The sequence below is a fragment of the Dipteris shenzhenensis genome, chromosome 31 (genome assembly GCF_047967505.1).
Source record: "Dipteris shenzhenensis isolate YYH24624 ecotype China chromosome 31, Dip_SZ_1.0, whole genome shotgun sequence".
In the NCBI taxonomy this organism is placed as follows: Eukaryota; Viridiplantae; Streptophyta; class Polypodiopsida; order Gleicheniales; family Dipteridaceae; genus Dipteris; species Dipteris shenzhenensis.
Window position 1 is genome coordinate 15901861 of NC_141626.1, and position 144179 is coordinate 16046039.

Sequence of the window (144179 nt, forward strand, 5' to 3'; positions counted from 1 at the left end):
CTATACCTTCCTGTTTTCTATAGTTCCTCTATTGGATTGGAAGGTTAGACCTCATTCTCCTTTGTGGATCCTTTAACCAAGAAAGCTTATGGTTTATTACTTCTAGTACTGTAGATTCAAGAGTATGATAATCATTTTTGGCATCTGGAAAAGTCTCTTGCTTGATGGAAGACTTGTCTTTCAATGCATATGGAACAATTCCTCTCAAGCAATCGGTGTTCCTGTGGTGTTGTTTCACAAGTGCATTACCAGTGGGCTCTGTTGTAGCTGCTAGGCATTTTCCTTCCTTGGCTTGTCATACATGTTCACATCCAAGGGAGAGTGTGTTGCATCTTCTATGGATGTATCCTACTGCTAGTGATATTCTTTTCTAGGTTGGTTGCATTTCTTCATGCTCATTTTCCAAGATTTCCTTTGGTAGGCATTTCTAGTTGTTTGGGAGAAATGCATCCAGACCTTTTTATGATCAGTTATTTTATAAGGGCTTTGTGGTCCTTATATCATGCCTGTAGCATTCAAGTGTATGGGCATTCCTTAATGCCCATTTATGCTTTCTTTCATTATTTGCATCAATCTCTCCAAGATGCGCACTTTCTTGGTGATCTTGCTCTAGCCCAGCTGTAAGTATTGTATCACTGTTTCTGGTTCTCAACAAGTAGTAGTTGCTCCCTTGTGAGGCAGCTATAAATGTACATTTCTTTTACATCACTATTTCTAGTTCTCAAATATTAGTTTCTACCTTGTGAGGCCGCTACGAATGTACATTCCTTTTTAATGGAATAGTACTTTTCATACCATTAAAAAAATGTGTGTATACATGTGCATGTGCATGCATGTGTGTGCGCTTGCATGTGTGCATGCATTTTTTTTGGGTGTGTGTGTGTGTGTGTGTGTGTGAATGCACGTGCACATGTGCGCATGTCCGTGCACAAACATGATCATGTGCATGTGCCCGTGCACAAACACGATCATGTGCATACATGCTTGCATGTGTGTGCATGTGCCCGTGCACAAACATGATCATGTGCATGCATGCATGCATGCACGTGTGTGTGTGTGTGTGTGTGTGTGTGTGTGTGTGCGCGCATGCAAGTGTGGAGAGGGAAATAAAAAGATTTTAAGGAGAAGAAAAGAAAGTTTACAAGGAAAGATGTAAAAAAGGTTTAAGATAAAATGGAAAAGGGGTTAAAGTGGGATAAGGACATAAAGGAGAGATGAAAAAAATGAAAGAAAAGAAGATACATAAAAATTAAGGGGAGGTAATAAGTATAGACAGAGTAGAGGGGTTAAATACAAAGGGAGGGGGATAGAATGAGTAGTAAGGGCCGTAATAAAGTTTTTAGAGAGGGGGGAAAATCTCATATGCTTTAGAGAGGGGAGAAAAAAAAAGGGAAAACATATCCCAAGTGAGGGAGGATTAGGGTGGGAATGTGTGTCTAATTAAAAAAGAAAAGGAGAAAAAACGTGAGAGTCCATACAAAAAATGAGTAAATAAGTGTCGAATCCGTCAGGTAGTCCAAGCTCCAAGGTTAGGGTCCACTTACCTACCACCATCCAAATAAACCATCTCTTAGAATAGTATAACTTAATTGGGGTGGTAGACAAGTAATGCATGTTTCCCTTGACTTGTTATCGCTTTACCGAGGAACAAGAACATCCCTCCAGATTCTAGCATATAAAAGTATAATGCATTAACTTAGTTTTAAAGGAAATGTACCAATAACTAAAGTTGCATTTAAAGAAGGAGTAAAAGAAACTAACTAAAGAATAAATTAATTACATTTTTTTGGGTGTAAGTGTGTGTGTGTGTGTGTGTGTGTGTGTGTGTGTGTGTGTGTGTGTGATCATGATACAAGACATGCACAAAAAAGACAGTTGCCTTGCATAAAACATGAGGGGTACATTCAAAAAGAAAGATTGCATCATAGCATGCATCTCAAAATAAGGATCGATAGCTCATATTTGTAGAGATTTTGGACACAGTTCCAATTCATGGTGCTCCTTAGGCCATTGTGTTGTAAGTGTAGGAACCAAGCACCATGCCTCAGACCAAGCCCTCAAGCTTTGTGTATGAAACAATTGAGATTTGCAATTTATACAAAAGTAGGTTAAATTTTACTAATAGGCACCGTGAACATTACATAGAGGAAATTGTATTCATTAGTTGCTAGTTCTAAAATGATCTGTTTTTTCCGCTAATCCCTATTTGCTGCCTATGTACACATCTGTCACCAATAGGTAACACTAGCAAATAGATAGATGAATGTAGTAGCTAACACCAACTCAAGGCTATGATTGGGTCGCCAAAGGGCTACATAGGAAGCAGGGTTAAATTTTACTAATAGGCACCGTGAACATTACATAGAGGAAATTGTATTCATTAGTTGCTAGTTCTAAATTGATCTATTTTTTCCACTAATCCCTATTTGCTGCCTATGTATATATCTGTCACCTATAGGTAACACTAGCAAATAGATAGATGAATGTAGTAGCTAACACCAACTCAAGGCTATGGGTCACTAAAGGGCTACATAGGAAGGTGCGGTTTCCATTTTTTGAGCAAAAATCCCAGAGCGAGGAGTGGGCAAAAGGTGGGAGGGGTCCAAATATATAGTCTAAACTCATTTTTGGGGAGCACCAACTCTGATTGTTTTCAAGGAATATGTAAGTACACATGCAATATTGATTTATTTTATGACTTTCAAATATCTTTTTTTTCCCCTTTCAGCATTCGATAGATACTCATGAAATTATGAGCAAATATCATCTTCATAGCTCCTCAGGCTGAGCTAAAAAAAAGTGACAACCCATTTTTATAGACCCTCAAAGGGTATTCCACTAGAGGAATATGGTTTGAAGAGCTTGCCCAACCATACTTTGCTGGCGAAATACCCATGGAGGGCCTACAAAGAAGGGCTCATAACTTTTGCACCTTAGCTCGGATTGAGGAACTATAAAAAGAAAAAATGTTCAAAATTTCATCATCTATCCAATGATGGACTTGAAAATATAATTTCAAGACGAATAGAAGAGATAAAATGGTAATTTCACGATGTATATGAGAGTTACAACCTCTCCCTAATTCATAATATGGACAGGAGGGGTTCAACAAGGCTCACATTTCCTTAAAAGTACCTAGGTTTGAAGAATTGGGAATGTTTTCACAATCCCTCCTAGTAGAGAGGAAGTTATGATAGATTATAATGGCTTCAGGTATGAGGTTTTCAATATCTCTTTCCTACTCATCTAAGGAATATGGTATACATTGTTACAAGAAAGCAATACTTCAAATATGGGATTGCTAAAGCTAAGGGAAGCTCTTATAAATCCTTTGAATTACCATACTCCTCAAAAGGAGAATGGTAGTAGCGAGGGATTTATAAGATTTCTAAAGTGTTCACTATTTGTTCATATATAGATGGTGTTCTCTAAAATGAGGGTATAATTATAAATAAATAAGTATATAATTTCACAAATGAGAAATCAAGAAAGAATGATATATTCCTTTGAGAAATGTACTAGCATGGTTGGTGTCAAAAATTATCGCTCAAACTTTTTTGCTTGTGGGTTTTTGCTCAAAAACTGCACAATCAGTTGTATTTGGGTCTAGATCTTCGTCAATGGCCCATGGTATTTCGGGTTTGGGAGACTACCACATGTTTACTAACATGCCACAAGAATTGTAGCTTCAACTAGGACGGGACATGATTGCCAGAATGTCATGTGGGGCAATCCCATGCTAATGCATTTCTCACCCCATTTTTATGTAAAATCTTGTCAAAATCTCACTAGTTTCATGTAAGATAGATCCAAGAGCAAGGTCATGGTGGAAAGGCTTGGTAATGTTAAAGAAACATTGTTCAAGTAAGGCCCCCTCTAGTGTCACTGAAATTTTTACAAAATCTGTCCAAAGCATAAGTATATGATGAGATCATGTATTCATCCAGAGAAACTTTCTCACCTATTTGAGCAGTAGGTACATCTCTCTCTAGAACATTCCTCTACCATAAGGTGGCCTCAATAGCAACAATAGGCCCAATGACATTGAATTTAAGGGTGTGGAGACTCCTATCAAGGATATGATTGTAAAACCTAGCAAGAAGCAAACGATCAAGCTACCTATAGAAGAGGTATGCAAACAATATAAGATGGGCAAGAAGCTAAAGGGTGGTCGGATTATAATTGATAGGACTCATCTATTTCTTGGATTGGCTTTAGCATGTGCATAATCTTTGATGCTATTGCATTGCCCAATTTGTGGGATTTTTCTGGATCTATATAGTGCTACTATTGTGTTGTGAAATGTTAATATTGATGACGACCTTTATAGTTTGTGCCTTATTATAGGCTAGTAACATAGTGGTATGGGATGTGGTTGTGGTGGGGTTGGAGGTGGTTGTGGGGGTTAAAGGTCCCTGTGCCTTTACCCCGGTTATGTACAATACTCAAATGCATATATAAATGAATGAAAAAGAAGATTAGGGTTATGCACCCACCAAAACTTGTGTGGCTCTCTGTCTCAGGTCATATTCTTGGTATGCGCATCACGCATGATCGGAGTAGGAAACTCCTTTGGCTTTCACAAAAGGAGTATGTTACAAAAGTATTGCAGTGTTTCAATATGGAGGGGGGGAACGTAGTGAGTACTCCATTGCCTCCATATGTGAAACTGAGCCATACAGATAGTCCCAAATCAAATGAGCAAAGGGCCATGATGGCCAAGGTTCCTTATGCATCAGCGGTTGGGAGTCTTATGTATGCTATGATAGCTACCAGACCAGACATTGCATTTGCAGTGGGAGTTCTTAGCCGGTATATGGTTAATCCAGGAAAGAGGCATTGGGAGGTAGTTAAGTGCATCATGAGGTACATGAAGGGTACCAAGGAGATGTGCATCTGCTTTGGTAAAGGAGACATGCGTGTACTTGGGTAGGGTACACAGATTCAGACTATGCAGGGCATGTGGATAGTAGGAGATCCACTTCTGGTTATGTGTTCACCTTTGCAGGTGGTGCAGTGTCGTGGATGTCTCGTGCACAGAAGTGTGTTGCTTTGTCTACCACAGAGGCTGAGTATGTTGCAGCCACAGAGGGTTGCAAGGAGGCTATATGGCTTGATCGGCTAGTGGGAGATTTGGGGATTTATACAGGTGTACCGACGTTGCATAGTGATTCCATGAGTGCTATTCAGCTAGCACAGAATCCGGTCTTTCATGCAAAGACTAAACACATTGAGGTCAGGTACCATTTCATCAGGGAGGTACTTGAGGACAAGCACATAGAGCTTGTCAAGGTTCATACAGATGATAACCCTACAGATATGCTGACGAAGAGTCTACCTAGTCAACGGTTTGAGTATTGTCATGTATTGATGGGCATTGGATAGTATGCTCACTGGTTGTTCTCCCTTAAAGGCACATTGTCCTTTAAGTGGGAGGTTGTAGGGGTTAAAGGTCCCTGTGCCTTTACCCGGGTTATGTACAATACTCAAATGCATATATAAATGAATGAAAAAGAAGATTAGGGTTCTGCACCCACCAAAACTTGTGTGGCTCTCTGTCTCTCTCTCTCCCTCTTCCGTTCTTGCTTCCGTTGAGAGCACTCTCAGTGGTGTGTGGGGAAGTTTGTAATAAGTCGACAAAGTATCTACACAGTGATAAGTTTAGAAGTCGAAGAAGGTGGCATCCTAAGAGGACCCATTGTGGAATTCTTTCAAGACAATTAAGCCATGTAAGCTACTACTTGATGCAAGAGGCTTGTGGTGTTCAAGCTTAGTGTGAAGAGCTCTAGCTGATTCTTAGGCATCCTCCCATCTTTGCAATTTTCCCTTATTTCCTCACCAACCATGAGCATTTTGCTACCTTTGACTCACCATGCATACCTTTGCAGATGAGATTTTCTTGACCAATCATCTCTCGGATTCCTGGTTGCCAAGTTTAGCACAATGAAGTGATCAACTAGATTGCAAAATTTTGGATGGTGGAGTTAAGAGGAAGCTTCTCTTGATCCTTCTTATTGAAACCATTGTTTTGCAAAGGGTTTGCTTGAGGAATAGACACCGTGCATAAGTATTGGTTGCAAGGTTTATATCATTCCTAATAGTCCAAAGAGAACAATCACACTAGGTCTGAGACACTGTATTTCTTCTTATAGATACTTGGGATACAATGGTGTTTCCAATTTATGAAGAAAGAAAGCTTTGGAATGACTTTAGATGCTCTAAAGGCCCATTTAAATGGCTTTTTTCTACCGTATTTAGTCCCTTCGGATTGGTGAAGCTAGGAACTAGTCCCAACTATTGAGCGATATGACTTTGCAGGTGAGTTGCGATTTTCTTATGGCAACTTGTGCATGGTAATAGTGAGAAGTGAACTGCACATAAGTTTTATGGAAATGTTCATTGACAGGTTTCTTTGTTGAGTTTGAAGGTTGGAGGCAAGAATGTATGGCAACAAATGTGGATTGATCCAAAAGATGAATCTCTAGGCATTTGGAGGTGGCAAGTGTGCTAACCTATCATAGACTTGTAGGAAGCATATGATCATCAACTTTGGGTAATCTTAGAGCATCTTTTCTAGTCGACAGCAAGTAGCATGTAGAGGTCACTTTGAAGCAACTTAAGGAGCATATTTGCATGGGTTTTAGCAATAGACAAGCACAAGTATATGAGCTTGGAAATTTGTTTGATTACTTTAGTAAAGGTATGGATGGCTTGTTGAGGAGTTTTCTAGCCATCCAACCTTGTCTCTTGGCTTCTCATGGAGTACACATTTAGTACATGTTAGAGCTCATTTTAGAGCAAGGTTTGGGCAAGATTTATATATTTAAACTATCTTGAATATATTTCAACTCATGTGAACTCATGTTCATGATCCTTTTTCTTTTGTCTCTTCATTTGGTACCCAAGGGTTGCATGAGTTGAGTTTTGGTAAAGTACTAAATATGATAAATTTCAATATCCCCTTGTAATAGTATAAAAATGGCAATGATAAATGTCTCACTAAGTCAAGGGCAATGAATGCAAGGGAAATGATATGCATAGCAGTACTAAACCTCCTATTATAACACAAATTTTTGTCATTCAACCAGTATAAACACTACTAATGCTTTCCTTTCACATTATAACTACCACATTTACTTGCTTGCCTTTCACATTATAACAATCACATTTACTGTGTTATAGATTTTCTAAGCAATCATGACTCACTTAAAAGAGTTGTCAGAGGACAATTAAATATTTTGCAAGCAATTACAAGGTGAAAATTTTGAATCATGGAAAGGACTAGGTCTCTTTTTCACTTCTCTTACCAGCTTTGTAGAGACAATAATAATTCTATTGTGATTTTGATCTCTCACCACTATCTTTTGTACCAATCTTTATAGATCTAGGGGAAACACAATTCACATTTGTGACTTTCCCAAATTTTACTTTTGGTAACAATTGTTTGTTTTCCCTCATCATGGGATAGTTGGTTAGCCTAACACTATACTATGCAACCTTAACATGGGTTTAAAGTGGCGAATTAATCAATGTTTGTTGACTGTAGAACTACTTGTTTGTAAGCTTTTTTCTCTCTTTTTGCTTCTCGTTGTCCATGCAATTTATTCCTTGTGAATAATGGTTTAAATGGAATTTGGTTATGTTTTCTAGGTTGTAAAGAGTGGCAAGTACTTTATGTACTCGTGAGACTTATTAAATGATGTGCTTTTTTGAAACACCAACTCCAACTCTCTAGGAGTGAATTTCTAGGACCATGCATGTGTGCACATGCATAGCACCCATGCAGGTGCGAGTGCGTGCGTGCACACACACAATGTGTGTGTGTGTGGGGGGGGGGGGGGGGGTAAGACTCGGGGAGTCATCTTATTTTCTTGACAAGAAGCTCTCCTAAATCGATGAGTGAGTGAAAGATGCAAGTCTCAAGAACTCTTTGCTGTAGATTGTGCTAGCAAAATCCTCTTTAGATGAGAGACACTTGCACCTCCCTTTTGAATGGGACTTTGCTTTGGTAATCTGCCCAGCATGTTGGGGTTGTTGACTCTGCTTCCAGGCAGCGCTGTAATCTTTTTCTTTTCTTCCAATTTAATATAATGGCAGCTTTTCGGGAAAAAAAAAAAGCACTCTTTTCAAAGTCTCATATAATGGTCACCTGAACTCGCCTGTCACCCAACCTCTGCTTGAACTCTCTCCCGCACAAGATCCCTCACCTTTATACAAGCACGTAACAGCACGCACCATTGATCGATCAGCTCTCCCCTTATTATACAACCAAGCAAGACTTCATCTATCGATCGATCTTCGAGCCAGCTGCGAGCTAGCGTTATCCCACGAAGGCGACTAACTGACTTACTACTCGATCAATCGATCTAGCGAGTGTAAGCGAGCTTGAGTCCCACGAAGGCTCTCAAGACTCTAGTCTGAGGGGGAGCAAGCAAGCAAGACGTAATCGATCGATCGATCCATCCATCCATCCATCGAGCGAGCGAGCTAGAGTACCTCGAAGGCTCTCAGGACTCTAGTACTGAAGGGGAGCAAGCAAGCAAGACTGAATCGATCGATCGAGCGAGCGAGCGAGCGAGGTACAGAGAGAAGAGAGCCCGAGAGCCCATGGCTCACGTCGTTAGAGCCTCTCCTTTGTTCAATTCCCCACGTCTACGATCTTGGAGCCCAGACACGGACGCCCACCTCTCCTTCCCGAGATCCTGTAGATGCCCTCCACGCGCCTCGCCCATCAGAGCTCATGCCTCTCATGCTTCCGTTTTCGTCGATCATCACGCTACTTTGGGCGTCCCTCATGGGGCTTCCAAGCCCGAAATCAAGCGCGCTTACCGTCGTCTTGCGAGACAATTTCATCCGGACGTCTGTAAAGACGGGTGCAGCGAGCAATGGTTTAAACATATCAATCTCGCATATGAGGTGCTTCCCTTGAACCCAAAATCTTTTCTCGCTGAATTATACCCGTTGCTGTTATAATTCATCTCAAACCCCAATCTTTCTCTTGCTGAATTGTATCCGTTGTTGTTATAATTCATCTTATTTTGTAATGTGGTTCCTATTGCAGAGTTTGATGAACGGCCGGAGTACTTCTGCCCTCAGGCCTGCATCCTGCGATGTCTCAACGTTCAGTTCGGAAGCGGGCTACCAAAGCTTGGAGGAGCTACTCATGAACTGCGGCGACGAAAGCGCTACGGAGCAAGCCTGGCGAAGCACATTCGTAGATTGCACATGGCTGAATCTGGGCGAGCCCCAAGAAACCATGGATGTGAGCGCATTCACAGGCACGCCGTCCGAAGAACTTACTACAGATGGGGAGATAGCGTGGCTGAGATGGTGAGAGCCCTCTACGAGCAACATCAAACCCCTCATTAACAAGAAATCCATCGCTGCGAGCTCGATCGAGACCTTTGTAATTGTAATGCGGGAATCCTTGGCTGCAATTCGATCAGGCAGGGATGAAGCCATCAACTAGGGATCCTATGAGCGAGATCGGCAGGCAAACGATCTAGCAATACATGATATCTCCTGATGTATGCACTTAGAGCTGATGTGTAACGCAAATGCACTCTGTCCTATTGTTGTCACTGTAACTGATGTTGATTTATCATACATCCACATATTGAAAGGTCACTTAGATGAGATGGGGATCACCCAAAGAATCAGCTTGCAGCAGAAAAGTTGTTAGAAGGAGAAGCAGTCAAGACTGTCATCAAGCGGATCACGAATCTTTGCAATTAGATGGCGACAGTAACCAGGAGGAGTATTCGAGCTCTAAATGTATACATTTTTTGCCTTTCCCCGAGTGCTGTTAGATGTTACTGGATTTATCAAGTCAAATACAATACAAAAATGATCTCCATACGAACAAGGTACCTATTACTTTGAAACTTTGCTCCAATTACAAACAAGTCAATAAGGTGCAGTGGTTACAGCATGTAAAACACAGGTGAGAACCCGAGTCCTCACTTTTGGAGAGTTTAATGCCATGCTTCTAGAGGGGGAGAAGCGGTTGAGGACCCATGATGGTGGAAGGGATGCAGCATTCACCACCACCAAAGGAAAGGGTGGTAAGAAGAAGAAGGATATTAAGAAGACGAAGTTGAAGGGTATTTGCCACTACTATAGCAAGACAGGTCACATGGTCAAAGACTGCAGAAAGTAGCATGTTATGCTAGTCCCAAGAAATTTCAGAATGGGGGTTCCACATGTCAACTGACTTCTTCTGATGTTCTCTTCATTCTCTTGAATAGAAGCCACTATGACTTCCATCTTCATCTTCTTCCGTTGGCTAATGAACTCATCTTCAATCATGATAGCCACATTACTAAGACAATAAAAACAGATTCATCCTACGTGGTGACAATTTTGAAGATATCCCTAAAGCCATAAAATAATGTGTGTTAATGTTTAAACAAATCTTATAGATTGCTAGACGTTGGAATTACGGCCATTCGTTTAGCAAAGAGTTAGTTGATCTGACTAGTCATCCATAGGAAAGGCCTTATGAATTCTTCCTGCACATGGAGTTAATACAATCTCTCGTTGAGAAATTGAGTAGGTATGATTGATGGATTATAAAGTATTTAGATACACATGAGACCATTATAGAGACTTCCATTCATGTTTGTGGTTCAAAGTTGTTCCTTGAAATTTCATTGCTCATAAAGTAATTTTCATCATTTGCAAATACTTGTTAATAGTACATGGGGAATTTCCTAGGAAGACATGTGTTAGTCTCTCTATATCTAAATGTGTCGTATGAGACCAAAGACATCTATGATTTACTTGTTGATCATTACTTCTGAACATTTTCTTTAGGGTACCATTCTATGTCTTGCCTTTTATCTGACCAATTTTTTTATCCCACCTACCTATGCTCATTATGGCATGCCTCCCTTTAGACCTAGTCAACCAATAACCTATGGATATGTGTAATATCCAAGGAAATATCCAATAACCTATGTGTAATATCCAAGGAAATTTTCTATTAATCCATATAATTCCCTCACTCTATTTTATTGGCTGTCAAGTGCCATCTTCAAATTTTCAACCCGTAGTAACACAAGTTTGATGTTCCACTTGCATTTCCTACCTAGTATTAATGATGATATCAATTGTAAACTTAAAAGTCCTTTTATTCATTTTAAGGATACAAACTTACATAGCTCTCTATGCATAATTATAGGCTCAGGTCTCTACTTCCGAGAGGCTAGATCATGAATAAGGTTTCATAGGAGTGACTAAAGGTGCCATGGAGCATCAAATACCATAAAGATATAGTTTAAAAACCACAAACTTATTGGATTTTTTCATGCAACATTTATGTGGGGACAAAGAGTGAAGTCAACAACTAGTTATATGTTCTTCTCAATCAACATTTTATATCATGGAGAAGTAAGAACTAGGACACGATTGCTTTGTTGACAATATTAGTATAACACGTGGATGCAAAATGATAAAACTAATAGGGCTCCGAGGGGGATCTAATATGATAGCTTGTGATAGTACAAGCATAATGGCTTTAGGAAAGAGCCCAAAAGATCGTGGAAAGTAATACAAATTCATATTTCATATCAATCTAATTGGCGTCAATTCAAGAAGGGAGAAAATCGGCATATCCCCCATTTCTCTAGAGATTAGTTGGTAGATGTATTCTTTAAGGCATTGCCAGGGATAAAGTTTCCAAAGAGAATCTATATGTCATACCTTCAACTAAATGTGAAGTGTTAGTGAGGAATGTATTGATGTAGTATATCACTTACGTCAGTGTGTGGATAAGATGATACATGAATAACCTATGTGTAATATCCATTTTAATTTTCTATTAATCCATATAATTCCCTCATTCTATTTTATTGGCTGTCAAGTGCTATCTTCAAATTTTCAACCCCTAGTAACACATGTTTGATGTTCCACTTGCATTTCCTACCTAGTATTAATGATGATATCAATTGTAAACTTAAAAGTCCTTTGATTCATTTTAAGGATACAAAGTTACATAGCTCTCTATGCATAATTATAGGCTTAGGTCTCTACTTCCGAGAGGCTAGATCATGAATAAGGTTTCATAGGAGTGACTAAGGTGCCATGGAGCATCAAATACCATAAAGATATAGTTTAAAAACCACAAACTTATTGGATTTTTTCATGCAACATTTATATGGGGACAAAGAGTGAAGTCAACAAGTAGTTATATGTTCTTCTCAATCAACATTTTATATCATGGAGAAGTAAGAACTAGGACACGATTGCTTTGTTGACAATATTAGTATAACACGTGGATGCAAAATGATAAAACTAATAAGGCTCCGAGGGGGATCTAATATGATAGCTTGTGATAGTACAAGCATAATGGCTTTAGGAAAGAGCCCAAAAGATCATGGAAAGTAATACAAATTCATATTTCATATCAATCTAATTGGCATCAATTCAAGAAGGGAGAAAATCGGCATATCCCCCATTTCTCTAGAGATTAGTTGGTAGATGTATTCTTTAAGGCATTGCCAGGGATAAAGTTTCCAAAGAGAATCTATATGTCATACCTTCAACTAAATGGGAAGTGTTAGTGAGGAATGTATTGATGTAGTATATCACTTAGGTCAGTGTGTGGATAAGATGATACATGAAAAGGATGAGGATCTAGTCCTAACTCTCACTTTATAAAAGGTTCCCATACATCATAGACATGAGACCTTGAACTAAATGGGAAGTTTCAGGGTAGTGAGTATGCGAATCTCATGTATTGAAGTAGTATATTACATAGGTTAGTGTCTGGGTAGCATAATACATGGAGAAGATGAGGATATACTTCTAGCTCTCACCTTGTATAAGGTTTATTTTCTTTTGGATAGATGCTCATTGTAGGTCGTGTGTGCATATGCTCATGCATCTGTGTGTGCGTGCATGCATGTATGTGTGCGTGTGCACGCGCGTGCGTGTGCGCTTGCACGCGCTCACGTCTTACAAATTTAATCCTAAAATCATGTGCATGCGGTTTATAAGTGCAACGAGAATCCAATTGAAATCATACTCAACCAAAATTGGCAGACAAAAAAACGGAATGGTATTGCTCTTCAACAAAGCAATTATCATAAAATTATAAACTTATATAAAAATAAACATGAGTCACATCATTGAAATGGGGCAAGCCTTCATAGGAACAAGCTCTAGATAATGGCAAGCCAAGATATGTGAGTTGCAGAAAATTCATTTTTACAGTAACTTTTATCATCGTAAAGATAAAAAATTTAAGAATATATACGCCAAGTTTGAGATCAAAATACTCATATATTCATGATGAACTTAATATACGAATTTTAGTGTATTACAAGTATAGGAGTGAAAGGACCAAGGATAAGGAAACCTCTCCATGGCAAAAGAATCAATTAGTAGCATTTAACAAATTTTGGTGTATTACAAGTATAGGAGTGAAAGGACCAAGGATAAGGAAACCTCTCCATGGCAAAAGAATCAATTAGTAGCATTTACATAAAAGATTGTCTCTTCAGCCAAGTCCATCATGCCAAATAAGTCTATCTATGGATCTATTCCCAACTCACCTTTTTTTAATTGATGTCAGAGAACAAGATAATTTTGGTTTGCAAAAAAAATAATTACAGGCAGTGTTCCTTCTTGTCTCTACATAGGATATCAATGGTTTACCTCTCCATCACGAAGAGCATCTGTTTTGGATCCTTCTTTGCTCTTCTTTTAATTACATTGTAGATTGCTGGAGGTTGAATAGCTTTAGTTTTACCAATTATGGATTGGATATGTATTCACTATTTCACTCGGCTCGTGTTGTGGTTTGGTAAAACTAAATATCATTGTTAAGATTAAGCCTTTATTCAACGGGTCTCCACCTCTCCAGAATGAAGAGCATCTGTTTTGCATCCTTTTTTACTCGTTTTAATACTACATAATAGACTATTGGAGGGTGAATGGCATCAGTTTTGCCAAATATAGATTGGGTATGTATTCACTATTTCAAGAGGGTGGTGTCGTGGTTTGATAAAACCAAATATCTTTGTTAACATTAAGACCTCGTTCAATGGGTCTAACTCTTTGTAGTCCACTCACTTTTTGGTAATCATCTTCATACTGCACGACCACTCCCATCCATTTCTAGAAAATACGGCTTTAAAGGTCAATAATCTTTAATACAAGGCCATCCAAAACCGCTTTCTTTATTGCACTCGAGCTTTTTTGTTGATTCTTTCTCCAAATAAAATGTATTTAACTCAATCGGATGGTGATATAATATCAGAATATCCTTCTATACATTTTCGATAAAACTAAACAATCCTAATAACGATTGTAAAGCTATCACAGTCTTAGGAACCAAAAAATAGACTACAAACTTCCCAATATATGGGTCTAGTATATCATTAATCAACATAACAAACATACTCAACAGCATTACCAAAACCTCTAAAAGCTGCCTCTCAACTTGAATTTTAATCTAATAGTGACCACCCTTCAAGATCAATCTTACTAAATATTATGGCCCCATGTAATACATCTAACACATCGTCCATGCTAGCCATGAATAAATATGCTTACATTATTTACTCTTGGTAATCAATGCAAAGACGAAAAGAACCCTCTCTTTCCCCTTTATTATATCATTGGAGAAGCAAAAGGTGAGAAACTAGGTTGAATTTTCCCCAAGTTGAGGTGTTCTTCCACTTGTCTCCATTTTTCAACTTTTCCTATAAAACTCAACCTATGAGGAGGCCTATTTATAGGTTTTGCCCAAGGAATAAGTTCGATTTTACATTGAGCATTCCCATCTAGGAGGTTACCCATAAGGTAGCTCACCCTTAAAACAATGAGAAAATTCATATTGAATGTCTGATTAGCTAATAAGTCCATCTCCCCATCTTGGGTAGCCAAAGAGTTAGTCGATGCATACTCAAACGACTATATTGACACGCTACAAAGGAATAAGAACCCACCTACAGTTTTTCAAACCTCTTGGGTTTTACTTTGCATGTAGCATATATTTGTAATTAGAAGTCCTGTAACTAGTTAGGCCATTGTATGTGGTTGCATTATGTGCTGGTCTCTGTCGCGGCAATGCAATCTTCCCAAAGTAGTCACCATTGAGAAGCCAACAAAACAACAGCATCAACGCCATGCTAGTACACACAACTATTCTCGCAAGGACATCTTTGGATGTACCTCAAGTACACCCCAGAAATCCGGATTCCAGCAGCAAGGACATTACAAGAAGACAATGTTTCCAGTCCATGAGCATGTCTGACTTGCACAAGAAGATATTCCTACACCCTCCAAAAGCACATGCTAAGATTTTCAGAATAAATTCAGCCTAGTAAAAGCTCAAGAACACGAACCGAATCTCTCTTAAAGAAACCTCAAACCACTAAGGGAGATCTACTCGTATGAGTATATGTGCATGACCATAAATAATATACATTGCTGGTATGCATCAGGCTTCATTACTTAAGCATGACTACACAGAGCTCTATCCAGCTCCGTCACAATATGCGACAGCATGGAGAAGAATTGCCTGGGCATGTCCTAATAAATAAATTTAGATTAACAAATTCTAACCTGCTTGTGGCTTCTGAAATTGGCAGAACTCTCAGACTGAGTAGTCAGCTGTCTGTTGGGTGACATCTAGACCCATAATATGCATGGGTCTCATGTGCATTAATGCAACTGACAATAGCAAAAATATCCCACTGGGGATTGTAGCTTGAGCATTCCAGTCTTGAAGTTATCTGTGCTATTAGTATCTGTCTTTGTAGGTGCCTTGTGGGAGGCTGCACAAACACTCAGTCTTTCTTATTCAGTTGTACTAATAAGCCAACAAGCTCTTGTCAGGTTCTCACAGTGAGACTATATTATCTTTAGCTGAATGTAAAACCAAATCCAATCGTGGAGTATATCCTTGATCCTCCATTTGGGCACGTAACCGGCACAGCTTTGTGTAGAGATCATCAATTTCTGGACGACCGCTGTCTCCAATGGTAAAATCATACACATTGCTGTCAATCTCAACAAAGGCCCTCCCTGGCTTCTTCCAAGCACTTTCAGATATTCTCAGCTCTTCTAATCTGTTAGCATCCCCCCACATGTCAGCATGAGCATACATGTTAGACATAAGAACACATGCAGCAGAATAAGCATGGTCTATGGCAACCACATGATTAAAGCATCGTTGTCCTTGTTCCAAACTGCCATGTGTTTTGCAATGACCAAGCAATGTTGTCCATCCCACAGCATTGACTTGAAATGGCATCATTAACAATACATCCTCTGCTTCTATCAAATGTCCAGACCGCCCAAGAAGGTCAACTATGCAATTGTAATGATCAAGGGTTGGTTTAATACCATGGTCTTCTATTAACGTTTTCAAGTAAAAACAGCCTTCATCAACTAGGCCTAAATGACTGCAAGCAGATAGAAGTGAAACAAAAGTGGCATCGTTTGGTGTCAAGCCTTCTCTTTGCATGTGCTCAAAATATTGCAAGGCTAGCTTAAAATTACTATGGTCAGCATATCCTGCAATTATTGAATTCCATAATACTACATCCCGCCTGGGCAATTTGTCAAATAAGCCACTTGCCTCCTCAAGCTTGCCACATTTGACAAACATGTCAATGAGAGCGGTTGCCACAAATATGTCCAACTCAAAGCCACTTTGAACAATGTCATCATGAATCAACTTGGCCTGATCTAGGGCTACTATGCTGGAACAACCTTTGAGGATGCAAGCAAAAGTGACTGTATTTGGCTTTACTTGCTCTTGCTGCATATTCTGAAAAAGTTGAAGAGCCTCCTGAGCATGCCCAGCATAAGTGAGTCCAGCAATCATTGTACTCCACGTTACTACATCACGATTGGACAATTTATCAAACACCATGCGTGCGTCCTCTATGCTCTCACATTTAATGTACATGTCCATGAGACAGCTCCCAATATTTGGACTTGATTCAACCCCTTGATCAATGATTTTTTTATGTATCAGTTTGCCCTGGTCTAAGGCTGTTGCACTGGAACATGCTTTCAAAGTTCCTACAAATGTTACCTGATCTGGATCCACACCCTCCTCTTGCATGCGCTGGAAAAGCTTTAAAGCCTCCTGATCATCACCGTTTTGGGCATATCCTGCAATTATAGTGTTCCATGTCACCAGATCACACTTCGATATTTTATCAAACAACCTTCTTGCATCATTGAGGGTCTTACATTTCGAGTACATGTCAATGAGCGTGCTCTCAATAAGGATGTCCGACTCACAGCCACTTTCAATGATTTTGGCATGAATCAGTTTGCCCTCATTTGGGCATATAAAGCTGGAGCATGCCTTCAGAATGGAGACAAACACACCATTGTCTGTTTTCAGGCCTTTTTGTTGCATTTTCTGGAAGAGTTGCAGTGCCTTTTTAGGATAGCCATGTTGGACATATCCTGCTATCATTGCACTCAATGTCACTACAGTTTGCTCTTTTGAATTGTCAAACACCATCTGTGCATCCTGAAGGCTTCCACACTTGGCATACATGTCAATGAGAATGTTCCCGACAAAAATATTTGACTCGTCGCCACTTTTAATGACATCAGCATGAATCAGCTTACCATCTGTAAGCGATTCTACACTAGCACATGCTTTTAGAACTGCTACAAGAACATGCCCATCTGATTTCACATCCGAGGATCGCATTTTATAATACAATGCAAGAGCTTCGTCACTTTGTCCAAGCTTGACATGCGCAGAGATAATTGCACCCCATGCAAACACATCTGGGTTGGAGAGTCTGCTGAAGACTTGGTGAGCTTCCAACACACTCCCACATGCAGCAAACATGCGGATCAGATGGCTCCCAAGAAAGGCATTTGACTCCAAACCACTTCTTGTGATCAGAGTAGTCACTTGTCTGCCTAACGAAAGATCTTTCTTATCTATACAGCCACGCAAGAGACCATAAAGAATATTCTTAGAAATAGAAATTCCTCCTTCATTCCTGAGGTGTGCAGCCTGCAGTGCGTCTCCAAGCCGTCCCTCTTCACTTAATGTTATCAGCCCATTAGAGATTGAGCTACACAACACGTTATTGACGAACGTTTTTAGGTCCCCTTGTTGCAACTTTTGAGAAAATTGAAGTGCCTTCCGGGTATGAACGTGCTGGAGAGATTCTATTGTCATTGTGCTCCATGTCTGCTACACTACCATCATCGAATTTGCATATTCGAGGGTACGTGTTTGTAACCCAATTTAGGGACTGGTTATGCTAGTTGCGAGGAGACTTGAATGAAACAGCCTTCAGCGCAGATAAGAAAAATCATATTTCCAAACCTGTCGATCCTCCACTACGCCATTTCTCTGCTGTAACCACTCGCTAAGAATCTACACAACGATCAGAAAGCTATACTTCATGTGCAAGCTTGATGTGTCAAGAAAAATAGGCCTTACTTTATGCTGTTGGCAATCCATGTCCTAGTGTCATGTTGCACCATTCAATGCGAACTCAACCTGTTTACAGACTAGCGCACCATGGACACTGCCCACCTCCAATCCATAGCTTTCACCATGGGAGCGCATCTAGTCTGTAAACACCTTCAGATGCCCGCACCTTTGTTTCTTGTTGCAAGCTCCGCTTGCTCCATCTATTGCATTTGTGGTGACTTTTTTCTAATTTTTGCTTGCACTGACTTCAATACTTAGATGTTCTACACTTGGTGCTGCATCTCTTTGGCCGTTCGTCTTCCCATGGCAAGGCTAGAGCGGCAGGAGACATGTCCCCTGTATAATTTGCATTTTGGTTGCTTAAAACAAGAGTTCTCAATTGCGTGTGGGCACTACCTCCTAATAGAGTGGAAAAGCAAGCACTTTTCGATAAAAAGAGAAAGTAAACAGTTTTTAAAAGGGAGTGGAGCTATTAAAAGGCAATTTTTGGAGGATAATCTCCATAAATGGTAATTTTTTGCGGTGCTTTTTTTGGGCCTAGTTGGTGGTAGGACTCACACACACCCACCTGTTTCAACCACCAAGCTAGACTCCCATTGGCATAAATGGCAATTTGAAATGCATAACTTAACTATTTTTTTAAAAGTTCCACACGAAAATTCACAAAAGACTTTCACTTGTTTACTATAGCACTACCTCTAAGGAGGTAATGCTAACAAAGATGGGACTTGTCATCCCAGTTATAACCATCTGTCTTGAAATACCTCCGAACCTCAAGTAAATAATGGCATTAAATGGCCATGGTATTGGCACCATATGAACACAACAAATCAAACCATCAAGATGAAGGGAGAAAACACCGTTACAATTCATATTGACACTAGAAGGCTTTTACTAATATTTGATGCAATCCTAATGAATAAAATAATATGCTTTCCTTTTGCATTTCTTCGAATCTAATATTTTGACTTCAAAACATATTTTTGGTCTTTGAAATATAAAACCAACGCGGTGGTTATTTGGGATATACTAAAAACAAGTTATGGGATTTAATAAAACCAGCGCGGTGGTTGTTTGGGATATACTAAAAGCAAGCATGGAATTTATCGTTTGGGATTTACAAAAACAATTTAATAAAACCAGCGCAGTGGTTATTTGGAATATACTAAAAACAAGCATGGGATTTATCGCTTGGGATTTGCAAAAACAAGTGCGATGGTTAGTTTGGGATTTACTAAAAGAAGCGTAGTCTCAAATACATTTTCCATTTTCTAGGATAAGTGGAATATTGTTTCCTTGCAATGAGACTACTATCTTAGTTATCCTCGTCCATTGCTTCAAGACACCCTAAGATGTGATCATGTGTGTCTAAATCCAATTTGAAGGCACTCTTGCCCTTCTTTTGTTGTGGCGCAAGTTGCATCTAGAACGTAATAGCTCTTACTCGATGAGAGTATACAATGTCTGTGGACTCTAATGTAGCAGTTCGTAATTGCGGCCTCTCTTGGATGTTTTTTAGTACCAAAAAGCTCCGACTACTACATCCCACTTCTCATAGGTTGTTCCCCAATTATCCTTAAATGCTAGCTCAACCTTGTGCTTAGGTTTTGTGCACTGCAACAGAAAGTATGGGTCATCTTCCTCGTTCTCCCCAGAGGTAGCGATAACTACAAAGTTATCCTCCTCTTCCAGACAGTCAGCGAGGTCATCGAAACTCTCCCCAAACTATGGCGAGTCATTGTTTGTCTCTCCATTGTTTGTCACTCCATCTGAACGTAGAGGGAAAAGTCGAACTCACTCCCACGTCTTCACAGTTGCAATTGTATATCTTTGTCTTATTTGGGTATCTAAGGAATTAGCATTTTTTAACCTTGGCTTCAAACATGCTTCTTTTATGCTTGTAATAATGGGCATATATTGTCAAACCAAATACTTGAAGATGTCTCATCATTGGATTGACTTATGTCCATGCCTCTTGTAGTAAATTTCTTTGAGTGCATGTGTTGGGAGCAGCTAATTAAACATATAGTTGTTGAACGTGCTTATATCCAAAATGAGTTTGTTGAAATCCTTGCTTGTAACATAATTTTCTCAAATTACCATGTTCTTCCTCTCGATCACACCATTCCATCAGACCTTAGTCATTTTCCTCTATCCCAATTCCCCTCCCTAGAGGAAAGTCCTGGATATTGCATTCCAATCATTAAGTTCATGGAGAAGAACAATCTAGTTCATGGCTTACCAAAGATAGATAAATGGGAAATTTGTGAAGGATATGTGGATGGCAAGCAACAGAGGGAACCATTTATGGTCCTTTTGATTTTGATCATATTAAGATTATTTTTAAAGGTAAATAAATGTTTTATTGTATTTGTATTAGAATAAATGTATTTATATTAGAAGATTTTTACAAGTAATGTCTTGTAGCATACATACCCTTCTCCAAAAGGAGAGAAGAAAGATAAAAGTGATTGATGTCTAAGAAGCTAAAACATATGAGATTACTAATTGGACATCTAGGTAAGCATATGAGATCAATAATTGGACATTTAACTAAACAACAAGTAAGCGAACAAAATGCATCTTCCATTAGGCATGGTTATTCGGGGCAGTGAAGCAATAGCATGGTAGGAGGTAAGGGACTTGCTAGAACTTATTGACATCTCAGAGGGAACCTCTTTTACCTAGACCAATAATCAGTGCGGAGCCAACCACAGAAAGGCTAGGATAGAGAGAGTTTACCTTCCAAACAAATCTATGAAAAAGCACTCATTTGCAGAGTCACAGCCATGGCCATAAACTGGATAAGGGAGAGGGTAAGATGGTGAAGTATTCGCTCAAGGCAGATCCATTCTTCTTCCAGCTCCTACATGTTAGGGACTAAATTGCAAGGATTTGGCAAGCATCCTTTGAGGAATGGCGAATAGACATAACAAAAAACTTTCTCAAAGCCATAAAAAGAAGGGCAGCTCGAGCAAGAGTCAAGAGGAGGAAACAACTAGAGGGAAAAATATGGGAAAGTGCAGCAAATACATCTAAGCAAGGCCAAATCTCCTTAAGGAGCCTAAGGGAGGAACTCATAAGAGAAGCCATTGTGGAAGAGCAACAAGCAAGTGTCTATATGAGAGAGTGCATGCAAGGGTGACAGAGCCAATGAAGGATGCTAAGGAAAAAACATGCATAGGAGAGTATTGAATTTCTACGAGTGGACAGTCTGGTGGTATCGAACGAGGACACCATTCTTCAAGTTGTGGCGGACCACTTTCAGAAGATTCTAGGAGAACCTGAGTGCATTACATCCAATAAATTGAGTCCCGTAGAACATTGCAATTAGTCACAGTCAAGAGTAGTGTCAAATTTTGATTCGGTTTATTTTGATAGAGATATCACAAAACTGAAGAACTAAAGGGGGTGATAGAACAGATGGCCAAGGGGAAAAATGGGAGGTTCTACTATACCTATAAATATAAGCTAGTGTTTTGGGAGAAAATCTATACACGGTATTGGATTCCTATTAGTTGCACACTCAAAGACTACATGATTTTCTCTCATGCTAGCAAGAGTAGTTGCATCTATGGAAACTAGATGCTTAGTAGCTTCATGAGGTTTTACAGATATGATGTAAAGGCTAGTTGTATCTATGGGAGAACCATCTAAATTCTCTTAAATATAGAAACACTCTTTCCCACCTCCCCCCACCCCCAAAAAAAAGTCTCTCTATGATCCGTCATCAATAAGTTTCACTACAATATCTCCTATGCCTTCAATCAGTATTTATCATCAACAAGATACATATTCTAGGGTATATTTGATGGCTTCCTTGATTTGAACCTATCCTTTTCGATTCTCATTTGCTCCTGAATCTCAATACACCCAGATTGTTTGTTAGCCAAGTATACTGATAATAATTCTTTAGTTGTATAGTATGATCTCTTATTTGTTCATCCATTTACTTTGCATGAGATTGATTGACAACCGTTGTCAACACTAAGAAGCTTTGTTGCGATGCATACACTTGCAAAGCCTTGCTCTTGCCAGAGCTAGACCATTGTCCTTTATAGTTGTGATGCAACAATGCATATTGAATATCTACATAAAGCCTTGATGATTCCCTTTTAGCTTCGACTTGCAATGCCTTGCCATGTGACCTTCTTTTCCACATTTGTAACATATCACCTTTCCTTTCTATTGATTTTTATTTTTACTCGTGATATTTTGAATTAGATTTGCCTTTGGTACCTTCAAAATTTTATCATTAATATCAAGGCTATGGGTACCTTGCTAAAATCAAGTCCTTTTTTTTTTGGCTTCTTCTTGAGCTAAAATTGTAGTAAGTTCATTTTGGTGTTATATGCTTGTCTATGGAAATGATTCTACCTTGATATTCTTATATGAATGGGTCACACTTCTCAAAACATGCAAAATACATATCTTTTTATGTTGGTCCAATCTCTATTATCTTTGAGAGTGCACGTTTGAATCAAATGCTCTTTAATAGTTTCACCTGCTTCCATTCTCATATTTTTCAATAGTCACTATAGACTGAACATAGTTACCAATGTCTTCCCTTCATAGATTGCTACCAACTTTGTCTAGATGTCGTTTGCAAGTAAAGCTTGTCATCCTCCGATCTTCTAGCCCATTGGTTGGTTATAATTTTCATGATTCTTCAAAACAAGTTGGTGAACTCCAAATTGCCAACTTTTGTACACGAGTGACTTCATCTACAAAGAAGAAATAGGAATTCATATAACTCTCTCTCATGTGATTATCTTCTAATTACTCCCAAATTCTTCACATAGTCTTCAGATGATAAGGTGCACATAGAATCCAATTACTCCTACAACACTTGCCATCAAAGCTCTATGCTCTAATTTATAGGGCTTGTTTGCTATTGCAAAGCTTGATTAGGTCCCTGAGCTTCACGAGTAGTTCTCAACAATATGGTTGGGGTTTAGAAGTAATGTCCCATAGTGATACTCCCACACATTCCAACGTTCCCATCTTCTGAGAATTAAACCCCTTGTTCAATACCAAGGTCTAGACAACCAAGGAAGCTAGTACACTTGATAATCATGTGTCACATACCATATATTCCTTCCAGCAACTCGAATGTTTGGATGAAACATCAATCCCAAGGTTCCCCTTATACTAAGCCCTTGGCTTATGCTTATAAGCCTAGCTCCAAGTATCTTTGGTATCTAATCCTAATAATAGAGTTATGCCCTCCTAAATGGCCTACCTTTCCATAAAAGCATACTTTTTAAATATTTTCCTTTCCTTCTTTTTAAACCTCATCCATTGGCTCGTCTCAATCTGGGGTTAATCCAAATCCCTACCATAGCTTCACTGTGCATTGATCCTTTAAACCTTTAAACCAAGATTTTCCTTGCCTTCTTCAGAGTCTATCCACAAGATTTGAACCCCATCCATTGGCTCGTCTCAACCTAGGGTTAATCCAAATCCCTAGCTTCATTGTGCATTGGTCCTTTAAACCTATTGACTAGCCTAGATGACTATCAACCCTTACCCTCAACCAATACCAATATTGGGCTAGCCTAGACTTAGCTTTGGTTCCTAATTTTTCTAGATCTTCAACTTAAGCAACCTTAAACCTAGTCACAAGTAAGTCCTAGCAAGGATGTAACATCTTGCCGAAGCATTTAGTAATCATGCCCTATGCATGTTAACTTCCAAGTTTCATTGTCCTCATCATGTGCTCTATGAAACCACCATAATAACATGCATTTCCTTGGCAAGGAAAACAAAGATGCCCTCCTTACACCCTCACATCACTTCTACACATGATGTATTATACAAAAAAAGTTCATTCGAGCTACAACTATTTAGGCCTCTACTTTAAGCTCATTCTTGAAAGCCTTCTAGATGTGCTCATCATTCTCAAATGTAATTCTGCATTGCATGCCTTTGATTATTTTTGTGCTGATACATACCACTTCAAAGAAGGTCAAGCATTTACACTGAGAGACCACCTTTCAAAGAAGTTCACGACCTAGAAAAAAGAAAGCAATCTTCACTTTTTGCAAATGTTCTATGTTTTTTCTCATTTTCTCATTGCACATTGGGAGAGGCATGGTGCATTCCAATCGACTGTCCTATGGCTTCCGTTTCTACGCAGTGTCACTGCATGGCTTCCGTTATTTCTATGTGGTGTCACTGCTTAAAAAACAGTACCCTTCCTTCTCCCTGTCGACTACCTTTCAATTTCAACCACAAACTTCAAATCACACGGTATGTTTCATTGAAAACCTCGATGGCCTTCGGTAGAAGCCCCTTCCCTCAAGATTCTTTCGTGATCCAAAGACACCGTGTCCATACTCTCCACACTCCAAAGGAAGGATGACCTCCATGCAAAGGATGACCACACAATGAAGAATACACTTGTACAAATGGATAACCCACCACTATTGATGCGGACGACTCATGCTAGTGTAGGACGGGAATCAACCCTGCCTAGGGGTCAAGAAAGCAAGGCAAGGGCAAGAGATAGTATGGAGTGGGAGCAAAGGAGCCCAAGCACGCACACACACGTGCGTGCGCACAGACCACAGAGGGTCCGGGGGGGGTAAATTTCAATGGGCTATTCAAAAGCACAATTTTTATGAAGCTTTTTAAGAAAGGCCTTATTTTACAAAAAGGCTCCAGAGTTTGCAAAAATAATCATTTTATGATATCACAACACTCTGTTCACCATCGCACAATGCAAGGTTAGATATTAAAGGAACTCAAATCTCTGAGGCCAAACCAGCCATAAATCTTTTTAGAAAAGCGGCTCATTCTTAGCCAAAAACCCCCTTAAAAGTTTGACGCCCAAAGACCTCTTTCACCTTGTGTCTCAAAGGACTATCACTTGAAGGGCCCTTAACTTGTACCACTTGAATCCAACCAGAAGAATATGTATCCAATATGATAAAGCTATTCAAGGAATCAACTCTTTCCAACTGAATTACAAGAGTTGCTAGAAATCAGCTCAAGCTGCACTGTAAGACTGAGGCCAGTGTTCAAAAATCCCCCTTTGAACAATCCTATTTTTGATTATTATGCAGAAACTTTCGTATCCACTGGTTAGAGATATTGAAAGGCTTTAGTTGGATTTCCCCGCTAAATCCATAAAGAAGGCTCTATGGCATGACTACTCCTTGCCAAAATCTGTGCTGTAATGTGCACTTGACTCCAGTTTCTTAGCATCATTAAGCTTTCGAACAGCCTGCACAAGCAGTTCATATATCAGAGCTGTAATTCATCCAAATGCACCTTTCAAATTCTAATGTAAAATCAGTCTCTCCAAATACGGGAGAAAAAAACATATTTAAAGCGCGAGAGATGCATGCAAAATATTGTCTTGTGAAATTGTCTTGCGACCTTCATAAAATCCTCTTGTATGACATAATCTCTATCTGCCCGAATGGCAAACATGCCAGCTTCCGTGCAAACATTCCTAAGATCCGCACCATTAAATCCCTGCACAATTCACTTTTATCAGGCATAGGAAAAGATGGGAAAAGGAAGCAACATACAAACCACATTCCTGACAACATTTGTGTAAAAAGGCAAAGGACCACCCTCCAAAAATGACTTATAATTTCAATGCTGAAACTCCAACATAAAGGAGTAACAGAATTAAATTTCTTGCCTCAGCAAGTTTAACAACTGCCTCATAGTCAATCTCCCCATGCTTTGTTATTCCAGATGCATGAATCTTTAAGATCTCCATCCTGGACTGCTCATTTGGCAATGGTATTTCTATCTTACGGTCTAAACGACCAGGACGAAGCAATGCAGGGTCCAACACATCTGGCCTATTTGTGGCCATAATCATTTTAACCTGCACGAGGTAAGTTCTGTTACTCATTACTCCTTAAAAGCAACATCACTGGATGTTGAAATCCATACATATATTTTTACAGATAGGTATACCTTCCAGATTGACAATTTTTCTTAAAAACAAAGGGGAGAAACAAAAGAGCTCTGTCTGTGTGAGAGTGTGTGAGTGAAAGGAGAAGGGGAAGGGGGGGGGGGGGGGGGGTTGTGAGGGGCATTAGACAGAAGAAGAAGAAACCAAAAAAATAACTTGAAAGGCAGCTAAAAGCAGAAAAGAAATGAAATCTGCTTCATTAGTCAAACCTTTCCAAGTTGGTCAAAACCATCTAGCTGATTTAGAAGTTCCATGAGTGTTCGTTGGATCTCTCGATCAGCACTAGTGCCTTCACTAAATCTCCGACCACCAATGGCATCAATCTCGTCCATGAATATAATGCAAGGCTGTCAAAAAGCACACAAAAAACAGTGTGTGTCACCCAAAAACGTCTCAAATGCCAAACCATGAAATAGAAAATTAAACAATTACCTGATGGTCACGTGCGTAACCAAACATCTCCCTAATGAGTCTGGCACTTTCTCCAATATATTTATCAACTATAGCACTTGACACCACCTGTTACAGAAAACTGACAGATTGTAGCCACTTCAGACAGCTCAACATTTTGCTTTAATCCTATAATCTGGTCATTTTCCATTTGATATCCAGCCGCAGCAGTTGAGCTCTTTTGCCAAATCTGTTCTCTGTTACCTTGAGGAAATTCGCATCGATGTTACTGGCAATGGCTCGAGCCAATAGTGTTTTGCCAGTGCCGGGAGGTCCATAAAGAAGCACGCCCTGAAACACAGTTAAGTGAGTTTTCCTTCAAAGCGAAAACATGGATATCAACAGAATGTTCAGATTTCTTCAAAGGATTGAAAAATTAACAAGCATTTCATCTTGTATTACACAAGAGTCCTATGTACCAAGCTACTTGTAGCCTTTTCATAAGTAAAGACATCTTGCTTTCATATTCGGCTTAAAATATTTGCATGCAGAAAAATAACAAAAGCACCAGCTCCAATCTTACCTTGGGTGGTTTGATGCCAACTCGAAGAAAAAGCTCTGGATTCATGAGTGGAAGCTCAATTGACTCTCGAAGCTCCCGTATTTGGTCACTCAACCCACCAACTGCAGAATAGCTCACGTTTCCGGGATCTTCGTGCAACATGTTGTAAACAACTGGATCCACTTCCCTTGGAAGAGCACGCATTATAGTCAATGTTGTCATGTCAAGTGCCACTCGTGTACCCGAAGTAAGCTTCTCCTTGTCAACTTTGTTACGACAGCCAACAACATATCTCGGCCCACTGCTCGCCTTGACAATCACTGTAAGAAAGCACAATAGATTACCCATGCCTTTAAACAATTCTCATGACAATTGAACAATGTACAAATGTGCAACACTGCTCCAATCCAATTGGCAAGTGTGTGATACATCCACATCAGCTCAAAATAAATTCCAAATATAAATAGGCTGGATTAATTTGTAAATTTTCAGATTAGTCCCACATTTGTCATAGCATAGTTTTGAGAACTCATAGGAGCTCTCTTATGAGAGGGATGATTACAAGGTCTACAACAAGACAAGTATTAAAGAAAAGATCACCCACAGCGTTCATTGTCAAGTTGCCGCAACACTTCACCAATGATCTGTCCTACACTTTGCAAAGCTTTAAGGTCATCTTCTGTTTTGTCAAATTCCTTCTTGACCGTCTTCACATTCTCACGTACTGCAGGAAAACATCAAACCCCCAATTAGACAATAATTAAAAATTGCATTGAACAACAATCAAGTTATGAAACAATCAATTCACTAAGCGAAGTAATGAAACAATCCATTCACTAAGCCAACTAATGAAACAATCTAGTCATTAAGGCAAAAATAATTGCAACAAAGTACAGAAGACAGATAAACTCATGACACCTTGTCCCTCCTATGCACTCACATGTGCTCTCCTACAAGGCGTAGGCCTGCACCATGTGGTGCTCTACTAGATTGGGGAACGCCTGCAGATGGACTGCAGAATAAACTGATTGAATATCCCCTCAGGGGCCCTTTTATAAAGCTGGTCTGCCTGGCCAACCACCCGGGACAGTCTGTAAAACCCATAGACCAGGGCCAACTGACTTCTCCAAGATCAATCTCCATTCAGGTTATCACCAAATCTGAGTACTAGAAGGTGATGAGTACAAGACAGCTCTTGGCACAATTACGGCCAATATGAATGTTTGGTCATGCCATTCAGGTTAAACAATAGCCCCAGCAACATTCATGACTCTATGAACGACATATTTTACCTTGATAAATTTGTCATTGGCTACTTGGATGACATCCTGGTTTTCAACAACAGATCCTCAGAGAACACAAACAACATCTTTAACAAGTTTTGGAAGCTCTCCTAGCAAATTCTCTCTACATCAATGTCGAGAAAAGTGAGCTCTTTTGGCTCGAATATTTGGGGCATGTTATTGCATCCCAGTTGATCCCAAAACGATCAAGGTAATTCGTAATTGGCCTACTCCAAAGAATCTTCATGATGTACGCACTTTTCTGGCTTGGCAAATTTCTATCAAATCAACGTCAGTTCTTCGAGATTGCAACACCATTGTCTGAACTTTTGAAAAGTACTATTACTTTTTCATGGCTTTCTGAGACAGAGTATAGCTTCCAACAACTTGAGCAATCACTCGATATAACAATGGTTATGGCTGTTGCTAACTCAAATCTCCCATCTAAGGTTATGACTGACACTTTCAACATAGCTATTGGAGTAGTCGTGATGCAAGAGAGTTATTGCTTTTGGTAGCCATTAACATTCTGACATCCCGACCACATATCAATTTGGCCAACTTTCAGATCACTAATGAGTACATTCGCAATGTGGTTGTAAATACTCTTCGCAGATTGCCCCAAGCCTCTGCTATGATAATCACTACTCTTTCTGTTGATATCTCAGATTCTTTCAAAGACATGTGCATGTTAAAGACTTCGGCACAGCAATACCAGGTTCTTCTAAAAGATCGACTGCCTCCTTCTAAACATGAGATTTACACAAATGACCTTCTGTATTACCAAGATCATATTTGTGTTCCTCATGAAAGGATGTACAACGCCTTCTATTGAAATAGCATTATGTAGTTTTATATGCAGCTCATCCAAGCATCAACCAAACATACATTAACTTATTACTGGCCTTAGATGAAAAGTGATGTCATCAAGATGGTAATGTCTTGCCAACAAATGAAAGCAAGCACACGCCTACCACCAAGACTTCTTCGACCGCAATTGAAAGATGGGAAAGCATGTCCATGGATTTTATTACAACCTTACCTCGCTCCTCTAAAGGTAATGAAATATTTCATCCTTTGCAAGAAGAGTCCTCAAGCTCTAGATGTCGCACAGTTATTTATACAACATGTTTTCCAACTCCACGGTTTGTTAAAGAACATCATCTCGTACCAAGATCCCAAGTTGACTCACTTTTGGATTGCTCTCTTTCACCTTTGGGCATAACAATACTCTTCAATTCAGCTTATCATGTCTTCAATGAAATGTTATGTCACTTCATTCAGTCAAGATTATCTTCTTCGAAACGCATACAGCAGTTGGCAATGGTGTTGGAAAGGTCACCTCCCCATCTGTAAGCCCCCAAATGAGGAGAGCGTGGGGGAGGGAGACCTAGGGCAGAAGATGCCCAGAGAAGAGAGAGAGAGGGGGCTGCCACATGGGCAGCACCTCACAAGAGAAGAAGGCTACAACAGATGGCACGAATTACAGTGCAGATGGCGGGGACAGCAAGCCCTAGATCTGACCTGGCAGGGCGCGATGACATCAGCAGTGTACGGCGCTGCACACGTGGCTGGAGAGAACCTGGCAGAGGGCAGAACCAGCAGGCCTGGTGGCGCAGCAAACAGGGCTGACAGTGGGCAGTGGCATGCCTTATATAGGCTGGGCCCTTGCCTAGATTGGAGGGCCAAAAGCCCTAGAAGTGTGGGCCAAAGGGCCCTAGTTTTGGAGCCCTTAAAGGGCTGGTTTTGGGGCAGACTGGTCGGCCCAAACAGACCAGCCAGTTGGCCCATTTAGGGCTGGCTGGTTGGTTAATTCAAGGGACCCTTGGGGACCTATAAAAGCAGAGGCCACAGGCCTCATTTAACATCCAGCAGTGCAGCTTCCAGCAGAGCAGAGAGGAGCGGCAGAGCACAACCCTTGGGGCCTACATCCAGAAGCTGAAGGAGTACCAGTGTTGCTGCAGACTTAGCTCAAGTGTGAGGCTGAGACTTTGGCTGTCTTCTAGGGCAGCAAGGAGCTGAGGTCAAAGGACGGAGAGTCCACATAAGCTCGAGGTGGAGCATGCAGGCTCGAGTCTAGAGATAGCCAACAGATAGGAGAAGGACCTTGTGGTAAGATCAGAGGACCACACCATTGGTGGGACTCTGCATCTCTCTCTCTTGCATTGTGTCCATAGTTTTGGACAGAAATATATATTTTGGTGGTTTCTCTATCAGGCCGGTTCATTGTCTATCGATGAGTCTGCACACCTATTTTATGCACATTAAGTAAAGAAGTTTGTGATTCCACACCCACACCACACTGTGTGAGCTCCTGGGCATTACTATAAGTCTTCTAATGTATGTACCCTCTGTTGGGTCATTTCTAACATGGTATCAGAGCCCAAGTAGGAGGCTCACAGGTGTGGGAGCCTGAAGGCAAGTACATTGCTGAAGGACGACCCTGATTCAGAAGCTCTTGGGAATCGACTTCCACGACTGGAGGATTGTGCCCTTGCGAGAAGGAGGGTGACTCAGGTTCAGTCAGGTGCGTTCAGAGTTCTGGTTTATTGAAATTGAGTTTGGTTGACTTTGTTGTGTGGTATAAACAACAGAGATGTCGACCTCTACAGCCTCTTTAGCCCCTGCTTTCCGTTCCTCCTCCCCTAGTTTTCTCTCTTTCACTATCCCTAACTTTGGAAAGTCTGGGAAACTGGACGGGACTAATTACCCGATCTGGAAAGTGAAGATCCGGAGTCATTTAGTGGCTTGGAAGTTGTAGAAGCTGACCACGGGAGTGGAGACGAACCCGGAGGACATGGTGGATAGGCAAGGGAAGATATTCATGGCAGTAGACAGAGAGGAGCTCGAAGCTTGGGAAGACAGAGATGCCCATGCCCTAGCAATAATCATAGGGACTACGACGGACTCCGTTCTTCCACATATCTAGCTGGCCGAGACGTCAGTAGAGGCGTGGGCCACCCTGAAGGATCTGTACGAGACGGACAACACCTCCCAGATTTTGCTTCTTTAGCATCAACTCTACAATCTTGATATGGAAGAAGGAGATATGGTACATAGCCATTTGACGAAGGTCAAGGTGGTGAGAGATCAACTGGCAGCAGTTGGTCAAGAGACGGACTCATGCCATTTGGCCTTGATGGTACTGAGGAGACTACCTCGAAGTTTCAAGAGCTTTGTTACGACTGTGACAGCAGGACAAAGGACCAAACCTCTGACGTTTGAGGAGTTGGGTCCATTACTGCTACAGGAGGAAGCTCAGGAGAAGGTCTACAATGAGGACAAAGACGACAAGGTGATGCTGGCGAAGGATTCCGTTGGCAAAGAAAAGGGCAAGCCTAACAGTGGCAAGTCCAAGAAAGACAACTCTGACGATGAGGGGACTTCTAAAAGGAAGCAAAAGAAGAAGTGCTTCTACTGTGATACGCTAGGACATTTTGCAAAGGACTGTAGAAAGAAAAAGGCGGATCAGAAAAACAAAAAGAAGTCTGACTCAGATTCAGAGGGAGAGGCCAAAGCAAATGTGGTAATCAAAGAGTTGTTCCTGATGACATCACCAAGTGTTACCGAGGTCAGATATGTTGATCCAGAAATCACAGTGAGGATGTCTGACATAGAGATGTGGGTCGACGAGGAGTCAGATGCCTTTGTGAAGGTGAAGGACAGCATGGAGCGCTTGGTACCTTCCAGGTGTGTGGCTGTCGACACTGACACGAGGGTGGATTCCATGGAAGGCCCTGGGGTCTCATGGTCAGATGGATGCTGCAATTCAGAAGGGGACAGTACAAGATTACACAGGCTCTTAGTGGGTGCCTCATTGAGGTACAGGGTTTGCTTTCCGAGCAAACACATAGGTAGTACAACAGTCTGGTATGTATTTGATATTTTGCATTTGAGCCTTTATAGCATGCTGTGGAGAGAATCTGCTCTTCATTTGTCTCAGGTGATACGAGATTGGAAGGAATTGGCCTTCTTCGAAGGCAGAAGGGGAAGTATTGGTGCTTCTTCAAATCTCGGATGCAGATTGCTAGAAGGTGATGGACAAAGAGTACTGAAGCCAGAAGAGTACCTGCTTGAGAACTCAACGAGAGTTCATGGTCCAAGTTATCTAGAAATAGTCATTGGTTGCAGACCTTGCCAAAGGAAGGACGGGTTGAAACAGACCCTCAGAGCATGGTGCCTGGAAGGCTCCAGGTTGTTCACTCATTATGAGGGGGACAACTGGAAGATCGTAACAGCTGGGTTGCTCGAGTTCAAAGGCGGGAACGTGACTGAAGGAGGTGGTGCCAAGAGGTACTACCAAAGATGGACCTGTGTACCAGGATGGTATGCGGAAGAGGAACCAGACCTAGTGGAGTAGGAGCCACTGGATGAAAAGCTAAGAACAGATTTCGACACCAAAAGGTTCCAGAGGACTACGACCAGGGAGTTACTGGAGCATCGTCATCGACATGTTGGCATTGCGCCTAGATGTGTCGGTGAGAGGGGGTGTTGGAAAGGTCACCTCCCCATCTGTAAGCCCCCAAATGAGGAGAGCGTGGGGGAGGGAGACCTAGGGCAGAAGATGCCCAAAGAAGAGAGAGAGAGGGGGGGCTGCCACATTGGCAGCACCTCACAAGAGAAGAAGGCTGCAACAGATGGCACGAATTACACTGCAGATGGCAGGGACAGCAAGCCCTAGAACTGACCTGGCAGGGCACGATGACATCAGCAGTGTACGGCGCTGCACACGTGGCTGGAGAGAACCTGGCAGAGGGCAGAACCAGCAGGCCTGGTGGCGCAGCAAACAGGGCTGACAGTGGGCAGTGGCATGCCTTATATAGGCTGGGCCCTTGCCTAGATTGGAGGGCCAAAAGCCCTAGAAGTGTGGGCCAAAGGGCCCTAGTTTTGGAGCCCTTAAAGGGCTGGTTTTGGGGCAGATTGGTCGGCCCAAACAGACCAGCCAGTTGGCCCATTTAGGGCTGGCTGGTCGGTTACTTCAAGGGCCCTTGGGGGCCTATAAAAGCAGAGGCCACAGGCCTCATTTAACATCCAGCAGTGCAGCTTCCAGCAGAGCAGAAAGGAGCAGCAGAGCAGAACCCTTGGGGCCTACATCCAGAAGCTGAAGGAGTACCAGTGTTGCTGCAGACTTGGCTCAAGTGTGAGGCTGAGACTTTGGCTGTCTTCTAGGGCAGCAAGGAGCTAAGGTCAAAGGACGGAGAGTCCACATAAGCTTGAGGTGGAGCATGCGGGCTCGAGTCTAGAGATAGCCAGCAGATAGGAGAAGGACCTTGTGGTAAGATCAGAGGACCACACCATTGGTGGGACTCTGGATCTATCTCTCTTGTATTGTGTCCATAGTTTTGGACGGAAATATATATTTTGGTGGTTTCTCTATCTGGCCGGTTCATTGTCTATTGATGAGTCTGCACACCTATTTTATGCACATTAAGTAAAGAAGTTTGTGATTCCACACCCACACCACACTGTGTGAGCTCCTGGGCATTACTATAAGTCTTCCGCTGTGTGTACCCTCTGTTGGGTCATTTCTAACAAATGGGCATACAATTTACATACAACCATTCTTTCCAATGCTATCAACAGACTCCTTTTCAAGCAACCTATGGACACAGACTGATAGTACTAACAAATTTGTACTTCCACATAGAGTGGCCTTAGCTCTTAGACCGTTCACGAAATGCAAAATATCCTACTACACGTCAGGGGTCAAATAAGCAAGAGGGTATCGAAGTAATGCCAATAAATGCAGATGTCATCTTGTGTTCAATAACAGAGACATGGTTCTACCATTCATAGCTCCACTTCGCTACAAGACAATACATGATGCATTTTCCACTAGGATCTAGCCCTAAACACAGTCCAGACACAATCAGCAAACCAAATTAATGATCAACAGGCGACACCTCTCCCAGTCCACCCCGAGCACGTGGGCTAGAGATATGACTTCCACAAGGCTATGCCCATAGCTCCCAGCTACACTACAATGCAGCAAATGGAGAGGTTTTGTACATATGCAAATCCTACACCTCCTCATTGCTCCTGTCCACAGCCGATGTCTGAGATACGAGGAGTCCTGATCCCTAACCTCGCTACTCCAATGTGCAGCCAGTTGTGAGGCATACAGTGAATAGATGATTGTCCCGTCCACGTGCCTATTTATACTTGCCCTCTGAACTGGCTGATCTGCTGCAGAATGACCAACAGTCTGTCAGACAACTAATGACTTGACCGACCAGTCTGCTCTTCCTCTGGTCAGCCGACCTGCATATGGACCTTTTTATGGCGTCCAAGTGCGTATTGTTGGGACTGGCCTAGCCCTTTTGCAATCTTCTACACTTGTGCCCGACCTGCAGTCTTCCCAGGCCCTGAACCAGCTTCCAACTTACCTGCAGTCTCCATGTTGAACTAGTTGACCAAGAGTCTGCAGTCAACCTGTCCCTGCAGCTGCCGACCATGCTACACACATGCGTCTGACAATCTATTCTGTCCATCTGCTCTGGCTGGTCTCTTCAATCTACCTACCCTTTCTCCCTCTGAACTGCTCACACCAAGCTCTGTCTGCAGCCTTACACGTGGGCCTTTCTAGCCACCGCTTTAGGCCTTCCACGAGCCTTCAGATGCTGCCCAAGTGGCAACCCTTTCCCTCCTTAGACCTGCCCCATGGTAGGTTTTGTAGGCCATCTCCTAGTGGTTCTAGTGATGCCCTATAAACCATGGTATGTGCCTTGTAGGCATAAATATAGGCACTTGTAGTGTTAGTGCCTTTTAGGCCACATAGGACACTTAGTCCTATGTGACACCTAGGACACTTAGTCCTAGGTCTAGGTACTTGTACCTTGTACTCCTTTTTCATTATCCAAGTTTGACGTGATGGCTAAGACTTGAGCGAGACTTTGCTACCTCACACTCTCTCTCTCTCAATCGATCCTACAGTGGTATCAGAGCAAGGGTCTACACTTGTCTTCCAGCTCTCCTCAGCTTCCGGAGTCCTCCATTGCTCATTGGGAGTCTGCTCCTTTGTTGGTCGTCACTGCTTCAGCCTGTTCGCCGTACAAACTCGTTGGACCTGTATCTTGCCTCCGGATTTGCATCTACTTCTTCCACCGTACAGTCCCCGTACGACTGTACAGACACCCGTACACACACCCTGCACACAGGACGTTACAGCTCCGTACCTACGCCGTCGCACAGCTCTGTACCTGCGTTCCGTACACTACACATATGCCGTACGTCATACATGATCCATACATCGTACTTCCATCGTACCTGATCCGTACATCGTACTTATCCCGTACCTGCTCCATACTATGCTCAGCACATGTTCCGTACATCGTACTGCTTCCGTACACGCATTGTACAACCTTCGTATAGGCATCGTACAGCCTCTGTACAGGTGTCACCACAATATAAATATCCTAAGTCAAAGTACAATTGACCATTTATTTGATCATAATTAAAGTGTTTTATATGTGTTGTTTATGGTCAAAGAGTTCTTTTAATGGTCAAGGGATTGACTATGGTCAAAGATACTTGACTCTAGTCAAGTAAACCTGACTTCGGTCAAGGAGACTTGGTTTATTACCAAGAGGGTTAACTGCGGTTAACCAGAGAACTACAGAGCTGACTACGGTCAGAGAGTGTTGACTTCGATCAACAAGACTTGGCATACGCCAAGAGGGTTAACTCTGGTTAACCAAGATGTGCCAACTTCGGTTGGAGAGACTTGGCTATAATTAAGGCGCCTCGACCCTTGGTCAAAGCTCCTTAATTATAATCAAGAGTGTTGACTCCGGTCAACCAGAGAATAAATATATTTTTTTTTATATTTGTTTAGGTGTGCACATGTATTCAATGGGGACGCCCACCGTGACTAGAATTAGTCCACAGTGTGTTATTTGTATGCAAAGCGCTAACAATTAATGGGTGCCATGGTGGTGCGCTTTAATTAATTGTTGCAGGTACTAGGAAGAGTTATTTTTCCTAAGCGCTACGGGAGCCTAACAAGCATCTAGGAGGCGATTCGTGTGACCAAGTGCTTTGAAGACTCCAGAGTGGCCCCTAGTGGCATGTAATAGGACTTAGTCTAGATTTTAGACAAGTGGCATGTTGCCAATTTGAAATGAGCTTGAAGCTCTTGTAATAAAAGGGGGATTTTTCACGTTTTGAATGTGTGTACCAGACAGCTCTACGCTGAATTTCTGTAACAGATTCTCTTCAAGTAATAAAATACCTTCGGGGGGTGAAGCCCGACATGTTGTCCTGGGCCCTAGTGTCTCTGTAGAGAGAGAGAGAGAGAGAGAGAGGGAGAGCTGAAAAGAAAGTGTACTTGCTGGTTATTACGAAGGAAGTTTCGTTCACAAAAATTACTGTCTCTCAGAGGAGCGAGATGGATTTCAAAGAGCATGATGGGGATTTCATTGGTATCAGAGCACCGTTATACTATCTTCTTAGACAGTGACGATCCAAGGAGTTGATGTGTGACTCTGCTGAAAAAAAAAAAAAATTAACGGAAAAGAAAGAGGCGCTGCTGTAATTTTACGACGGTACAGTTGGTCTTTTCGCTGTTTGAAGAGGACGAGTCTAAGGGGGTCTCGTTGCTGATCTCTTCCACACAGAAACAGAGCACTGCTGTTAATTGTGAGGAAGGAGAATACGCCGGCGATAACTGATACGATAGGCATCGTATGCACACGAGGAGCAGACGATTGCGTGCGCTCAAGGCAGAGGGCTAGGAGGGAATACTGATGCTGTCACGCGGGCACACATGGTCCTCACGCAGGACGTATTGTAACACGGCGTTCGCATGACGAGTAGCGACGAGGTGGCTCCGTCGACCATTTCCTTGCGCAGGGTGCCGGCATGATGCTGCCAAGGTATGAAACCTTTGGCTGTTGCTGACGTGGCCAGGGTGCCAGCTAGGAGGACACATGGCGCTGATTTGGCAGGCCTAACAGACAGATGACGTGGCAGCCAGCAGGTCCAGCTGACGTGGCAACCACACGTGCGAGCTGACGTGGCAGCCTAGTGGCATGCATGTGCAGGTGCTGATGTGGCAGTACATGTGGCAGCCAGCTCAGATGATGATGTGGTACTGACACATGGCAGACAGGTAGCTGATGTGGCAGACCCTGGGTTTATCCAACCTAACCTTGGTTAGTGGACTGGTTAGAGGTCCAGTTAGTTGACCCAACCAGACCAGTCTGGTCACTGTAACTAGATTGTGACCAGTCCAATTAGTCTAGTTGCAGACTAACCAGACCAGAACCAGTCAGTCTGGTTAGAGTAACTAGCCAGTTACTCCATCTGGTTACTGTTCTTTCAAAAAAAGGACAGTTGCAGACACTGTTTCTGCTAGCAGATTTCAACTGCCTGTCAGACTTTTACTGTCAGAAAAGCAGCAGAAAAGCAGAGAAAATAGAGAAAACAGAGAAAGCAGACTTTTACTGTCAGAAAAGCAGCAGAAAAGCAAAGAAAAGCAGAGAAATCAGAGATTTGCAGAAAAAGAAAATGCATGCCTTTGTACACTGGGAAGATGAATCAGATGCTTCTGAGTGCTTTTTGCAGTAGCCAGAAAAAGGGCAATACAATTGTTGATGCTTTAGCAATTTTGTGGGTTTATGCTTTGAATTGATAGCCCAATTACTGGCACAAGTTGTGAATGCAAGACACCTCTTGTTGAGGTATTTTTTTTTCTGTTGGAAAAGCAAAGGTAGTTGTGCATCAGTTACCTACACGGTGTGTGAAAAATTTGCAGATCTCAGAATATGGATCAATCACCTATCCAGTGGGATTCACACGATAGGGATGTACATCCAAGACAGAGAAGTGTGCAGCAAACTCAACAAGAATTTGAACAGATGGTACGTGCTCGTATGCAAGAGATGGAAAATCTCAGAAAAGATCCAAGGGCTCAGCATTTGTTTCAAGCAGAAGCTATGCCTAATATAGCATATGACGTGCCAATACCAGAGGCACACTCTCGCGTACAACCAAAGAGAGAGAGATCTCATAGGGGAGGAAGAGAAGTGTGCAGCAAACTCAACAAGAATTTGAACAGATGGTACGTGCTCGTATGCAAGAGATGGAAAATCTCAGAAAAGATCCAAGGGCTCAGCATTTGTTTCAAGCAGAAGCTATGCCTAATATAGCATATGACGTGCCAATGCCAGAGGCACACTCTCGCGTACAACCAAAGAGAGAGAGATCTCATAGGGGAGGAAGAGATCGAGGCATCATCACCGATCTCCTAGTCCATCACCGTCTACCTCGACTTCTGTATCTTCTTCTTCCTTATCAGATAAACCATCCAGGAAAAGAAGGAAACACAAGAAGTCTAGGAAGAGAAAGTCTTCCAGAGAGACCAAGGAATTTAAAGAGGGAGGTAAATCTATCAAGTTTATGACCTACAATGGACAGTATGGTCATACAGACAAAGCATTGCAGTTCATCAGGCAGTTTGATGCTGCATTCGCACAGAAAAGTTTTCAGAATCCTCCAAGTTAAGAATGGTCAGTTTGCACTTGACAACAACAGCTAGTGCATGGTGGAGTGCACAGACCACAGATGGGTCAGCCCCAAGGAAGTGGAAGGACTTCAAGAAAGCCTTCTACCAGCAGTTTATGCCTAAACAATTTAGAGACCATGTTCTTCAAGATTGGGACAGTTTGCATATGGATGCAGGAGATACAGTGGATGTGTACAACCAAAAGTTTTGGGATGCTTATTTGCAGGTTGCACCTTTCAAAAAGATCTCCAAAGGGACCCAAATGAGAAAGTACAGAGCAGGTCTCACTCCAAGAATTCAGGCAGTAGTGAATGCTTTGGGGGCAAAGAACATTCAAGACCTTATGCATTCAGCTTCAGTAGCTAGTCTTGTGCCGTTACAAGATCCATCTACAGTGCTATCCTTGCATGCAGGACATGCTGATAGAAAGAAAACTGATTTTTCAAAACCAGAAAAGAAAGAGTACCCCAAGGCTGAAAAGAAAGGGTTTCAGCCTCAGAAGCTGAGGGGTACTCAGTTTTCAAAGGCTTATAAAGGCAAATCTCTATTCACCCCTGAACAGATAGCTGAATTCCGTAGAGATGGGAAATGCTTCAAGTGCGGCAAAGAGGGGCATGTGGCTGCCCAGTGCCCAAAAAAGCCTTCAACTTCGAAGGGAAAAGAGGCAGAGAAGCCACGAGGACCGCAAAAGCCAATGGCGGGGGGGATTCCTTACATACTGGGTCATGTTTCAAACCCAGAAGAATGAGAATTGCTGCTATCATGGGGCAAAGCAAGCGCTAATTTTATTTGATCCAAGGGCTACTGATAATTTCATATCAGAGGATCTAGCCCTGAGGCTGGGAATAAAGACGGAGGAGTTGGGCAGGGCTTTGGATGCCGATCAGATGTTCTGTGGGAATCATGTGCCAGTCACTCCCTTGATAGGGAAGCTCCATCTTCATGTTCAGAGTTATGTGGATCAGGAAGACTTCTTCATTTCTCCACTGAAACATCATGATGTAGTCTTGGGAATGCCTTGGTTTCATCGCAAGGCAGTGAAGTTGACTCTTCCTGAAAGAGTGCTGGAGTTTGTGCATAGGGGAAAAAATCAGCGTTTAGTTGCCAGGAATAAAGGGGACACTATCCCCATTGTATCTGATGTTACATATGGTAAAGCAATAAAGTCTGCAATTTCTGCATACATGGTTTTTGTAAAAGAAAAAGAGAATGATATGCATGCTGAAATGAATGATGCAGTCAAAGATAAATTTCAGTTTCTTGTAAACTTTAAAGATTGCTTTTCTGATGCTTTGCCAGGGGAGTTACCCCCAGAGAGACCAGAAGATCATCAGATAGAGTTCATGCCTGGTAGTGAGCCACCAAACAGACCACCTTATAGAGTCAGTGCGACTCAGAGAGAGGAGATTATGGCTCAGGTACAGGACTTGCTGTCCAAAGGGTTGATTCAGCCCAGCTCGTCTCCTTTTTGTTCCCCTGTACTGCTAGTATAGAAGAAAGATGGTTCATTCCGTATATGCGTCGATTATCGCGCACTGAACAAAATGACCATCAAGAATAGATTCCCTATTCCGCACATTGATGGTGTGCTGGATCAGTTAAATGGAGCTTCAGTTTTCAGCAGGATAGACTTAAAGAGTGGCTATCACCAAGTGAGGATACAGCCTCAGGATGTGCACAAGACAGCATTCCGCACTACATTCGGGTTGTATGAATACTTAGTGATGCCTTTTGGGTTGACAAATGCTCCAGCCACATTCAATAGAATGATGGATCGCATCTTCCGAAAGTACAGGCATTTCACGGGTACTTTCTTTGATGATATCTTAGTCTTTTCTAAGACAGAAGAAGAGCACAGGGAACATCTTGCTATAGTGTTTCAAGAGCTGAGAAATCATCAGCTCTACGCAAACAGCAAGAAAAGTGAATTCTTCTTGGAAGAAATCCATTATCTAGGGCATATAATATCCAAGAATGGGATACAAATGGATCCAGCAAAGATCCATGCCATTCAGGAATGGCCAGAGCTGAAAACTGTGCATGAAGTTCGAAGTTTCCTAGGCCTGTGTTCTTACTACAGAAGGTTTATCAGACATTTTGCTGATATCGCAGCTCCATTACATGACCTTACTAAGAAAAATGCAGCCTTCACATGGGGAATATCACAGAAGAAAGCATTCAATACACTCAAGGAGAAGTTGACTACAGAGCCTATTCTGGTAGTCCCGAATCTTTATCAATCTTTTGATGTTGATTGCAATGCTTGTGGAGAATGTGTTGGGGCTGCATTGCATCAGAATGGTCATGCAGTGGGCTATGAAAGCAGGAGACTTCGGGATGCAGAAAGATATCTAGGAATCTATGAGAAAGAGTTATTGGCTGTAATTCATGCCATCCATACATGGAAGCACTATCTTTTGGGTGCAGATTTTACTGTTAAGACAGATCACCAAAGTCTAAGATACTTTTTGACTCAGACCAAGCTTTCCGAGAAGCATATGAAATGGGCAAACATGCTGTCAATGTATCATTTTCAGATTGTCCATACCCCAAGAATTTGGAACAGAGTGGCAGATGCCTTGTGTCCCGAAGACCCCAGGTCAATAATGTGACTATTGCTTATCATCAGGACCTGGAAGGCATGAGGGAGCAATATGCTCGTGATTCAGATTTTGGTGAAATTTTACAGCAAATGCAAGAGGGACAATCCACCAATCACTATTAACTGAAAGATGGGTATCTAATGAAAGATGATTGCCTATGCATCACCCAGGAGATGAGGAAAAAGATTTTGGAGGAATGCCATGCACCTCCCTATGCTGTGTTGGGGTAAAGGCACATTGCCACCCCTTTATTAAAGATATGACACCTATGACTGTCTTAAGACAGTCATAGGGGGAAAACCTAATCCTAATAAAACTTAAGAGTTTGTGGTGTGGCTCATCACTTCACACCCGCATGTTTTCAGTCTCACTCTCTCCCTCTTGTACTTCTCCCACTCACCTTCCCCCTTCAACTGGTATCAGAGCCTATTCTCCCTCTCCACTCCCTACCCTAGCCTACCCACCCCCTCAACCTCTACCTAGCCTCTGCAAGGGCAGGCAGCGCAGCAAGGGCCAGCAGGACAGCAAGGGCAGCGCACCGTACTGCCCACGCGGGTGAGCAGCTGGTCTACGAGCAGAGTAAGGCGGCGCGGGACGGCACGGGACAGTGGCAGCGCGCAGGTGCACTGCGCAAGCAGTGTGGGCAACGAGGCGGCGCGCAGGTGCGCCCGCAGGCAGTGCGGGGCAGCCGGCCTTCGTTGCAGCAGCAGCTAGGTGCTGCTAGCTGCGTGTGCGCAACATTTTGCGCACTGTACGGACGTACGACCGTCCGTACCGCCGTACGGTAGCCGTACAGGCGTCCGTACAGTACGAACGACGCCGTACTGTTTCCTTGGAAACTGCGACAGGGAGGCGTCCTTTTTTTTTTTAGGGAGCAGCGTCAGGCATCTAGATTCGAGGAGGAAGAAGAAGAAAATCTCAATTTTCTTCAAAAGTACAGTAGGTACAATGAGGGGATTTGGTTTTTTACCCGAGGTGCATTGCATTGCATGAAGTACAGCAAGTACTTTCTCAGTTATCTCCCTTCTGCGTGGAGAATTTTTGCACAGATATCGGGATTTATGCATCTGACAGAGGATATATGCCTTTACTGAGTTTGAATCTCAGTTTACGGGTGAGTAGATCATAGGGCTTTTGCCCGGCAGTTGATGCTTTGTATGCCTTGAGGTAGTGTGGTGCCAGAGTGCACACATTTGTCTCGATTTCCGCAGTGTGGAGGTGACATTTTCTTGCAGGTCACATTTCTTGTGCAACACTCAGAGAACCTCAGTTGAGCCACGCTTGGCCAGGGCGCATCGAGTTTACTCGGTCCCTAACTGTCCATCGTTGACAGTGCTCAAAAGGTTCCTCATTGAGTGTTTGTACGTTGGGATCTGTGTATGTCATTTCTACACAGGGCAGTATTTGCATTACACTGTTAGTTGATTTTGTCAGAGAGAGTTGCACATTGTATGCCTTATCCCTCATTGTTGAGGTTGTTTTCACTTGGTACAAGTGTCAGATCAAGGGGCTTTTGCCCAGATTTTGCTTGAGAGCACTTGGGTTACTGTCAGAGATCTTCAGATGCATTTTATTCCCTTGGCAGGAGGGTAATTGCTTGGGATTTATCCCATTTTCTGTTGCAGGTTTTGTGACAGGCTGAAGTGTCTGGAGCTCTTTTTTTTTCGGTAAACAAAACAGTATATGCCAAGTGGTTTATGCATATTAAATCAATGCAATACCTCATCTGAGGTGGGAGAAGTGATCAGGACAGCAGTGCAGCAGTGTTTACAGCAGTGTTTTGTGCCTTGTCAGCTGATGATGCACTGTTAAAGCACTTGTGGAGCAGCTGCAGCATTCTGAAATTACTGTTTTTTATGCCTATTTGAGCACGGTACAGTGTGTCAGAAGGTACAGTAACTGGAGAGAAATTTTCTGTTGTGCTGCAGATTTTCTGACAGTAAAAAAAACAGCACTATTGTGAGTGCTCTTGGCTCTTGATAGAGCAGGTTTTTTCTGAGAAATCAGAATTTTATTCAGTCTTTCTTGACTTACAGGGAGTCAGGTACTTTCCTTATCTGATATGGCATCAGGGGGAAGTGAATCATCAATTCTGAACATAAAGAAGTTGGAAGGGGCACACAATTATGCATTATGGGCAGAACAGTGTTTGAATGTACTTCTGCTTAAGAAGATTTCTAAGCCCATAAGGGTGAAGGGTGTCAAGCCATCTGGGATGTCAGATGATGAATGGGAGGAGCTAGATCTGTCCGCGAGGGCTGCTATCACGCTTACTCTCAGTGATTCTCTTGTGTACAATGTTCAGGCTGAAAAGACCTCTTATGGTGTATGGCAGAGGCTAGCAGAGTTGTATGCCCAAAAGAGTTCAGCCAGTAAGGTGTATTGGTTGAAGAAGCTGGTTGATCTTCGCATGAAGGAAGGTACAGCTATGACCTCACACTTGAGTGAGTTCAATGCCATCTTTACACAGCTGATTGCACAGGGGTTGAACCTTGATGAGGAGTTCAAGGCTACTTTCTTGTTGTGTACCCTTCCTGAGAGTTGGGACACTTTCAAGACCACCTTGTCTAATTCGAATGTCACTCTTATATATGCTGATGTAGAGAGCTCTCTCCTCATGGAGGAGATGAGCAGGAAAAATAATGCGGGCAGCAAGTCTTCAAATGCTTTGTAGGTACAGGAAAGAGGCAGGACTCAGCAGAAGGGGAGATCTGCTAGTAAGTCCAAATCCCGAAGTCAGTCCCGTGGTAAAAAGGATATTGAATGCTTTTATTGTGGCAAGAAGGGACATGTGAAGTCTAAGTGCTTCAAGTTTATACGGGATCAGAAAGCCAAGAAGGCTGAAGTAAAGGATGCAGGCAGTGGAAGTAAAGGCAAAGGCAAGGCCAAGGTAGATGACTTGGATGCAGTGAATGTTGCAGCAGAGGACAGTGACAGTGACAGACATGAGGTATTATGTTCTTCTGCTGTAATTGCACATACCTTGGTTATTGATGGCCATGACATGCACACCTGGCTCTTGGATTCAAGTGCTTCTTTTCATGTTACTCCTCATAGGGAGTGGTTTACTTCCTACACAGGTACTCATGGAGTTGTTCACCTTGGGAACAACTATGCATGTCAGATTGCAGGGATTGGCAGTATACAGATAGTGTTCCCTGATGGATGCACTTTTATGCTTGATGGTGTTCGCCATGTGCCGCAAATCAAGAAAAATCTGATTAGCACTGGCTTATTGGATGACAGTGGTTACCACACCACATTTGGGGATTCCAAATGGGTGATTACTGATGGCCAGGTTGTAGTGGCTGAGGGTTTTAAGAGTGATACCTTGTACCCTCTTTATGTTTCCAGTGTAGGTAATCATGTTGTTGCCATAACCGAGCTGCCAAAGGTTTCATTGTGGCATAGCCAGTTGGGACACATGTCTGTTAAAGGAATGCAAGAACTGTCACGTTTGGGTTATCTGCTGTCTCTTTCTTTTTCAGATTTGCCTACTTGTGATCATTGCATATTTGGCAAGCATTCTATGACTCCTCATAAGAGGAGAACTCCCCAGAATAGAGCACCGCTTGATCTAGTGCACACTGATTTGTGTGAGATGCCACAGTTATCACTAGGGGGTGCAAAGTATTTCATTACTTTTATTGATGATGCCACACGCAGAGTGTGGGTCTATTTCTTGAAGCATAAAAGCGATGCCTTAGCTGCTTTCAAGAAGTTTGTCGCTCAGGTTGAGAATCGGACAGGTCGCAGGCTGAAATGCCTCAGATCCGATAATGGGGGTGAGTATGTGTCACATGCTTTTGTGCAGTTTTGCGAAGCTAAGGGCATCAAACAGGAACTCACAGCCCCTCATAATGCATCTCAAAATGGTGTAAGTGAGCGAATGAATCGAACTATTCAGGAGAAGGTTCGATGTATGTTGTCTTATGCTGCATTGCCCCATGGCTTTTGGGCAGAAGCCGTGCAAACAGCAGTTCACATTATTAACAGGTCGCCAAACAAGGCTTTGGAGTTGAAAGTGCCAGAGGAGGTGTGGTCTGGCAAGCCACCCTCATATAAGCACTTACGTGTATTTGGCTGCGAGTGCTTTGCTCATGTACGCAAAGAACTGCGCACCAAACTGGAGCCAAAGTCTTTCAGATGCATCTTCATGGGTTATGGTGACGAAGGTGAAATGGGGTACAGGTTATGGGATCCCGTTAAACGGAAGATTATACGCAGCAATGATGTCATCTTTAAAGAGGATAGTGTACACAAGGAACCCGTGCAACCTGTGGAATACAGGAGGGTTATTTATGATGATGTTGGACAGCAAAGAATGCCCTTTTATATGCAGCAGCAGGCTGCTGCAGATAACCCTGTTCAAGAGGGTATACAGGCTGGAAATCAGCCATATAATTTTGCCAATGATGCACCACTGGATATGCCAGCAGATGGGGCTGTAGAACAGCCAGATATGGTGGTACAGCCACCCGTCATGCATGACGAACAGGCTGGACAGCAGCCTAATCCAGAACATTTTGTTAGGAGGAGCACCCGTGTACAACGGCCCCCTGACAGGTTTGTTCCAGGAGCCAACAATGTGGCTGATTTTATCATGCTGACAGATTGTGGTGAGCCTTCCAGCTTCAAGGAAGCTATGGGAAGAACAGAGAAAAGGAAGTGGGAGAAAGCCATGCAGTCTGAAATGGACTCTCTACTTCAAAATGATACATGGGACTTGGTGCAGCTACCTGCAGGCAGAAAGGTTTTGCCATGCAAGTGGGTTTACAAAGTCAAAGTGGATTCAAATGCTTTACCGAGGTATAAAGCCAGATTGGTTGCCAAGGGATTTAAGCAGGAGAAAGGTATTGACTTTGATGAGATCTTTTCCCCTGTAGTCAAGATGACTACTTTGAGAGCAGTGTTAGCTCTTGTTGCTCATGAGGACATGGATTTATGTCAGATGGATGTGAAGACTGCTTTTCTTCACGGAGATCTCCATGATGAGATCTATATGAGTCAGCCAGAGGGATATGCTGTTAAAGGGAAAGAGCAGCTTGTGTGTAAGCTCAAAAGGAGCTTGTATGGACTCAAGCAGGCACCAAGAGAATGGTACAAGAAGTTTGATGCCTTCATGCAGTCCCAAGGGTATCATAGGTGTGAAACCGATCATTGCTTGTACACCAAACGGGCAAAGGATGGCAGTTTGATGCTACTCATTCTATATGTGGATGACATGCTGATTGCCAGTAAATCTCAGCATGAGATTAGTGCTTTAAAGAAACAACTGCATAAGTCTTTTGACATGAAAGACTTGGGTGATGCCAACCATATTCTTGGCATGCGGATTACTCGTGACAGGTCCAAGGGACTTTTGTTTCTGTCACAGAAGGAGTATATTGACAAAGTACTGCAGAGGTTTAAAATGGAGGGGGGGAAGTCTATTAGTACCCCATTGCCTCCACATTTAAAACTCAGCAGTAAGGACAGCCCCAGATCAGATGATGATAAGGCTGAAATGGCCAAGGTTCCGTATGCATCTGCAGTTGGTTCTTTGATGTATGCCATGGTTGCCACTCGTCCGGATATTGCTTTTGCGGTGGGAGTCATCAGCAGGTATATGGCAAATCCAGGCAAGCGGCACTGGGAAGCAGTGAAAGGTGTCTTGAGGTATCTCAAGGGTACCAAAGACTTGTGCATATGCTATGGTAGGCAGGATGCATTGGTGCATGATTTTACAGATTCAGACTATGCAGGGAATGCAGATAACCGGAAGTCTACTACCGGTTATATTTTCACATTTGCAGGAGGTGCTATATCATGGGTGTCTCGGTTGCAGAAATGTGTTGCACTGTCAACTACTGAAGCTGAATATGTTGCAGCCACTGAGGCTTGCAAGGAAGCAATATGGCTTACTCGGCTGGTGGGAGACTTGGGCATTACAGGAGATATGCCAGTTTTGCATTGTGATAGTCAGAGTGCTATCATGTTGGTAAAGAATCCGGTCTTTCATCACAAGACCAAGCACATAGATGTGAAATATCATTTCATCAGGGAGGTACTGGAAGACAAGCGACTTGAGCTTGTGAAGGTGCATACTGATGATAATCTTGCAGATTTGCTCACTAAGAGCTTGCCTACAGAGCGGTTTGCACATTGCCGCCACATCATGGGATTAGGATGAGACCACTCTTATTTTATGGTCTTGTATACAGTAACTGTATATTGCTGTAATTTTTATTCTTTTCTCCCCTTTAGGCATATTGGCCTTTAGGTGGGAGGTTGTTGGGGTAAAGGCACATTGCCACCCCTTTATTAAAGATATGACACCTATGACTGTCTTAAGACAGTCATAGGGGGAAAACCTAATCCTAATAAAACTTACGAGTTTGTGGTGTGGCTCATCACTTCACACCCGCATGTTTTGAGTCTCACTCTCTCCCTCTTGTACTTCTCCCACTCACCTTCCCCCTTCATGCTGGACACAGAGGAATTACAGCAACAACTCTAGCACTAGAGAGGTATTTCTTTTGGCCAGGGATGCGAAAAGATATACATCAGTTTGTTACTGAATGCCTTACGTGTCAGAAAGTGAAGTATGATAGACGGAAGGCACCTGGCCTACTTATGCCTCTTCCCGTGCCTCAGGCACCATGGGAAAGTATTACAATGGACTTTATTTTTGATTTGCCAAGATCAAAGTCAGGGAATGATGGGATTTGGACTATCATTGATAGATTCAGCAAGCAAGCTCATTTCATTCCGGTTCGCAAAACCATAAAGGCAGATCATATGGCTAAGCTTTTCATGGTACAGATTTTTAAACATCATGGTATGCCTAAGTCCATTGTTAGTGATCGAGATCCTAGAATGACCAGTCTATTCTGGAGAGCTTTATTTGATAACATGGGGACGAATTTGAATTTTTCTTCTTCTTTCCATCCCCAGACAGATGGTCAAAGTGAAGTAGCAAATTCTACAGTTTTGGATATGCTGAAATGCTACGTGGGTGACCAAAGTTCAAACTGGGAAAAGTACCTACCGTTGGTAGAGTTTGCTTACAATAATACAATACATAGCTCTACAGGGAAAGCCCCTTTTGAGGTCATATATGGGAAAGTGATTTTGCCACCTATATTGAGGACCAAAGATGAAATATTTGCAGCTGATCAGTTTGTGAGAGACCTCCAAACAGCTTACAGCCAAGTCCGGACAGCAATTGAAAGATCTCAAGAGAAACATAAAAGAGCTGCAGATAAGCATAGAAGACAGTTAGACTTTTGAAGTTTGAAAAAGCTAGGCTCCGCAAGTTTAAAGGCAAACAGAAAGTGTATGCAAAGTTATCTCCCAGATACTATGGCCCTTTCAGGGTTACAGAAAGAATAAATGAGGTTGCATGCAGATTAGCATTGCCAGAGCATTGGAGGATTCACAATGCATTCCATGTGAGTCTTCTAAAGAAATTCCAAGGACCAGACCCTACAGAACCAGTATCAGAGGATCCACCAGAAGTGGATGAGCTGGAGGAGGTCCTTCAACCAGAGCAAATTGTGATAATGTGCGCAAAGGCCCTCAGGGTAAGGAGTTTTACAGGTATCTTGTAAAATTCAAAAATTATACGACATTAGATGCCAAGTGGATGGACGAAGACATGTTATCTGACTCTCCACAGCTTTTGGATGTTTACAAGGAAGCTTTTCAGTTGAGGTCAATTGAATAGAAGCCGAGGGGATGTCACCACAATGTAAATATCCGAAGTCAAAGTACAGTTGACCATTTATTTGATCATAATTAAAGTGTTTTATGTGTGTTAATTATGGTCAAATAGTTCTTTTAATGGTCAAGGGATTGACTATGGTCAAAGATACTTCACTCTAGTCAAGTAAACCTGACTTTGGTCAAGGAGACTTGGTTTATTACCAAGAGGGTTAACTGTGGTTAACCAGAGAACTACAAAGCTGACTACGGTCAGAGAGTGTTGACTTCGGTCAACAAGACTTGGCATACGCCAAGAGGGTTAACTCTGGTTAACCAAGATGTGCTAACTTCAGTTGGAGAGTTGTGCCAACTTCGGTTGGAGAGACTTGGCTATAATTAAGGCGCCTCGACCCTTGGTCAAAGCTCCTTAATTATAATCAAGAGTGTTGACTCCGGTCAACCAGAGAATAAATCTTTTTTTTTTAATATTTGTTTAGGTGTGCACATGTATTCAGTGGGGACGCCCACCGTGACTAGAATTAGTCCACAGTGTGTTATTTGCATGCAAAGCGCTAACAATTAATGGGTGCCATGGTGGTGCGCTTTAATTAATTGTTGCAGGTACTAGGAAGAGTTATTTTTCCTAAGCGCTACGGGAGCTTGACAAGCATCTAGGAGGCGGTTCGTGTGACCAAGTGCTTTGAAGACTCCAGAGTGGCCCCTAGTGGCATGTAATAGGACTTACTCTAGATTTTAGACAAGTGGCATGTTGCCAATTTAAAATGAGCTTGAAGCTCTTGTAATAAAAGGGGGATTTTTCACGTTTTGAATGTGTGTGTACCAGACAGCTCTACGCTGAATTTCTGTAACAGATTCTCTTCAAGTAATAAAATACCTTCGGGGGGGTCCAGCCCGACATGTTGTCTTGGGCCCTAGTGTCTCTGTAGAGAGAGAGAGAGAGAGAGAGAGAGAGAGAGCTGAAAAGAAAGTGTACTTGCTGGTTATTACAAAGGAAGTTTCGTTCACAAAAATTACTGTCTCTCAGAGGAGCGAGATGGATTTCAAAGAGCGTGATGGGGATTTCAACAGGCATAGTACCTATTACCGTACTGGCATCCGTACAATTGTGTTTACTCCACGATTTGGTACAGCATTTGGCACACGTTAAATTTCTTGCAGTATTTTACTATTTTTTGACAGTTTTTACTGTCAAACCCTAATTTCCAACAGAAAAATTTAGGGCTTTTGACATCTGGACCTTCAACCTGTCAATACAATACTTTTGACAAGGTGGACAACTGAAATCCTTCCAAAAATTGAAGTTTTCAGTTAATTTCAGGTTCAGGACTGTCACATTGTGCCACGTCATCACTCCGGTCAACAAAATTTGGGGCTTTTGTGTTGGGAGCTCAATTTCAACTGGTGTTTGGAACAGTAACTCATATTTTTACAGTTTCAAGCCTTGAGGCTATACATTGGGTCAGATTCGCATACATTGGGTCACATTTGCAAAAATTTCAGCAAAATTTGGGACTTTTCTGCATTTGCCCTCTTTTTGGCCTATTTGCCCTCAATAAATTTGAGGCTTTTGCCAAATTTGCTGCTTTTGCAGTGAACATTGCTTGCCACAGTCACATTTGGGTTAGATCTGCATTTGCCCTTTGATTCGGGTCAGAAATTTGCAGATATTTGCTGTCATTTTTGGACAGCCAGCTTTTTGCAGTGATAGCCTTGAGGCTTTTGGGTTTTCAGGTCTCTTTCGGTATCATATTTGCTATGGCTGGGAATAATCAAGATCTATTTGGCGTTCTTCGTGAAGATGGTAAATTGGATGGCACCAACTATCCGATGTGGTCTTATCCGTTGCAAAGCATTTGTGGGATATTGTTTCTGGGCTTGATCTGAGGCCAGCCAATGCTACAGTGGTTGCCTCTACTGCTGGTCCCTCTGTATGGGATACTCCTCCTGATGCCTCATCTTCTAGCACTCCTACTACTACTCTTCCAACTCAGGAACATACAAGATGGGATGGGATGCAAGAGATGCGAATGCACATTCATGTATTGCTTTATCATGCAAGAAAATCATTATTCCACACATCCGGTCTTGCAGGACAGCAAAGGATGCTTGGGATAAATTGGCTTCTCTCTATCAGATTCACAATGAGACACGTGTTGCATATTTGAGAAGGCAATTACAAGAAGTCAGCATGAATGAAGGTGACTCTATGGATGCATACCTGACAAAGGTCAAGGACCTCATGGAACAACTTGCCAACATTAATGAGGTGGTGCCAAATTCACAGCTTGTCAATACCACATTGAATGGACTGCCAAATACATATCAAGGGTTTGCTACAACCCTTCGATTAGTGGCCATGGGTAATCCAGACCACTATTCTTTTGATCAGCTAGTTACTTTGCTTTTGCAGGAAGAGCAAAGTAGAGCTAATAGACAAGCCATTATTCCTGATCATGCATTTGCTTCACAGCAGACAAGAAGAGGCAAGGCTTCCAAGCCTATGGGCAAGCCAAAATCTGCGCATAGTAGCTGCAATTCCTCCCATGCATCTAAAAATACAGCAGATAAGTCAAAGAAGAAAAGATGCAACTATTGTTGCAAGCCTGGACATGACATTTCAGAATGCAGGAAGCGCATTGCTTCGGAGAAAAAGAAAGTAGGATGGACAGTTAACGCCTCTCATGCTATTGAATCCCATGAGCCGGAAGATGCTTCACATGCACATGCTCTTCAAGATGATTGGGCATGGGCTGTCCATTGCTCATTTGATCCCTCCAAAGCTGATGCATTCTTTACTGCTAATGATGCTCAGTCCTGGTACTTTGATAGTGGTGCTTCCAAGCATGTCACATCTTGTAGACAGTTGTTTCATTCTTTAGCTGATGCACCTCGAGGGGGGACTGTCGCATCTGCTAATCATGCTTTATATGCTGTAAAAGGAATTGGAGATGTGCAGCTCACATCCATTTCAAGCCATCCTGTTTCTCTGACAAATGTTCTTTTTGTGCCTGGAATTGAAGTCAACTTGATTTCAATTTCAGCAATTAATACTGGAATCCTCACCTTGTTCTCAGCCATCTCAACTAGGGTAGCCATGTCGGAAGGAAAAGAAATAGAATTGAGGAGGAGGGTGAATGGAAAATAAAGTAGAGAAGGGGATTGAAGGAAGGAGAGAGGAAAGGGCTGGAGAAGATAATGAAGAGGCTTGTAGCCTAAAACACCTTCACCCCTTTGCTATCTCGGCCCTGGAAACACCACCTCTCCGATTTGAAAACACCCTTCAAACACGTCACCCCTTGCTCGACACCCAAACAGTCCACACCTCCTTACACTTCTCTTTAACACTCCGAACCGCAGCTCGAAACTCAACGCAAGTTGCTGGCTCCAAGTGCCCTCCACATCTACTACTGGGCAAAACCTCCAAGACTGAGATGATACAACAAAGGGAAAGAGGCCCTATTTATAGGGGCTTCCCTACCAGCCGACCTAGCGGACCCAAGGTCGGGTGTAACCCGACCTGGTTGGGGGCTTGGCTGGCCCTCCAACCAAGGCGCATGGTGCCTAGGTGGCACCCACTTGGCAGCACCAAGGAGAGCCTTGGGTGGGCAGATGTAAACTGCCAAGCACCCCTTGCCCTGCCCGCAACCTATGCGCCCCCATCGCGGCCTGCAAGTAGCCTCGAATCCTCCCCACATGGGCGGGCACACCCACAACAAAGGCCCTCACTCATATGATACATCAAGAGATGCTAACTCAAACCGAAGGAGGGCAGCAAAATACACCAAAACACCTCAGGTAGTGCAGCCATAGGCAGGTAGGCCTAGACAACATACAACAAGAGTCTTCAAAAGAGAGGAACCAACATTGGCAACCTAGAAGGGAGGGAGATTAGTAGCCCTAGAGCATTCTTCCGTGATGTTATGTGCACCCTGTATAAAGCCCAAAATACCCTTGTAAATTTTGATTCCAAGCAATAAAACAAAAATTTGGGCATTGAAACCCAATCATTGGTGCCATGTGGCAACCATTCCCTTGATGCATGATGGATGTTGGCTTGCCACATCCTGTGACCCCTTAAAAATCTCTAACCCTTGCCCATGACATAACATCATGGATGTCCTAACCTAGGACCTAACATCTACCTACCACTCCTTTTTAGCTTTGCTTGAATTACCCCAAGAATAATTGAGTGAGGGAGGTCTTGGTATTCATTCTGTGCCTCACACGTTGGCTGCACAGCAGAGTAGCAGGGAGGTCTACGGATCCATTCAGGAGGGCACTCTCTTGGCAGCAGGACTACAACTGGGAGCAGACCTGAAAGGAGAGGCTTTGAAGCAGCATCTTGGCAGTCGGCTGACGCTCCATTGAAGCAGGCAGGCTGACGTATGTTAGAGGTATTCTACTAAGGTAGAAGGCAACATGCCTATGGTCCACATCTAGACAGCACACTGATTGCCATGTGGCAATACGGTAAGCACACCATTTTATATTAGGGTTTGCCCATTTTGTGCAATATATTCTACATGATTTGGTTGTTCTACTCCATGTAGGTGATCTAAGTATGTGCTGCAAGTTACTTCAGTAATACTTGGGTGCACAAGGGACAGAGTGAGAGTTGTTTTACGCATTGTAGGAACCCTAGCTTAAAGTCTTCCACTGCAGGGAGTTGGCTACAGCAAGCGGCTCTCTACTGTCCGACAGCCTTGAATTACATGGGAGAGGATTGTGACCTTTGGAGAATACATCATCCTAACTGAATTACATAAAAGAAACTGTACTTTAGGGCCAAATACTTTTTCCCCGCCTTCAACCATAAATTGGTCATGCAGCCCAAAGTGTAACTTTTTCTCCCCTTCTATACAAGCAAACAACGATCCTGAAGTAGAACGCCAGGTATGAAGTGATGTAAAGGTGCGGACAACCCTAGAGAACACTAAGTCAAAGTTATTAATCGTGAAATACGTGACCGCTAACAATGTCCTAATAATAATTTATCATGACATTGTTCTGCTCAATTGCTTTGGCCTACAACAATTTGACCACTAAAGAGCTGGCCAACACAGCAGAGCTGCGCGTCATATAGAGGCAATAGAGCAAGTCCAGTGCACCCAAACGGAATACTACGAATGTTGATTACCTTCCAAAATCATTAGACGCCAGTTTCCACGTTCATGGGAGGTTACAGTGCTCAAATAGTTTCAGAAACGCACGAATCACTTTTCGGAGACGCAGGAATCTAAGTGTTAAACTTTTCTGCTCGCTAATCAACAGCCCAACGTCATGCCTAAATTACTCAGAGCAGGACGCGTTACCATAAAAAGTCCTTCATTGACCCCTGCCGCTTCAAAAATGTTTTCTGCCTTACTGTGTCAAGATCATTGAAAAGCCAAAATGTAGGGAACTTTCACCCACGGTGAACAAGAGCTACGAAATCGCAGATGCACGTAAGCAATGCCCCGAGAGACTTACAGGTGCGGACTTGCGAATCCAATTCTTTGTGCTGCAAAAGCTTCTTGCGGTACTCGGTGAGGGCAGCAACGCGACGAACAGTTTCGTCGGTGACAGCCATCCGATGCAAAGCAAGGAGGGAGGGGAACGTGTGAGGCGTCTACAAATTCACAGAGATGGATTGTAGTTCAAGAGATTGCAAAGCCAATCAGGGAAAGAAGTGGGGAGATGAAGGATCGCAAAAAAACAGACCTGATTGAAGTGCGAGCCAGTAGGGATTCAACCTTGTCTCTGCTGGATTTCTACTCAAGCTTCCTTCTTCCTTCTTAGAAACAGATAAAAAGGCTAGCTCTCTTAAACCTCCTCAGCAAGCAAGCAGTCATTTGATTGTTAAACGTGATTAATCACCTTTAACCACTACTTAGAGAATGTACGTTAGGGCACCCGGAGTGTTTACATAGAGAGTATGGTGGAAGCCCAAGCTTGTCTTTACTTCAACCAATGAGGGTGACACATAAGGCCACCCATATCGGAATAGGTTAGAGACTCGGTGGAAGCCCAATTTGAAAAATGTCAATGTGGATATGCTCATTCGAGCCCAAAAGCTCATTTTCCAGCTTTGGGCATCCGTGCTCGCCCAAGCACGCCCAAGCAATAGACACCATCTGCCTACCCAATCACAACATTTCCCTCCTTGACCACTTTCTAGCTCTGCATTCAATGCGCGCTCCAAGACAATTCTAAAACTAGCACTGGTGTGTAAACACACGCTGACATGGCCCTCGTCTGCTACACTGGTTGCCCACCTACACTGCCAACATGATTTTGTGGGCAGGTAGCTATCTGTAAACACCCAAAAGTGGACAACACATTAAAGAAAGGAAGTAATACTGACAAGCAAGCATGATGACCCACTTGGTTACATTTTCGTAGGGTTCAAATCCTTTGTCACGAGCGAGGGTGGGCGGGTTGACCTCATGTGTGCTCCCGTTTTTGTGCAATGAATCAAGTGGGTACACTTGGCAACCACATCAAGGCATGTCATTGGTGTGTAAACAACCTTAATGTTCTGGTGGAGTCGAAGAATGGTAAACAAGCCATAAATTTTCCTATGGTTTGCAATCTCTTGCATGGGCTAGTCACCTATCAAAGAAACTTATCCGTCAGGCATATTTTCCCCTCGCTTATTGGTTCCATAGATAATCAGACAAGTGGTTATGCATATGGTTACAAAGCAAACTATATGCTTTCATTCTCAAATTTGATCATTTGTTATGCATTTAGGAATGAGTTTCTCATTCTTCACAAGTGTTTGTGCATTTATACATTGCTTTGAGCACATGGTTGCATGGTTTCTTTCATGTATTTTGTTATGGTGCTATCCATTTGTTGAGGTAAGATGTGCAATACAAGGTAGCTACATAAGATAAGGGCATGGGATAAACTATCCTATTGGATTGCAGTACAAAACTCAAGGTTGAATTAAAGGTGTTTATGTGCCTTCTATACCTTTCTTTAAGAAAGTGTAGGCTTGTCAAAACTTGAACACAATTCAAACATGAAATCCTATTTGATGATTCCAATGGAGCTAGACCATGCACAAAAATTGAGGTCATTGTCATTTTTTAGCCTCATTTATGTAATAAATTTTGTTTTTGTACCTATCTCTAAGTTGTGACAAAAGAACATTTTCATTGAATGGTTTAAGTAATAAAGTCTCATCTAATGGATGCTCAAGGTAAGAACATCAAACATAATTATGTATCTTTAGTTGTGTGTAGATGAAATGAATTTGTCAATGAAGTATGACATCTTCACCATTGTCATTGTTATAGATAGAAGAGTTTTGACTCATAGCAACCCATGGTCATGTTGATTACATGATTTTCAAATTTGGTCACAATGAAAAAGTTAATGATTTTCCCTTCCTCAAAAGTTAGTTTAACTTTGCTAGTTTATGGGAATAGCAACAAATACATGTCAAATAATACATCTTACTTAGCTTATTATCATGCCCAATGTAACATATAAGATTTGGATAAATAGTCATAATGGTTAGCCTAGACAACCCCATAGATCCTTGGTATGAATTCGCTCACAATATTATGTGCTATGGATACCTCTTATTGGAACTAGCATGATGCCTCTTCAAGAGGCTTTTTGATGCTCTTCATTTGCAACCTTTTCCTTGTTGCAATATATAAGGGGGGAAATGCAATATAAGAGTCACCAACTTTCACCATGTACAGCGAAAAAACATAAATCTCCATTGTGTACCAAAGTGAACAATTTTTTGATAGAGTTGCTAATTATAACTCAATGATTCCATTACAACATTTTCAAGGTCTAGATTGAATTGACGCATTACTTTAGCTGTCACACCAAACTTAATACTGTTGGAATCATAAGCCTCCAAAAAGAAGTACCAAAATTTTACAAAGAGTCAATCCAAATGCTCTAAATATGGTCTGTAGTTGGTTTCTTCTACTAGTTTCCATAGCATAACAATAATGCTCTATAGCACATTCATGCAAGTTTCTGACAAGCCATAAAAGATCTTGTTAATTTATACCAATAAGAAATCATACACACAACTTTAAGGCTCAAATAGCCACAACTCAAAAAAAAACTTTATATCATGGTATAGTATTGTTACCTTGTTTGTAGGACTCTACAAACTTATAGTTTTGACAATCTCCATGTCATAATTTTTGTTCACACCAGACTTTGACTATAATTATTTCTCGCTAAAGGAAGTTTTGAGTAATTAATAACACCATCTACCAAAGTGAGTAAGGAACTGACTAGACATGTATCAAAGTTGGAGTCTTTGATTTGTTGTTAAAGTCCATCTGACTGGTGAGAATAACTAAGACATGTTGACCTTAGGTCTCTTAGTTATTGTTGTGATTAACAAAGCATTAACAATCTATTGAAAGGGATTGAATGTACATTTTTAATACAAGTACAAGATTTTTTTGGGTTTAAACCTTCAACCCCAAAATAGAGAATAATGCATAGCCAGGATACTCAAAAATTAGTCTCAAAGGAAACTTACAAGATTCAAGTATTTTATGCTAGGTAGTTCTATAACTATGCCAACAACAAACACCAAAAATAATCCCATTCTTTGGAAATTACAACCAAACTATTATTATTCTACAAACACACAAAATGTCTTGCAAACATTACCATCGTTTGATAATCTCTCTCTCTCTCTCTCTCTCTCTCTCTCTCTCTCTCTTGCTCCCTCCGTCCCTCCCTCCTTGGACACCTAGCTTCAATTGAACTTTCTCATTTACACAATGGGGGAATATACATAAAGGTGGAGGTTGAAAATAGTTTTCCTCTTCTTAGTCTCAAGACTAGCCTCAATCTGATTGACCATAACTAGATATGTCTTCTCACGTTTGTGCAAAGTTCCTTGTGTTTGAAAATTTCAAGAAAGTGATCCATAGTTTTGGTGCTTAAGTAATCATGTTGGGACAAATAGTTTCACGTTCATGTGGATGCCTTTTACACTACTATTGGTAGTGTGTTGGCTTAAATAAATAGAGAAACAATAACATTTGTTATTCTACTATAATAGTTACATTTCTCCACTAGAAAATGAAAGTAATCCATAAGCATGAAGCCTTTGTGAGCAAGTTTTTCCATTACTTAATCTATAACTTTCTTTTAGTTTCAAATTGACCATCAAGCCCTTCTCTTGTTGACTAATACGCTTGATTTGAATGGTATTTTGCTCACTTGATAATGCTCATTTAGTTTATCCCTAATCGAGATGGGGGAGCACAAATTGGTATGGAAGATATTTTCTAGATGCTAACTTATTTGTGGTTATGGCCAATTTGGGAATGGTGTGATGATTCCAAGGGGAATTTTCAAAGGAATGAACAAGGATCAACATAGACAATTGGCAATTTAGAGTTAGGCTCTCTAAGTCATTGTTGGCCAATTGGAATCAATCATTCCATTTGAAATAACCTCTTTTTGCAAAATGTATGGTGATTTTGTTGAAGCTCACAGAAAAAATGATTGAAGGGCTAGGGCCTAGCCATTTTGAATGCACCATTTTTAAGGGCACGCTCTAAAACCAAGGGAATAAGATACAATTTAATTAATAGTCCATGCACGAAATCTTTTAGCTAGTGCATGGAATATAGAACTCAAGCAACTTATTTTATTGAAGTCCATTAGAGAGCATGCCTTTTTTGCATTTAATTCCATGATTGAATTATACTTTCACCCTAAAAAGGATAGCCCTTTTGGGCCGATGCACGATTGGGTGTAGCCAATTGTAAAACTATTTTTAGGGATTTTTTTGGGTTGCACTATGACGCATTGGTGGGTGAGATTTCAAATTTTGGATAGGCTTGTGCTCTCATTGGATTTTTCCCCAATGTATTGATTTCCACACTAGCATAATTATGAGATGTGATGTGTTAGAGCTTGTTGGCATAATAATTGTGAACATCATGTAGAGCTTGACATGTGGCACACTAGGCCTTTACTCCATGGTCATATAGTCATTCTAAACATTGTACAGAGCTCAACACATGACACTCAATGCCTTTATCAGATACGCATACAATGCATGATAAGTGGCAGCTCATGGAAAAGTGGTACCATCACACTATTTCTTGTGCGTGACCATTACAATGGCTTACAATGTGGACAACCTTCACTTCACAATAGGAGCACCACCCTTGTTCACCTCACACTATCACCAACACATTTGTTTACTAGGAGAGTTGTTTTAGCATTTTTAAGGCTATATAAAGCCATCACAATGGTCACAATTGCCCACCAGATTGGTTCTTGGAGATCTCGAGAGCTCTTTTTGCTTTTTTTCAAATAGCTATTTTAGTGCAAAGAGAAGTAAATTAACCACTACTTTCTCTTAGCTATCTTAGTACTCAATAGACACTTTAGAATTTAATAGCTCTTTTACTACATGCTCATGATAGCGTAGAGGCACTCATATTTTAGGATGTAAGAGCTTTGCGGACCACTTTTAAGCAAATTTTTATCATTATGTGAGCAGTTTTTGGGCACTTTTTACCTCTTTTATTGTATACTCATGATACAAGATTTTGAAATATCTCTTGAGTAGTCCTAGAGGGTTTTTTAAAGATCTCTTGGGGATATCTAAACTAGAAATCCCTTAGAGCAACCCAACCGCCATGGTGGTTGGAATGCACTTTTTGGGCATTTTTAGTGCATGATCATGATTGCACAAAGACACTCACATTTTAGGATTTAAGAGCATTATTTGGATGTGTTGAGTCACATGTTCAAGGATATATTAGAAATCCCAACCACCGTGGTGGTTGGAATGTAATTTTTAGACATAGGTTGAACAGTTTTGGACACTTTTTAGCACTTTTTGGGCACTTAGACTATCATGTGTGTTCAAGGGGTACATTAGCAATCCCTTAGCATCCCAAAAGTGGCCCAAGTCAACTATCTATTCTTGACTACAAAACTTATCATCGCATACTCTACTACAAAATCATAATCTACTACAAAAATTTTATTGTAACACATTCACCATTTGGCAAGAGAATATGATAAAAGAAAAATATGTTTGTATTATTTAAAAACTTTTATGACAAAATTTAGCAATAGATTATTGAGCTCTTTATGTCAGCCTTGGGCCCTACAATGGCAGTTTGCATTTTGAGGTGCATTTTGAAGAAGGTGCCCTACCATGCAAGCCTTTGAAGGAGGTCAAACATAAATAGGGCCACCAACAAAGCTCCACTTTGAAAGGAATTCTACCCCACTGTGCAAGCCTTTGAAGGAGCCATCAATGGTGCTCCACTTCAAAAGGAATAGTGCCTCACCATACAAGCCTTTGAAGGAGGTTGTACATAAACAGAATAGGGCCATCATGCATAAGTGGAGAGGAGGGTGGAGATGTGGACGTTCAAGGGGGAAAAGGGACAAAATGAGCAAATTCTCCCATAAATATTTCTATATCAATCCATTGACATCTACATGGGCTCCATAGAAAACAACTAGATACAAGCCGACTTTGTGCATCTGGAATAAGTCGATGGTGTTGAGACCTCTCAGCAAAAATCCTCAAGAACACAAAGCCTAAACACAACACATGACATTACAATATTAGTGCAATGCAACATGACCTCTTTGTAGGAAGAAGATGATAAAAGAGGGATGGCATTGGTAGATAGTAGGCATGGTGAACAGTGGAGTAGTGGGGAAACTAGAGTTGTGTATGGAGATGAGGTTGCTCTTTTATGCATGTGTCTAAGTATTATCAGCTTGGTAAGAACATGTTCCATTTGATCAATTATCTTGTCCAAATAATCATGAGTGGCCTTCAATCGATCAAAATCAATATGGCTCTTGTGGTGTTTCCTTTAGGGGCCAGGCCCATATTGACAAGTTGTATACATCTTGGTGGCATCCTTCACTTACAAAACCAATTCATTTAAACCATCATGATGTGTGGAATTAGACTTCAATTGCTCTTTTATGAATGCATCCAAATAATCACGAGTTTCCTTTTATCAATTGAGATTTGATTTGAATTAATCACAAACGTTTCACACATGGAGGCATCATTCCCATGGCTTGGCCACCAGATTCAAGTTGAATTTATCACGCATGTCAGCTTGGTGATGTCTAAATAATTATGAGTTACCTTCACTTAATGATAATTTGAGTCGTATACTTTTATCCAATGCATGCCATCTAGATAGCTTCATTGCCAATGGCTAGTGGGTTGCCAAATTAAGTCTCAGTTGTTGCTGACTAACTGCTCACTCTACTTACTCTACATGTAATCTTGGCATGTGTCATCGTGGCTATAGTTTGAATCATCATTACATTCCTAAACTGACACCGCCCTTGCACATTCCCCCTTGAACACTCCCTTGCACTCGACCAATCAATCATAAATTTGAGCTGTATACTTGCATCCAATGCATGCTAGACAAGTGGTTTCATGCCCAACGGCTAGCTACCGAAATAAGTCTTAGTAACTGGTTGCTTTTACTGCATGCAAGCTCGATGGTTGTCATCATCATTGCATTCTTAAATTGACTCCACCCTTGCATAGCCCCTTGCACTTAACTACCTTACTCCTTGGCACACTCCCTTATAGTCCTTGACCTTACGTTCTTGCACACTCCCTTACACTCATCCACCTTGAAATAATGCAACTTCTATCCCCTCTCAGTATGGATTCCTATGGACACACTGAGTTCCAAAACTCTTCATCCAACCCCTCTCCAATGGATATCTCTCACTCACCATCCAGACCCTCCCTAGTGGGTCCCACTGACTCCTATCCAACCCCTCCCTAATGGATCCTTTGGCTTGCCATCCAGTCCCCTCCATCTTGAAATAGTCATGTCCAGCTTCAAGCTGGCTCTTAAAATCTTAAAATTGTGAGATGTGGGTTCTCTTGTCAACTTCACCAAGATGATGAAAGAAATGAACGTAAAGGAGGGGGATATACTTTGTCACAATCTAAAAGTTTCTATCGATAAAATCCTAATTAAATTCTTTGGAGGCATTTGTAAGCTCGTTACTTGGAGAAAGCATGGAGGAAAAATGATCATGCTAAACAACTTGAACAATGCAAATAATTACAAATCCTTAAAACTAACAACTGAGGTTATCAGAGTTGGATTCACATAATGGGCACTTGCCTCAATATAATGTTGTGCCTATATGAGAAGGAGATATAGAAGGAATCCATCCATCTGACATTGACAATTCTATAGGAGAAGATCCTCAAGGAGGTTGTAGAGGCCAAGGTAGAGTAGGCACAAGCCATGGTAGAGGAGACAAAAGCGAAGGGCATGTAGACACGAGAGCAAGCTGAGGCCTTTGAGGCCCAAGCAACAAAAGCTAAAAAATGAGCAAGAATGAAAAGTAGAGAAAAGAAGATGCAGAGAGGTAGGTCAAGTGCCTATATCAGTACCATGAAGACAAGAGAATGGATGAGAACCAATCAGAGGCCAATCTAACAAAAATGAAAGAACAACTTGATGATCAGAGAGAACAAAAGGAAGTACTTTTTACCATTGGCTCTACAACTTGCATAACACATTGAACATTGAGAAAGGTGATCTTATAGCTCAATTGAAAAGGAACAATGCACACATTGTGGTAATGGCATAGGAGCTGCAAGAGAGCGACCATAGCTGGAAGAATCAAATAGAACTATTGGCATTAGCAAGAATCAAGCAAATGACTATGATATTGATAGCTATAATATTTAAATTAGAAGGATAGCCTCTTTTGATGCAGCAGGGTTGTACATGCATGATTTGATGTGGGCACATTATAGATTAGTGTCAGATCTGATGGCCCTAGTGTGGCCACTTTGTGCATGTGTTTTGCTTTGGGGTGTTTATGCATGCAACCTCTATATGTAGAGCTTGTCATATGCCAATTCGTAAGATATCATGGAGGGGACAATTGTGCATATTTGTTGTAGCTATCTATATTACATATAGAGAGCAGCAACTGCACATGCATTGGCCACACAAAGATGGCCCTAGTTGATGAAGGGAAGAAGTAACCCACTAATGAAGAAAAGAAGCAAGCCCCTCATGAGGGGAACAAGAGGCCCAAGCATGAGCCCCTTCAGAAGCCCAAGCCCACCATCCGATCAGCTCGCAAACTTGATGAAGAGAAGGATCATCAAAACAAAAAGGAGAGTTGTAGATCATAGGGTTTTATAACACTTCTTGAGATGGACATGTTTAATTATTAATGGAATCATTATACCAGAGTTCTTGTAATAAAAACATAATTCTTCTTTATACAAGCTATTTTAGGATCAACTGCAACCATCATGGTGGTTGTAAAAAGTAAGCGGTTAGGACTAATTTGCAACCATCATGGTGGTTGTACAAGTTAAGTGATTTAGGATTCACTACAGCTAGCATGGTTGTTTTATAGAACATAAGAGGATTTAAGAGCTTCATTAGCACTTTTTAGCACTTTTCAAGCATGTTTTGGGCACTTTAACCCTTTTTAAGCATTGTTTGACCACTTTTTAGCACAGTTTTACTGCTGTTTGAGCATTTTTAAAGCATTGTTTGACCACATTTTGGTTTGGGATTTACAAGGTCAATCGAAAAATTGAGTCAGATGATAAACTGTTTGCCATCATTTTATTATGGACTGTAAACAAACTAATTACACAATGAGAACATACAACAAGAATAGATTTTCATGTAATGTCTTAGTCTTCTACTCCAGAGAATATACAAGGAGAATACATTTTCTTCTACCATCATAGTTCTCTATGCTAAGACTCTCCATGAATTACTCATGTGTCTAAATCTATTTGAAGACCTTTTTTTCTCTTCTTTTGTCTAGACATAGCTTGCAATTGAAACTCAGAGGGTCTTACTAGATGAGAGTACACACTTGTGAGTTGTGAGAGAGTCACCAGCTCCTCTCAGCTGCACTTCTTGTCGATTTTGCTACTTGCCTGAATTCTTCATCTTGCGTATTGTCGCCATTCAGATCCAGTATGATTTCCTTGTTTGCCAAGGTTCGGACATGGTGGGAGGTGCAAATTTGGATTTGGTGGGAGCTGTAGATTCTCTGTTGGCCCGAGAGTTAGGCGAGGATGTGACAAGGGTCTCTCGGGGCATATGAAGGTAGGCCTTGCAGGCCTTGAGGATGTGTGGGGGCTAGAGGCAGCCCCTCTTGAGCGGTAAGTGCACCTTTATGCACCAGAGAGAGAGAGAGAGAGAGAGAGAGAGAGAGAGAGGGGGAGAGGGAGAGGGAGAGAGAGAGAGAGAGAGAGAGAGAGAGAGAGAGAGAGAGAGAGAGAGAGAGAGAGAGAAGAGAGAGAGAGAGAGACTGTTTGCTTCGCCCGCTGCCCCCTCCTGCTTGTCGCCCCTCCTCCCTACCTCGCCCTTGCTCCGCCTCGCCCCTCCTCCCTAGACACGATGGATTGCTCGAGAGATTAGACTGCTTCTATGTTGGCAACTGGGCATTACATAGAGGTGGCACTACTGGGATTCTAGCAGGTACCATGATGTCCGACCACTCTCCAGTGATACTTCACTTGGATCAGCCCTGCCGAGGTCTCCCCCAGAAGGGGGTCCACATTCTAGAGGACCTCTTGCAAGACGAGGAGATTCAGCAGGTTATGGCAGAGATCTGGGAGCACTTAGAGATGGCACCGAGTGAGGGTTGGGCTATGGTGGTTGCCGATGCGATTTAGAGGAGCAGTGTGGAGTTGCAGGCTCATGCCCTCAGGCGGAGGAGGACCCTTCAGGAGCGTGAGCGGGCTTTGAGAGACCTCACCTCCATTGAGAGGCTTAGGGAGCAGGACCTAGTGTCTTAGTGGCTTAATGATGGATTGGAGAGTGCTCGTCTCGAGCTTTAGGACACGGAGCTGTGGCGGGCTGAGTTCTCCTACCATTCCTTCCCGGCCCGATGGGTACAACAAGGGGACAAGATGACGAAGAAGTTCTTTCAAACAACTGGGCCCCGATCGACCGGCACACAACTACAGTGTCTCTGGTGGGACTCGCAGGGCATCATACACACTGAACCATAGGAGATTCTTGACATGACCACCGGTTTTTATAGCCAGCTCTTTCAGACAAAGAGGATGACCCCAGTCGGTCTTGTGGCCCGAGAGCTAGTTTGGGATCACGTTCCAAGAGTAGTCTCGTGGGACTTATGCAGCAAACTTAATGAGCCTTTCACAGATGAGGAGCTCTAGGAAGCCCTCAAGGCTCTCCCCACCTAGAAATGCCCGAGGGAGGATGGCTTGACCCCGGCTTTCTTCTGGAACTTCTGGGAGATTATCTCCACACCTTTCCGTTTAGCTTGCCATGAGATTTTTGACACAGGCCTTCTCCCTCAGCCCTTGCGTAGGGGGTGGATTTGTTTGATCCCAAAAGGGGGAGATAGGTTAGATATCCGACAGTGGAGGCCCATCACTTTGCTTGATACTACATAGAAGATCCTCGCCAAGGTCTTGAGTTTGCGGCTACAGCCTCATCTTAGCGACATCATCCATGACACACAAACTGAGTTTGTCCAAGAGCACAGCATCCTGGACAACATCTTCACATTCTGAGATGCAGTGGATTGGTCCAAGGAGGAGTCATAGCCACCCTTCTCTTGGACTTCGAGAAGGCCTATGACAGGGTGCAGTGGTCTTTCCTCAAGGGCACTATGAGGAGATTGGGTTTCTCAGACCGATGGGTCAGAGGAGTATCAACGCTATACGTAGAAAGCTCTAGTCAGATGATTATCAAAGGACACACAAGCGAGGCCTTTCCTGTCTCTCGCTCGGTCCGCTAGGGCTGCCCACTAGCTCCCTTTTCTTGTTTGTAGCGGAGGCTCTAGGCTGCTATTTGAGATCATAGGTGGTGGGTCACACAGGGTTGAGGCTCCCAATCAAGCAAGAGGAGGAGCTCCTTGACTTGGAGTTTGCAGATGACATAGCCTTGTATGTCGAGGGCACCACAGCGAGTCTAGAGAGAGTCAGAGGTGCCTTGGCTATCTACTGTGAGGCCTCGGGGGCAGGATCAACTAGACGAAGTCCATAGGCTTCTTCACGAGCTTTGAGGAGACACAGGAGATCCATGAGTGGGGGAGTGACTTTGGTTTCAGATGGAATCCACAGGGCTAGACAGCGAGATACCTCGGATGCCAGGTGGGTATTGACATCACAACAGAGCGGTAGATTGCCCCAGTCCTTGAGAGTGTTCGGTGCAAGCTTCTCTATTTGAGCTTGGTCAAACTCTCCCTCGCAGGTCGCGCCTTAGTGGCAAACCAGGTCCTTCTTGCCATTGCCTAGTATATTGCCTCTTTTGGTGCTTTCACAGAGGATGCATTGGGCAGCTCCGACGGTTAGTACAAAACTTCCTCTGGGCAGGTTCAGACGGCACGAGGAACACTAGGGCCTGAGTAGCTTGGCAAATGGTGATCATGTCGCAGGTACTGGGAGGCTTGGGCATCATTGATTCGGAGATGCAGAGCAGGGCCCTTTTGGGCAAGTTTTTGGTTCGTGGCCTCACCCCAGGTGCCGAGCCTTGGAAGCTCCTCTTACAGAGAGGGCTTTTGAGGAACACCCCACGCACTGGGGAATATGAGAGTGCTCTCAACGAAAGCAAGAATGGAAGAGGGAGAGAGAGAAATAGAGAGCCACACAAGTTTTGGTGGGTGCAGAACCACCCTCGGGGTAAAGGCACAGTGACCTTTGACCCCCACAACCTCCCACTTAAAGGATAATTTGCCTTTAAGGGAGAACAACCAGTGAGCATACTATCCAATGCCCATCTATACACGACAATACTCAAACTGCTGACTAGGTAGACTCTTCGTTAGCATATCTGTAGGGTTATCATCTGTATGAACCTTGACAAGCTCTATGCGCTTGTCCTCAAGTGCCTCCCTGATGAAATGGTACCTGACCTCAATGTGTTTGGTCTTTGCATGAAAGACTGGATTCCGTGCTAGCTAAATAGCACTCATGGAATCACTCTGCAATGTTGGTACACCTGTATGAATCCCCCAAATCTCCCACTAGCTGATCAAGCCATATAGCCTCCTTGCAACCCTCTGTGGTTGCAACATACTCAGCCTCTGTGGTAGACAAAGCAATGCACTTCTGTGCGTGAGACATCCATGACACTGCACCACCTGCAAAGGTGAACACATAACCAGAAGTGGATCTCTTACTATCCACATGCCCTGCATAATCTGAATCTATGTACCCAAGTACACGCATGTCTCCTTTACCAAAGCAGATGCACATCTCCTTGGTACCCTTCATGTACCTCATGATGCACTTAACTGCCTCCCAATGCCTCTTTCCTAGATTAGCCATATACCGACTAACAACTCCCACTGCAAATGCAATGTCTGGTCTAGTAGCTATCATAGCATACATAAGACTCCCAACCGCTAATGCATAAGGAACCTTGGCCATCATGGCCCTCTCCTCATCTGATTTGGGACTATCTGCATGACTTAGTTTCACATATGGAGGCAATGGAATACTCACTGCCTTCCCCCGCACCATATTGAAACGCTGCAATACTTTTGTAACATACTCCTTATGTGAAAGCCAAAGGAGTTTCCTAGTCCGATCACGCGTGATGCGCATACTAAGAATATGACCTGCAAGTCTCAAATTCTTTATATCAAAGGCCTCAGGCAGCTTGGCCTTTAATGCATCGAGCTCATAAGTATTCTTGCTAGCCAATAGCATATCATCCACATATAGTGCCAGGATTATTAGGCTATTATCCTTAGCCCTTTTAGTGTAGAGGCAGTGATCAAATTCACTCCTTCTAAAACCCTCGGACCGAATGAAGGCATCAAACTTCTGATAGCATTCCCTAGGCACTTGCTTAAGACCATAGAGACTCTTCTTCAGCTTGCAAACTAAATGCTCTTTGCCCTTTTCTTTAAAGCCTTCTGGCTGCACCATGTAAATTTCCTCATGCAAATCCCCATGCAAGAAAACTGTCTTGACATCCATCTGCATAAGCTCCATATCCTCTGATGCCACTAGTCTAAGCATGCATCTAAGTGTGGTCATCTTCACAAGCAGAGAGAATATCTCATCAAAGGCCACACCCTTCTCTTGCTTGAACCCTTTAGCGACCAAACGGGCCTTGTACCTAGGCACATCATCACCTGCGACCATTTTGTAGACCCATTTACATGGCAATGCTTTCTTTCCATGTGGCAAAGAAACCAAGTCCCAAGTCTTATTCTTCATAAGTGAACTCATCTCTAATTGCATAGCATACTCCCACTTGCATTGATCCTCGTGCATCATAGCCTCTCTGTAGCAAGAAGGCTCCCCACAATTAGTAAGCATCACATAGTCTACCCCTGCAACAAACCTATTAGGTGGTTTAGACACTCTAGATGATCTTCTCAAGGGCATTTTAGCTTGCTGTCCCACTTGCATATCAGCCACATTTGGCTCATCATTTCCACCAATAGATGATCCATCATCTACCCTTGATTGTATACCTGTGGGAGCACTTGGTGGTACAATTTCTTGCACATTTGGTGCATGGACAGCTTGCTGCCTATCAACATATGCAGGTGGATTCACATCCTGGAAAGTGATTGTCCTCATTTCCACATCCCTCATGGGTGCCTTATGCATCTTCTTCTCATTGAAGACTACATCATGGCTGCGTATGATCTTCTTTGCTTCTGGATCCCAGAGACGATAGCCCATCTCTCCACTTTCACCATAACACAGAAAGATGCATTTCCTAGACTTAGGATCTAGCTTCTTTTGAAGCTCTTTTGGCACATGTGCATATGCCTCACACCCAAATATACGCAAATGAGAGTAAGAGGGCTTCTTGCCACTCCATGCCTCTTTAGGAATACCACCATCCAAACTCTTACTAGGTGATCTATTGATCACATGCACTGCAGTCTTCATTGCCTCAGCCCAAAAACCACCAGAAAGACTTGCATTGGAAAGCATCCATTGCAATCTTTCTTGAATGGTACGGTTCATCTTTTTGCAAGTGGATTTTGCACTGGACTACGAGGGGATGTGAGCTCCCTCTTAATCCCACGTGTATCACAAAAATGCTGAAAGTCATGAGAGAGATACTCTCCACCATTGTCAGTCCATAGGCATTTAAGCGTTCTACCTGACTGATTCTCAACCAAGGCCAGCCATTTCTGAAATATCTGGAACACATCACTCTTCCGAGCTATAGCATAAGCCCACACTTTCCTAGTTGCATCATCAACGAATGTCACATAGTATTCAGCCCCGCCTAATGATCGTATAAGCATGGGACCACATACGTCTGAATGCACCAAATCAAGCCCCGCCTAATGATCGTATAGGCATGGGACCACATACGTCTGAATGCACCAAATCATGCTTTTCAAACTCTTTCTTTCCCCTTATTTTATGGGCTGATTTAGTCTACTTCCCATAGAGATAGTGCTCATAAAATTCAAAATCAGAGAAACTCAAATGCGGTACATAACCCAAACTACATAAGACTTTCATTCCATTCTGGCTCATGTGCCCCAACCTGCAATGCCACAAAGAAGTGCTTGGTTGCTTGGTTATTGCAACAACATGATCAAATACCCTTGATACATGTAAGGGATACAAAGTCCCACACTTGGCACCCCTGGCCAAAAGCATAGAGCCCTTTTGAATTTTCCAACTCTGAAAGCCAAAAGTGGTGTGAAAACCAGCATCATCTAGCTGACCCACTGAAATAGGACTCTTGGTCAACTTAGGCACATGTCTCACATGTGTCAAAATAAATGTAGACCCATTTGCAAAAGAAAACTTTGTCACCTACTCCCACTATCACATGCATAGTCATTTCCATGATGCACACAACCTGTCTTTCCACTGTCATAAGTGGAGAACCATTCCCTATGGGGAGTAACATGGAATGAAGCACCAGAATCCAAAATCCAATCCTGGGAATATGCATCATCTAAAGTGGTAAGCAACTCTGCAGATAAACTAGACATGAAGAGAACGTCATTGTCACTATCATGTGTGACTGCATTGATCTCCTCGATCTTTACTTTTCCTTTGTCCTCCCTTGGACTCTCTTCCTTTTGATTTGCACCCCAATTTGCATTCTTTTTCTTATCCTTTTGCTCTCTTTTCAGCTTGTAGTAATCCTTTTTCATATGGCCCTTCTTGCCACAATGGTAACACTCAATGTTCTGTGCCCCCGGATTTGCTACGAGACTTCCCTCTTTCTTGGGACTTCCCCCTGAATTGTGATCTGCCCCTTTGCACATTTAAGGCTACATCCTACTTGTTGCCGTCCATAGACTTCCATCTAATCTCCTCGGCCAACAAGCTTCCCACAACATCATCAAATTTCAGTACTCCACCAGATGCAAAGTTACTGATTGCTGTACGGAAGGTATCCCATGAGGATGGCAATGAACATAAGAGAAATATTGCCTTAGTCTCTGCATCAAAATTCATCTTTTGAGCCTGAAGTTGGCTGAAAATAATATTGAATTCATTCAAGTGAGAAGCAATGGAGACCCCTTCCTTCATCTGCAGCTCAAACAACCTCTTCATGAGGTAAACTTTATTAGAGGCAGTTTCCTTTTCATAAGTGGCACACAGTTTCTTCCACAAATCTTCCGTAGTCTACTCATTTACTATTGTGAAATAAACTGACTCTGCAAGATGAAGTCTAATAGTAGATTTTGCTAATGCATCCAACTCATTCCAATCATCCTCAGACATATTTTCAATCCCTGCCAAGGGTTTAATTTGCTTCTTTTGAATAAACACATCCCTTATTTGTTCTTTCCACAAAGAAAAGTTACTCCCATCAAACTTTTTAATGCTAAAAAACTCCTTTTCAGACATGGAAGAGGATGCCATGATGCAAATGAAGCAAAAATCCCAAATGCTAGTGCCTACAAGAGAGAATCACACCAAATACCAGGTGCACCCAAATGCGTATGCCACAATAGACTGAAATATCACCAAAACTCAAAGCTCAAAGCATCTAACTCATGTGCATATACTATGCATCCATATGAGCAAATCTGGCCCAAAAGAAAATGCCAACTGCAATGGCAATCCAAAATGCCAAGAAGTGCCAAATGCCTCAAGCATAAACACTGTCCACTGGCATATGCATTAATTATATCTCATCCAAGAGAGCATAGCAATATCAGTGCATCACCTGCAATGTGTCAAAGTTGTCCCTCAGCATAAAATAGCATCCATGTGCAAAGCATCCATAAAAATAGCATCCCACAAGGCAATTTGGGCCTATTAGCACATCCAATAAGGACCGCAATGCATCCAAATGGCCTATAAATCATCCACTGCAACCCAATGCACACCACAAATGAGCACACACTGCTCAAACTGCAACCAGAGTGATCTGCATAAGGTATGCTCAAGAGATCATAGTCCCACGGTAATGACCGCTAATGAAAATAGAACTTGAGATGCCTCAAAACATGGGCGCCATTGCATAGTCGGACTCAACAAGAAAATCTGCAAATATCTCTCTTTTGCCGGAATTCCAAAATCCCAACCAATGAGAGAAATGGGAGTCAAGACTTATCCACTGCCATCTGGCATAAATCTAAGGTTTCAAAACCTTAGAATGAAAAATGCATAACAGAGAGACAAAATCGAATACACAGAGATCTATAACTCTGAAAATCCTCCACCGAATCGCGTAAAAACTGACACCAAAAGCAAGCAATAGTTGCCTCTATAAGTCAATACGGAGTCTCTATCATCGAATGGAATAAGGAAAAGCTCAAAAAACGACTTTTTCTTTGAAAACACTTAACAGGCTCTCAAAACCACTTCACAAAACCAAAGTGGCTTTTGCAAAGGTTCCTCCAAGGTCTCTGTACACTCGGATGCAAGTAAAGTCGCCCACAAAGCTTCCCACAGAGCTTCTCCTTCCTCCCACACAACTGTTGAGCTTCAAGCATTCACGCACGCTCAGCTAGATCACTTGGGCTCTGATACCAGTTGAGAGTGCTCTCAACGGAAGCAAGAACGGAAGAAGGAGAGAGAGAAATAGAGAGCCACACAAGTTTTGGTGGGTGCAGAACCACACTAATCTTCTTTTTCATTCATTTATATATGTGTTTGAGTATTGTACATAACCGAGGTAAAGGCACAGTGACCTTTAACCCCCACAGAATAGTGGCAGCCTTCACATAGATGGATCTTCTCAGAGGCCCCCCTTATGGGGAAGGGCTCCCCCCTTATGAGGAGCCTTCATAGGGTTTGGCAGAGACTAGCGAGGGGTCTGCTCCGCTCAGATGCAGAGAGGAGTTTGAATGCCAGCCCTTTATGTGGCACCCAAGATCAGGAGGGACATATGCTTGGGTAGTGGACTCACATTGGCTGGGCACAGTGGGATAGTGGTCCAACAGGATCTTTTGGTCATTGGAGCAAACTACCTATGGAGGCAGAGGCGAGGCTTGACACCCTAGTGCATCTAAGAGGGGTAGGGCAGTGGATGGGCGAGATTGACTTAGCCATTCCTAAGTCTTAGTGGGAAGGACTTCACATTTGGAGAGACAGCAGATGGTTGGGACAATTTTCTCATACTGGTGTTCCCTTGAGGACTTTGATGCAGCACGGCAGCATGCACCCCGACTTCTTCCATGTAGGACCTGGAGGCCTACTTCAGCCCCTCACTGGAGTGACCGTGAGATGGATGGGAGTCTTGATGGGATACGCTGGCAGATGGTCAGAGTGGTAGGACGCTTGGGGAAGGAGTGGCACATTGATCCTCCCAATATCTCAGAGCAGAACACCTCTCGATGGCGCCTCTGGCTTTGGGAGGGTAGACCCCTGAGGGAGGTCCAGTGGGATCCAGGGGAGTGGTTCTGGCCCTCCAGGGGTGGCCTAGCTGAGACTATAGATGAGGTGCCTCTCTTTTTCTACACCACACGAATTGGCAGGAGACTTCAGATGGTGGACTCGTCGAGGTGGACTCCCTTGAGGGAGAGACACTGGGTGACCCAGAGAGTGCCTCGAGATGTTCGCTCCAAGTTTTGGATGCAGTTGTGGTCCAGCTTGTGATCGAGGAAGATTTCATACTTCTTCTAGCTGGCAGCCCATGGAGCGGCCCATGGTTGGAGCAGAAGCGAGTGGAGGGGCAGTGCCACTGTTGCTCAAATGGTGTCCTGGAGACTATCCCGCATTACCTATGGAGCTGTCGTAGTGCAGCGAGGATTTGGATGAGAGCCCTCAGGATCATGACACCACGCATGCAGAGTCTACACAGAGAGTCTACACAGAGACTACACCTGGGGGATGATGGCTTGGTTGACAGAGGGAGGACACACATTTCAGATTGATGAGATCTCTCCATCCTATCGGATATAGGGTCAGAGCATTCAGAGGATTGCACTCCACGAGGCAGTCCCCCCTAACACCCTAGCTCCTCCTTCTCCTAGGGAGGACAGTGTTTGGGAGGTGGTAGCTAGCATCACGGCTTGGAACATTTGGGTGGCTCGGTGCAGTCTTGTGATGGGAGAGCACCCAATTCCACCCTTGGCTACCTTGGTTGCCATCTGGTAGGATATCATTTACACTCTATGGTCCACCTGGGAGTGTGGCACTGTAGGCTCAAGGGTGACTATTGAGAGGCATGCTCGTTTCTGTAAGGCTTGGCCTGCAGGTGTTTTCTACATTTTCACTCTGCGAGGGATTTGTTGGTTGTATAGTCCCCCCATTTGGTTGTTAGCCCTCGTTCCAGAGATCCCCTAGGCAGTGAGCTGGGCTTCTCTGGAACAGGCTGGTTTTTCTTTCAGCCTTTTTTGGTTTTTTTCATACTCAGCACTTCGGGGTTATTGTCTTGTATGAAATCTTTCAAGCATTAATAGAAGGTTCCTTTCTTTGAAAAAGAAAAAGAAAAAAAAGATGAGAGTACACATATGTTTGTAAACTTTTCTGTAACAGTGTGTAGTCCGATAGTGACTCCATGTGTAAGGGGGATCTTGAAGAAGGAGAGAGAGGAAGGGAAGAGAAGGGAGGGGAGGGAGTATGGAAGAGAGGGGGAGAGTGGTGAGTAGCAATCACAAGGCAACACACAAGGGAGAAGCAAGAAGATTGAAATCAACAATGATGGAGAGAATGAGAGAGCTTGTATCTCCAAAAGGTTGCAATATAAATGAAGACCAAAGTCAAACCTTTGGCCTTATATACATTCCACGTTTTGAAGGGAGGGTCAACCCTTTTCCTTATAGCACTCTCTCTCTCACTTTTTACAAAGCTCTTGGGCCCATTCAGTGCCAAGGCATAGTTTTCCTACACTCTTCCCCCTCTCAACTACTAAAAATACAACTATTTCAACCATTGATTTGGTTAGAAAAACACTTTGGGCAAGCTAAGAACATCCATTAAATTATAACACAACATAGTATAGAGGAAATCATTGGACTAGTTTAGGACAATCACATTAATTAGGTGGAAAATAAACTTTTGGGCACACAAAGAATGTCAATTAAACTATAAGAAAGCACAATATATATTTCATGCAAAACTATTAAGTATTTGGCATGCAAAGAACATCAATTGAACAATAACAAAACATAGTACATGTGAAACATATTATTGTTTATTTCTGGTAGGTGAATGATGCCACTGGGACATATATGGCTTGTCAATATGACCCTTTCCCCTAAAGGGGACCCCTCAAGGGTCATATTGACTTTGATTAAATGAATAATCATATCAATCGGTCTTTGATCTAAAATCATGCATTAAACTATTACAAAACACAGCACATATCAATTGGTCTTTGATCTAAAATGATGCATTAAACTAGTACAAAACACAACACATGAAGCAACATCACGTATCCAACTATTGCAAAACATAGCACATGATGTAGGCTAGATTAGGACAATAAGATTAATTGCTATTTGACTTGAACTGGCTTAGTGATGTATTGCTATTTCAACCATTGGGCGAGTTCATGACTCCAAGCTAGCCCAGCAGTGTTTGAATTAACTCAATTATATTTTCTCTTTTATTAATATGAAATTGTTTTCCCACAAAAAAATGCTGAAAATTCACCAATTAAGCTATTACAAAATAACAATTTCAACCACTGTGCTAGTGTAAGACAATCACATGAGCTCCAAGATAACCTAGCTTATTGCACTAACATTTACTAACCTACATTGTCTCAAGCATGTGTATAATGTACTCATAAAAGTGCTTGTATCTCGTCTAATTTTTACAGATGTCCTTCTTATTTGGGATGCATGAGCATTCGTTGCACTCGTGGGTGTGGTCCGCTACTCTAATCCCTTGCGTTTTGGGGAAATTGTATACAATGAACGTGAGTATTAATGAATGCAAGTGTTTGTTGTGCTCGCATAGGTAGTCAGTACTCTGACTCATTGTGCTTTGGGAAAATAGTGGACCATAAACATGAGTGTCAATGATGCAACAAGTGCACAACGTCATGGAGTAGTTGTGTGGCACCGACCATGGAAAGGATAGCAAGTCACGAAGTCACAAAGGTGCCAGAATAATGTCATTCTAGCAATGACTTTCTCACTTAGGTTGTCTCTCCTTTTCTTGTGTTCTATTGATGCCCAAAGAGTTCTCACATCAAGATGAGCTGCATCGCTTTCACTCTACGACCAATCACTAAAGCCATGTTGGTTCTTACGATTAATAGCATCTTTGATGTTGTGTGCCCAAGCTGTTTCTCATTTGTTTTAGGGAACACGAACATACCCAATGTTGTCCTCTTTATAGCTAGTTGATCTAAGCTATACACCTCTTTCACTTTGTCTAGGCCATCTCTCAAGTTGGAGCATAAAGTCTCTTGGGCATGCATCTCCCAAGGTGTTGTTAGATTTGTCACTCTATATATGAATTTGTGGGTGTAGGCTAGCTTTTAAAGACTCAAGATTGGTAGTCATTAGAATGGCTTGACCAGAACTCGTGTTCTTTGCTCTAATGGCAATGTTCTAATGATGTATTTGCAACCACTACCTGTTGCTACTCTGTAATGAGTCTTTTTTCTTCACATTGTTTCTCCCTCTACAAACATTGCCAACATGTCTTTCATTACCATTTCAATATTGTACCATTTCTTTCCTTGCCCTGCTATCTACTCTTTGTGCCATTTCTTTCCTTGCCCTGCAATCTACTCCTTGTGCCTTCGCTAAGTTTTTGAGCTATCATATCTGCAGCCTTTATTTGGTTCTTTTGCAAGCATTGACAAGCTTCATTATTGCCAAGACAATCAATGAGCCTCCAAAATGGGGGTAAAAATGAGGGGGATGATAGCAAATAAAAGCATACAGAGTAAGGAAGTACACTACACGGTAGTAGGTTTTAGAAAGACATCTTTTCATGTACTCTATTCAAGATTTGCCAAAGTGAGAGGTGTGAAAATTTGAAAGCCCACCCAAGATATGTGAAATTTTAAGTGCCATGGTTTTCCTCGTCCGATGGTACACGTTAGTAAATCAAATATACCGATTTCTCCCAAAGCAAGTGCAATGTGGCCTAAAATGTAAAAAAACAAATAGGCCAAAGGGCACAGTAGCATGTTTGATGTTGTGGATCATGAAATGTAGTGACCTTTCCCATGCTTATGGGCCATATAGGGAGGAGGTGCATGGAAAAAGAAGCAATGATCTTATATTGTTTAGGTTACATGTTTCACTTGTAATAATTTAACAATCTCATTTTAAATGTTAATTCCATATCTTTTTGGTCTCAAATTCAAGTTTGGAATATATACCAATAGCTTGAAGACTTAGTTTGTCGAACTCCGTTGGGAATGCATAAGCTATTGGCGGTCAGGCCAGTTACCTATATACAATAAACTCCCTAAACCTCACAGAAAGTGGGTACATTTAAGGTTTGCATTGGCCCTTTTGTCTAGAGTATGGCTTAAATTATAATATCCTTGATTTACTTGTTGACAATTTTGATAATATTCTTGACCACCTAGATCCAACTTTAGAGATAGGTTCTTCTTAAAATCTAATAATTCCTTATCTTTTCTTTGTTCACAATCCAAGCAAATTCCAAAAGCCAAATAACAAATCATTAGCCTCTTGGTAATGCCTACTCTTCCACCTATGAAAATTTACTAGAGATTCCATCATCAAATGGATCTTTAAGACTGCGTTTATCTCACTGTAAAGTTTGGTGGAACCAACCCCCTTGCCTTTCTCTAATCCACTTCCATTTGATCCCTCTATTATGCGAGAATGGGGAAGTATTTACTATCCTTATTCTAACATATGTCTCTATTCTTTTTTGATCCTCCCACTAGTCAAATCCCACCCAAATGAACCATAAATGATTAGGATATTTTTATAATGAACAACACACTAAGTGGTTTGTGATTCATGGATGTGGTGTTCGATACGTTGGGAATTCCAAAAGTGTTGATTACAGAATTGACAATTACTTGAGAGTGTCCCACCTTTTAACCCTAGAATGGGAAACGAAGAAATATAAATTAAAGCTGAAATTCTTTGAACTGGCATTAAGGGGGAGGTTTAATTAAAGTAGGCATCCTAAATTAGATATGAAATATTCTAAGTTGTATTTATTATGAGATCTGTAATGATGAACCATATCACTAGATTTGCATGTTGAGGTTCACCTACCAAGAAATTTGGGATTTGGGTCCTAGAGACCCGAGTAATTATGTATACAGAGAGCTATGTAATGATGAATAAGAGGAAATTCCCAGGAGTCGTCTTCTTTGTATCCTTAGAATGCATTCTTCTTCTCACCACCCTTTCCTTTGGCATCGCTTCCATAGAAGCATGACATTAAACTCTGCAAAAGTGAGGACTCAGGTTCTCACCTGGTGTAACAAAGTGCACCCTACTTTTAGAACTTGAATGCACCTGCTGGCCAACTCGTTTGCTGTTCTGCTATTCCTACAGTCGCCATCTAATTGCAAAGATTCTTGATCCGCTTGATGACTGTCTTGATAGCTTCTCCTTCTAACAACTCTTCTAACAACTTTTCTGCTGCAAGCTAATTCTATGGTTTTGAATCCTGGAGTGATCCCCACCTCACAGTGACCTTTCAAAATGTTCCAAGCCTGGATGTATGCACAGCAAGACAGAATCAGTTACCATAGCACAGAGTGCATTTGCGTTACACATCTCCACGTGCATAGAAGAGCTACATCAGAGCCTAGAGGCATCATGTTGCTAGATTCTGCCTGCCGATCTCGCTCATAGGATTCTTACTTGATGGCTTCATCCCTGCCTGATCGAATTGCAGCCAAGGATTCCGGCATTAAAATTACAAAGGTCTCGATCGAGCTCGCAGCGATGAATTTCTTGTTAACGAGGGGTTCTACCCGATCGATGTTGCTCGTAAGGGCTCTCACCATCTCAGCCACGCTATCTCCCCATCTGCAGGAAGTTCTTCGGACGGCGTGGCTGTGAATGCGCTCACATCCATGGTCTCCTGTGGCTCGCCCAGATTCAGCCATGTGCAATCTATGAATGTGCTTCGCCAGGCTTCCTCCGCAGCCACCCACCCGCTTTCGTCGCCGCGTATTTCGCCGCAGTTCATGAGTAGCTCCTCCAAGCTTTGGTAGCCCGCTTCCGAACTGAAGGTTGAGACATCGCAGGATGCAGGCCTGAGGGCAGGAGTACTCCGGTCGTTCATCAAACTCTGCAATAAAACCACATTACAAAATAAGATGAATTATAAAAACAACGGATACAATTCCGCAAGAGAAAGATTGGGGTATGAGATAAATTATAACAGCAACGGGTGTAATTCAGCAAGAGAAAAGATTTTGGGCGAGAGGGAAGCACCTCATATGCGAGATTGATATGTTTGAACCATTGCTCGCTGCACCCGTCTTTACAGACGTCCGGATGAAATTGTCTCGCAAGGCCACGGTAAGCGCGCTTGATTTCGGGCTTGGAAGCCCCGTGAGGGACGCCCAAAGTAGCGTGATGATCGACGAAAACAGAAGCATGAGAGGCATGAGCTCTGATGGGCGAGGCGCGTGGAGGGCATCTACAGGATCTCGGGAAGGAGGCAGCTTGGAAGACGTGGGCGTCCATGTCTGGGCTCCAAGACCTTAGATTTGGGGAATTGAACAAGGGAGAGGCTCTAAAGACGTGAGCCATGGGCTGTAGAGCTCTCGTCTCTCGCTGGCTGGATGGATTGCTATGGTTTTCTTCCTCAGTAGATCAGTCGCTCGCTCGCTGGATCGATTGATCGATTAAGTCTTGCTTGCTCCCTCTCTTCCTCTCTTTCTCTCACTCCTGAGAGCGTTGGTGGCTCGCTAAGGCGCTCGATCGATCGTTGCAGTACAGTCCTGCTGAGAGCCTTCGTGGGATTGTAGCTCTCGCTGGCTCGAATCGATTGATTGATTAAGTGTTGCTTGCTTGTATAAAGTGTTAGAGAGTTTAAGTAAGCGAGCGTGCAGGCAGAGAAAACAATGCGCAACACGCCTCAGGGCAAGGCAACATGCGCGTTTTGCCTAGTCAAGCATTGTGCCCCGTCAACCCAACGTTTCCTTTTGACTTAATCTATCACGGCTTCCTCGTTCTCCTAGCTCTGGGTCAAAGCGCCTCCCCGCGCCGCTTCCAGGGCTGCAACACCGGCCGCTGTCGTGCTTGGCGCTGCTCACCCTATTCCCTACGAGGATTATTCAATATCTCACAATGATTCTCAGAGCTGCACGCTCAAAACAGAATTCTGGAAGCCCATCAAAATCCTTGGGCCCTGCAATCCTTAACACGGAGCCCTAACACGGAGATAGCTGGGAGAGCATTGCACGGGTTGCTCAACTGCACTGCTGGTGGGGTTATCTCAGCCCCATTAGCATACTCAAGGAGGCCCTCTCCATGTTGCCCATGTGTCAACACAGGTCAGCCACACGACATGAGGGGTTGACCACATGTCTATCATGCGTGACACATGTCAACCATGGGCTCATCTAGGAGTACTATCCGAGGCAACCATGCATCGACACATGTCAACCACAAGTCGACACATGTCAACCACATGTCAACCACAAGTCAACCAGGAGTACCATGCCCAAGGCGATCTCATCGAGAGCTGCGCACATGGAGAGTAAGCTTAGTACATGGAGCAGTAAGGAGTATTTACAGTTGCACATGGTGAAGACGTGTACAGTGGTTGAGTGGTTCAACGGTGCGGTGATCTAGCTCACCTGCACATGGAGTATTTACACCACCCTGACTAGAAGAGGCAAGCAAGTCAAGGAGTCGGGAAGTCGCCGGAGCCATCAAGAGAGGCAGTGGCGCAACGGCTATCCTCCACAGCTAAGGAGATAGGAGGATGACCAATCACGAGAAAGGGGAGAGATTCTTAGTAGCGAAGAGGGGACCCGAGGATGAAGGAGAAAGTGGAGAGGGGAGGGGAGATTCAGCATTGAGCATTCAGCGTTCGGCATTGGAGCGAGAGAGAGAGAAGAGTGTGAGGAGAGATAGAGACTAGAGCTACGAGCGTACCCCTCTATCCACTATCGGGATAGACCTGTGTGTTCTTGTGATGGGGATAGACTTGTGTGTTCTTGTGACTTGTGACCTGTAGGTGCTGGTCCAATGATATGTACTTCGGCCAACTTGGTCATTTTCTCCTTCTTCATGTCTCTTTCCGATATGGGGATTGTTCACGACGATGTTTCTTCTTATGCTCATGTTGTGGAGCTATCATGTGACTGCCATTTAGCATAGTGCACTAGTACGTCGCTATTCACTGTAGTACAGCCTACGACACCCGCCCACCACTGAATGGTGCACTCTGCACGATCCATTGCATTAGAGCATTGGAACACTCATGCTTCTCACAGCAATGGCCTTTGGCCTCCGAAAGAATGGGAACCCCTCCCCTCAGACAGTTTACGGTGATCACGGTGGGACACTGCTGGTGTTGAGTATAGCAAGAGGGAAGTGGAGTTCTAGGGTCCTAGAGGAGAGAGTTTTTATGCTGAGTAGTTCTGATACCCTTGAAGGAGCGAGTGAGAGAACTAGGAGGTACTTAAGGAGAGTGGAGAGGAGACTTCCAATCGACCAAACTAGATACAAAATGCATTACATGAGACAGAAGTTCACAAAGTCCTCAAGGAGAACAAAGTGAACCTATTGGAGCTGTAGCTAGAGCAAGTAACTTCATCGAAACTCTCATCGATTTGGACCAACAAGATCGGTGGTGGTCAGATCTCGACTCCGGAGAAGAAGTACAAAGCAGGGAACGGGTGAAAGAAGAAAGTACTAAGGTCAAAACAACCCCTTGTCTTCTGTTGTGGCGATGTCTTCACTAGTAGCCACTACAGCCACTTTAACGGGAGTAGTACCCACTTTAGCACCGGATTTGACGTCTAGTGGTCAAGCTGCCATTTTGTCTGCCATGCATAACCCTGGTCCTTCCAGTCTAGTTTCTACATCCATGTCATGCCCCTACCATTGCCATTATCTCTACCCTTCCCTACTACTTTTTATCCATCCTACATGGCTTCGACCTCTTCCTTCTCCTTCCCAACTGCCTCCACATCCCCATTGACCCCCACGTTCCCCATGTCTTTACCATCTACTTTCGCAATGGTAGTGCCTGCAGCATATGCAATACCTTCTATCTCCACTATGGCTACATCAGTAGTAACTACACAAGTGTGGTCTCCTGCTCGGGGTGTTGTTTCATCAGCCACTCCACCTATGCACCGTACCAACCACCTATGTCAAGAGGTGGCTATGGACCCCCTTATCAACATGGTCGAAGGGGTGGTTTCCGAGTTGGACGTGGAGGTGCAGACAAAGGTACTAACTTTAGAAGACCCATCATGTGTTACAAATGTGGTGAGTATGGCCACTACCAAGATGATTGTACACAGCCATTCAAGGGACCCTCTTGTACATAGTGCAACACAAACGACCACTACACCAATTTGATCGGCGCAGTGTTGGGCGCTATGACATGGTCACAAACAAAAGGTGACAAATGTAAGGACAACTCAGAGTCAGCACCGGAGATCTGAGCACCAATCAGTTCAACAAGTGTCCCCCCCACCAAGGTCATTCTCCCTCTCCAAGGTACACAGTATGCCTAGGAATAGACCACCCTTGCTTGCTCCTGATAGTGATTCAGAAACAAACTCGAAGGGCACATAGCCATTAAGGTCAACCACTAACTTTGGAAGTGCCTCATCCTTGGGTGATCACTCTATGCCTTTGAGGTATCAGGAGGTGGTAAAGAGTGTCACAAGAGATCTTCAATCCAATTCTGAGGATGATGGTAGCACACATCAATTTCTGTCCTACAAGTCCAGAACTATGAGGTTTGCACCAGAAGTGACAACCCTCGGACATCACAGGGAGAATGAGGCACAAGTAGGTCCTTCCACTTTTTCCCCAACCGCACTCAACAAAGAAAGGGAGATGGGGGTAAGACCTAGTCTTGCCCAGGCAAAGGGGAAAGAGGTGATGGAAGAGACACCACATGAGACAATGACTCATAGTTCATATATTCATCTGCATCCTCGTGTAAGCTTTGACCCTCAGCCAGAGGCTAGGAGGATGAGGTCGCACAAGGCTACTCCTTGTTTGAAGATCTTATGAGTTTCAAACCCAACATCACTCTACGACAACTTCATCTCTTGTCCCCCCAAATCAAGCATCAGACCATTACATTTCTCAACCACCTCCTAGGACATCGCCAACACTAGAGACATTACTGGCTCAACATGGGTCACACCAGACCACTCCTCCGTCTACGCTGCCCTCACTTATGAACAGAGTCCCAAGCTCACCGTGAAGATTCATGGAGTAGACCTGAAGGATGTCTTCCTTGATGGTGGGGCAGCTGTGAACATTATGTCGAAAGGTACACTTCAAAAACTAGCGTTGAAGGTGATAAGTGATGTTCACTTTCAAGTACGCATGGCTGATCAACGTAGAATAAAACCAATGGTGGGCGTAGTCAAAGGTGTTCACATGAAGATTGGCAGAGTAGCTTTTCTCTCCAATTTTGTTGTCCTTGATATGACCGAAAATGAACAAACTTACCCTCTACTTCTTGGTAGGCCATGGTTGTGGTCCGCAAAGACCACATTCAGGATTGGTCAACTAATGAAGTTCAGTTGCCCCTAGGATCCACATCCCTTGAAATGGATATGGTCACAGGACAGAGGCAAGGCACATACCAATAGAGCTGGGAGAGTGGGATTTTGAAGAACAAGAAGGAGCCGAAGAGGAGCATTGGGCTTGTGGGGACTGGCCCATGGGTGGTGACCAAGATAACAATGAGGAGACAACCGTGGAAGGATTTGAAAGTTTGACCTCCTTGTTGGATCGGGTTGATCAAGAAGATGAGGAAGCTGTCATTTTGGATTGGATGGGAGCCCTAGGCTCCTTAGCCATTAGCATGGTGGAACTATGCCAATAAGAAGATCCCAAAGAACACCTACTTGCAGTATCAAAAGTCCACCAAGAAGCATATGCATAGGGTCTAGCTGAACTAGTTTATGAAAGGTTGCCCTTTGGTCTTTGCAATAGTCCACACATGTATGAAAGAATGGTCACTAGGGGTACTATAGTGGACACCACTAATTGTACCGACGACAATGATGGTACTACAGTGAACACTGATGGTCAATGATGGATCTACTATATACGATGCTGGTATTGCACAACCCACCAATGGTACTCCAGTGTACAATGATGGTACTATGGAGTACAACCATGGTACTGTTGAGTACAATGATGGTCATACAGAAGACAATAACACTAGTGAAGAAGAAACTGATGGTGATGGTGATTTAGAAGAAAGTGACACAGACATTGCTGAACTTGAGGAGAATCACCACCAGAGCTTGACGTCTTGGGGGGACCTAGGGTGCATATCAGATATGGACATGAAGACATGGCTGATCTCACTTTTCTTGACCTTTACTTATTAGAAGCCGACCACCCCTTAGTTGAAGACCTTCCTGAAACCACTTATGAGGTGGAGGGCTTACCTTACCAGGGCATGCTGAAATAGGCATCGAAGGCATACAACATCTACTGACTCTATATCTTAGCCCATGCACGTGCCTGAGAACCCACCAGTTACTTACCCCCCATCTTGGTTGAGAGAACTGGAGGGGGACTTTCCCCTTGAGGGTACTCCAGCACATACAAGACTGAGAACGGGTGAGCCAAGTACCTCAACATCCCAATGCATTGCCCCTGTTGATGAGGCATGGAACTGGCGGTACCTCAACATTGGGACTAAGGACCAGCCCCGACATTTGAAGGTAGCCACTATGGTCTGGGAACATGATTATCTTTTAGCTGCAGTGACAGATCTTTTTAAAGAATTTGTGGATGTCTTTGCTTGGTCCTACAAGGATCTGAAGGGGGTGCCCACTGATTTCATGGAGCATCGCATCGACTTATATCTTGATGGAGACCCTGCGATTAAAGGTCCGTACCGCATGAATTCCAACTATGGCAAGGCAGTCCAAACATATATTCAAAAAATGGAGCAAGCAAGATTAATCTACCCAATGGATTACTTGGATTGGGTCAGCGGAATTGTCAACCCAAAAGAGAGACTAGCAAACTCAGAATATGTGTCGACTATTGAAGTTTGAATGCTACAACACGACGTGATAGGTTCCCCCTTCCCTTCACAAATAGAGTGTTGGAGATAGTGGTAGGACATGCTTTATACTCATTCATGGATGGATATAGTGGGTACAACCAAGTCCGCGTGAAAGAACAGGATCCTACTTTTGTCACTCAATGGGGAACATACGCCTACTGAATGATGTCCTTTGGATTATGTAATGCCCTGCAACATTTCAATGACTTGTAACCAAAATTTTTCACGAGAATATCAGCAAGTTTCTTAAGGTATTTCTAGATGACTCCTCTATTTTTAATGGTAAAACTGCCTCCCATCTTGATCCAGCCATACAAAATGATCATCTACATAAGTTGAGATGGGTCGTTGATAAGTGCAGAGAAGTGTGCTTGTGTTTGAACCTTGACAAATGCTTCTTTCTCACACTCTGAGGTGTTCTCCTTGGTCATATTGTTTCTGTTGAGGGCATGACTGCTAACCCCACCAAGGTAGAGGTGATCATCTCATTGCCTATCCCTCATACACCCAAAGTGGTGAAATCTTTCTTAGGGCATGTAGGCTATTACTGAAGGTTCATACGCTTCTATGCCAACATTGATGTTGCATTGATAGAACTCCTACATCAAGACCGATCTTTTGTCTGGGCCACCCCACAACAACTACATTTTGATGATCTGAAGCATCGCCTTGTGAAGGCCCCAATCCTCAGGCAGCCATATTTGATGTCATTTTTCATGTCCATGTGGATGCTAGTGGGTGGGCAGTAGGTGCTATACTGGCTCAACCTAACCAGGATACCAAGATTGATTTGCCCATGTACTTCGCCATCCGACAGTTCAATGGAGCAGAATGCAATTACAGTACCACAGAAAGGGAGGGTCTCAGCATGGTTTATGCCATGACCAAGTATCATCACTACCTCTTGGGCAACAAGTTTGTGATCATCACTGATCATCACGTGAGTAACCTGACCCGTCTACGACGGGCTAGAGACCCGCTCCGTTGGGTCTCAAGGTTGTGATCATAATTTGAGGTTTCATTTATAAATATCAATCTTTGAGAATTTTAAGAAAATTTGTGAAAAACATATACATACGTGTGCGCACACACACATATTCAAGAATTTTCATACACACACACACGTACATATACAAGAATTTTCATATACACACACACATACGTGCATGCGCATGCGTATGCGCACACACACACATACATATACATATGTGCATGCACACACACACACACACACACACACACACACACACTCACACACCCCCATATTCAAGAAATTTCCCTTGTACAATATTTCAAAAGCGAAGGATCAACAAGCTCTGGGTTTGTATGTCTCTCTACTTTTTCTTTCTAATCTTCACATTGTAGCATCATTCCCATATAGCATCGTCCCTCTTCTTTTTCTCTCTTATCTCCATTATAGTATCATCCCTTGCAAAATAAATGGAAGGAGAAGGAGGATTGAGGAGCAAGATGAACCTCCTTCAACTCCTCACTTGTTGATGTTTGCTTGCTTGCTTGTTGCATAGAGGCTCACAACAAACTCAAAGGTTTGATAGAGCTCTTGCTCAACCAGAACTTGTTCATTGGTATATCAATTGCAATTCACAATGTATCTTGAACTTGCAAATCATCGAGCTTGCATACAATCAACGTGCTGGGAAACTCCTAAATGAGCTCCAAAATCTTGCATCCATTATCTCTCTTTCACTGGAAGGGAATTGCTATCTAGTCCTCTACCTCCATGGCTCAGGAGCTAGCAAGGATTGAATTTGCTTCTCTTGGCAACCAATCCATTCACATGTAGTGTTTGCAAGGAGATTATCCTTTCCGAATTTCATTTCTCTTGCCCTCCATTTGGAATTTTCAAAATCTCATCTTCTCTACATCTCTTGTTTGTAGTCCCATACCCTTCCATCCATGCTAATGGCTCAAGCATGTAAATATTCAAAACCATAAGACCCAAATAGCATATGTAACTTGTAAGACATAGTATACCTCCAAATTGGCCTTAGAGTGGAATCCCCTTGGAATCCCTCCCTTCCTCTTGCATGTGTAAAAAACTCAAGGCCATTGTCAACGTTCTATAAAAAGAGTTTGTCTCTCCTAGGGTTCCTAAATGGCATCTAATCTACCCTTGCCATTTCTTAGCTATGGATTTATGGTCAACTGGTAAAAGGCATGGAATAGCAGATGACCCCTGGCCTATGTTTTGGACAATGTGGAGGAGGTGTGTGAAGATCTTTTTAGGACAATTCGCTTGCAAGTCGTCACCATGGACTTATTACACTTCACGAGAACCACCCCATCTTCTGTCTCTTCAACCTCATTTTCATCCTTCATTCAGTTAGCTTGCCGGATCTATCCACTTGCATCCTACATCAACCTCCCTCAGAGCATGTCATGTTGGTGACAATGGAGCCCAAGCTTGTGGCATTTATGTCCACATTTTGCACATCTCTCTCTCTCTCTCTCCCCTCTCTCTCTCTCTATGTCTACTTCTCTCTCTCTCTCTCTCTCTCTCTCTCTCTCTCTCTCTCTCTCTCTCCTGTTGTGCACAGTGCCTTCACTTGCTGGCACCACATGGAGATGTCGATGTCTTCTTTCGCTTGCGCCACGTGTGTGAATGCACCTCCATGTTTGAATCCCTCCATGTTTGAAATTCGTCGCCACATTTGAATCGTGGTGGCTCAGTTGCCTCCAAATTTGAATCGTGCCACCACGCGTTGCGCCAAGTGTGATTCTTGCCATGTGTAGCCACTATGCAATGCATCATGCCATCCATGCCATGTCTCCACCATGCATAGCCACGTGTACAAAATGCATGGCCATCAATGCCACGTCTCCACGACCATTTATTCTGCGCCTTTGCTCCCTTGCACTGCCACGTGATGCTTCTGCACCTCTCTGACTCCTTGTGGCCATGTGGTGCCTCTGTGCATTTGTTCTACCTCTGCCACCTCCATAACTTTCTTCGACTCTGCTTCTCTGCCCATCTACAATGCCCGTTGACCAGTACTCACCACAGCCATGTTGGCACCTCCCTCCCCCCCTCTATCTCTCAGACTGTTCTCTGAGCTTCTGTCTCTCTCTAGAGCTCTCTCTCGGACTGTTTAGTGCAATCTTTGCAACACGTGGCACTGTCGCAAGCCCTTCACCCCCCTTTTTTGTCCTCACATTTGGCTAAGCTGTCCCTCTGCCCCACATCCGCATGGCTCGCCGCCTTAGGCAGTGATGCCGATAGCTAGCATTTACTCCCAAGGCAATGGTGGAGTGCCATGTGGCTTTTGGCACTTGATCTGTCCCTTTGTGCTACAGTCTCTTCCCTATCCCCTCTTCCAACTCCTGCCACGTTAAGCTATCGCTCCTCTTCCTTCAACCGCTTCCGATTCGCGAACCTCCCTCCGCCCTACCCTGAATCTCTAGAATTTGCTTTTGAACCTCTAGAATTTGCCGCCAAACCTCCAAATTCGAGTCTAGGATTAGCCGCCATAAGAAATGTAAGAGAAGCTCTTAAGTATTTATTGAATAAGCCTACTCTTGGTGGTCGATTAAGCACACGGATTCTTCTTTTTCAAGAATTTGAATTCAACATTGTGGTGAGGGATGGGAAATTGGATCAACCTACAAACACTTGTCTAGGTTACATTCTGTGGAACCAGCCAATGGTATCACAGATGAATCCGATGCAAGCCTTTTCAAGGTGACAACACTATCTGATGAATTCCTATTTGCGGTGGACTGCTTCCCACCATGGTATGCCAACATAGTACACCTCTTGTCTACAAGTGGCTTTCCTCCAGGTCTGACTCCAACATAGAAATGCAAGAGGATCCTTCAAGCTGCTCCTTTTAAGGTGATTGCAGGTCAATTGTACAAAATCGGGAAGGACCAGATCTTGAGACGATGTGTGCTTCCCCACGAGACACAATCCATTCTTGAAGAGGCACATGCTGGCATAGGTGGAGGGCATATGGCCTCAGATGCTACTGCTTGGAAGATCATGCGTGCGGGGTTCTAGTGGCCCAAGCTCTTCCACAACTACCATGCTCATGTGACCCAATGTGATTCATGCCAACGAGCAGGCCCCAAGCCTACAAGGCGCAATTACCTTCCTCTCAAAAAATTCATTTCGGTGCCCCCCTTCTATCGTTGGGGATTGGATCTGATTGGGCCCATCTCTCCCGCCACACATCGAGGGAACAAGTATGCTCTTCTTGCCATCGACTATGGAACCAAATGGGTCGAAGCCAAGGCAATCAAAAACTGTACAACCCAGGTGATAGCTGCATTTCTATATGACCAGATCATCTCTTGGTTTGGTTGTGCTGCTGAGTTGATGAGTGACAGAGGATCTCACTTCCTCAATGACACCATTGCTACCCTGGTTCACATGTTACAAATAGTTCACAAATTTTCATCTCCCCATTATTCACGTGCCAATGATCTAGCTATCGTCTTTGCCTCAGTTGTTTAGTAGATTGGGATGACATACTTCCAGCTGCTTTATTCACCTACCGAACAGCTTACAAGGTGAGAACTGGGTATTCACCCTTTGAGTTGGTCTATGGGCTGGAGGTTGTCATGCCTTATGAATTTCATCTTGACACCCACAGGGTGCTTCCACACAAAAATGACAACTTTGAAGTTTGCACGATGGAACACTTGTGGGATTTGGAGGCACTAGCAGAGCATCGATGTGAAGCAGTCTTCGCTTAAGACGTGTGGCAGAAACAACAGAAAGCATGGCATGACCAGAACCTCCGAAAGAGGGATTTCAAAGTTGGTGATTTAGTATGGTTGTATTCCAGTAAGTTTCTTAAACACAAACCTAAGTTTGTAAGTGGTTGGATAGGCCCATTTTTCATTGCCAAGCTTATCCCAAGTGGAGGACTCTACTTGGCCACTTTGGAAGGCAGACTCCTACCTGCACCAGTGAACAGGTCACGCATCAAATGAGGAAACACCCTCCTAGTCCTTGTATATAGACTCTTGCCTTCTCCTTCCCTGGTGACACCTTCTCTTTCTGATTACCACTTTCTCTCTCTACATGGGTCCTCCTCTTTTCACCCCGATGCCACTTTCTCTCTCTAATTGGGTCCACCTCTTTCCACCCCGTGTCACTTTTTCTCTCTAAAAGAGGCCTCCCCTTTTCATCCCGTGTCACTTTCTCTCCCTAAGTTAGCCTCCCCTTTTCATCCCATGTCACTTTCTCTCTCTAGGTGAGGCCTCCCCTTTCCATCCCGTGTCACTTTCTCTCTCTAAGTGAGGCCTCCCCTTTTCGTCCTGTGCCACTTTCTCTCTCTAAGAGAGGCCTCCCCTTTTCACTTTCTCTCTCTAAGACATGCCTCTCCTTTTCACCCCGTGTCACTTTCTCTCTCTAGTGAGGCCTCCCCTTTCCATCCGGTGTCACTTTATCTCTCTAAGTGAGGCCTCCACTTTTCATCCCGTGCCACTTTCTCTCTCTAAGAGAGGCCTCCCCTTTTCACTTTCTCTCTCTAAGAGAGGCCTCCCCTTTTCATTCTGTGTCACTTTCTCTCTCTAAGTAAGGCCTCCCCTTTTCATCTCGTGTCATTTTCTCTCTCTAAGTGAAGCCTCCCCTTTCAACTCCTGTGTCAAATCTCTCTCTTGAATGCACACTCCCCTTTTTCACTCCACCCCATGTCACCTTCTCTCTCTAACTAGGAACTCCCCTTTCTACCTTGGTGTCACTTTCTCTCTATAACAGAGTACTCACTTTCCACACAGGCATCATCTTCTCTTTCTAGAGAGGATACCCTCTTTGAGTGTCACCTTTTCCCTCTTAATGGGAGCTCTCTCTTACAACCACCTCCTCTTTCTACCCTCAGTCGACCCTCCACCTCTCTCTTACAACCACCTCCTCTTTCTACCCTCAGTCGACCCTCCACCTCTCTCTTACAAACACCTTCTCTTTCCACCCTATGTCCACTCCCCACCTCTCTCTTACAAACACCTTCTCTTTCCACCCTCTGTCCAACCCCCACCTCTCTGTTACAAACACCTTCTCTTTCCACCCTCTGTCCACCCCCCACCTCTCTCTTGCAAACACCTTCTCTTTCCACCCTCTGTCCACCCCCCACCTCTCTCTTACAAACACCTTCCCTTTGTTTACCCCCCCCCTCTCTCTTACAAACACCTTCTCTTTCCACCCTCTGTCCACCCCTCACCTCTCTATTACAAACACCTTCTCTTTCCACGCTATGTCCACCCCCTACCTCTCTCTTGCAAACCCCTTCTCTTTCCACCCTCTGTCCACCCCCCACCTCTCTCTTACAAACACCTTCTCCTTCCACCCTTGATGAGGGATGTTGTAACATCAGTAAGTTCTACAAAACAATCTCAAGACCGCAGTGTTGAAGGCCAAGCTACTCAAACAATGCAGCTGTCTTCAGGTTGAGCTTGGAAACTATATGATTATTCGTTCATTTTTTACATTCTAAAGAACCTATAGAATGGAAGTATGAAGTACGTTCTTAGTGCATAGTCTTCATTATTTTTATGATGTTTTATTTTAGGGGAGGTATATCTTAATAGTGATAAAGATGGAATTGCATATTTTCATGCCTTGTTTCACCACCATGGTGAAAGGGGAGGAGTGATTATTGTTGAAGACCTTCTTAAAGCATCTTTGAGTGCTTCGAGCATCTTGGACCTGGTAAGCATCGTGTATGCACCCCAAAAGGGAGAGAAGATTGAATGGATTACTATCTTGGTGTTTAATACATACAAGCACTATTATCTTGTGTATTCTTCAATTTGTTGGGTGTACTGCAGACTTGAGTAATGGCGTCAATTATGTAAGCATTGCATCCTGGGTGTAAATGTTGTGTATCCGTTGAAAATTAGATTTTCCTCTGCCTTTGAATGACGATCTTTGTGTTGATTATGGCCTTCTCTATTATTGCAAGCCACAGCAACCCCATCTGGGATTTGTTGCTACACCTAGCACTTGTTGGTCCTTCGAACAGGGGGTTCTACTCTCTTCTTTGTGAGGTGGGATTAATGAATGGTTCCCAAAGTATCAAGTGCTAGTTGTGTGGGGAGCTTGGTATACCGATGGTTCCCAAAGTTTGGGACACTCATTTGGTGGGCACTTTGCATCACACAAGATTGTCCAAGTGAGGAATGGAAGATTGACAAACAACAACCATAGGACTATGACTATGTACTCAAGTAAATAGGTCTAGTTTGTTCATCACATTCCAAACCTTGATGAGCCCTCATACATGTGCAAAAGAGGAAATCCATGCAAACACCAATATGAAATAAAGTAGTAAAAAAATGTTCCATCAAACAATCAACTCTAGCTACAAACAAAGCTCCCTCATGTGCATCCCTACAATGCTCAACCAGTGGGCTTTTAGTAGGTGGCTTATCACTTAGTCAATAGCTATCCTCTACCTTGTGACCTCAAGATATTTATTCTAAATATTGTAATGCAATGGCAGATCATATTGATCAGTGTCCATGTATCTTAATGTGTAAACCCTATTTATTTTACACATAGTAATGCTACTATACTTTTGCTAAGTCAAGAAAATAGTATAATGTTGGGTATTTCCCACACACTAGGTATTTTATGTAAGCACATGATCATATTAAACATGTCTATTTTCTAAGTTTTGTTCTTTTTTCATGATCTATTTGTGGAAAATTAGATAAAATCCTCTCAAGATGAGCATACTAGTCATGAAAATCAACAATTCAAGCCTCGTGAGAAAGAGTTTGTTTGGTATGGGTATGGAAATTCTCATCCACTTCCCCACTTCCCTACCATGCCTATAGGAAGTGATCCTAGGTTCCTACCGCAAATTTTCTACCCTCGTTTGCAAAGAATCTGAACATATCATCTCACCTAATTCTTCAATATTATTAGGAGTGCAGCTAGGTGAAGCTTCAATCTAGCCCTCATATGTTGTTCATCCCTCATCCTTCTCAAACTTTGGATTATTTGTATCTAGGAAACATTTCCAAGCCAATAGGATTACAGCCTCAAGAGGTTCCTTTTCCATCATCCATTGTAGCTCATCCCACATCCATGTCCACTTTGAATTTTGTACCATATAATATTTCCAAGCCATTAGGACTGCCGCCATGGGGAGGTCCTGTTCATCCATTGCAACTCATCCGCTATCCATGTTCACTTTAAAGGAAAAGTCACGCCCATCTCTAAGTTCAAGCTTGTCATCAACAAAAGAAAGTCAAAGAAAAGAGTGAAACAAGTTGAAGCAAGCATTGATAAAGAGACTACAAATGAGTAGGAATTAGAGACAAACAAGCATAAGAGGTATAGCATTAATGAGCTTGAAGATTTGGTCATATTAAGGATACAAATGAATGAGAGGTTCCAAACAATGAGATCCCATCATGAGTTGTGGACAGATTGGGGCTCAAGATCGTTTTGAAGGGACACCCTCCATGTCATTGGGGAGAGTTACTAGGAAAGATGGCACAATGAGTTTAAAAAGTACACAGAGCTTGTAGGAACCAAGTGAAAGAAATTTGGTTTTGGGGATGAGAATGTTGGTGATGGAGCAGAGGAACTGGTCTTTAACAATCCAATACTTCAGCAAATTCATGAGGTAATGCACAGAAGACCAAAGGTCGTTCCACAATCCCAATATCAAGCTAGAGTTGGACGGAGGAAAGGTTCTAGATTATGAGTTCAAGATAGTGATCATGATCATGTTTCTAGAGTTGGAGGAAAAAGGGAACAAAGGACAAGCAATTCGAGAAATCCATTTGGTGATCAAGGTTTGGATAGGGTGTTTCATGCTTGGAGCAAAATGATAGTTGGATTGAAATGGGTGAAGGTTTTATAGCTTTGACTTCCTTAGCAAACAACTTGCTATCAAGTATGAGTAGGGAGAAAGGGGATACAATAGAGACAAAATATTAAACTTGATGTTAAGGGTTATGGAGTGGTTGAAAGCTACCAAGAAGGAAAAGTATGCTCCATGTTTTGCTACAGCTGATGTAGATTTTGAAGCTTTATTTTATTTGAGAGAGGATGATCTTCAAAATAGCATGAAGATTCTAATGGGTGCAAGTAGAGGTATTTGGGTAGAGATTTGCAAGCCGAAAAGCCAACAGGGAATGCAAGACTAACACTTTTGCAGAGACATTGAATTCAACATTTTGCTCATTGTATTTTTTTTGGGTGTGGCAACAAAGTTATGAACATTCTTGCCACTTTTTGGTAGATGATAAGGCTTTCAACTTTTGTAGTGAATAGTAATACATGATGGTTTTATATATAGAGTATATGTACAAGTTATGTTTGAAGCATAATTTGAACTGAATTGGAATATCTATGCTTGCATATGTATCGATAATTTTTACTTATACTATCAATTTCTACTCTATGTGTTGTCAATAGATTGTAACTTTACTCACATGTCAATATCTATGCTTGTATATGTACTGACAATTTGTACTAACAGAAAGGATTCGTCGACATCTTTTTTCAATATTGTGCTTGTCAAACTACATATTATTAAAAATTCTTAATTTTGGTGGAAATTTTTGCAAACTCTAGTTGTTGCATTTTTCAACTTAGATGTCCCAAACAAAATTTCCTTATATGTTTCCCCTTTTTTAACTTTTTATCCAATTAATGGAATTAATTGTATGGCTCAATTATTGATGGGAATTTTTAATCTAAACACACACTTTGATTTGTTAGCTAACCTTTGGTCGGGGGCTAGTGCCATATAGTTAATTCACATCCATTGGATAATTCTTTAGCATGGATAATCCCTAGTCATTTTGTGATCTGCCTTTTTTTTACTAACTTTTATATCTATTTTGTAGAAGTGGTTTATGCATTTACTATTGGCACCATTTTTTCATTTTGTGGGCTTACTCCCCACCATGTGATCTTACCCTCTGAGTTGGGGGTGGCCCACACACACACAGAGGTCGCAATATACAAAGGTATATAAAGAAAAGGGTGATGTGGCATATACAAATGCTAATTAAAGGGCGCATTCCAAAGAAAGGTAATGTACAACATAAAATTGCTCATAGAAGAAATGTGAATACAAAAGACGAACTGCGATTGGAGTTGGTTGGCGATGCAAATGGGTATAAAGCTAGCTTGAATCATGCAGCATTTTCATCTCTCTCTTGCACAGCCCTAAGAGACTAGCTCATGAGTAGTGAAGAATCAAGGTCAAAGGAGTAGAGCGACGACTGTACGAGTCGAGATTCATCAAGGATCTTAGAGACTGGTTGATTGAGAACTGTAGAAATACATTATAGCAGAGAGATCGTTTGACAACAACGATAGTACAATAACAAGAGGATAGACACAATATAGTTGAATAAAAATTTCGTTCAGATATAACTGATGGTGCTGTCCACCCATGTGCTCTCTAGTAGAGCTTCGATGGCGATCAAGACAAACTCTGGATGGAGATGGACTAGAGGTAGGGGTATTGGCATTTGATGTTGAGGCTTAAGAAGTGGCCTCCTTATATAGCCCTTCATAGTAGACCAATTCCACCACATTGGTGGGCTGGCGGTGGCACATGCATATTGATTTAGCACAGTGTGTGACTAAGTGTGAGGACGGTGGCACATGCTGCTTGACTTTCGCCACTGGCCAAAGACCATTGACTGTCGACCATTGATCATGCGCGTGAGGGAAAATTCACATGCAAATGATCATGCACATGCAAATGAGGGCATACCACTGCAGGTTGGCAGACCCTGCCGTTGGGGGCATTGGCCCCACACCCCCATCGGGGACGTTGCCCCTAAACCCCCATTGGGGGCATTGCCCCTAGACCCCTAAGATTGGGGGCGCTACCCTCGAACCCTTGAGGAATACATTGATCCTTCTACCATCTCCTAACCATCAAACGGTCACCATGAGACCTCATCTAGTGTCAAAACTAGGATCCTACCAATGTCCAGTGCTCACACCATCGTAGTGACCACCTTGTTACATATATTGTTGGCGATCATGAGGATATAATAATGGTTTCCATACTAACCTACATATCCTTATTTAAATAAGTATTTTCTATATACTAATGGAAGTACTTATTTTTTAAGTGTTATAAACACCTTTCTCATCCTCACTCCAAGCTACCATATATGGTTAAAATGATGATGATATCTTTCAATGCTTTTGAAAGCCTATAGAAGAAGGTTTTGAGCTCAAAATTGGCCAAAATAAAGCTTGAGAGGAGTTTCAACATCGATGCATGTGAAATAGAGAAGGATGGCCAGTAGAAACTCTATGAACAAAATTACACCATCATGTTGCTATTTAAGAGCCTGCAGGTGATACGGCATTGATCGACCCAATAGAATAAGGGTGTTTATATTAAAGATAGTCAGTGATTAGCTTGGGATTTCTACCTTGTATTGAAGGCTCAAGACACTAAAAGGAACATGTGGGTGGTAGCTCAAACACTGAATGGCCCCATGATGACTCTTAAAATAACATCAAGGCATGAAACATTCTTATGGAACATTCAAAGAGTGATGGTTCAAACATTGAGTTACCTCATAAATTACCTATTGCTAAGGATACATATTTTATTTACTTTGTATTTGCATTTGATATTGTGACATCGATAACAAGTGGAGTTATGCATTGAGGCCTGCAGTCCCACAATAAAAGGTTTTTGTTCTAGCATATCTTTTTTGTGGATGGATGCAGGTGAGTGGAGCTCCTTCAATTTAATTTACAACAAGTAACTAGCTTATCAAATTGAGTTATCCTTACTTTCATGTCTGTATAATGTAGACCTCACATGATGAGTCATGTTTATTTTTTATACGTTTGAGTATTTTCTTTGTTTGAAGAAGTGAATGCAAGTGTGTCTGTCTTTAAAAGTCAACACACACACACACACACACACTTTCTATCCCTTCCTCCTTTTTTCCTCTAATTTCCTTCCCCCCCCCTCCCCCTTCCTCCCTCTCCCTTTCTTTTTAACTTACTTCCCTTAAATTTCTCCTTATTTTTCTTATCTTCGTTAATTATTTATTATTTTCCTTATCTTTCCTTTAATTATCCTTATTTTCCTTAATATTTCTTAATATTCTTAATTTTTTACTTTTCCCCTTTTTTCCTTAATTTTTCTTTAAAAATTTCCCTTTATTTCCTTAAAATTTCCTTGTTTTTCCTTATTTTCTATTATTTTTTTATTTTGCAAATCTTCAAAATCTAAGGCAAGTGCATAGGAATCGAACACCTTTTCATATTCTAGTAGAGAGCTAGCCCAAGTATGGGGAATATTTAAGAGTTCATGTAAATCAATTTGACATTTGCTAAGTTGAATCGAATAGCTTTATATTGTCATGAATTCTTTTCTTAGTAGCTTAAAGAATCATGTGAGTAGCTAAAAGAGGTTAGTCACTATATCTATCTCAGTAATGAAGAAGTACCAGTAATCACCATCAAAGTCAAAAGGCATAATATACCAGGTGTGATAGTAGATGGTGGTAAACATGATTTCTGAAGAAATTGCTAAGAGATCAAAGTTCAAATCCTTCAAACCATCTCCCTTTTGAGTACACATGGTAGATCAGTGGTCGATTGACCTTAAAGGTATTCACTTTCAAAAATCCGTTCTTTTCCTTTCACCATTGGTTGGATCATGAAATTTTGAGCAAATATCCTCTTTATAGTTCCTCAGGATGACCTAAGAAAATAATATAATACTTTTTTAATAGACCCTCTAAGTGTATTTTTCCAGAGGAATATGGTTTGAAGAGCTTGCCCCCCATCCCTATTCTGCCGACGGATTACCCTTGGAAAGCCTACGCAGAAGGGGTCATAACTTTTGCTCCTTATCTCAGTTATCTCAGATTGAGGAACTGTAAAAAGGAAAAATGTTCAAAATTTCATAATCTATGCAATGGTAGGCTTAAAATTATACTTTTGATAGTTATAAAAGATAAAAAGTAAAAATTTCAAGATGTATATGAGAGTTACAACTTCTCCCTAATTCATATTATGGTAGGAAGGAGTTCAATAGAGACCACATTTCCTTAAAAGCACTTAGGTTTGGAGAGTTGGGAATATTTTGAAAATTCATTCCTTGCCTTCCCATATTTGATAATGTATTAGAGATTAATTTATGATCGATTATAATGGCCATAAGTATGAGGTTTCCAATATCTTTTTCCTACTCATCCAAGGAATATGGTATACGTTGTTATATGAGAGCTTCAAATATGGGATTGCTAAAGATTAGGGAAACTCTTTTAAATTAATTTAACTACCATAATCCTCAAAAGAGAGTATGGTAGGGGGGTATTTATAGGAGTTTCTAAAGTGTTCACTATTTGTTCATATATAGATGATGTTCTCTAAAATGAGGGTTATAATGAAAAATAAGTAAGTATATGGTTCCATAAATGAGAAATTAAGAAAGAATTGTATATTCCTTTTAGAAATATACAAGCATGGTTGGTGTCAAAAATTATCGCTCGAACTTTTCTGCTCGTAGGTTTTTGCTCGAAAAGTGTGCACATCCCAATATCTTTCACTAATATCAAGTTGCAAGACATGAGATGTACTCATTCATGCATGGTTACAATCAGATTACTATAGCTCTAAAAGATCAGTCCAAAACTGCCTTGATTACAAAATGGGGTGCTTATGCAACCTGAGTGATGCGCTTTGGTTGAAAAATGCTCCATTGACTTTCCAGAAGTTTATGGTAGAAACTTTTCGAGATTGCCCCATTGAATTCATTGCCATTTACTTGGATGATTTCTATGTCTATTCCTTAGATAACGACCACCATCTCTGCTATTTGGAGAAGGTATTTCAGAGATGTCGATAAGCAAGTATTTCACTCAATCTGGCTAAGAGTGTGTTCTATGTTCGAGTGGGTATCTTGATCAGTCATGCCATTCACAAATGGTATATGCACCGAGACTGGTTAAATTGATGCTATTCAACAGATGCCAGAGCCTCAAAATTTAACTCAATTTCACTCTTTGTGGCTTTTATCAGTTTCTAAAAACACTTTATTAAAGATTTTTCCAAGATTGTAGCTCCATTTTATGAGTTGATGAAGAAAGATGCTATGTTTGAATGGACCACCGATTTGTCTATGGTTTTCCATGAATTGAGAAGTTGAGCAGTATTTTCTATTGTCAAGAACTTTAAACCTACATTGGATATACTAGCCACCCCCAAAAATATTCTCAATTGGATGGTGATGACATAGGCAATAAGAACCACAAAAAAATGATGGCATCATTCCAATCTTCAATAACATTGGTTTGTTAATAAAAGAAAAGAACAACACAACAAAGATGTAGTGGAAGAGGGGAAGCTCCATCTTCCACACTCCATCATCCACTTGTTTCATCGTCCACCGTTTATCCCTACCTTCCACCATCTTCCAACGTTGCACCCATTTTGAGGTGACCGAGATGGGATGTCATTCTCCATGTGCATGTGGATGCTTCTGGTTATGCACTAGGCATTATCTTGGCTCAAACAGATGGTATATTATGCTAGTCGATTATTGACTCCCACTGAGTCTAACTATAGTACCATGGAACGAGAAGCTTTGGATATGATATTTAGTGTGCAAAAACTAAGGCATTATTTACTCAACAACCCTTTTGTTTTATATGTTGATCATTAGGTGTTGCTTTATCTCATCAATAAAACCATAATTGAAGTATGCCTTGTGCGTTGGATGCTCCTTCTTTAGAAATTCAATTTTGAGATTATCCACCATAAGCCCGGGAAAACTCATGGAGGAGCGGGCTGTTTGTCTCAACTACCTACCTAGGAAGACACTCAAGGCGTTACTACTAGACTTCTAGATGGCGAGCTCTGTGCACTTGATTACTTTGATCATAAATATGCTGAGTTAGTAGATTATTTGTCTAAAGGAACATATGTTGACACTATACCCCATGATAAGCACAGGAAATTAGCCTTGAAGGCTTGGAAATTCACTTTAATTAGTGGAGACCTTTATTGTCAATGTGCCGATAGTGTTCTTCGATGCTGGAGTCTGCCATATGAGTGAGAAAGAGTTCTACAACAAGCTCACTTGGGTCCTTCAAGTGGACATATTCAAGGAGAATTGATAGCAAGGAGAGTATTACAGGGTAAGAAGGATGCCCATACTAAGTGCATGCAGTGTGATGTGTGTCAGCACACTAGACAAATATACTGCCAAATCAATCTATGCCATTACAACCTACACATCCTTGGGCAGCGTTCTTGAGATAGGGTTTGGATTTTGTTGGCCCCTTCAAACCTTCTAGATTCAAATAGAATAAATATATCATAGTGGTTACTGATCATGCTACTAATTGGGCTAAAGATAAGGCACTCTGGGATAACTCCGCTCAGAGTACTGCTAAGTTTGTCTTTGAAAATATAATTTGTAGATATGAATATCCTATATAGCTTGTCAGTGATCAAGGCTCACATTTTCTTTATGAAGTTATGCAGTGCTGAAGATTGAGTTCAAAATTATGCATACATATTTGACCACTTACTATGCTCATGGAAATGGTGAAGTTGAATCAACTAATAGAACACTCAAATTTATTTTAATTAAGACAATGTAGTCAAATAAGAGTGATTGGAATACTAAACTTCATGCAACACTTTGGGCTTATCGAACTTACCAATCTAACTCCCTTCCATATGGCATTTGGATTAGAAATAGTAGTTCCATTAGAATGTATTGTTCCTAGTTTTCATGTGGAAACTGAGTAGCAATTAGATGAATTCGAGGCAATCAAAGGGCGATTGCATTAGCTAAGCCACTTGGTGAACTACATCTCTAAGCAGCCTGATCATAGCAGGTAACTCAGCGTAGAAGGAAAGCATGACATGATAGGCATCTGTCAAAGCCACCACCACTTAGACAGGTCCTTCAAAATAGAAGCCTATAGGAAAAGGTGGTACTTTAGGCACTAAGGCAACTGAAGAAGCGATAGACCAACATCCCCTATTTCTAGATCTAATGGGCTGAGTAGAATCTAAGTTGCACAAAAATGTGGGCACCTACACCCATAACAATTTTGCAAAACGGGAGTACATGTCTCATTTTTTGCAAAAAATAGTTCTATAGTGGGGACTCAGACATTTCAAGTACCAAGTCAAGAAGTGTTACCTGGGCATGGTGGTAGATTAAAGAGATAGACATCAATCCTCTTGCTTCCCCATCATCTCTACATCAAGGTGTGCTAGGGCTCGAGATTTCTATTTATGACCAAGCCATACATGTCTTCAATCATTTTGTCAAGGAACGAGCAGCATGACATCACAACATTTTTAGGGTTGAGCAGCATCTAATTACTACTCACAAAATCACCAACTCCCTAAGCCCTCCATGCCCGAGCTACCATTCTACTATGTGAATATATTGCGATAGTAAAGAAACTAATAAGTAGCCATACTATCGAGGTGGTGGTAATGCAAAATAATAGCTGTAATTTATGTAAGGATCCCCTCATAAATTGGCAGAAGTAAGTCACACATGTTCGTAGGTATACGACTCATTTTGAAACTATATTGAGTATCTCCAATCCATTCGAGGACCCCATCATCGATCTATGGACAGTGGATTGGATAACTCACCTTGATAGGCCACCACTTGATATTAGCTCACTTTATCTGTGGTCTCCCCATGAGCAACAGCGAGGGTTCACCCCTTCCCATCTCACTGCTCTAGCCTCATCCTTTTGAGCTCCCACACCTGATGAAGCCGGACCATTGTTGGTACTAGGCCCTCTATTATTCCCCCATGGCGACATCACAATCCTATGTAACGACCCCACGAATTCAATCCCTGAGCCTCTGCAGTCAAGCAATGACTGTGCCTGCTAGTCTGGAACCATGAGGACCTAGTCAAAGATAAGCCAAGGAAAAATGTTGGCCCTCGGGTTATAAGGCCAACATAGAAACTTACCATAGGAGTGAGCATGGTTCTTATAGGTGGTCACTGAATGCCACATTGGCTAGAACAAGCAGCAGCAATTAGTGTGGCTTAGTTAACTTCTAAATCATGAGCAGCACTAGTAGCAGCATGTGGTGAAGTAGATGATCTAGGGTGGTTGACCCATGGCAAGTAGTGGCATAGCGAGATGAGTACACCACCTTTTAGAAGGTTTTGCTTAGTTTAGAATCAAGGTGCTATCATTTTTTGTGTAATTATTTTCCCAATATCCACAACTTAAACTCTTTGGGGCAGCCTGGAAAGCTTTGTAATAAAGAGAAGGATAGATAGAATAAGTGTGAAGTATGAGTGCATGCTCTTGGTCTCACTTGAGCTTGCTAGGCTAGGAAGCTTGACATCGAGTATTTATTGCAAGCCGGGGTAGGCTTGGTTGTATGTACAGTTTACTTCAATATATGAGTGGTTTCTTTCCTATTTCTCAATCTATGGTTTCTCCTTTGATAGCTAACCTTGACCTTTGAGTGTTTCATAGTGGCGTTTCATCATCATCACCTCAAGCACATGCAATTCACTTGACGGATTGCAAGAGCAAGTGTCTTTACCCAAGCACTGCACAAGGTTGGGTTATCTTTGAACATCAGGCACCTTAAAGATAGCATGTTGAGGGTGAGCAAACTAGACCATCAACAGTCATTGCCTTGAACTACCTTTGAAGTAGTGAACAATCAATGGTGGTTCTAGGACCCAATCACCTCTATATATGGTGCATGTAAATTGAACATATGGCAAACTACATATCAAGGCCATGTAGACACCAACAATAGGTGATTGGAACATATCAATTATGCCCCCATGCCACAGTTGCGATGGTGCAAGCATGCATGCCTTCAACCCCCCTCCCTTCCTTTTTCGTCCCACTCCCCCTCACATCACTCCTTCCTCTTTAGCCCCTTGATGGTCTCTACCCTCTTTTGGTTGGTGGGATGTGAAGAAGCATCACTAATCTACCTGCAATTTGTTTGGGGATTTCCCACATGTCATAGACTATGTAGCATATCTAGTAGCGAGTATCAAGTAGATGACATTGACTTAGCCGATCATGTTATATCAAGAGAAATAATGGAAATACAACATGCAAAAGTCAAGAGGGAGTTGTGAAAATATGTTGTTAAGACATCCCTAGACGGATTCAACATGTAAGAACATCATTTGGCCATGGGGGGATTTTGGGGGGGGGGGGGGTATGAGGAGGCCACTAGAGGGAGCCCACAATCATGATATCTCCTCTTCAAGTAGCATGTTAACAATGTTATTTTAGATGTAAGTAGGAACAAGTGCCAATTTATTCCTATGGGGGGCTAGCACAGGGGGGGGTTGATGGGGGTTGGGCACTAGAGGGAGCCTACAACCATGATATCCACCCTTCAAGTAGAATGTTGTGTAGAATGGAGAAAGACACAATGTTATTTTACATGTAAATGGGCACAAATGCCAAAATCTTCTTGTGGAGATATTACCATGAACTCTGAGACAACTAAATATGTTTCACCACAATGGGCCACCAATATGTGGGAAAAGGCAACTATCCCAAAGTCTTGGTGGGCATGCCTTTAGAGTTTCACACCAGCATCGTGATTGGGCCAGTTATCAGGGACAAGGGTACCTCTTCAAATTCAGCTATGCCCCCTCCCTTCCATTCTCATTCGAGCCCAGTTCTGCAGTGTGGGTTCAGGTGGCCTCTTGCAGTCTTTGACAAGTCAAGATTTGGAGATGGATGGAGCCTTGGATCAGTTAGGGTGGAAGAGGGTCAGAGTAGTGGGCTATCTGGGAAAGGAGTGGTCAATCGACCCCTCTTGCATCTCAAATCTGGATGCAGCTTGCTGGCACTTATGGTTATGGGAGGGCCGTCCCCTCAGTGAGGTACAGTGGGACCCAGGCGAGTGATTCTGGCCATCTAGAGTAGGCCATGTAGAGAGAGTGGAGGAGGCGCTTTTCTTCTCTTATACTACATGCATAGGATGTTGATAGAAGTTAGAGGTGATAGCCTAGACTCCATCGAGAGAGAGGCATTGGATAGCACAGCAGGTACCTCGAGAGGTAAGATCCAGGTTTTGGACACGCCTCTAGTCCAGTCTCTGACCGTGGAAGATCTACTTTTTCTAGATGATAGTGCATGGAGGTCTTCCTGTTGGCCCTTAATTGGAGCAGATGCAGGTGGATGGTAGCTGCCATAGATGCACGATTGGTACTTTGGAGATGATCCCTCACTGCCTTTGGAGCTGCCTAGCAGCACAGAGGATATGGCGAGGAGCACTTCGAATCGTGGCGAGGCTTCGGGGCACGTAGAGGGACTTCACATGGGGCATGGCTGCTTGGATGTCAGAGGGTGGCCATGCCTTTCCCATTCTTGTGGTCTCTCTAGCATACACAATATAGGGCCTGTGCATTCACAGCATTGAGTTTCATGAAGCCCACTAGTCATCGACCTCTTCCTTCATTAGAGGATAGCATGTCGGAGACAGTAGCCAACATTATGACATGAACATCTGGGTTGCTCGCTGCAGCTGGGTTATGGGCCAGCACCATGTTCCACCGTCGACCACCTTGGTAGCCATCTAGCAGGACATCATCTTCATGCCTCGCACCATTTGGGAGCAAGGCTCTCTAGGCTCTCCAAGTTCTCAAGCTAATGTCGCACGACGGGAACGTTTTTGCAAGGCTTGGCCTGCAGGTTTTTTCTACAACATCACCACGAGAGGGCTAAGATGGTTGTATAGTCCGCCACCTTGGTTGTTAGCCTCTATTTACAGAGAATCCCTAGGTAGTGAGCTGGGATTGGTACTGGCAACGGGAGTGTCTTTCTAATAGCCAGCATTTAATTTTTCTTTGAATCTCATGGTTGGCACCTTTATGGTATTTTCCAACTTGTATGATCATTTTTTTACAAGCATCAATAGAAGTTATTTTCTCTGAAAGAAATAATAAAATATGTGGGATAAGGAGAGCATATAGATGATGTCATTTTCTTGTCATATGCAAGAACATTATGCTAATTATTTGGGTAGTTTAAAATGTTTCTTCTTATAGATACACTTAAAATAAAGGGAAATTTTGACATTTTTTGAAAAGGCGCACAAAACTAACAACTCCAATTTAACAAAAGGTGAAAATTTCCATTAATATTTTAAGTTTTGGTTAAAAGTATTCTATAGAAATATATATTAATCACTAAAACAAGATAATCACAATTATCAATTATCATTTTGGGATGTGAGGAAGATATAATGAAAAAGTATGGTATTTAATATGCTCAAAGAAATTATAAGAACATATTAAGGAAGGAACGAAACATTCTTAACATTTCTGTATTCTTATATTGAATTGGCTATAGTGCTTTTACCTATACATCAAAATTTATTGTAATTTTTTTAAAAACTTGATTTAGTTTCATATTTTTTCCTATACTTTGCATTTGTCACACAACTTTTTATTATTATTTCATATATGCAATCAAAAGCTAGCATGCTATCATTATATCAAATCGTAGCTCACATGCAAAATGACCAAATTTTATCATGAACCACATTTTTTGCATGAAAGGTTTGTGTGCACTTGTAGTTGATTATGGAGGGTATCTAAAGCATCATACTAGTTGAGATTTAATGAAGACCATCCAATACTCAAAATGTGGAGAAGATAGACCTATGTGGCACCAAGAACAAGAGAGCTTAGGAATAGTTGGTCTTCATGACATATCAAATTCTCTTAGGAGAAACTAGAAAACACCTTTGGAAAAAAGGTGAACAACTTAAATTTTTGATTAAATATTTATTCTAGATGAATTTATGGTGATCGATGTAGATGTTCTCAACTCATCGATTTAACAATTGGGTATGCATGGAGTTGCAATAGGCAAAATTACTTTTAATTCATTATATTATAATATTAATTGAAAGATATGTTGGAAATTTCAACATCCATGATTGTTGCACCATATTGCCTTGCCACCTGCTTCACCCAAAGCACCTTGAGCACTACCTCACACTCCTAGAGACCCTTTCCAATTGAGTCTACCACCACTTTCAATATCTCCACCACTTTTGTACCGGAATGCACCCCTACCATGGGCCATGGCTATGGTGAACTTGCTTCCCCCTTTGACACTCTTGTAGCATTTCCTTGCATGCCATTACACCTATGCTCCCTGGCTCCTCCACCACTTGTAGCCATAAATACATCACTGCCGCTATAGCTCTTAGAAAGCTTATTAAGCCAAGATCTTCAAAGGAGGGTGCAAGCAATGTGTGCAAAATATCATGAGAGTTCAGATGTATGCCACTTGGATGAGGAATTACATAGGAGTGTAGCAAACATCAATTAAAAGAGGAGGCATGTTGGTGAAAATCATGTGGGGGAAACACATCCAACACTTTGGCTTTATGGTCTTTACCCGCACAATTTCCACCCTTTGCATTGACCATTTTGCTACATCACTTTAGTGTGTTGTGACACCCCCAGTACACATATATCAGACCTTCTTTAAATTTAGTACTCGTTGGTTATAGAGTTTTAGCATGATGAGCTGAAAGCCTAGGGCCTGAGGCAAGTCCCACATGCTTGGTTCCGTAGGGTCTTGGTATCTTCTTCACTCTCTTATTAGTTACGAAGTAGGGAGTCCACACTTGGGGAACCAAATACATAAGGTGGGGGGAAAGAGTTCTTCATGAGTTGTTGGTCAGTGTTAGTGCCTCACACAGGAAAATCGACACTCAAAGCAAAACCTTTATTGAACTTTGGGGCAAAAGATGATGCATACATATGAGGCCACATCAATGCTTTTGCATCAATTGGATGGATTTCCCCAACTAGAGATCACCATGGCTACCAACCTTGTGCACAATTTGAAAACTTTTGGTTTTGGTGAAGAAATTGAAACCCAACACTTGTAGTGATAGAAATCATAGGAGGGAGAACAAGAAGAAGAAGCATTTTTTAAACATCAAGCCATAAGGCAGGGCCCCCATGGGATCATCAGACAAAAAAAGTAGCAATATTCTTGATCATTAACCTCACAGTGTGCACCTTGCCCCTCTATTAGTATTCCTAGAAAATATTTTCCTAAAAACTCTTGTAAAAGTTGGCCATGGCTGCTTCATGGCAAAGATGCCCTAATGGGTCCACAAACCAGGAGATCTTCCTATGTTGGGGAGATCTTCCTGAGTGGTCGGCATCCTTTTCCTTTAAATGGTACAGAGTAGGGTAAGTGATTAGATATCTAGGTTGCCGAGTTGGGTCTGCTGTGTAAAAATTTCCTTTTGGGAGAATGCCAAAATATCCTTTGTAGGGAGAGTACTAATTGTTAAACAAATACTTTCATATATATCAATATATGTACTATTAGCTTTCCCCTTTTTTGGCTAATATTCTAGAATAGATAGCTTGGGATTTTCTCTAGAAAGATCAATGGCATTCTATTGATTGGAATATTATGGTAGCTAGAAGAAGGGAGGGAGGGCTTGTCTCAGAGTATGAACCAAAAATGCAAGAGACTTTGCTCCATGTGGTTTTGGAGGATGAACTACAATCAGCCTTGGGCTATGCTAGCAAGATACTGGACATGCAATAATGGTCCACTGGGTGTATTTGGTCCATGGTAAGATAGTGCTCCATAAGACTCTATGGATGTTTAGAGTAGAAGACTGAGAATGTTTTGAATGGAAACTCCTCTTTTCAAAAAAATGTGATACTATGGAAGTTTATGATTTGAAAGTTTCTAGTTAAAGCTAGGATATATAAATGGGAACCAAGGGTTTCTCTGCTTTGTGCATTTGTTAGTGTAAAAGGGAGGACCACTTTCATATTATTTGGGGATGCCCTACAATTGTGCCTTTTTGGCAGAGTATAGTCCATTGGTTTAGTTGCATGCAGATTTTAGGTGGAAGTTGGCTCTTTTAGGAGACAAAGGATGCTTGAAGGATAGGGTTTGGGAAGCTTGGCAAGTAGTTAAAGCAGTTGGGCGTGTAGGTTGGCTGGCATAGAGAGTTGGAAATTGCTTCGAGGATGTGTTTTAGGAATTCGCAAAAAAGAAATATTTATACTTGTTAGTCCATTGGCAATAGACTTTGCAGTGGACTCTAATAAAAAAATTATGTTGCTAAATCATTCTTTGTGTGATGACGAAGTTGGGCTTTGGAGCACCCTTTTGTCCGATAATAAATATACTATTCTCTAGTGCTTCTACTACCATTTCTTTGAATGGTCACTTCTTTCCCTTGCTGCAGCATTCGGTGTGTCAAGGGTGCCCTCTTGCTCCCTTACTGTTTGCCATTATCATAGAACCCCTTCTAAGGTAGATTGATCATCTTGCCAATTTCAGGGTCTTGACTTGCTTTCCACTGTGCCTACTAACAGCTCCATTTTTTTTTCTCAGTTCTTTGCTCTGATGATAGCTTCCTACTTGCTAATCAATGCCACCTCGACAACCAAAAGGAAGGGATGATACTTAGGGAAGGTTGAGTTATACAAGACCTATGACCCCAAGGGGCAAGGAGAGTATCTAGACACTATCATCGAGAAACAATGCCTTACCAAGGCACAATAGCTGGTGCATGACTGCCAAGAAAAGTTTGAGCAATGGCTCAAGGACAACAAGGGGCTAGAAACCATCCATCCTAACTACTAGACCTTCAATAAAGCCCCTAAAGCCTCTCCCATGCTCGAAAGAGTGGGTGAGGAACAAATCACAAGGTTCATCGTCGACAGGACATTCACTCCTAAGGCATAAGATGTTTGACGAGGACGGGCCCTACCTAGAACCAAGAAAAAGAAGAGGACAATATGTCCTTTAACAAGGTTGAAGAGCCACGGTCGATTGGTGGTGAACCAATCACACAACCATGTGATCTAGCCAGACTAGCTACATTCTTGTCCACTAAGATCAAGATGCTCATTGCGATAGGATTACGAGGTATTCCCACTCTAAGGAGAGACCTGTTGGAACATGCAATTGATACTAAGGAGATAGAAATTAATCCATCTCAACTTTGAGTAGCACTGATATCAGCAGGTACAACATGCCAAATACAGGCCTTGGCAGATGGTCGAGTAAGCAACAACCTCATCTCCTAAGAAACATTAAAACATCTCGGCCAGGTACTCCTTCAAGTTTGTGAATCTCAAATTCAATCCATAGGAGGTACCTTAATTAAATTTGTTCATTCTTTGAAGCTAATTGTTGCCATGGACAATCACATTGTGCAAGCTTTTTGTAACTTTTGCAGGTACCTTAATAGAAGCCACAATTCTTGTTAAACACTCGATCTAAGACACTTCCATAAGGTTGTTTGGTGATGAATTGACCATCAAGATGCTACCAAATGGACCAACATTCAAGCATTGACATCAACATCCACTTCCATACATCAAACTCTACAAGAGCCTCTACAACAATGATGATAAAGAAGAAGAGCAACTATGCAAGTGTGGGTCTTCTAAAAGGATCTAGTAGAGGCTTAAGGGTACTTTGAAGGTGAATCATATATTTGGATTCCAACCAAACCTCACCATCAAAAGCCACTGCAGCATGTAAGCAACAAACCTCAACATCAAAGAACAAAATGACACCATCCAACAAGAAAAGCATAATACTGTTGGGTTCCCACAAGACTACTAGAGGTCCAGGGATATTACCTTGGAAACACTTATATTTGGGTACCCAAGGTGCTAGGTGTAACAAGAACCATAAGAACCTACCTTGAAAGAGATAGAACCATAAGAACCTTCTTGCAAGCACAAGGGAAAGCACTAATATAGAAGATCACCTACAATGAACATCCTCTACCTCTTATTGAGTAGTTACACAAGAACCTGTCTCAAAAAAAGAGACAATGACACAAGAACCTGCTTGACCACTAGTCTATCAAAATGCCATTAAGTCATTGCATCATCTTCATGGCAAAGGGCAATTACACAAGAACCTGTCTCCAAAAATGAGATAGTAACACAAGAACCTACCAAGACAAGAATAGAATCTACTTTGGGAGCTACACAAGAACCTTCCTTAGTAAGCAATTTGGCACCAAACTTCATGGTAGCTACAAGAGCCTATAACATCAACTAGGACAAACAGAGTGGAAGTCACACAAGAACCTTCCAATGGGAATGCTGAACTACATCATCTTCATGGAAAATGGCAATTACATAAGAACCTGTCTCCAAAAATGAGATAGTAACATAAGAACCTACCAAGACAAGAATAGAATCTACTTTGGGAGCTACACAAGAACCTTCCTTAGTAAGAAATTTGGCACCAAACTTCATGGTAGCTAGACAAGAACCTATAGCATCAACCAAGACAAACATAGTGGAAATCATACAAGAACTTTCAATGGGAATGATGAATTATTTCCAATAAACTTTCTCAGAAGCAACTTGGGCTCGATAAAAATAGAAGACCTCTACAATACTATGGTCCTACTCACATTTGATTCTAAGAGCTTATATCACCTTATTACGATGAGACAATGGAAGTGGACCATGGGAGAGTAAATAATTGATAAAGGCACAAGAAATTTGGGATGAAGAAGGAACTATTGCCAACTCAAGGATATTGTGATGGCAATGTGGATCCCTAAGTTTAATCATTACACGAGCCCAAATTCTCTTGCTTGGGCCTCAAGGGCAACTGTGGCTTCTATAGCCACGACAATCAAAGTGGAGACCCTAAAAGTTGCTCCTACAACACTGATGACAACAAAGAATACACCAGTAGGTAGCAGCTACACAAGAACTTATTCCTAAAAATGGACTACATCCACAAGAACCTAATGTGACAAAAGACACTAGAGACCTTCACAATACCTTGCTTACCATGGAAAAAGCTCCTCACCAACAAAGGATACACAACCCTTATAACTTCATCAAGGTCTGGGGATAGACAAAGACATATTAACCCCCGATGTCCCAAGGCACTCCTCAACATACAAAACAACAAGTGGCTCTACACCAATTGCAAAGGACGAGTTTGATTGCAAGGTGAATTTGATGACATTGAAAGGGAACTGGATCGGTTTCTTGTGATTCTCAAGGCTTCTTCCAATTTCATTTACTAACCCTTCATTAGCTAACTCCAAATATCCCTCCTCTTTTATTTTGTCTTACTCTTTTTTTTTTTTCTTGCTTAACATTAGTACCCAATTAACCATTTGAGCCTCCCAATGTAATATCCATTTAACTTAGAGAACATTCCTAGAATCCAAGATGCTATAAACCTCTTCAACCATAGTCCTCATTTTAGGAGTTTGTATGGTGGATTATTAGACTCCTCTCAATTTCATGACTTAGACAAATAAAGCTCCAAATTGCCACAACATCATTAGGATTAAAGAAACTATGAAGCAAAAGCCTCAATGTAATGTAACCCATCAAATGGATTTAGATGGAAGGTCTATGCAAAGAAGCAAGACAAAATGTCATGCAAAACTTTGAACTTACAAACATGGCATGTTCAAAGACCTAGTTTGATGAGAATATAATAAAAGTCCCACTCAAATCAAATACGGGACTTAAGGAGGAACATAAGAATACACTATACTTACTCTTCTAACACTAACACCACTAGGATCTTACATCAACCGCTACTTAAACACCTTCTTCCTACTAGCTTACACCTTAGATTTTTCTTTTTCTTCCTCTTTCTTTGAAACAACTTCGCAGCTCCAATCCATCCACCCAATGTCTAGCCATTGCAATCACTCAAGCCATGTCATACCAATTGCAACAAAATCTGGTGCTAGAACCAACACCTCACTAGACACATCCATCCGACTGACACAATTCCACAACAAAGGATCCATTCAAACCTATGAAGCAAAAGGAATGATCTTTATCGATGACAATTATCCCACCACCATGACATTGCACAATCCAAGGGACTGGATCAAGAATAAGAAGGGGGGCATGCTAACCAATTGGTTAGCAATATGTCACTATGGTGATATCACTTGGTGGATATTGGCGAGTCTATAGAGCTAGGATTGTGCCTTGGAGCCAAATAGGCATAAGTTGATTGTAAAGAATGAGGAAAGAGAGTGGTATAAATGGAAAAGGGTTGGCCCTCCCTTCAAAAGGTGGCCTATATAAAAGGCCAAATGGTTGACTTTGGTCTTCACTTGTTTATCTGCACAAATTGGCATACAAGCTCTCTTACTCCTCTATGGAGTTGGCTCTTGTTCCCTCATAGTGCCTTTCATGAATGCCATGTTCTCTTCTCCTCTTCCCTTCTTATTCTCATCCTCCTCTCCCTTCTCCACTTCCCTCTGCCCTCCATTTTCTTCTCCTTATGGATTCATGATTGCAACAAGTCAAGAGTTGCTAGAGTGACACTAGTGGACATCATTTGTATCCATTGCTAGATCAACCAAGAGTATCTTTGAGGAGTATTGCATCACTGTTCTCACATGAGTCATCACCAAACTACACAATTGAGAAGATTTGCCATAAGTTTCATGAGTGGTGTCAGAAGAAACTCTCTTGCTATTGGAAAGAATTATGTTGTCAAACATATCTTGGCTTCTCTCATGGCCTTTGGATCCACTATCCTTCCATTCTCTATAGATGGACTTAATCAAATGGAGCGTCTCTATAAAGACATGATATGGTCTGACCAATGGCATGCCTTCCCTTGGTCCTACGCCACTGACCCAAAGGATGAAGAAAGTATGGGACTTCAGAAGTTCAAAGAAAAAGGGGATTTACTATGCTCCAAATATCTACTTAAGCTCCATTTGGCTCAGCCATGGGCGATAATCACTCGACATTGGATAGAAGAAGCAGGTATTTTGGGTTTCTTGCATGGCATGATCTCCTAGTAAGAGATCATCCTATCTAATTTTCCTATTAGAATTAAATCCTCAAAATTTCTAAACCAACTGGTTTCTACATGGAAAAAAATGATTGGGAGTTGTGAGTGGTGTGGATCAACTTGAGTCACTGTAGACAATCTCTAGGCTTCACCATATGGGTGGGTAAATGGGCCTTTGCTATTAAGAAAATTGATCCAATATACATCAGACCACATCTTTCCAGGAGGCTTAATAGTAAAGCTTGGCCTCGTGGCTTGATGTTTGGGATCTATAGTTACACAGATGTCTTTCTATGGATGCAATCATGGATAGATTTAACATCTCCACTCGAGAAATAATTCGTGGCTACCACCTTCTCGAGACTCAGATTGGATTGGATGATCAGCAATATATTTAATTTGTCTCTCTGGATTTAGGGGCTAGACAAATTTTTCGGGCAAATATATGTCGTGCCTTAATCTCAGGACACTTCCTCATGCTGCTGAGATCAACGTTGTGGCAATTACAAAACAGGCTTGGAAAGCTTACACTCCACTTGACTCAAGTATTTGGAGCATGAGAGCATGGATATTTGAGACTCTTACTACATCTACTTGCTTGTGTTTCTTTTTTGGTGAATGTTGCATTGCAAGCTCCCAACAAAAGATAGAATTGTCAAATGGAAGGACATGTCACCCTATTATCTGCTTTGTAGAGATGTCCTGGGGAATCACTATCACTTGTTCTAGGGGTGTATGGTAACACAAGGTATTTGGGGTGCCATTAACCACCCATTTGCACATGTGTAGCTTTTACTTTTCTGCTGATGGAAAAGTGCCTTACTGGGGGATAAAGGTAGGATGATCCCTCTGCTCTATAAGGTCTAGAAAACTACTCGAGCTATAATTATGCAGTGCAGTTGGAAATGTAGGAATAAATTGATCTTTAAAAGTGTTTTGAGTGCTAATCATCTCCTTAATGATGTACTAGGTCACTTCGTCAGGCATGATGAAACACTACTTGTAGCAGGAAAGATCCTACATAATGCTTTGTGAGAGCAGCTTCTTTGTAATTTCCTTTTCTTTTTTGGCCTGCCCCTCCAATTATGGGATTTTAAAAAGTGAATTTTGGTGTCTTTTGTTGGTTGTATTTGGAGAATCTACCAGTGAATTCAATGGTCTCCTTTATGATTAAGGAATCAACAGTTTTTATTTCGCTCCATGCAAACTTTGGAGCACAGAGATCAGGAGCTCCTCTATGCCTTCAGTTGATCTGTATTCTAGTCCTAGTGGTGTTCTACATGTGAGTTTCACCATCTCTTGTAGCTTTTTGGTTGTTTCTAGTGGTGCTCGCAGCACTATGCTATTGTAAGGTGGATGAATTCATGAGGTCACAGTACGGCCTTCAGAGATCGGGAGCTCCTCTATGCCTTCGGCTGATCTGTATTCTGGTCCTGGTGGTGTTCTATATGTGAGTTTCACCATCTCTTGTAGGTTTTTGGTTGCTGCTAGTGGTGCTCGCAGCACCATGCTATTGTAAGGTGGATGAATTCATGAGGTCACAGTGCGGCCTTCGGTATTCTGCTCCTAGTGGTCTTTGGACCTGTGAGTTTTCTTGGTGGCCTTTTGAGCATCAATCATCTCTCCCTCCATTGCCACCCACTTCTCCCCCCTCCGTCTTTTCTAGCTTTATCGAACAATGTCGAGGTTGCTCTAGCACATCTCAAGACCCATGCAGACCTATGTCCTTGAACTATTCTTGTTTTCACATAGGTTGTCAACCTTCAGCGGATAGCATGTATGCACAAGATTCACACACACACTTCCACACTCTGCCCACGATGTCATAAAGTCTACGAGGTAAGAAGTGAAATCAAGTTTGTTCTTGGTGTGCTCATTCTTGAAATGTATGTCTCAATGATCTGATTTTAATGGTCAAATTGCCACAGTTTTCTATGACTCTTGTTGCTTTGAAGAAGGGCTCATGAGAAAGCCATCGACGATGTTCCTAGGTTGAGTTCCTATGTGAAAATTATACCATGGATCATCATCACATACAACTCTTAGAGAAAACCCATATCATAGAAGAACTAATGCTCTTGTCTACTGTCAATGATGAGTTTGTCAATGTTTGTTGTTTCTTGAGGTACCATTCGTCACTACCCACATAATATATTTGTAAAACTCCTTTTCTTACTAAGTGATTTGAGATCCGTTGTGCCTTTTGTTTTGACGTTATCACTGCTTTGGATATTGAAGAGCTGGTCATTGTTCTTGATGTCCTCCATTTTGTTAAAGGTATCCATGCCCTAGGTAGAACCCCATGATTTGGCCTATGAGATCAATAGAAAGAAGACTAGGATTGGGAGGCCGATGGTAGCAACACTTGCAATAAGGGCAAGAGGTTTGATATGGAGACAATACCTGAGGCTCCAATGTAGCCTGCGAGGAGAGTGGCCATGGCTATGTCAGAGGAAGGGGGAGGGCAACGAGGGGAAGCTTGCATATATTGGTGACGAGGGAGATTTAGGGCATCGAGTAAGACTCTTGAAGAATGGCACCCCATGGATAATGTTATTAGGCTTCCTCATTTGGTTTCATTGAATTTGTAGCTCCTATGCATTTGCAAGCTCAGCGTGGAGTCTAGACCCTTTGATTTGTTGTTCCAATGCACTTCTTCATTTACTTGATTTTTTCACCTTGGCAAGCCAAATGAACATTTTCACCTTATTGAAAAGAAAAAGAGAAAAGAGATGCCCTTGAGGGATGCATTATCGCTTTGATCAGCCTTTGCTTAGCTTCTACAAGTGACATGACTTAGCAAAAATCCAGGGCAATGACAGTCTACATTGTGCGTTTCCATCCAAAGGAGCTTTGGGAAAACTTAAGAACAATCCTTTGTTTGTGGATATCTGATCGCAGCACCCACCCACGTACTATGAAGATATATCTTTTGCTTATGCCCTTTAAGATGGGCACCTTGGAGCCCTCGTGTGATCAAAGCTGTAGCTTTTCGTTGATGAAATTGTGCTGCCATCTACAGACGTGATCCGATAGTATTGGAACATAAGATCTGTTAAGGTCTTGTTCACATTGTTTACACACACACACACACGGATCTTAAAGGTTACACCTCTTGTAACTGTCAGGCACAATTCTATGTAAACGATGATTTCATCCATCAATAAATCGATTCTATTATGCGTACTCTGCTATGTACATTTCTACATGGTATCAGCAACCAGTTTGGTGCCCAAGAAAGCCACGCTTTCCGCAAGAACAAGGCCTCCACATTCTCCTTGACGAAGGAGTAAGTGCAGAGAACAAAAATCTGCAACACCCAAACAATGGGCTCAACAATTCAAAAGAAATCGAGCCGTCCTTGCCAAAAAATGCAGCCAAAGACAACGGCAACATCAACCTTCCACCATAGAGCAGAGACATCAAGGGCAAGAATAAGCCCACAATTAGCAGAAATAATGACCTGCATCAGCCCTCAATTGAAGGGCAAAATAATGACGAAAAGACAGGATAGAACCCTGTTAATCTGACCATAGACAAAGATCCAGTTCAACAACAAGCAGAAATAAATCTACTGCAACCCCCTTTTGAAGGGAGAAATGAATTCGTTGATAAGGTTCGTCCCTTCTGTGTTGCTCAAATTCTTCAAAAATCGACTGTAGACAATCCAAAGTCTTATGAACATGCAATAGATCTTCATACCCAGCCTCGGGTTGATCCGAAGGGAAAGAAGAAGACCGCTCTTCTTATGTGCCTAACAATTAACGCTCCTTTCCATCCTAGGGAAAAAGAGCATACTCACGTATTTGTCGACGTCCAAGATGGCGTGCATGCGAATGATGAAAGACAAAGCATAGAAGATGACGATCCAATTGACTTACATGGTGAAGACAATGACCAAAGCGAAGGCTACGAAGAAGGCAATACTGATAATAATGGGGATGTTTCCCACAATCAAGATGATGAAGGTGCACGTGAAGAAGAAGATTCTAACAACATTTCAGATGACCAAGAAGAAAACAATGATGAACAAGAGCATCAAGACCAAGTGAGTGACAATCAAAATGACCAAGACGATCAAGCTGAAGAAGATGATGAGGATGACTCAGATGATGGAGGCAACGATAGAAATGAAGATGACAAATCTGATCTAGAAGATGGAGATTTAGATGAAGACCATGATCTAGATCGAGAGGATGACAACCATGCTGGCGCTGAAGCAGATCAACCCACAAATGAGCGAACAAAAAAATATGAAGATCACGAAGAGGACAGTGATGTAGATGAAGATGATAAAGATGACCATGATCAAGAAGACAATGTAGAGTTGGATGACGGACATCAGGGCTATGAACCATTATACTTTTCCATTCACTTGAGGGGGAATGAGATTAGTCAAGTTCATAAAAAAGTTCTTGCTTCGAAGGCACTTTTGTTAAAGCTAATGTTCAAATCAAAGATAAAGACAAAACTAATCATGTTACTAATAATCGATGCAACTCTTGATCCTCAGATTGCATTGCATATTGTAAATTTATAGCATATAGCTCAATGCGAAGCACCACAACAATTGGGGGTGCATCTATTACTTCTTCAAATAAAACTCAACACTCACCTCAATACCTTAACAGTCTTAAGGGGAGTATTGGAACGTAAGACCTGTTAAGGTCTTGTTCACATTGTTTACACACACACACGGATCTGAAAGGTTACACCTCTTATAACCGTCACGCACAATTCTACGTAAACGATGATTTCATCCATCAATAAATCGTCGATTCTATTATGCGTACTCTACTATGCACATGTCTACAGGTAGCATCATCCTTAGGGAAGTAGCAAGCTAAGGGTGTCCACTTTTTGTTCACTCCCCAATCCTTAGGAGGTGGAAAAACAAGCTTTTTAGCACACAAAAATGCACTAGCACGACTACGTGTGAAAAATGGCGCACGTACTAACCAAATATGCATGTGGACTTATCTGTTGGAGATTAAACTTTGCACGGCTCTTAGGCTACCGTAGACGTACATCCACGCAAGATTTGGTGCCCAACTGATTTGGTATGCGCCACATGGAAGGACAGCTGCGTACATTTTTACAATCCCTACTAGCACGACTACGTATGAAAAATGGCGCACGTACTAATGAAATATGCACGTGGACTTATCCGTTGGGGACGAAACTTCACACGCCTCTTAGGCTACCCTAGACGTACATCCACGCAAGATTTGGTCTCCAACTGATTTGGTATGCACCACGTGGAAGGACAAATGCATACATTTTTACAATCCCTACTAGCACGACTAAACCCTAAACCCTAAACCCTGAACCCTAAATCCTAAACCCTGTTGGGGACAAAACTTCACACGCCTCTTAGGCTACCCTAGACGTACATCCATGCAAGATTTGGTCTCCAACTGATTTGGTTTGCGCCACGTAGAAGCAATCCCTACTAGCACGACTAAACCCTAAACCCTAAACCCTAAACCCTAAACCCTAAATCCTAAACCTTGTTGGGGACGAAACTTCACACACCTCTTAGGCTACCCTAGATGTACATCCATGCAAGATTTGGTCTCCAACTGATTTGGTTTGCGCCACGTAGAAGCAATCCCTACTAGCACGACTAAACCCTAAACCCTAAACCCTAAACCTTGAACCCTAAATCCTAAACCCTGTTGGGGACGAAACTTCACACGCCTCTTAGGCTACCCTAGACGTACATCCATGCAAGATTTGGTCTCCAACTGATTTGGTTTGCACCACGTAGAAGCAATCCCTACTAGCACGACTAAACCCTAAACCCTAAACCCTAAACCCTGAATCCTAAATCCTAAACCCTGTTGGGGACGAAACTTCACACGCCTCTTAGGCTGCCCTAGACGTACATCCACGCAAGATTTGGTCTCCAACTGATTTTGTTTGCGCCACGTAGAAGGAATCCCTACTAGCACGACTAAACCCTAAACCCTAAACCCTAAACCTTGGACCCTAAATCCTAAACCCTGTTGGGGACGAAACTTCACACGCCTCTTAGGATACCCTAGACGTACATCCACGCAAGATTTGGTCTCCAACTGATTTGGTTTGCGCCACGTAGAAGCAATCCCTACTAGCACGACTAAACCCTAAACCCTAAACCCTAAACCCTAAATCCTAAACCCTGTTGGGGACGAAACTTCACACGACTCTTAGGCTATACTAGACGTACATCCATGCAAGATTTGGTCTCCAACTGATTTGGTTTACGCCACATAGAAGCAATCCCTACTAGCATGACTAAACCCTACTAGCTCAAATGCTGAGTGGGCTTATCATCACCACGTCTTAGTTACTAGAGCATTTGCTTCAAACTTCATCAGCAACTAGCTCATAAGGTTGCCTAACTTCAGCTCAGAGCATTTGATGAATGGTACTGTATTCGTGTTGGCACCGGCATGACTCAAGCACTTTCCTCCTAGCCAAGGATTTGCCCCATCACAAGGAATCTTGGGCTCAGAGGTTGTGTGAAATGGCTGAGAGATGGAGGAGAACAAGCTTAAAGATAAAACGTGGGAAGAGAGGGGAGAAATCCGTCATTGTGAAGAAGATGATGACATGGCACTCAAAGAGGGCTCAAGGAGGGTGAACATAGCTCTAATGCCACATGTTGGAGTAGCAAGAAGTATTCAAAAGATGAAGCAAAATGGAGGATTTTATTCATGAGAGATATCCTGCATATATAGGCACAAGTTACATCCAAGAGTGACATCACATGTGAGCTCAATAGAGCATCTAGATCCATAAATCACTCCACTGATTTCTCAATCAAGCCCATGAATCTATCAATCACACCTAATGGAACCTTCTACAACCAAACCTAGTCACACTAACCACCATGTGGTGAGACACACACCCATACAAACCTTGTACCCCTAGGTACACCCCATTACATCAATTTGTCCATCATGTGATTGACGCAGATTGTGGAATAAAGGAGAGTGGATGCATTAAAGTTTCCTAGAATTATCTTTTTAGGAATATAATTCTTGTGCGATATATATGACTTGTTAAATAGAAGTGAATGTGAATGTAGCTTGTTTGTACCATGAATTCTTTAACATATCTTGAATGAGTGCCCTGATATGATTTGTAATGTGTGTTTTATATGTGTGTATTTGGTTCTTTTTTTTCAAATAGATTCTAAATGGAATCCCTCCTCCATGATGGTCTTTCAAAAATCCCAACCCAGTTCCCCATGTTGCTATCATTTGAGACATCCAAAATCTCACATGTAGTAAAGAAGATTGTGCATGATACGGATTGGGTGAAGTATAACATCGAAGTGCATGCATGTGGGTGGGGTCCAGACCGATCGTGCATGGATCGACATCATGTGAGGGTCGCACAAAAAAACCTATGGGAAAGTTTGTAAGCTTTGGAGAGATCGCTATGACTGAGTATATAGCAACTAGATTACTATAAAAAACTGTTGGGGACGAAACTTCACACGCCTCTTAGGCTACCCTAGACGTACATCCACGCAAGATTTGGTCTCCAACTGATCTGGTTTGCGCCACGTGGAAGGTATAATGCATACATTTTTGCAAGCACCTTTTCAATGCTTAATGTTTACAATTACGACACACGGCATTATTTTTAAAATACATTATGTATTAGATGTGTGAATTGAGATATTTGAAATTCAAAATCATACTCTTAATTTTAAATACGCACATGGGGATGAAACTTCGCACATCTCTTAGGTTTAGTGTAATAATTGCAAGCATTGATATATACGAAATTCAATATGATATTCAAAATGATAAAGTTGGAACTTGAACACTTTTTCAATGCTTAATGTTTACAATTACTTCACATGGCATTCTTTTTTAAATACCTTATGTATTAAACAAACTATAAACTGAGATAAAGTGAGATAAACAAAGTGTGAAGAACATCATGAAAGTACGAAAATGCTCATACATCATAAAAGTGGGAACAATATCATGAAAGTACCAAAATGAATCTGTATATCATCATCATCATGCTGCAAAAGTGCATCCCTATACAAGAAACGTGTGAAGCCTAAACAATCAATCTAAATCCGAATCTGATAACTCTACATATGATCCTCTAGTGGAACGCTGACGTGGCTCCTGTATGACCCGCTGCCCAACCGTCCGCTGTGTGCCCTCAGGCAAAGCCGGCTCAGATGGGCCAACCTCATCACCTGCATGAGATGGGCCAGCCTCATCCTGATGAAGAGGAGGGCATGCTACACGTGCCACCGCTGCCATCTCTGCCTCCCTCGCCTCCTCTATGTACGCGCGTCTCAGCTCCCATAGCCGTGCATCTGCGAATACTCGTGCCTCAAATCCAGCGCGAGTAATCGTCTCTACATGTGAAAGACACTGGTCTCGGCCCCGCCCTAGCTGCTGCTCCACCCACTGCTGCAATGATGTCTGCAGCTCTACCTCTCGCTCAATCCGGCGTGCCTCCTCCGCTCGTGCCTCGTCACTTGGCATGAAATCACCATACGAAAAGCGTCATGGAATGCATGCTGCAACCACCGATGTATCAGCACCCTCCTGCATCAGCAACGCTCTCTGTGCCTCCTCCCTGTAGTGCTCTGTCAAGACTACATGGGCGAATGGATCAACAGCCTGACGATGACCAGGATATAGATCATCCATGCCTAGTCCTCTGTATGTCGCCACATCAATGTCAGCAAAGCATACAGGGCACACTGATCGTGCCACCATGTGGCGGGTCATGCAATGGAGATGTGCGATGTGGCTGCACCCTAGTCCAAACCACCCTACGGTGTCAAACTCCTCGTGGCAAAGGACACAAGTGGCAGTAGGAAGCCTGGCTATGACTGCTGCGTCTATGGGTGTCCTAGTCAAGACATCTACAGGAGGAGCAAGGTATAGGGCTACGCTGGGGTCGATCCTATGGCGAGATGGATCACGACTAATATGCCTCAACTGCAAAATATAGTGCTCTACGCAATGGTATGCTATGCATGTCCGAATCCTCTGCTCCTCCAAATCTGTTTGCAACAGTCGTATGCGAGACTCCATCTCCTGACGCAATAGATGTGCCTGCAATGCAAACATGTCGCGTACATGGTGAGAATTAACCAAAAAACTTCAGTTCAAAACACGCTACAAAAAAATAAACTAACATAATCAAAATAACTAACCTCGTCCCTAGACTCGGCCAACAATGCCTCCAACTCTACAATCCGTGTGTCTCGAGCCTCCAACTCGTGCTGAGGCGGCGTAGATGTGGGAGGTGGTGTAGATGTGGGAGGCTCCATCGATGATCGAGGTGGGGGAGGTGGAATCGCAATAGATCTCGATAGGGCAGAGACCATGTGCTGCAAGGATGATGCCACTGAATGAACATCCCCCCTAATCTGTCCTCCCACCGCTCGCAATGCCGGTGCAGAGATGGTATGCAACTCTGGTGCCTCGCGTCGACGCCGAACACCTGCAATCTGACGCTCCTGACGCCCCATCCTACCATGTCCCGCTCCTGATCCTGGACGGGTACTAAGGTAGTCCACCCGATGACCAAGCACAAACTCAGTGTATAGCTGCATGGCAAACAACCTAGCTATCTGATGGTTGTGAGGCAATCGACCACCATTCACAGCGAGATATCTCGGATAAATGTGTGCTACTATGATGGGGTGCCTACAACGTAAAATATGCAAGGGGAGCCCTGATCGTGGTCGCATCGCCTCAGTGTGACCATCCCAAAACATGTCCTCCAAGGCCTGCCTGTGATGTGACTCACGCTCAAACAACTGTCAAATGGCTCTCCAATCCAAGCCACCACCAGTGATCTCCGCCTCAGCCTGTGCCTGAAAGCTATCCACAACGTCCTCAACTGTGTCCAATCGACCCAGAGCCTCAATAACTGAATCCAGACTCGCAACCAAGTGAGGGGGTGCCCTAGCATCCTGCAATGCCCTCATCTCAGCTCTCAGCATCTCTATCGGCATACGAATAGTGGTGCTACAACCTGTGCGCTGGCTGGCGCATGCACAAAAAAAACACATGGAAATTAATATTCTATTTGGGTAATGAAAATAATATTCTATTCAATATGACTTATAATCTATTTACGTAATGAAAACTATTTGTACGTACTCCTTGATGAGGTAGGATGTCGTTGGGATCATCCTATGCACCTACCGGTAGATGGGCCAAATGTGTGGCTCAATATTAATCAGTATTATTAATAATTCTTAATTTTGATTAGAATTTTTTCACTCTCGTTGTTGCATTTTTAAACTTAGATGTCTCAAATATTTTTTCCTTATATGTTTCCCTTTTTTCACTTTTTATCCAATATGAAACTTTTCCACATGTGGTGTAAGGACCACATTGTCCAGTTATGGCCCCTATACTAAGGACAGATAGTGGAGAGGTTTGGTTAATAAGACCTTCTTTGAATGCTTTACTGCCTTGGGTTTGCAATAGATATGGAGGAGATAGAAGGATACCTAATACATTACTTTGAACGATACACAAGCAAGGCGCATCTAGTATTTCTCGGACTACACATTAAAAAAGAGAGCGGGTTCACACTACAGACCTTTTAAAGCGAGAACTTTGAGAAAATAATTAAGCCTTTTTAATATTATCTATTTTGGTTGGGCAATCCACCTCAACTAGTGGCCATTCCTATAGATCATCACTTGGTTCCCATGCTTGGGGAGAGAGGAGACCTTTGGACAATCATAAATTACGTATGTGTTTTCGATGCGCTGGTGCATTTACAAGATCCAATTAGCCATATGCTTATGCATCTAACCACTCTAGTGTTGGGGTCTTTGCCCATGTGGTGTGGTGTTTTAGGGATAATGCCCATGTGGTGTTTTATACAGCCTACTTACTCTACCTAAATTATGAAACAACTCTTAACCAACTATATAATCTATAATATTCCACATAAACGATGATTTTTTAAAAGATGGTTTTGAAGACTAAAAATAACTCCAAAAATAATTTAAAAAACTTTAAAATGCATTTCAGATTTAGAAATATTTTATAATTATTCCTATAAACTAAAATTTAAACGTTTCTTTATATTAATAAAAATAGCACTAATTTAAACTTTAATCTCTTTTTTTTTAAAGATGATTTTAAAAACAAAATATTTACATTTTCTCATTTTAAATAAATAATTACGTAATTCCAAAAATCATTTAAAAAAACTTTCAAATGCATTTCAATTTTAAAAATATTTTATAATTATTCCTATAAACTAAGATTTAAACGTTTTTTATTTCAATAAAAATAGCTCTAATTTAAAAAAATAACTTTAATCTCTTTTTTTCCAAAGATGATTTTTAAAAACCTAATTTTTACATTTTCACATTTTGAATAAAAAATGCCTCATTAAACGTTTTTTAAATTTAAAATTTTCACATTTTAAATTATAAATTTCGTAATTCAAAAATTAAAAAAAAAATTTACAAATGCATTTCAAATTTATAAATACTTTATAATTATTCCTATGAACGTTTTTTTATTTAATAAAAATAGCTCTATTTTTTAAAAAAAAAATTCATTTTCACATTTTAAATAAAAATTATCGTAATTCATAAATTTCAAAAAAACATTAAAATGCATTTGAAATTTAGAAATTTTTTATAATTTTTCTTATAAACTAAAATTTAATTAAATTCTACCAAAAAGAAAATGCTACATAAAAAAAACAGAAATATAGAACATTTTAACATTTTGAATAAAAAATGTCTCATTAAACGTTTTTTAAATTTAAAATTTTCACATTTTAAATTATAAATGTCGTAATTCAAAAATTTAAAAAAATTTTACAAATGCATTTCAAATTTATAAATATTTTATAATTATTAATATGAACGTTTTTTTATTTACTAAAAATAGCTCTATTTTAAATTTTTTTTTTCATTTTCACATTTTAAATAAAAAATGTCGTAATTCATAAATTTCAAAAAAACATTAAAATGCATTTGAAATTTAGAAATTTTTTATAATTTTTCTTATAACCTAAAATTTAATTAAATTCTACCAAAAAGAAAATGCTACATAAAAAAAACAAAAATATAGAACATTTTCACATTTTGAATAAAAAATGCCTCATTAAACGTTTTTTAAATTTAAAATTTTCACATTTTAAATTCTAAATGTCGTAATTCAAAAATTTAAAAAAAATTTACAAATGCATTTCAAATTTATAAATTTTTATAATTATTAATATGAACGTTTTTTTATTTACTAAAAATAGCTCTATTTTAAAAAAAAATTTTCATTTTCACATTTTAAATAAAAAATGTCGTAATTCATAAATTTCAAAAAAACATTAAAATGCATTTGAAATTTAGAAATTTTTTATAATTTTTCTTATAACCTAAAATTTAATTAAATTCTACCAAAAAGAAAATGCTACATAAAAAAAACAGAAATATAGAACATTTTCACATTTTGAATAAAAAATGCCACATTAAACGTTTTTTAAATTTAAAATTTTCACATTATAAATTATAAATGTCGTAATTCAAAAATTTAGAAAAATTTTACAAATGCATTTTAAATTTATAAATATTTTATAATTATTAATATGAACGTTTTTTTATTTACTAAAAATAGCTCTATTTTTTAAAAAAAATTTCATTTTCACATTTTAAATAAAAAATGTTGTAATTCATAAATTTTAGAAAAACATTAAAATGCATTTGAAATTTAGAAATTTTTTATAATTTTTCTTATAAACTAAAATTTAATCAAATTTTACCAAAAAGAAAATGCTACATAAAAAAAACCCTACCTGGACTCTCCGGCTCCGGCTCCGTCCATCTCCGTCGATGTCCGTTGGTGGCTCTCCGTCGCTCGCGCAATTCCGTCGAAGTCCCGCAAATCCGAAATTGGTGGATGAGGAGGAGCTCGATCGAGGTATGCGGAATGAGGGGGGTCACTCTCCTTTTATAAGAAAAATTAGGGTTTAGCTACCTCGATCGAGGTATTCTGCATGTATGCCACGACACCTCGATCGAGGTATTGTGACATGCCCATACATCTCGGCACATCTACCTCGATCGAGGTATCGACATGCCACGATACCTCGATCGAGGTATTGTCACATGCCCATACATCTCGGTACATCTACCTCGATCGAGGTATCGGCATACCACGATACCTCGATCGAGGTATTGTGACATGCCCATACATCTCGATACATCCACGTCGATGGAGGTTTTGACATGCCATGATACCTCGATCGTGGTATGTCGGCAGAAGCGGGATGCCAAGTCATGGGTCCAGCATACCTCGATCGAGGTATGTCATCTGCCCTGTCGGATAGCACATACCTCGATCGAGGTATGCTGGACATGCCACCTGACCTCGATCGAGGTTGAGCTGGATTGCCACGATACCTCGAACGAGGTAGATGTGGCATGTATAGGTGGCTTGCCAGCAAGCCTCGATCGAGGTAGAGGCTCGGTCCGGTGAAAAAGCCCAGTACCTCGATCGAGGTATTGGCTTGGCTCGGTTGTCCTCGTGTGTGATTTTCATTGGAGCTAATACCTCGATCGAGGTATTGGAGACCGAAGCAAAACCTTTGTATTTTCACTCGAGCGGGTGTCACACTCACCCGAAAGTGGTCCGGAAGTGGACACCCTTAGCTTGCTACCACCCCTTAATACTAAAAAGTAGTACACTCTACACTGACAAGGGAGTGAATAGATGTCCCGAGAATTTGCTAATTTCTTAGCATCTCACAGTATCTTACATCAATGTACTGTGCCACACACACCATAACAAAATGGTGTTGTGGAACGCAAGAATAGGACATTGATGGAGATGCACAATGTATACAAGAGCAAGTCTTTGCCCAGAAAATTCTGGTGGGATGTCATTATGTGTACCAATTATGTCATACTGCAATCTCTTCTTCCTGTATTCTAAGCTACCAAAAAAATTCTTCCAATGCAAATTTTGAGTTCAATCACAACCGTTGTTATTTTCGTGAAGGCTTGTAGCAATATATTATTCCAGCGCCCCTCCTTGAGTCTAGCTTTCCAAAGCTAAGCCACAACCATCCATTTAAGTTTGTAGTAAATTATCTGAACTTGTTTAGCCACCATGATTGATTGATATATGTAAAAGCTGATCAAAGGGACCTCTATCTTGGCTTCCTTCTAGCATATGATATTAAGGTATTTCGACACAATCACCTTCTCTTCAAGTTTTCCTTTGTTTGTCTACAAGCCTTCCTTGGAGCAAATCAAGTAAACTTACTAAGCTTCTGTTCTCGTTTCGATTAGAATCAATTGCAAATTGATTCTAATTTTGTAAAGAAAATTCCTCGAATGAGATTTTTTGAAAGGCACGGTTGCTACGAGAGAGGGATGTAGAGATGGAGAGTCTATAATACTTACGTGGAATAGTCGCAATGTTCTATGTCTTTAATGCGATTACAATGAAAGGTTCTGAAGATTGTGAAGCTGCGGGCTGCGAGCAACCATGAAGACTGTGAAGCTGCGGCTGCGAGTGAAATATCTTATGAGAGTAGCTAGATTAGCCCTCCATCATGCACAGTGAGAAAGAAGGGTGAGAAAAGCACAGAGTGAAAGGAAGTTGAGGAAGGGAGAGAGTGAGCGCCCGAGTGAGGGGCGGTGACGCATATATAAAGGGAGAGAGGCAAAGCCCAGAAGCTTCGAGATGTAGCCATATCCAGAAACTTCCATTAATTTGCCTTAGCTTATTCGGCCATCGCTCTCAATTTTTTCCACAAGCTTATGTTAATCCATTTTTCCAACGTTGTGGGCACCTATAAGTAATTACTTCAAAAATAGTAAAGGAGGAACTTCAAAAATAGTGAACAGGTCTGTCTCGAGAGAAAGCAATTTCGTTGATAGAATCTCTTCCCCCATATCGACGCTCGATTTTTGCAGTAGCAGCAACTGCATAGGTTGTTCACTTCCAGATTCCTCGCTCCCAAATTCGTCGAGCAATCTCCTTTGGTACGGAAAGACCCCCCCTCTTTTCTGCCTTTTCTTTCTCTCCATCATCTTCTTATCCTGCATTTCCTTCTCTCTGCTGACGTCTACTCCCTCTCTTGCTTATTGCCATTTCTCTATCAGAGTGATGAGCTTGCGCACCTGCCAGATTGGACTAATAGAGTCACGATTCGGCGCACCTATCAAATTGGCGATTCTTCCTCCAGGACTGACGTTTCAAACTCCAAACTCCGGATTGAGCTCAGCTTCCAAACGATTCTGCCTCCAAGGCTGTCTTTTACGTCGCTCCCCTTCATCAAGGTATGCATCATCACCCACTGAGTTTTATTTGAGTTGTTTTTTTTCTGGCTACTGTTGACTGTTGCATCACCCACGATCGTTTTAGAGATGGGCTGTCGTTTTGCATTTGTAAGCTTTCTTATTGATGAAGTGTAAACAGTATGCAAGATCCGTTAATGTCCTCTCCGCTAACTAACATTCAGCGCAAATAGCCTTAATCCGAGCGAAATGTGTAGGGTCGAAGTTAACAATGCAGCATAACTAGTTCATCAACTGTTTACAAGGAGGGAGTAGACAAACTTGTTCACAATGAATGAGATTGTGACTTCCTCAAGCAAAAACTTCACTTGAGTTCCATCAATTTGGTGCCAGTAGCGCTCCAACTACTTCCCCAACAATCATGTGGGTTCATTTGTTTGCGTTAAGAAACTTCGAATGTGCTTTTCTCAAACAAATTACACCTTTTTCAAGTTTAAGGAGCCTTATGCTGATCTAGAACGTTGAAACTAACGTCTTCGCCGTATCTTTCGCGTCGATGAGGATCAAAGTCATCTATAAGGTTATGAAATGACTGTGGTGGTACATAATCCAACAAGAGGTTTATTATCATAGCTCTCGAACGAACAGCCGGGAATAAGATTATTCTTGGGTTTAACACTCCTTAACGTACCAAGATACAAAGCGGAAGGCATTGCCGTTTATAGGCCCACGCATGATCACAATCTGTTGTAGAATGGGGTGGCAGAGAAGAGTTGCGGCATGGTTTGAGTACCAAAAGGGACGCATTGATCGCAAAGGCGATTGCCGTGATAGTGCGTTTAAGATTAGCGGAAACTGTAATCCTCCAACAAGACCTTTAAGTTTAGCTTTATTCAAAAAGACCTTTATCGAACGACAGCATGGTATTGTACGTAACATTTTAGAGAGAAGATAATATCCCAAAACCATTAGGACCCATGATCCTAAGACATTGCAAGACACGTCTTGAAAACATAATAAACAATCTCGAGAGACGTACTTGGAATGGTTGCTATTAGATGGAGCAGCTTCACTATCTAGAGGGTCCAGGTAAAAGAGAAGAATTCATCGTTGAAGTAAGCCATTGCAATCCATGTGTATGAAATACACTCTGAAGAATTCGACTGTATATGCCAATTCATGAGATAAGTACCGGGGGAGACAATAGAGGTATACACAAGTACATAGGTATACCATCATCCAATAGAGAACTCTCTAGGCAAATGATGTTTGTTAGCATAACATCTGTCCCTGTCTTGGGCACCTCTAATAGACTCCTTGGCAAACTGCAACATCTCTTGCATGTCTTGCAAGAATGTCTTCGCAGCATCATTATTGATTCCCTTGAATATGACCATTACTGGAGACTTAGATTAAAACTTGTACATAAGAATAAAAGGAGTAAAACCAGTACTAGAATGCTGTGCACTCTTATGAGAAAATTCAACCATGGATAAGTAGTCTCCCCATGATGACTGCCTCTTGGAAACATATGCCCAAAGCATATCCTCTAGATGAGTCATCTCAGGATCATCTTAATTTTATTAAGACAGGATAAGTTATATGCTAAGGTAGTAAATGTGATTTGTTTATGAAACACATCATTTACCTAGGACACAAGATTCCTTGTGAAGGTGTTGGCATTGATGAAGATTGGGTTTTGACTTCGCCTATACCTCAAACAGTGAAACAACTTCATTTTTTCCTAGGATTTATTGTCTTTTTGCAAAAATCAGTTCATGATTATTCCACAGTCTGCTTGACCAATGTATTAAAGGGTCTTGGCCCGTAGGTCTACACAACCTATTACTTGGAATGAAGATTTGATCAAGGCTTTCGATACTTTGAAAAATTGTATCAAGAGTGCACCTGTTCTAGCGTTGCCCGATCCATACCCGACCTTGTGTGCTAGAGGCCAATGTGAGTGACTATGCTATTGGAATAACATTATTCCAAGAGGGACAACCTATAGCTTTTGAGAGTAAAAAGCTCAATGATACTCAATATTGTTGGCCTACCATAGAAAAGGAACTTTATGCAGTGGTATATGCTCTCAAGGTTTGGAGGCATTACTCGTATGGTTCTAGATTTGTCGTGTAGACTGATCATCCGATATGTGTGTAAAGGGGATGATTTGAGGATCAGGAAGGCTCAGTGGGTAGAGTTAATACAGGATTTTGCTTTTGAAATTCATGTTCTTTGAATAATGTGGTTGATGCCTTAAGTTGAATTAAGATGGTGAATGCTTTGTCATTTACCGAGATATCCTCTGACCTATTTCAATCCTTGAGAGGGCTGGGCTTTGTGTGACTGATAGTCATTCTAATCAATATTGGCAAAAGGTTCAGGATGGTAGCGCTATGATTGACTAAGACTCATGGATTGTGCCATGTATGGTTCACGCAAAAGTATGTCAGTGGATGATTCATAATGGCTTGCTGTTCGGAAATGATAAAATTTACGTACTAGATGTGTTGAATCTTTGATCTAGGATTCTTTGGGAGTGTCATGACGTGCCTAGTACAGGACATCTTGGAGTACATAGGACTTTTTCTCTTGTGAAATGTAGTTTTTATTGGTCTAAGATGAGAGAATTTGTTCAAGACTATGTAGTAGGTTGTCGTACTTATCAACAAGTGACCAAGGCAAAACACGATAGAAGCGTTGGGTTACTCCAACCCTTGGACATTCTTGGTAATAAGTGGGAAAGTATTTGCATGGATTTTATTATGGGATTGCCACGAACGCGCAAGGACACACGCAAGGTGTCATGACTCCATATGGGTTATCGTGGATCGCTTGACAAAGATGGCTAGATTTATACCTACCAAATGCACGGCCATAGCAATCGGTTAGCTCAATAGTTTGTTGACCAATTGTTTCATCTGTATGGGCTGCTGGATAACATATTTAGTGATAGGGACTCTAAGTTTACAAGTGAATTTTAGACACTTGTCCTTAACAAGTTGGATACCACTCTTAGTTTGAGTTCCTCTGAACATGCCCGAGAAACTCGTAAAGCCTATGATGAAATGGGGGGAGAGAGAGATAGAGAGAGGAGTGCACATGATATTGCTACTTGTACACTTTGTTGTATTGAACATAAACATTAATATATACATGAGTACCCCTTAGGGTTAGGGCTAGGGTTTGCCCCTATTACCCTATCTAGATGGTGCAATTCACACCATCCTTAAGACCCCCTCTTAAATTGCAATGGGTAAGTAGAGGGTGCATGTACAAGATCTCTTTGAATTTCGTTTGGTGCATATGATGGCATCTAAAAATGAAAAGAAAACTAAAAAGAAATCAGGTTAGTATGTGCGTGTATGAGCACAATGACTACATAGCGGAAGCATATACAATGAGTACAACTTATGAGATCTTATACATAATGTGCATTTCCCTCTCTTAAGTTGGAGTCATCCTTTGCCTTTCAAAATAAAACCCGAAAGATAGGCCAAAAGGGAGAGGAATGAAATATGCAGAAAATGAAGTCCAATTAGATCAAAGACTGCTGGTTGATTGAAACATGAGTGTGTGAAGAATGCTGTGTATGGCTGCATGTCGAACATGTCAAAGTTGAGCATGTCATGAGTCACAGTGGAATGTGTAGCTGCTCTATGGAAAAGGCATCCAGATGTGAAGCTAGTCAATGTAGCAATGGAGAAAGGATCCAGTAGGTTGTCATAAACAAGGGTGTGACCAACCCAAAAGAATTGATAGCAATGGTGGAGATATGCTACATCGGAACTATGATATTTGTCTAATGATGCCGGGTAGAAGAAGACCGCATAGTTGGTGTGGACTGAGTGATCTAGGGTCTGCATAAAAAATGGGGACGAAGGTGCTCTACTGATGAGGAGGCCCGTACAAATGACAAGGTATAGGAACCCTGTCAAACCTGTATGCTCAACTTTCATGAGCTGAAGGTCATCGGATGTGTGCATAGCTAAACATCCGTCGGTATGGGATGTAGCATCTGTCATGGGCTCAAGGTGGAGCTGACAATATAAAGGCCTAGAAGCTTGGAATATCACTAAAAAAGCATATGATATCCCTAAGGCATATGAGGTACCGAATGCTGATGTAGTGGGGACTGATCTGAATTCCTGAATCCAACCACTAGTATGGACTGATCTATAGGAATTGATCTAAAGTCCTGAATCCAACCACTAGTATGGACTGTATCTAATAGCCATAAGTGCATGCTAAAACGTGAAGTTCCCAAGGTTGTGCTATGGATGAACCAAATGATGTCCACTGCACTGGGGCAGGACTGCACTCATCATGCATAAGTATCCTCATGCTGAGGAATGATCTACTGATTGAAAGAGGTAGGAATCACTGGATCCAACGATGGTGCAATGTGGCATGACTCAACTGATGTTGAAATGTCCAGAAGATCGATCTGCTTATCTATACTGCTCGTGGAACCTGTGTCTAAGAATATGACATGCTCCATATCAGAGGTGAAGGTATCAGTGATGTATGCTAGAATGGAATCACTTGAGGAGCTGAATGCACTGTGGCATATATATCCATATGTGGCTGGAACTGTGATAGTCTCATACTAAGGACTTACCTACTGAATAACTACATGATCATTGGTGAACTCCTGCTGAGTATCTACATCTGATGTGTCAATTGATGGAGTCGAATCCATGCATGAATGTGATGGATGTACATCACTAGAATCAGATTGTGCTAATGTAGATGAGATTGTGTCATGCTAAGGGCTTACCTTCAAGTGTGCCTCGCGCTGAAGGCTTATCAAGAAATGTGCATGATAAAAAATTATGGGTTGATCCATGCTAACATGTGGTACATTTGCATTTTATTTCTCAAGACCAATGAGGCTCGAATCTGCGTCCTAAACTGGTACATACCCTGCGGCAATGAATAGTTGAAGAAGGTTCTCTTTCCACTCACAGATCTCATTCGGAGTCATGACTAGTGTATCATCAACAGTGTGATGTTGAAAACTCCATGCTGGAGGCGGTTTGGTGCTCTATGCAAAAGACTCACCCGTATAGCAGCGAGAGTGTCTATGGATGAGAACACTGTATGAAAGATGCTAGTGTAGGGCTTACGCTAAACTGTCAAAACCAAGTCATGTGATGGAAGAACAATGTATGCCAGGGATTAAGCCTATAGTGAAATGATGACAACTGCATATTAGGAGTAGCCAAGAGGATATATAAGACTGATGGATATGTGTGCAGGAACTAATGCTAAAAAATAGTCAATAAATATGAGTGTACATGGGTGGCATATATGCATGCAAGATGTATGCAACAATACTAAATACAAGGAGGAGAACTCTGCCAAGTGTCACACTATGTGGTAATGAACTACTGAATGCCAAGAGTATTGAGTTGGTGTCAAATGTTTGAGTGTGTACACCGATGATAGATCCGAAGGGACTGGCATCGGTGGGAAGAAATCAGCTGATATGGTAATGGCTTACTTGGCTTATCTCCTCTATGGCCATAGTAGTCTACAACTAGACTACATGTCGAAACGTCACATGCAACAAAATGAAATTCAATTCATTTATTTTATGTTACTAGATGCACTGTAATGCATCAGGAGGTGGTTCGTATGATGAGGATTTAATGATGCTGACCTATGTATAATGCAAAATGTAGATTTGAATTGCTTAGTGCGTAGAGCACAATTTGGCGATCATTTTTGCTTTTTCGATTACCTCCAAATTCCTTCTGGATCAAAAGTTATGGCTTCAGGAAGGATGGTCAAACTTTGATCCCAAGAGGGTGATCAAAATGATGAGCTGGCATGGAGGGTGATGTGTTAGTGGTTGGTCACATGCCAAATCCAAAGAGATGCCTGTGTAGAGGTAGGTGTGTCTAGCAAGGAGCTCTACCACGTGGCACTGATGAGGTAGCGAGGCTGCTGATGCGTCACCTATTGATGTGGTAGTGACATGTGTCATCTGATGTGGCGGTCATGATGATGTGACTGATGAGTCAGCATGGTGATGTGAAAGTCTACATGGCTTGTGTGAGCTCGCTGGCTGATGTGGAAAATGTGCCACATGTCAGATGGGGTGGTAGATTACATAGTCAATAGATGACATGGCACAATGTGATGTGGTCATGCTAACGTGGCGTAGGTGATGTGGCAATCAGGGAAGCTTTGGTAACATGGTAGGAGAGCTGACCATGATGATGTGGTGATGATAAGATTGGGAGGACATGTGATAGAATTTTGTGGCACCACATGTTAGTTGTTTCTAGGGTGGGATAAAGTTGGCGCCTTGTGGAATCTGACGTGGCGCCATAAAGTTTGTAAAGATTCTGTCAAAGTGACACGTTGACGTCATCCTATGACCTGCATCTGCCTGAGGTCATCCTATGACTTGCATGTGCCTGCATGCCTGAGGCTTTGCTTGTTGGAGTCATTGAGAGGCCTGGGCTACTATAGAGTTTGTGGATGCAGACATGTTTGGTCATTGCGTATTAGTTCTGCTGGATAGAGCCTGGAGTTCATTGTGGACTTAGCTGGAGAGGGTACTTCAAGTATTATTGAAGTTGCTAACTTGTCCTCCTCTAACTGGATCATCCTATAAGGAGGTATACATGATAGGCTGAGAAAGAGAGACTAAATCTATGCGATGATCTACTGTCCATTTTGGAGACAAGCCTATCAGCAATTGTTTAGGAAATACATCGTTAAAATCATTTAACTACTTTAAATATATTTGTTGAACCACACTTAAATCATTGGTATTAGACACAGATACAACAAATGAAGAAAATGGAATCAAAACTCATAGAAACACATCATAAACAGAGCCTCACTTTTGAGAACTATCTCTAAAAATTTCGAGACCTACAGACCCATGCTACAAAGATAGATCCTATTATTGTTTTAGGTTTCTTTGTGGATGGCTTACCCAATTCCTATAGGTTGCAAGTTAAGAACAATCAAAGCTCGACCCTGAAGGAGGCCATTCACTTTGCATGCATTTAAGATGACACTTTGGCCTCTACCAAGAAGTTGACCACACATGAGACCCAGGGCAAAAACAAGAGAAAGTTCTTTAATGTAGCTACTAGCATGGGAGAAGCGAGATCTTTTCGCTAAGGGCAGCAAGGAGTGCTTCCTTCATTTACATCGGCTGTAGAAAGGAAGGGCAATGCTTTATTTGTGAGGAGTAGGGCATACTCGGGCTGACTGCCGAAAGAGGTCTGGAGCCTTACAAGGACCTCTACCGAAGCTCAAAGGACCACCTACAAAGTCAAAGACAGTCGCTTAGACTACTGTGATAAGTATTTGTGTCATTGTTCTCACATGCCCTCATTCTTGTGATTGTTCTTTTAATAATTCATTGTTAAAAAAATAATAATAATAGTATTTCATTGTTTGACCCCTATGATCTCTATCGGGCTTGATAGGGATGTTGCTCTCTTTGATGAAGAGCTGAAAGAAGAGTTGACGAAGAAAGTAGAGGGGACCAAGTAGAAGCTAACAACCTGCTAGTCCACACAGCTGACGAAGTGTACCAAAAGTTGAATGATGAAGGCACCTACAAGCCTGGAGCTGGATGAATTTCCTAGAGGGGAGGGATGGCATTGAAGTGGTGGCTAGTGGAAGGAGGCAGGGAATAAGATGATTCAATTGGTTGATGGTGCATCCACCAAGTGTGGAATTTTATAGGGAACAGAGCCCTAAATCCTAAACTGGTGCCCTAATTTTTTAAAAAGCACAATCCTCCAAATTTACATGGATGCCTTGCAATGTACTCTAACAAAAAAGCAAGGGTGCTTTTTGACATCTCAACTCTACCTGATAGATTTCTACCCTTCTCTCAAGGTAGGAGCCTAAAACAAAAGGTCCTTCTAGGCTTTCCAATCAGAAAGCTCCGCCCTATGTCTCTTCTCCTTCACAAAACACATCTCTAGCCCCAAAAAACATCATCCAATCACCCTCAGAATTGATCACCATCCTGCCTCAACCCGCCTCTCCAATGAGTTGATGACCGAACCAACCAAGACTCATCTTTCCACACATAGAGATCACTCCTTCCCTACTGCTAACAAAAAGTGTGCAATTTCTAGCCAAGCAGTGCAAAAAACGAAGTTCACACCTACCTGGAAGATCCAAATAGGTATCGCCATCTCAGTCAGGAAGTTGCCATCAAAGAGTGTCTCTAATACCGACTGACATGACCACAATCGCTTTTGGGAATCAAGACCAGCACGCAAGCACAAACAACCGATCATAAAACCACAAAGACAGGCATGCTCACCACCCAACCACGATGCTCATAAGTAATGGGTCTAGGACCCATAGAATCCGAGCATCTCCTCGAGCCACAGGCTAGGCTTCAGGCATAAACATCTACATCCAATCAGTTGACAACCTCTTCGCGTCCCATACCACTAGAAGGCGCCCATAGGCCTCAGGATTATGCTGGGAATCTAATCTAGGCTATGCTAGAAAGCAGGTGTGCATTCGTAACACGATCCAAGATCCAGACCAGCAAGGAAGAAGTAGACCTGCTCGAACTTGTGTGAATGAAAATTGAACCCCTAGACCCCTTATATAGGCTCTAGCTTAGTGCTACTAAAAATATATAGAACCCTAACTTGGCCATTGCCTTTGCAATCCAACCTAAGAATCGCCTGCCTAGCCACTAGCCTCCCCAAGCTATCAAAGCTAGTCTCGTGTGCCTAAGAACACGTTAGATATGATCCATGCACTACTTGGCATAGCCAATAAGAGATCTAAGATGAATAGCATAACCATTCCAAGGCAAAGGGCCATGGAGGATGTTGCAAAGTTCTGAACTACCTAATAGAAAGCATTACCAAAAAGCAAAGTTAAGGTTACAAAGTAGCTCTAGAGCTTGCCATAGGATCATATGAAGCAAACAAGGGCTTGTTAAGAAGTTACACACACACACACGCGCGCGTGCGTGCGTGCGCACGCTCATGCATGTGCCGATGCACACACATTCACACACACACACACACACACACACACACACATGCACTCAAGCACACATGCACACACGTGCATGTGTGCATGGGCACCCCACATAGTAATGGCATTTAAGGAGAATGTACAGTAGCTATGTGGAAGAAGTGAGTACCCAAAAGCTTGCCTAAAGACACAAACATAGCAAAATGGATGATGAGCAGAGTAGTGGAGATCTGGGGACCTAAGGAGATAGTTGCAATGTGATGAACAATGAGTGAACAATGAAGGGGAGATAATGGTGATTATAGATGATGTTGATGCAAGTGTGTGTGTGTGTGTGTGTGTGTGTGTGTGTGCACGTGTGCATGTGTGTGGGGGGGCGTGTGGGTGTGGGTGTGGATGTGTGCTTGTGCACGTATGCGCACACATGTGTGATGTTCCTAAAGGACTGTATTAGAATATTATTTGTTATAAAAATTTAACACCTTACTTGTGGATCCTTATCAGGTTAGGTTCATAGCCATTCTTAAAACTTTGAGGGCATGTTTTTTGTTTTTGTTTGTTTGAATTCCTGTTAAATGAGGACATTTCATTGTGATGAATGTAGGATTTCTTATTGGATATGAGCATATCTGATAATCCACGACTTCATCACACTTGTGCTGCTTGCAAATTCCAGCGTCGGAAGTGCTTATTAGCAGAGTGCCCGTTAGCTCATTTTTTCCCTGCTAGTAAGATGGATGAATTTTTAAGTGTGCACAAGATTTTTGGTGTTAAGAATATACGAAGGATTTTGAACAGTATAAATGAACCTTCTAAACAAAGAGTTGCAATTGAAACCATGATTCAAGAGGCTCAAATAAGAGAAGCCCATCCAGTTGGTGGTTGTGTAGAATTTAGTTTAATTCTTCAAAAGCGAAAGATTGACCTGCAAAAGGAAATAAAGGAAACAAGGATAAAGCTGTCTCTTTTGAAACAAAAGCATTATCAACAACAGCAGCAACAGTTGCACTTCCAAGAAGATTCTTTTGTCCATGGCAACATCGCCTACGCGTTCCCACATGATCAACTTAAACAACACTTACAAACCCAATCAGAGTACTTAGAAGGATCAATGTCTTTGAAATGAAAAGAAAAGAGGATGAAGAGGTGATGACTATGTTCATGCAAGCTATGTAAAAAGACTTATTTGATTATTTTGTATTTATTACAGAATGGTAGTTGTTTTTGAGACAAGCAATGCCAAGTAACCAATTATACAAGGTATTTTAATTTGAACCTATTGATGTTATTTTTAATATCTTAGTTTAAAACATTGATTTAATTTCAAGATAAGTCAAAAATTTTGAGATTTATAGATGCTTTTTCCCTGTTGAGAAACATGCATTCTTCCATTAGGTAAGAGACCGACCACACGCACATGCACATGTGCGCATCCATTCTTACACCCACACCCATACACATATGTACATGCATGCACAGACATGCACACATATGTTCTTGAATGTGTGTGTGTGTGTGTGTGTGTGTGTGTGTGTGGGTAAGAGAGAGAGAGAGAGAGAGAGAGAGAGAGAGAGAGAGAGAGAGAGAGAGAGAGAGAGAGAGAGAGATTTTGGCCATCTTGAGGACACATGGCACCCAAGGGAGCCATGCCACCTCATTATGGACTTTTGATCCCACTATTGGATGCAAGAGCATATTCCTACGATGCCCAACTTGAATGTAGAGGACTTTTGGCTTGAAAAATAGGATGAGAGATGGAAACATTATCAAGCATTGCAATAGGCTAGAAAGACAAAAGGAAGCTTTTCACTAGTTGAAGAATTTGCATAAAAAAGGAGCTCCTACATTATGTTTTTACTTCTATGCTTGATGCATCAATTGGCCAAATAATGTATTCTTCATTCATGTTGTGGAGATGATTGCTTTGGCATTCATCTCATCATAGGCATCCTTCTCTGTTTACATTATTTTTTGTGCAAATTTATTCACCTTTCTATCAACAAGTGCACACAACTTTCCTCCAGTAACCAAATTCTTGGTTTTGCATTTTTAGATGTGGAAGTTATTTTCATCGAAATGCATGTTTTACCATTTTATCTTATTTGGATAAATCCTAATTCTACCTTAAGTATAGAAAGATATATGTTTTAGCATTTAGGTTGCCAAATATGGCTTGGTAGAAGCATTCATGATGGCTTGGCCGAACCATTCCTGATGGCTAAATTAGTACTATATGTGTAGAACATTCTCAAACACAAGCTATCACACCCTTGAGGACAGGAGCCATGTAACAAATTTTTGTTGATACTATATTTGTTGTTGTGATCATATCAAGGAAGGTTTGACTACCAACTTATTTGAAATATAAACGTAGCTAAACAATGTAGTATTCATGTGTATGCTAGCCTTGGTTTATTGTCAATAAGGGCTAAAGAGTTCAAGATACTAGGGTGACATTTTATGCATTGGACAAGTTTGCCCTTAACAATGCATATGCTCTATGCTAACACATAGTACATTGTCCTTGATATTACAAAAGATTGGGGAAAAATGCATAGCATGTAGGAACATGATCTAAACCATGAAACATTGGGTCTAATCAATCAAATAAAGATATTAGATTTTATGATTGAAGATTGGGGGAAAATGCATAGCATGTAGGAACATGATCTAAACCATGAAACATTGGGTTTAATAAATCAAATAAAGATATTGGATTTTATGATCGTACATTGACAAGATTTAGTTATTCTTGATGATGCATTAGATGTCTCCTAAAGCTTATAATAGACTATTAATCAAAAAATGATACCAATGGTTGCTCCTCCGCATCTCCCCTCCCTTTGCTACGTCCCCCCCTCCCCCACCCTCCTGCTACCTCTCTCTCCTTCCCTATTGACCCCTGCCTCTCCCCCTACTCCTCGCATCCCTCTCTCATCCTTCCTCATCTCCTTCTTGCCCCTGATAGCTCCTCCTATTTCCTATCGCTTGCGAAAAGGCCAAAGTAGGATAAGCCTCATGCTAGGTTGGCTAAGAAGAAAATAAAGAGGCTCAAAGACAAAGTCCTTTGAACTTACCAGATGAGGAGTGAGAGGATTGTGCAAGCCTAAGGTGGTAACCAACAAGGAAGATTGGGAGATAAAGTATGAAGTGGTGTTCTACTTCTGTCTCTTTACACTTCCCAATCTGCTTTTGAGGATTTTCTAAGAAGTGCTTGTACATTATTGTTCTTGACTCACTTGCAAGACCTTCGGTATGAATGCCAGAAATCTCATGTATAAGTGAGTCCATGAGGCACTGGAGGGTGTACGGAAGGGGTGGTGATGGAGAGGATGAAGCTCTTGGAGAGGAGAGAGAAGGGAACAATGGAGAAGAGAATGGCTGTGGTGGAATGAGAGGAGGTGTTACTAATGAGGATAGAGGGGGTGTCAATGATAGAGGGTGGAAGGGATGTTGATGACGAGGGTGGAGATGATCCTACATTGAGGTGCATCTGCATATATAATTTCTCATAGAGGGACTTGAAGGGTATTGCCTCCACAACCCACTCTCCTCATTGGGCCTCCATATAATGGTGCATGGTGAGTTGATTGTAGGTCTACCTAAGACTTGATCCTCTAATTCATCTTCTTCAATAATATCATCTATTGTACGTCTACCTAAGACTTGATCCTCTAATTCATCTTCTTCAATAATATCGGGTGATGCAGGATCCCCGTATTCTTTCCCAATGTCATGATCTCCTCCATTATGATGTCATTATATCCTCTAATTCATCTTCTTCAATAATATCGGGTGATACAGGATCCCCATATTCTTTCCCAATGTCATGATCTCCTCCATTATGATGTCATTATATATGTACTTCTTTCTTGGCCCATATCGTGACCTTCATCTTCTTCCCTAAATCCATCGAGAACAACTAGATTCATTGGCAGCATCTCTATATCCACATCCCTATCTTCAACAGTATGTTTACTTCAAGGAGCAACTTGGACTACATGCCACCATCTTGGATCAAAACAATATGAATGGAAGAACAACTATGTTCAGGATGCAAATAAAATGTTGTCAATTGTATTAATTTATGCCTAATAATATATGAACATGTGCCAATTATTTAAAAATAAAGGCATTAGTTTAACTAATTCATTAGTATGTACCTGCTCATAATCCTCAATATGTACCTACTCACAATCCTCGATAAGAACAAAAGTATCACTTTCATATCAATCTAGAGTTTGGTAGAGTCTATGGCAAAGAAACCAGTAAAGTCTTTCTTGACTGTAGCATTGGGACCATTGTAGATAGTTCTAAAGCATTTTACATCAAGAATGAAAATACTAAATCATCTAAAATCAACTTCAGATATTTTGTGTATGGTCCCACAATAATCTAATTTTTGTGAGGAAATAATATTGGTATTAGAAGAACTTGCTCGTGTATCCTCCACGATCATACATGGCTCTCTTTGAATCCACAAAAATGTTGTCCATAGGACCATAATGCACTGTCCTTTTTGCACTACAAAAGAACATCATTAAAACAATGAGAATGCATTTTATAGCAATTATGACCATGAATAAATTAATTGAGTCAAAAGGTAAGAAGCTTACATGTACAATACATCCTCAAAAAAGTACTACAAAAAAACATCATTAAAACAATGAGGATGCATTTTATAGCGATTGTGACCATGAACAAATTAATTGAGTCAAAAGGTAACAAGCTTACATGTACAATACATCCTCATGCAATCTCTCTCTCTCTCACTCAGTTAATATCTCCCTATCATTTTTGCCTTTGTGAAGTCGTCACATCTTTGGAGAGAAGACCAAGATCCCATGGATATGGTTGCATCTACCTATGCATGACTATAAATCTCATCCTAGCATTTACTCTTCTTGTTTTGGCCTCTTCATATCTCGCAATCCACTTTTGCATCTCCTTGCTATTGAGGATACAAAACTTATTGAATTTCTCCCTTTGTTATTTGCTCATCTTTCTTTAAATTCCTTTTCCTTGGGGAGCCTCAACAATGATACGATAGTTATCTAGGATCCTGGTTACGCCAAGCCTATGGCACATTAGGATTTATGGATGCAAGAAACTTCTGATATATACTATTGACTCTTACACAAGCCATCCCTCTACCATGCTTACTTCTTCAGGTCGTGCTCTTTGCCTTAAAAATCCCTTTAAAGTTTTCATAAACTGTTCAAGAAAAAACATCCTACAACTATGAATGTTTCTTACAATGGCAACCCCATCAACTATGTGTACAAGAAAGTGCACTTGAGTCATCATAATGCTTGAGGGAAAGTGCTTCTCAAGCAAGTGCACAACTTTGATGGAGTCCACCCTAGCCTTTACAATGCTCAATATAGAGATCTCTTTTTGAGAGATCCACCTATTTCACATGCCCATGTAAGATTCACAATTTTCTATTGATCATTCAAAATTAAATGAAATATAGTTAAGGTGATATGATAGTAAGATTATCTCACAATGCCATTGATCTTGTAGATACTTGTTCTAACATCTTTTGATAAGCATCCTTTCACTGCAATTGGGAGGATATACTATCCAAGTAACAAAGTAACTATAACAATGTATCACAATCATAGCTATACTAAGCATGAGGGCAATCATATTTCTAGTAAGCATTCAAGCATATAAAATACTTGTAAGAACTTGTGCCAATCATGCAACTTGAGGTCACTAAGCTTGAGAGTGCTCTCAATGGAAGAGGAACGAAAGACGGCAAGAGAGAGAGAGAGGGAGAGCCACACAAGTTTTGGTGGGTGCAGAACACTCTAATATTCTATGTTATCCATTTATATGTGTGTTTATATATTGTACATAACTAGGGTTAAGGCATAGTGGCCTTTCACCCCCACAACCTCCCACTTAAAGGCCAATGTTCCTTAATAACCAATGACGATACCATCAATGCCAATCAATATACGACAATACTCAAACCACTGATTAGATAGACTCTTCCTCTTAGTATTTCTATAGGGTTATCATTTGTATGAACCTTGACAAGCTCTATATGCTTGTCCTCAAGTACCTCCCTGATCAAATGATACCTGACCTCAATGTGTTTGGTGTTTGCATGTAAGACCAGACGTGCTACTTGAATAGCACTTATGGAATCACTATGCAATGTCAGTACACTTGTATGAATCCCCAAATATCCCATTAGCCGATCAAGCCATATAGTCTCCTTGCAACCCTCTGTGGCTGCTGCAACATACTTGGCCTTTGTCGTACAACTCTTATATGCACGAGACATCCACGACACTGCACCACCTACAAAATTGAACACATAATCAGAAGTGGATCTCTTGCTATCCACATGTCTTGCATAGTCTAAATCTGTGTACCCAAGTACACACATCTCTCCTCTGCCAAAACAGATACACATCTCCTTAGTACCCTTCATGTACTGCATGATGCACTTAACTGCCTCCCAATGCCTCTTTTCGGATTAGTCATATATCGGCTAACAACTCCCCCTATAAATGCAATGTCCGATCTAGTAGCTATCATAGCATACATAAGACTCCCAACCCTGCTAATGCATAAGGAACCATCCACATAAAGTACTAGGAGTATCAGACTATTATCCTTAGCCCGTTTAGTATAGAGGCAGTGATCAATCTCACTTCTTCTAAAACCCTGGAACCGAATGAAAACATTAAAATTCTGATGCTATTCTCTAGGCACTTGCTTTAGGCCATAGAGACTCTTCTTTAGATTGCAAACCAAATGCTCTTTGCCCTCTTGTTCAAAGCCTTTTGGCTTTACAATGTAAATTTCCTCATGTAGATCCATATGCAAGAAAGTTGTCTTGACATCCATCTGCATAAGCTCCATATCCTTTGCTGCCACAAGTCCAAGTACACATCTAAGTGGTCATTTTCACAACCGGAGAGAACATCTCATCAAAGTCCATATTCTTATCTTGCTTGGACCCTTAAGCAACCAAATGGACCTTGTACTTAGGCACATAATCACCTGTGACCTTCATCTTGTAGACCGATTTACATGACAATGCTTTCTTTCCATGTCCCAAGTCTTATTTTTCATGAGTGAACTCATCTCTGATTGCATAGCATACTCCCACTTGCACTGATCCTCA

At 41.8% G+C, this 144179-nt stretch overlaps 4 protein-coding genes across 5 annotated transcripts; 1 reads left to right on the forward strand and 3 right to left on the reverse strand.

Annotated features, from left to right (window-relative positions):
- The first annotated feature begins 8208 nt into the window (after window positions 1–8208).
- On the forward strand, window positions 8209–10241 carry LOC147881097 (uncharacterized). Of its 2 annotated transcripts, XM_087370120.1 has the most exons (3): window positions 8209–8415; window positions 8520–8916; window positions 9062–10241. In XM_087370120.1, the coding sequence occupies exons 2-3, from the start codon at window positions 8608–8610 to the stop codon at window positions 9332–9334; spliced, it is 582 nt and encodes a 193-aa protein (XP_087226246.1). In that variant the 5' UTR covers window positions 8209–8415; window positions 8520–8607; the 3' UTR covers window positions 9335–10241. The 2 variants fall into 2 exon arrangements, with proteins under 2 accessions (XP_087226246.1, XP_087226248.1); XM_087370122.1 differs by lacking the exon at window positions 8209–8415 and having other exon boundaries at window positions 8502–8916.
- Window positions 10242–15528: 5287 nt separating this feature from the next.
- Window positions 15529–18449, reverse strand: LOC147881098 (pentatricopeptide repeat-containing protein At2g33680-like). Its single transcript, XM_087369980.1, has one exon. It carries the CDS (start codon window positions 18170–18172, stop codon window positions 15851–15853), a length of 2322 nt encoding a protein of 773 aa, XP_087226106.1. The 5' UTR covers window positions 18173–18449; the 3' UTR covers window positions 15529–15850.
- A 6737-nt stretch (window positions 18450–25186) lies between these two features.
- Window positions 25187–55274, reverse strand: LOC147881099 (26S proteasome regulatory subunit S10B homolog B). Its single transcript, XM_087402454.1, has 10 exons — window positions 55119–55274; window positions 54888–55026; window positions 27926–28045; window positions 27343–27641; window positions 27024–27110; window positions 26802–26888; window positions 26579–26716; window positions 26088–26279; window positions 25817–25915; window positions 25187–25661 (listed from the first exon to the last, which is right to left on the reverse strand). Exons 2-10 carry the CDS (start codon window positions 54985–54987, stop codon window positions 25587–25589), a joined length of 1197 nt encoding a protein of 398 aa, XP_087258580.1. The 5' UTR covers window positions 54988–55026; window positions 55119–55274; the 3' UTR covers window positions 25187–25586.
- Window positions 55275–78124: 22850 nt separating this feature from the next.
- On the reverse strand, window positions 78125–79753 carry LOC147881100 (uncharacterized). The gene is made up of 2 exons (XM_087370206.1): window positions 79191–79753; window positions 78125–79044 (listed from the first exon to the last, which is right to left on the reverse strand). The coding sequence occupies exons 1-2, from the start codon at window positions 79509–79511 to the stop codon at window positions 78751–78753; spliced, it is 615 nt and encodes a 204-aa protein (XP_087226332.1). The 5' UTR covers window positions 79512–79753; the 3' UTR covers window positions 78125–78750.
- Between the last annotated feature and the right edge of the window lie 64426 nt (window positions 79754–144179).

Bases quoted from the DNA above. Each gene is read 5' to 3' on its own strand.
- LOC147881097 (XM_087370120.1), top strand. From the start codon at position 8,608: ATGGCTCACGTCGTTAGAGCCTCTCCTTTGTTCAATTCCCCACGTCTA. The intron at 8,917-9,061 runs GTGCTTCCCTTG...TTCCTATTGCAG, and splicing joins ATATCAATCTCGCATATGAG to AGTTTGATGAACGGCCGGAG.
- LOC147881098 (XM_087369980.1), bottom strand. From the start codon at position 18,172: ATGACAATAGAATCTCTCCAGCACGTTCATACCCGGAAGGCACTTCAA.
- LOC147881099 (XM_087402454.1), bottom strand. From the start codon at position 54,987: ATGGCTGTCACCGACGAAACTGTTCGTCGCGTTGCTGCCCTCACCGAG. The intron at 28,046-54,887 runs GTAAGTCTCTCG...GTTTTCCTGCAG, and splicing joins GGATTCGCAAGTCCGCACCT to TACGTGAGAATGTGAAGACG. The intron at 25,916-26,087 runs GCAAGAAATTTA...TGAATTGTGCAG, and splicing joins CAGTTGTTAAACTTGCTGAG to GGATTTAATGGTGCGGATCT.
- LOC147881100 (XM_087370206.1), bottom strand. From the start codon at position 79,511: ATGGCTCACGTCTTTAGAGCCTCTCCCTTGTTCAATTCCCCAAATCTA. The intron at 79,045-79,190 runs GTGCTTCCCTCT...GTTTTATTGCAG, and splicing joins ATATCAATCTCGCATATGAG to AGTTTGATGAACGACCGGAG.